The sequence below is a fragment of the Dama dama genome, chromosome 19, assembly GCF_033118175.1.
Source record: "Dama dama isolate Ldn47 chromosome 19, ASM3311817v1, whole genome shotgun sequence".
NCBI lineage: Eukaryota > Metazoa > Chordata > Mammalia > Artiodactyla > Cervidae > Dama > Dama dama.
The window spans coordinates 51197624-51341802 of NC_083699.1; the positions used below are offsets into that span (position 1 = coordinate 51197624).

The following is a 144179-nucleotide window of genomic DNA, read 5'->3' on the forward strand; positions in this document are numbered from 1 at the left end:
TTTTTCCATTGCTGCCCTGAAAATAAATTCATCATCTTTTTAGATTCCATATACAATATTTATCTTTCTCTTTCTGACATTTCACTCTGTATAAGAGGCTCTAGGTTCATCCATCTCATTAGAACTGACTCAAATGCGTTCTTTTTTATGGCTGAGTAGTATTCCATTGTATATATGTACCACAGCTTCTTTATCCATTCATCTGTCGATGGACATCTAGGTTGCTTTCATGTTCTAACTACTGTAAATAGTGTTGCAATTAACATTGGGGTACATGTTTCTTTTTCAATTTTGGTTTCCTCAGGGTATATGCCTAGGAGTGGGATTGCTGGGTCATATGGTGGTTTTATTCCTAGTTTTTAAAGGAATCTCCATATTGTCTTCCATAGTAGCTGTATCAGCTTACATTCCCACCAGCAAAGCAAGAGGGTTCCGTTTTCTCCACACCTTCTCCAGCATTTATTGTTTGTAGATTTTTTGTTGATGGCCATTCTGACTGGTGTGAGGTGATATCTCATTGTAGTTTTGATTTGCATTTATCTAATAATGAGTGATGTTGAGCATCTTTTCATGTGTTTGTATGTCTTCTTCATGATGTCCTTTGTGCAGAAGAAGAAACTAAGGCACTGAGAGGTCCAGGTGACTTGCCCAAGGCTGTACAACTTGTTATCAGTAGCCTGGAGCAAGGACTGTGACCCAGGTCTGTCTGCTCCAGCGCTTACTTAAGCTTTGCTCAGCAATGCCTCACTGGCCCTCTGATAGTACATAACACTAATTACTGATATACTTTATTAGGCAATGCTTATTATGAATACTGGCTAACACCAAAAAATAGGAAGAAAGTAAAAATCACCTGTCATCCTATTATCAAGAGGTAATGGCTACTGATTTATTGCCATATTTCCTTCAACCATTTTTTTAAACACCTTTAAGTCAAAATAGAGGTGTCATTCTTTTTTTTAAACTGCTTTGTTGAAATATAATGCACATACCACATAATTCACCCATTTTAAAGCCTATGGATTCAGTGGTTTTAGTACCTGCACAGAGTTGTACAATCATTCAGTTCAGTTCAGTCGCTCAGTCGTGTCCGACTCTTTGCGACCCCGTGAATCGCAGCACACCAGGCCTCCCTGTCCATCACCAACTCCCAGAGTTTACTCAAACTCATGCCCATCGAGTCAGTGATGCCATCCAGCCATCTCATCCTCTGTCGCCCCGTTCTCCTCCTGCCCCCAATCCCTCGCAGCATCAGGGTCTTTTCCAATGAGTCAACTCTTCGCATGAGGTGGCCAAAGTACTGGAGTTTCAGCTTTACCATCAGTCCTTCCAATGAACACCCAGGACTAATCTCCTTTAGGATGGACTGGTTGGATCTTCTTGCAGTCCAAGGGACTCTCAAGAGTCTTCTCCAACACCACAGTTCAAAAGCACAATCATTACTGCTATCTAATTTTAGATTATTTTTGTCTCTCCAAAAAATGCTCCACAGGACTTCCCTGGTAGTCCAGTGGTTAAGAATCTACCTGCCAATGCTGGGGAAACAGGTACAATCCCTGGTCTGGGAGGATTCCCCATACCAGGGCATCTGAGCCTGTGGGTTGCAAATGAGCCCTAATGCCACAACCACAAAAAGTCCACACATAGCAACAGAGACCCAGCACAGCCAAAAATAATAAAATAAATTATAAATAAATAAAGCCAACCTTAAAAAAATGCTCCACATCAATTCCCCCACCCTCCTACCTCCTAGCTATGGGCAACCACTAATCTACTTTCTGTCCCTACAGATTTTCCTATTCTGGACATTTCATATAAATAGACTCATACAATATATGGTCCTTTGTGACTGGCTTCTTTCACTTGTCATGATGTTTCCAAGGTTCATCCATGCTGTAGAATGTATCAGAACCTCATTTCTTTGAGTCATATTTCATGATGTGCATATACTGCATTTTGTTCTCTAGACATCTGTTGATGGACATTTAGGTTGTTTGTACTTTTTGCTGTTAAATATAATGCTGCTTTGAACATCCACATATAGGTATTCTATATGGACACACATTTTCATTTCTCCCAGGAATGGAATTTTTGGCTTATAAGGTAAGTAAGTAAGTAAATGTTAGTTGCTCAGTCGTGCCCGACTCTGCAACCCCACGGACTGCAGACCACCAGGCTCCCCTGTCCATGAGATTTTCCAGGCAAGGATACTGGAGTGGGTTGCCACTTCCTTCTCCAGGGGATCTTCCCAACCCAGGGATCGAACCCTGGTCTCCTGCACTGCAGGTAGATTCTTTACTGACTGAGCTACAAGGGTAGAGGCCAGCTTATAAGGTAACTCTATGCTTAATTTTTGAGGAAATTCTAAACTATCTTTCAAAATCAAGTGTACCATTTTACACTCTCACCACAACAAATAAGAGTTCTAATTGCATCACATCCTTAGTAGGGCTAATTGTTGTCTGTCTTTTGATTATAGCCAACCGAATGTAGCTCACTGTGGTTTTGATTTGCATTTCTGAATAACCAGTAAGGTTGAGCATCTTTTCATATCTTATTTGCAGAAATCTATTTAAATCCTTTGTCTGTTTTTAAAATTGGGTTATTTCTTCTTATTGTTGAGTTATGAGTTCCTTGTATATTCTGGATACAAATCTTTTATCACATATCTGATTTGCAAATATTTTCTTTCATTTTGTGCTTGCTTTTTCACTTTTTCAGTGGTATTTTTTAAAAAACAAAAGTTTTTAATTTCAGTGAAGTCCAATTTATCTTTTTTTTCTTTGGTTGCTTGTGCTCTTGTGCTTTTGATGTCATGTATAAGAAGTTCTTGCCTTATTTTTAATAAAAATATTTTTAAACAAACCAGAATCATGGTAGAGGAAACATTTTGTGTCCAGCTTTTTTTCATATTACACTTTCTCATGTGCATTTTCACCTAAAATTTCCCCCCAAATTTTACTTTAAGGTTATGCTATTAAGTTTTATCAAGGCTTCAGAGGTGTTATGGGATTGGAGAAGATGCTAGAAAACATTGCAAAAAACACTTCAAACTAGCAAATCAAATCTCCAATACAAAAAGTTTAATAACATTTATTTTTAAAGTAATATAATCATGTTACAAAAATGTAGAAAGAAGAGAAAATAAAAATAGCCATATTCTTCTCACCCAAACAACCCCATCATTATCATTTTAATGTATTTTATTCTGGTACTTTTTAAAAAGCATATCTCTGAAGAATTACAATCATACAGTATACATACATTTGCATTCTATTGTTAAAATTTAACACACCATAAGATTTCTTCCATGTTTCTCCCTAGTTTTCATAACTGTCATTTTTACCAGCTGCAAAATATATCAAATAAATGTACTATATAATCCACGTAACTATTATTTTATTAGATATTTGGCACTTTTTTCCGGGACATCTACTTCCTTTTTTCCCCTATTATGAGTGATGCCTAGATTTATGTTTTCTTGTTTATAGCTGCACCCATGCTTGGGATTATTTTCTTAGGATACATTCCTAGAACTGGAATTGCTAAATTGAAAGTTATAATTTTTTGTGTCTCTTAATATTGGCCAGATTACTTTCCAAGAGGTGTGAATCACTTTGATGTTGGTGATGATTGATGATGATGCTTTGGGTACTATCAGTTTTAAAATACTTTGTTAATTTAAGTTTTTTAAAAAGCTCCTTGTTAAGTTGCATTTCATTTTATTACTCTTTAAGTTAAACATCCCTCATAGATGGGACCTTCTAGTTTCATTTCCTTTGGAGTTAATTATTAATGTAAGGAACACAGTTAAGCCTATCATAAATTAAATGTGTAGCTATTTATATCAATAGATATATGAATATGAATATATATTTCAGGGGGCCCACTACTTTCAAGTTTTATTTCAATGGTAAATTTACATTTATAACTTTGTCATAGAGCTCTAACTCCAGTAAATTTCTTCTGTACCTGATGAATCAGGGTCTATATATTAGTGAGATCTCCCCCCCGCCACCATAAGCAGAAGAGCATGTAGGGTGAATAGATAAATTAGTAAAAAAATATATATTCATTTAGATATGGCATTTTTATGTCTTGATACTGCTCATGTTAAAATTTTATAACCAAGTTCTCATCATTTTGTAGACATCTTTTAGTATGTAATTATTTTAAAGATAGCCTATTATTTTAATTATCTTCAATTAAAAGAACTTTTACATATCAATATGTATTCTAGTAAGAAGGAGCTTTGAATTCTTTCCATTTTATAATACAGTCTCTATTTTGCTCTTTAAAGTAATTTTATATGTAGCCAATAAGTCCCAAGGAGTTCCTTTAGATAAGCTATGAATTTTAAAACTAACCCACATTTTTATTTTATTGTGCTACAAAAATTAATGTTAAAGGATTTTCACTGAGTTGTTTTTGTGCCTTCACTAAGTACTTTCCTTTTATCTGATTATTCACATGCTGCTTTCAATGAATACCAACTACTTCTATTTGGCATTCTATTTCTTAGTGAGAAGGTGGATTCACCACATCTTAGTTATCATTATTATTCCATTAAACAGGTAGTCCTTGGAGACCACAAGGATTTGTCCAGTTACCTGCAGTTACGGTCAATCATCGCACCCAGAATTAATGCACAATTAAGTCAAGTCATAAATATCCTAATTCAGATGTCTATCTTGAAAAACTGAAGTTAAGAAGGCATTTGGGGCAATTTCAGAATACATTTTTTTCTTCATTGCTTTTTAAAAGAGCCCATCAAAAGTTTACAAAATGTTATCCACTTACCACTTAACTTTGGGTTTTTTTAGAAATTTAGGACACCCTGAGGGGAGGCATTTATTTGAATCAAAATGAGGGCATTTCTCAGTTCCACTTCTCCTCCACCATTATTATATTCATCCCCTGCTGTGGTGGGTTCCTTCCTTCTCTCCCTGATACTCTTTTATCTTAATCTCATCCAGTTTCCTGTTCTTACTTTATTCCCTCCTTTTGGGTGCCCTTCCTTTTGTCTTGCCCTGACCTTTCTCTGAACACCACCAAATATCTAGCTGCATCTCTAAGTTATCTTATTTTTCATATTAATATTTGTTATATTAATTTTCATTGATTATCAAAGTAATTCACTCCCATGATAGAAACTGGAAAAACACAAAAAGTAAGAAGAATCAAAAACCACCGGTTATTCCAACAGTTAAATACTATTAATTCATTGCTACATTCCCTTTGTCTTCTTCTCATTAAAAAAAAAAAAAAAAAAAAAAAGGACATTAGGGGCATCTCTGGTGGCTTTTTCCAGTAGTCATGTATGGATGTGAGAACTGGGCCATAAAGAAAGCTGAGCAACGAAGAATTGATGCTTTAACTGTGGTGTTGGAGAAGACTCTTGAGAGTCCCTTAATCAGTCCTGAATATTCATTGGAAGGACTGGTGCTGAAGCTGAAATTCCAATACTTTGGCCACCTGATGCGAAGAACTGACTCACTGAGAAAAACCCTGATGCTGGGAAAGACTGAAAGCAGGAGGAGAAGGGACCGACAGAAGATGAGATGGTTAGATGGCATCACCGATTCAATGGACATAAGTTTGAGCAAGCTCTGGGAGTTGGTGATGGACAAGGAAGCCTAGCGTACTGCAGTCCATGGGGTTGCCAAGAGTCGGACAGGACTGAGCGACTGAACTGAACTGGTAGCTCAGTAGTAAAGAATTCGCCCACCAATGCAGGAGTTCGATCCCTGGTCCAGGAAGATCCCACAAACTGCAGGGCAACTCAGCCTTGTTGGCCACAACTATTGAGCCTGCGCTCTAGAGCCCAAGAAGCGCAACTACGGAGCCCACGCGCAGCAGCACCCGAAGCTCAGTGCCCTGGAGCCTGTGATCTGCAGCAGGCGAGCCACTGCAATAGGAAGACTGGGCGATGCAATGAGAAGCCCCCGCAGCAACGAAGACCCAGCACAGTCAAAAATAGTTTTTAAAACAAGAACATTAAATCAGGATCTCATTAGATACATTTTCTATCTCGCTTTTCTTCATATTTCACCCACAAGCATTTCACCTCTAATTTATCTAAAATGTATAACAGCATTGTGGAGAAATTGAAATATATAGAAAAGAAAGATGAAGAAAATGAAAATCGGGAGGGGGGATCGGGATGGGGAATACGTGTAACTCTATGGTTGATTCATATCAATGTATGACAAAACCCACTGAAATGTTGTGAAGTAATTAGCCTCCAACTAATAAAAAAAAAAAAAGAAAGAAAATGAAAATTACTCGGTGATGATCTCTTTTAACATTTTGATCTATTTATTTCTTTATTCTTATGCATATTATTACAAAAGCTGGATCATACTTTATATATATTTTATAAAATACTGAATTTTGTGTGAAATTTTTCAACATTTCCTCAACAAACAGTCATTGAGCACTTAGCATGTCCTGGTTGTTGGACAATATAGAGAAGGGGACAGAAAATGTTTTTACCTTCACAGAGCTTACATTCCAGTGAGGAAAGAAAAAAGACAACAAGCAGACAAATAAGAATAGATATGACATCCTGAGGGATAGGTGCTATGGAAAAGAAAGAAGAATGAGGGGATGGAGACCAATATAAGGGTGCTGAGAGAAGGAGGGCCACCCAAGGAAGATGATATTTTAGAAGACACCTAAAGAAACAAAAATAAATAAAAAATACAGCATAGTTATTTTCACTTTGCCGACCAAGGCCCATATGGTCGAAGCTATGGTTTTTCCTGTGGTCTTGTACAGATGTGAGAGTGGGACCATAAAGAAGGCTGAGAGCCAAAGAACTGATGCTTTTGAATTGTGGTGCTACAGTAGACTCTTGAGAGTCCTTTGGACAACAAGGAGATCAAATCAGTCAATCCTAAAGGAAATCATCCCTGAATATTCGTTGGAAGGACTGATGCTGAAGCTGAAGCTCCAATACTTTGGCCACCTGATGCAAAGAGCCAACTCCTTGTTAAAGACTCTGATGCTGGGAAAGACTGAAGGCAAAAGAAGAAGAGGGTGGCAGAGGATGAGATGGTTAAATATCACCAACTCAATCAACATGAATGTGAGCAAACTCTGGGAGATAGTGAAGGACAGGGAAGCCTGGCGTGCTGCAGTCCACAGGGTCACAAAGAGTCGGACATGACTTAGCGACTGAACAACTGTAAATTATTATTATTCTAGATTTTTGTGTTATTTGTGGTGTACTTAAGCTTTTTAAATATTTAACTTGAGATTTTTCCTTTATATTCTAAATAAATATCTGCCTTTATCCCAATTGTTGTATTCTTTTTCTTAAAGAGGACCCCTAAATTGTGTGGACACCCATGCTCATAAATCACAGATCTGTGGTTGGCAGTGCTCTCTATGAGGGAGGCTGGCAGACATAACTCTTTAAGGGAGAATGGGATTGGGCATCAGTCCTTAGACTGTCATGCTGGTGGGTGGTCACTGACTTAGCAGACTATAAGCCCACCTGGCACTAGAAAAGCCCAGAAGTAGATTCACATTACATAATTCTGGGCAGGTTCAAGATTTGGATTGGGAATTCCCTGGCAGTGTAGTGATTAGGATTCAGGGCTTTCCCTGCTGTAGTCCAGGTTTGATCCCTGGTCAGAGAACTAAGATCTCGCAAACTGCAGGGGCGTGGACAAAAAAAAATTGGGGGCCACAAGTATATCTGAAAGTGATGCTGAAAACAAAAGGATGGGTTGAATATACACATATAGCAAAAAGTTACAGCCACCTCCTGCATCACCCCAGCTGACGAAGCTTGGTTTACTCAGTTCATTCTCTGAGCTGTTGCTATCAGCAATTCACCTTCCTCAGACACCTCTGTTTTTTTCAACACATCAAAGTCTTCTGAAAACCCAGTGTCTGCTTGCATTCAGATAAGACCCTCTATGCCTTCACGTGTTAGTTTATGTCTTGACAGAAGAATTTTGAAACCCAGACCAATTTGCTTCCACGCCACAGAAAGCAGAAGGTTTGAAAGCATCAGATGATGACAGGAATTAAAGTCTGAGTCTGCTGAGGTTTTAACATCCTGTTAGAGGAGACATTTACTTGGCAGACTCCCAGTCTAGATGCCACGCTGAACACTCAAGTGATGAGGCAGGCTTTGAAACGTGTGTTGCTTATTCTATGGTCTGGAAAAATAGAGTGGTGGTATTATTACTGTCACTTACTTTGCTGCCTTTGAATATTAGAGCCACCGTTATATTAGCTACACGGATCCTGTATTGCAGTGATAATGTAGATGGATTTACATACATAGCTCCCTAGAGAATGCTTTATAGAAACAATTTTCAGGAGAGTTAAAAGTAGCAATAGATGACAAGCAACTTGATTACTTAATCAAAATGAAAAATGACCAACATTTTGGAGAATAATGTTGTTTGAAAAATATCTTTCCCTTGATTTTTCCATTTTCCCAGCCTTGTTTCCATACATATAAAAAATAAACAACACACTGCTGAAGTCTGTGATACTCAGCTCATTTCTGAACTCCAGCTGCACTTTAAAACAATCTGGAGCTCTTCTGCAACATATCAATGACAGGACTCCATCCCCTGAGACTCCGCTTCAGTTGCTTTGGGGTGGGGCCCTGGCTCTGATAGCTTTCCAAGCTCCCCCAAGTGGTGAATCAAGTGTTCAGGACTGAGAATCATAGAACTTGGGATAAGATGGCATGAATGGTGATCTATCCTTTTCCCAAGAAGTGAAGTAGCAGAAAATCTGGTGATTGTAGAGAACTTAGCCCCGGGGGTTACCAATTTCCAATCACAACATACTGATGTCATCTCTTTCTTCCTTTTCCTCATCATGACCTACTTAGTGTTTGAGGTAGGAGGGTATCTGGGGTCCATGGGGCACAACACTCAGCTCAGGATGTGAAGGTGACTGTCATAGAAAAGATGCCCTCCTTCTAAGCTAAATACTCAGAGTAAGAAGATAGGGACCTGAAACTATCACAACAAAGTTAATAAGCTATCAGTTCAGTTCAGTTCAGTCTCTCAGTCGTGTCTGACTCTTTGTGACCCCATGAATCGCAGCACACCAGGCCCCCCTGTCCATCACCAACTCCAGGAATCCACCCAAACCCATGTCCATCGAGTCAGTGATGCCATCCAACCATCTCATTCTCTGTCGTCCCCTTTTCCTCCTGCTCCCAACCCTTCCCAGCATTAGGGTCTTTTCCAATGAGTCAACTCTTCCCATGAGGTGGCCAAAGTATTGGAGTTTCAGCTTCAACATCAGTCCTTCCAATGAACACCCAGGACTGATCTCCTTTAGGATGGACTGGTTGGATCTTCTTGTAGTCCAAGGGACTCTCAAGAGTCTTCTCCAACACCACAGTTCAAAAGCATCAATTCTTCGGTGCTCAGCTTTCTTCACCGGCTATAAACCAATACAAAATGGTTTTGGTGGTAAAAATTAAATTTAAATTAAAAAAGAAGAAGAAGGTACGGACCAAGACTTTACTGTTGAAAGTGATTCAGTGATAAGAAAAGGAAGGTCTACATAAAAGAATCCGGGCTGGGGGGGGTGGGGAGGGGGGGAGGGGGCGCATTTCACTGGGAGAGGACTCAAGTCACAAAGCACAGGGAGCAAGGAGGATGCACGGAAGTGATCCTGAGAAGAGTTCCTGGAAGTCTCGCTACTGAGGCTTGCAGCAAAAAGCTACAACGACAGAAAGGGCGGCTTCAGTTAAATCCAGAGTAAGAGGTTCAAGGAGGGAGATCTGATCTGGGCTCATTACTTGGAGACAACTTCATAATGTTGATGGATGAGAAAAGAAAGTGAAACTCCACAACTTTTTATTCCTGTTTATTCCATTAAAGGAGGTAATCACTGTACTGAAAAGGCTAGGATGACTTTGGGTTAGAAAGAACTGAGGTCAAAGATAGAAAGTTTAACTGAAAAAAACAGTCTAAGCAGCTAGGAAAATTCTATTCAAAAAGAAAGCAATTAAAATGGAATTTAAAAATAAAATAAAATAGGAATAAATGGATTAGTGGAACCTGACAGAAAAGTAAGGCATCTGAACACATTTTGAAATTTACCATATGATAAAAGTGGCATTTCAGTGGAGAAAAGTTAAATTAATCAAAATGATGTTGGGGCAAGTGGCTAGTCATTCTGAAAAACAAAAAGCTGGATTCCTACTTCATTCTTTATATTAAAATAAATTTGAATTTGAGATGTATTTTTAGATACCAGAAAAGCAAAAGTAAAAATTACGATTTTGGAGAAGAAAAGAATTTTCTGAATCTATACAACCATATAGGGACTTCCCTGGTGGCTCAGCAGTAAAGAATCTGCCTGCCAATGCAGGAGACACAGGTTTGATTTCTGATCCAGGAAGAGCCCCTGGAGAAGGGCACGACAGCCCACTCCAGTATTCTTCCCTGGAGAACCCCATGGACAAAGGAGCCTGGTGGGCTATAGTCCATGGGGTTGCAAAGAGTTAGACACAACTCAGTGAATGAATACACACACACACATATATCTATATACACATACACATATACATATACATATACACACATAAGAAGCATGCTATAGGTCTGTTTATGAACCCCCCCAAAAAAATCCCCTAAGAAAATGCTTGGCAAGATACATATTACAGTTAACAGTTGTTATTTTGGGGGCATGAAACCAGAGGTCAATAAAGTGAAACAGTTTCTCCTCTCTCTATTCTGTTTCTAAGTATGTGTAATATATATATATATATACACACACACAAACAAAAACATATATAAATATCAGTTCAGTTGCTCAGTAGTGTCCGACTCTTTGCGACCCCATGAACTGCAGCACGCCAGGCCTCCCTGTCCATCACAAACTCCCAGAGTCCACCCAAACCCATGTCCATTGAGTCAGTGATGCCATCCAACCATCTCATCCTCTATCATCCCCTTCTCCTCCTGCCCTCAATCTTTCCCAGCATCAGAGTCTTCTCAAATGAGTCAGTTCTTCTCATCAGGTGGCCAAAGTATTGGAGTTTCAGCTTCAACATCAGTTCTTCCAATGAACACCCAGGACTGATCTCCTTTAGGATGGACTGGTTGGATCTCCTTGCAGTCCAACCCAAGAGTTGGTTGGACTCTTGAGAGTCTTCTCAAGAGTCTTCTCCAACACCACAGTTCAAAAGCATCAATTCTTCGGTGCTCAGCTTTCTTCACAGTCCAACTCTCACATCCATACATGACCACTGGAAAAACCATAGCCTTGACCAGACGGACCTTTGTTGACAAAGCAATGTCTCTGCTTTTTAATATGCTGTCTAGGTTGGTCATAGCTTTTCTTCCAAGGAGTAAGCATCTTTTAATTTCATGGCTGCAATCACCATCTGCAGTGATTTTGGAGCCCAATAAAATTAACTCAGCTACTGTTTCCACTGTCTCCTCATCTATTTGCCATGAAGTGATGGGACCAGATGCCATGATCTTAGTTTTCTGAATGTTGAGCTTTAGGCCAACTTTTTCACTCTCTTCTTTCACTTTCATCAAGAGGCTCTTTAGTTCTTCTTCACTTTCTGCCATAAAGGTGGTGTCATCTGCATATCTGAGGTTATTGATATTTCTCCTGGCAATCTTGATTCCAGCACAAGCAAGATTGTGCTTCCTCCAGCCCAGCGTGTCTCATGATGTACTCTGCATATAAGTTAAATAAGCAGGGTGACAATATACAGCCTTGACATACTCCTTTTCCTATTTGGAACCAGTCTGTTGTTGCATGTCCAGTTCTAACTGTTGCTTCCTGATCTTCATATAGGTTTTTCAAGAGGCAGGTCAGGTGGTCTGGTATTCCCATCTCCTTCAGAATTTTCCACAGTTTATTGTGACCCACACTGTCAAAGGCTTTGGCATAGTCAATAAAGCAGAAATAGATGTTTTTCTGGAACTCTCTTGTATTTTCAATGATCCAGAGGATGTTGGCAATTTGATCTCTCGTTCCTCTGCCTTTTCTAAAACCAGCTTGAACATCTAGAGGGAGACATATAGATGTAGACACAGATACACTAAGTTCACAATTAAATACATATTTTATCTATAATATATTTAATATGTATTTAGGTATTAGTTGATTTAGTTTTACAGAGAAGTATAGAATTCTTAAAATTGTAAAAAAACCAACATTGGTCAAGAGTTTGAGGGAAAGCAGTTACTTTCTCTAAATAATTTCTGATTTTTTTGGCCCAGACACATTTGCCCCTAGGGTCCTGAAAGAATGGGGGACATTGCTAAATGATGATCCAGGAAAGGGAAGACTTACTGAGCAGATATTATGCTGGGGAGCTTATATGATACTGACTAATGGGACTTGGAAAGGAAGCAATAATTGTTAGAAGCAAGGATCACCACTAAAAATTTTGTTGGTCATGGCAGAAGGTAAGGAACCCTGTGTTCCATCTGAGCTGTGCTACTTACCACCTCTGTCAACCTTTATGCATTACCTAAACTTCCTGAGCCTCAGCCTCCTCATTGCAATATCATGGAGTTGTGTGAATGTTGCATGAAATGGTCCTAAAAACGCTTCCCATATGTAAGAGACTGTGCACAGGTAAAGGATTATTAGATTGTTTCATCAGAGGAATGTGGTAGACATAATATACCCAGACCTCAACAACACATCTGATAGTATCTTCCTCTGTATCTTTTAGGAAATGTTGGAAAATATGAGCTGGTTGCTGGGACAAGTGAGGAACTCGCTGGATGACTGTATCTAAAGAAGCTGAACTATTGGATTGATGGAAAATTTCTATTGGCCTGATGCAGGAGTCTAGGATACACTCACTATCTTTTATAGTGTTTTTTTAAATTAATTATTTATTTTACTTTACAATATTGTATTGGTTTTGCCATACATTGACTTGAATCCGCCATGGGTGTACATGTGTTCCCCATCTTGAACCCTCCTCCCAACTCCCTCCTCATCCCATCCCTCTGAGTCATCCCAGTGCACCAGCCCCGAGCACCCCTGTATCATGCATTTACCTGGACTGGCCATTTGTTTCACATATGACAATTTACTTGTTTCAATGCCATTCTCCCATATCATCCCACCCTCGCCCTCTCCCACAGAGTCCAAAAGACTGTTCAATACATCTGTGTCTCTTTTGCTGTCTCGCATATAGGGTTATCATTACCATCTTTCTGAATTCCATATATATGTATTAGTATACTGTATTGGTGTTTTTCTTTCTCGCTTACTTCACTCTGTATAATAGGCTCCAGTTTCATCCACCTCATTAGAACTGATTCAAATGTATTCTTTTTAATGGCTGAGTAATATTCCATTGTGTATATGTACCATAGCTTTCTTATCCATTCATCTGCTGATGGACATCTAGGTTGCTTCCATGTCCTGGCTATTATAAACAGTGCTGCGATGAACATTGGGGTACACGTGTCTCTTTCACTTCTGGTTTCCTCAGTGTGTATGCCCAGCAGTGGTATTGCTGGGTCATATGGCAGTTCTATTTCCAGTTTTTAAAGGAATCTCCACACTGTTCTCCATAGTGGCTGTACTAGTTTGCATTCCCACCAAGAGTGTAAGAGGGTTCCCTTTTCTCCACACCCTCTCCAGCATTTATTGCTTGTATATAGTGTTTTAATTCTCATCAAAGTTGGAAGTGACATGAAGTTAAAGACAGAAAACTTGTCAGAGACTGAAACAGAATATAAAATGTCCTCACAGACTAAAACAAAGAATTTTCAAGATAAAATGTAACTAGAACGACTGTGCTTAACAATTACACTTGACCTTTAAACAACTTGGTAAAGGCACCAACCCTTTGGGTAGTCGAAAATAGCATTATAAGATTGTAACTTACAGTTGGCCTTCCACACCCTCCAATCCTCCATATCTGTGGTTCTGCACCCATGGGTTCAGGAACCATGTGGATCAACCATGTAGCACTGTAGTATTTATTATTGAAAAAAATCCAAGTATAAGTGGGCCTGTGAAGTTCAAATTAGTGTTATCAAAGGGTCAACTGTATATAAAAAATAAAATGTGCAAAGATCTTTAAAAAATATATAAATCCCAGAGCTAGCAAGGGTTGGGAAAACAGATTACCTCGAAAACTCTTGGTAAGAGTATAAAGAGGTATGCTACTAAGAGAAAATTAATGTTTATCACTGGCCTTTAAAAAAACAGACCTTTAAAACAAGTATATTCTTAGACCCAAAAAGTCACTTTTGAAAATGTGTAAAATATATAAAATAACAAAATGAGAGATGTCCATCCCAGCATTATTTATGATAGAGAATAGCTGTGTATAACATACACTGATATATTTAATGGTATGACTATATAAATAAAAGATAGTATTTACATAGGATAAAGTATTATAAAGCAGTGATTCTCCACTAGGGGTAATTTTGCCCCGAGGGGACATTTGGCAAAGCCTGGAGATATTTTTGGTTGTCACAACCTGTGGGGAGGGGGAGATGTTCCTGGCATTTAGTGGGTAGATAACAAAGATATTGCTAAAAATTCTACAATGCATAGAAAATTTCCCCACAATAAAGAATTATATGTTCCAAAATATCAATAATGCCCAAAAATAGTGTTGAGAAACTCTGCTATATGGTCTTTAAAAATAATGAGGAGAAAGAATATCTAATGATATAGGAAAATGTTTAAACATCTTCTGAATATTTTCAGTTATAAAATACTAAGAGATTTCATTTGTGTGTGATTTTAAAAAATGGAAGATGTAATCAAAGTGATCAGTAGTAATTGATGAGCAGGGCCATGAATGATTTAAATTTTCTTTTGCATGCTTTTCTTCATTTTCCAAAGCTTTTTATAATACATGTAGTATCTTGAAAATAAAGAAAAATATTCAATGAAAATTAACTATCAAGGTCTTTTCTGCGAGCACTGTGAAAAAGTTTTGAATGTTTTTGCTGACAGTGAGTCTGCAATCTTAGATTAGATTAATCAAGATACATCCTATAAGATGTGGAATAAGGGATTCATGGTCCTCTCACCGTTGTGCTGGCCAGGTCTCACCTGGACTTTTATGTTCAGGACCAGGTATCACATTTTGTCAGGAATGTAGAAGATGTATATTTACACTGCCTATTTACAGAGGGAAATTGTGTATTTTCCTATTGATTGATTTAGTAGAACTGGTGATCTCAGTCTGATCCAATAAACTGAAACTTCTCCTTAGGTAGCTCTAGGATGACTCATTAGATAAACATTCAGTCTTTCAGAGGCCCGCTTCTTCACGAGGTGTGGACAAAGTGAAAACTGACAACCAGGGGAGGGACCTAGAGCCACATCAGGTCCTGTGGGTCCTGGCGCCCCCTGCTGGTCCAGGCTGCCCCTGGCACGGTGGCTGCTGAGGGGCACTGGGTCCTGCTCTGAGGTATTCTGTTGCTCTCTGCTCCTGAGGCTTTGGCTCATGCACCTTCCTTTCTTTTCCAGTCCTGCCCGGGCACCACCTCATTCCTGCTGGTGCCGTGGACCCCTGAGCTTAGTCTGTAATCTCACGAGGTGACGCTCTCTGGCAAGAACATCAGCCAGACTCTTAGCCCACTTCTATACCCCTCTGTCGGGGACACAAGAGAAATTGGTTTCAGCCATAAAGGAAATGGGGCTACCTAGAGAGAGTTAAACACAGGCCCTATTTCTTAATCTGGGTCACTAAATTACGAGACATGTTTGATGTAATTTCAAACTTTTAAAATTGTAAGTTACATTATGCCCTTTACCTAGATTCACCAGTTATTTAGCTTTTGTCTCTTTAGCCTTATCTGTGTTTGTCTGCACATATATATATATTTTGAGTAATTTGAAATATTAAAAATCCCAGAAAAATTCACATATAGATAAGATTATTCTAATGTTTATATGAAAAGGTAAAACAATTTTGAAAAAGAAAGATAGTGAGAGAAATCGGCTATTGATTTCAAGGCTTACTATATAGACACCAGTAAATAAGACTGTATGGTGCTGATAGACATAGATCAATGAAACAGAGAACCCAGAAACAGAACTCTGTTAAATATAGCCAACGTATTTTTTACAAAAATGTAAAAGCAATGCAGTGGAGGAAAGGTAGTCTTCAACAAATGGTGCTGGAACAATTGGACATTTGTACGTCAAAAAATGAATCCTGACTTGAGTCTTACATATTTTTTGAAAAATATTTATTTAATCTATTTATTTGGCTGCACCAGGTCTTAGTGGTGGCACGAAGGATCTTTGATCTTCATTGCAACATGTGGGTTCTTAGTTGTGGTATGTGACATCTAGTTCCCCAATCAGGAATTGAACCTGAACCCCCTGCATTGGGAGTATGGAGTTTTAGCCACTGGACCACCAGGGAAGTCCTGAATCTTATATCTCATATAAAAATTAACTCAAAATAGATCACATATTTAAATGTAAAACCTTAGGGGAAAACATAGAAGAAAATCTTGGGGAACTAGAGCTTGATGATGAGTTCTTAAATATGACATCAAAAATATGATCCCTGAAAGAAAAAAAAATTGATATATTGGTCTTCATCAAAATTTAAAACTTTAAATTTAAGACCCTATTAAGAAGATGGGGAAAAAAATAAGATATAAACTAGGGGAAAATATTTACAAGGACTAGTATTTAGAATAAAAAAAAAAAAAACCCTCTCAAAACTCATCAGTTAAAACAATCCAATTAGAAAATGGGCGAAAGACACAGATAGAGATTTCACTGAATACGATACAGAGATGACAAATAGACACACGAAGAATATCCAGCATCACATCTTTAGGGAAATAAAGGTACAGTAAGACCATGATGAGATACTACTGCATACTAGTTAGAACCGCTAAAACTAACAGCAACTCAACAACAATAATAATACCACATGTTGGTGAGGATGTGGAGAAATTGGATCTCTCAAAATTACTGGTGACAAAGTAAATGATACAGTCACTTTGGAAAAGTATGGCAGTTTCCTTAAAAGCAAACACACACATGGCCCTGCAATCATACTCCTGAGTAATTACCCCAGAGAAATAAAAATTTACATCAATACATAAAGTAGCTCTATTGTAATGGTCCAAAATTGCAAACAGCTAAAATGTTCCTTAATAGGTAAAAGGTTATACAAACTGTGGTACATCCATATCATGGTATCCTGCTCAGCAATAAACAGGAAGGAAATATTGGTACATGCAACAACTTGGATAGTGCTCAAGAGCATTACACAGAATGAGAAAAGCTATCTCAAGAGATTATATGTTGTATGATCCCATTGTTATAACATTCCCAAGTGGCAAAAGTACAGACAGGGAAAACAAGTTAGCGTGTGCCAGGTTTTAGTGGTGAGAGGGAAAGGGAGAAAATGTGTGAACATAAAGCGATGTAGGAGAGACCTTTGGTGGAACAGTTCTATGTTTTGATTGCAGTCCTGGTGATGCAAATCTACACATATGATAAACGGCACAGACATAAGGAATTTCAAGGAACCTTAATAGCCAAAACAATCTTGACAAAGAAGAACAAACCTGGAGGACTTACACTTCCTGACCTCAAAACTTACTACAAATCTATAGCAATCAAAACAGTGTGGTTGTAGCATAAAGACAGGCATACAGACCAATGGGATAGAATAGAAAGCTCAGAACTTACATTCTCACATATACGGTCAAATGACTTTTGACTAGGGTTCCAAGACTGTTCAATGAGGAAAAAATAGTTTTTTTCATAAATGGTGTTGGGGAAACTGGATATTCATATGCAAAACAATGAACCTGGACTCTTACCTTACACTTGAGTCAAACTGGATCAGTCACAAAGGTAAGACATAAAACTCTTAGAAGAAAACATAGGAGAAAAGCTTTAAACTTAGCAATGATTTGCTAGAATCACCCCCAAAAGCACAGACAACAAAAGAAAAAATAAATCGGACTTCGCCAAAATAAAAAACTTGTGTGCATCCAAAGACACTATTAAGGAAGCGAAAAGAAAGACAATCCACTGAATGGAAGGGAATACTTGCATATCACATATCTGATACAGGATTAATATCCATAATGCATAAAGAACTCCTACATGGAAACAACAACAACAACAACAAAACCCCACAAACAATCCATTTCAAAAGTGGGCAAAGGACTTAATAGACACTTCTCCAAAGAAGATACACAAATGGCGGAAAAGCACATGAAATATGCTCAGCATCACTAATCATTAAAGAAATACAAATCAAAACCACAATGAGATACCACTTTACTTCCATTGTTGTCATTGTTCAGTTGCTAAGTCGTGTCTTACTCTTTGTGACCCCATGAACTGCAGCACGCCAGGCTTCCCTGTCCTTCACTATCTCCTGGAGTTTGCTCAGACTTACATCCACTGAGTCAGTGATGCTATTCAACCATGTCATCTTCTGTTGCCCCCTTCTCCTCTTGACCTCAGTTTTTGATGGCTATTATCAACACACACACACACACACACACACACACACACATACACACACAAAATAACTTTCAGCAAGGATGTGGAGAAATCAGAACCTATGTGCATTGCTGGTAGAAATTTAAAATGGTGCAGCCACTATTGAAAATAGTACTGTGATTCCTCAAAACACTAGACATAGAAGTACCATGACCCAGCAATTCCACTTTCAAAACAACTAGGACTCAAACAGATGATTTGCACAATTTTGTTCACAAGAGCATTATTGGAAATGGCCAAAAGGCACAGATAGCACAAATGTCCATTGACAGGTGAGAGGATAGACGAAATTTGGTGTATTCATATGACGGAATATTAGCCTGCCTTAAAAGGAAGGAAATTCTGACATATGCTATAACATGATGAACCTTGAAAACATCATGCTTGGTGAAATAAACCAGACACAAAAGGACAAACATATGCTCTAGCTTATATGAGGTACCTAGAAGAGGGAAATTTATAGAGACAGAAAGTAGAATGGTGGTTACTAGGGGCAAGGAGTAGGGGGATATGGGAAGTTCTTATTTAATGGAGTTTCAGTTTGGTGTGATGAAAACGTTCTGGAGTCGGATATTAATGATGGTGGCACAACATTGTGAATACACTTAGCGCCACTGAACTGTATACACTTGAATATGGTAAATTTTATGTTATATCTATTCATAACAAAAAAGGCATCACACACACACACACACACACACTTCTCAGTTGCAGTAACCACATTTCCAATACTAAATAGCCATATGTGGCTAATGGCCACTATGTTGGACATCCTAGGCCTAAAACAAAGGATTTGGGGACAGGCATATGCTTGGTAGGAACATAACAGTAATTTGGTTTTCACATTTAGCTCAAGGATATTAGTTCCATTTTTCCAGCCTTAAAATAATAAAATAGTTGTTGTTCAGTTGCTAAGTCATGTCTAACTCTTTGTGACTCCATGAACTACAGCACACCAGGCTTCCCTGTCCTTCACCATCTCCCGGAGTTTGCTCAAGCTCATGTCCATTGAATCGGTGATGCCATCTAAACATCATCCTTTGTCGTTCCCTTCTCCTGCCTTCAGGCTTTCCCAGCATCAGGGTCTTTTCCAATGGGTCAGCTCTTTGCATCAGGTGGCCAAAGGATTGGAGCGACAGCTTCTGCATCAGTCCTTCCAATGGATATTCAAGGTTATTTCCTTTAGGATTGACTGCTTTGAGTAAACAGCAAAAGCATACCTACAGGGAGCTCAGTTGTGACCAGCAATGCCCAGTCACTGTACCTGGGAGCCTCCTGGGAACAGGACTGGCCCCTCCTCCATTTTGTGTGATTTGGGCAAGCCACGTGAGCCCCAGGCTTTACCTCCTGGTGCTTTCTAGATGAGATTACACATCTTTTCACATTGGATGAGCAAATCACTTCCTGAACCCAGAGCACCAACCTGCCTGTGCCTGGCGTAGGAGAGTTTCTGGAAGCCAAACATCTCTAGGAAGGGAGGGCACCACATGGGGAAGATGGGAAGGGTTGGTGGCCAGATCTGGGAGCCCGGGTTAGTGATGATGGGCAATCACCTATGGGAGAGAAGCAGAGGGGGCCACAAGGTAAGGCAGACCAGGAGGGAATGGAACTGGAAGCAATGACCCAAAGGAGAGAAACTGAGGTGAACGTTATGCCAAAGCCATCAGAATGAATACTGGGAATCCATTTTTTCCTAACTTATACCCTTGCTTTTTGCAGAAAAATCAGCCAGCAAAGGTAAGATCTAGGGGAACTGAGGGGATAATGGCAGGTCCTCGAGTGAGAGTTAGGGAGGGGTGAGAACCCCATGGACACAGGGGCCTGGCAGGCTATCATCCATGGGGTCGCAAAGAGTTGGACACAACTGAAGCTATTGAGCACCACCAAAGTGTACTGAATACCAGTGAATCCCTGATGAACCAAGCATGGGAATGAACCAACCACTGGGAATGCGACTAACCAGGGGCCATGCTCTAACCAATCTGCACAGAGCTCAAGAACTGGGGCATGGGGGGAGAGTGGAGGAATGGAGCTCTGTCTGCAGAGGCAGCTTCCCAGAGCTGGGCTGAACTTGCTCCAGTCATGCCCAAAGTCATAGCAAACACTAGACACTCTGACAAGGGCTCTATAACTAACAAATCCTGCAAATAAAGAGGGAGAAGAATGCCATTTCCTAATGCTTTCAAGTTCTCACACAGAAGCCAGCCCAGACAGTGGAATAAGATGGAAAGAAAGCCCTGTGCTTTGAATGTGAGCACCAGTGGCCCTCAGCCAGGGAGTGGCTTTTCTCAGGCATTAAAGATGCAGTTAAAAACATTTTTGAAGACACAAATATGTTTCTCCCACAAATATTCCAAACAACTGTTACGCATGCCCATATGCACACACACTCTCACAAGCCCCTTTGCAGGAGAGGGTATATGAAATTCAGCATCAGGATTAAATGGCTCTTTGTCTGATAGTGTATGGCACCAGGGGAGATCAGTAAAGATAAACACGTGCTTCTTTCATACCCATTCACCTGGAGGGAGACCAAGGACCACTTTAAAAAGTGGGTGCTTAAAGACAATAAAAGGCTGACCAGGCAGTGAGTGGACTGTGAAGTTGGGACACTGCCCCAGAACAAGGGTGTTCAAAGCCTTCGAGCTCACTTAACAGCACTGTGTGCTGCCACAGTGAACTCTGTGGCTCCCACCCCTTACTTGGGAACCCATCAGCAGGAAGGCAGGGGCTGCAAGGGTGGGTCTGGTCCAGGAAACAGGGCTGTGCCCACAGGCCAACTCCCCGTAAGGCCACCAAAGTGTGCTGCCCAGTGCTGCAGCTCTGGAGACGCCACCTCGAACTACCCCAAGGATTGCAAGGTGAAGACCGCTGCAGAACACTGAAGTCCAGAGAGCAGAGCAAGGCTGCTCTACTTCCTGTGGAGAAGAACCATGGCTCTGGTAGAAGTGCTGAGCTCAGGGCTGGTGCTACTCATGCAGGGATACAGAGGGCAGGCCCAGTGGGAAAGATAGTCAGGAAAGAGATATGAGAGTGTCAGAGTGAGGCCTGGATGGTGCCCGTCCCTGAGAAGCATGCTTGCAAAGCTTGGAGGTTACTGTCATGGGGCGAGGGGAGCTGGTTCACAGACCAGCATCCTCACACTGAGTATACGCCCCCGCATCCCACACACCATCCCTTCCAGCCAGGGTGAGGAGCAAGCAGCCGCACAAAGGTCACCCCCTACCCCCGACTCCCTAGTCCACTCTAGATGCCCTTTCAGCCTGGGCTTGACCATTGCACCATCCCCTGGAGTGGAGACTTAAGTCTTCTTTAATGGGAAAGCTGGGAGGGGATGGAGACAGGAAGACAGAAATAGCCAGAGAAAGAGAAATATGCAAATACATTCCAGGAAAACACACCCAAACTAAAACCACAATGATCCAGAAAAAGCTAATGCTTGGTTCCTGTAAGCTTCAGAATCCCATTTTCCTGACCATCCTAATGCATTCCACCGCCCCCCCACCTCCCCCCGTACCCCAATCAGTCATTGTCCAACAGGCTATCTCGTGATCCGATTCCCCTGTTCGGCTCTCCAGTGGCTGACTGGGGCCAGTATCCCTGCCTCCCTCCTCACCCGCCTGCCCCAGGGTCTCTCCTGGACAGACATGACCGAGGAGTGGGGCTCTCCACCCCCCAGGAGAGGACACAGAGGAGGGAGGATACAGCATCCACCTTTGGGCTCCGTGGAAATAACCCACACCACCAAACAATCGGTTTAATTTTATTTCAAAATTGTACAAAACGGCCACACGCGGCTATAAAAAACTTCGTCTTCAGAACACGTGGAAATTCAGAAAGAACAACAAAACAGGTATCGTTCACAGTGTAATGGAAAAGCTTTCTCTGAGGCAGAAATTACAACTCTTCCTTCTTCTTTCCTAGTCTCTCATGGTCTCCCTCCCGGAGCGTTCTGATAAAATTGGTAAATCCCAGCTCCTGTAGGGAAGAAGAGAAGAGTAGGACCTGTAACTCCATGAGGATGTGCACCCTCCCTTTATGCCCCTTTCCTGACCCTCCGCGTGCTCACACTTCTGGGCACAGAGAGGTGGCTGAGGGGGTGGCCGGGCCCATGTGGGAAGCTTGACTATGGAGAAGCCCTGAAAAGTGGGTGAGGAAATCCTCCCGCACCCTGGAACCCTGAATTCTCCTCTGCCCCCACCCTGCTCTTGGGCCAGGACTTGTATGAAAACCTCTTGGGATTCCCGTCCAGCCGGGCCGGAGCCTCGCCTTCTTGGCTCTGAGCGTCGCAGCTGACTGGCTACCTGGGAAGCCCCCTCAGTGGCTGTTTCCCTGCCCCTCAGCAGACAGAGCTCGGGGCAGTGCCTCCCCACGACTCACCGTCGGATTGGTGTCATACTTCTCCACAAACTTCCCGTAGTTGTAGTAGTGGAAAGTGGGGTAGCCCTTGACTGCCTCCTGCTGACACAAGTCCTTGTTCTTCTCTTTGACGCAGTCAATAGCGACACAGGCAATCTGCAGGGTGCAAGAAGGGGAGGCTCAGCATGGGGGTCTCCAGCCTGAGAGCTGAGGCCTGGATCCTCTGTGTGCAGGCTGCACCCGAGGCCCAGAGCCTGTGATTTCTGAGCTCCTCCCCAACAGCAGGGACACGCTGAACCAAAGCACCCCCAGCCCCATGCTCGCTTTTAATTCCCCAGGCAGACAGGTGAGGAATGCCCTCAGACTACCCTTTAAAATCAAGAGTACAATGTAAAGGAAATTATGACTTGAAAGCATCTGTAAACACTACAAGTTTGTGATACTTTCTGTGAGGCACTGTGGGATTTATTCATTCATCTACTAATATTTCCTGAACACTTTTTTGGGGAGGCAAGGTCAAGAATAAGAGCTTCGAAGTCAAGTTTTCCATGTGTAAGTCTTGGCTTGGCTGCATATTAACACTTATGGGAAGTCACTTAGCATCTTCATGCCTCAACATCCTCATCTGTAAAATGGAGATAATACCAATACTCGGGCTATCAGGACATCCTGAAGACGGAGTGAGATAAGTCAGGGGAGGTGAAGGGCACATGGTCAGAGGTCAGTACACGTTAGCTGCTATCAGAGGCACTCCTACTGGCCCAGGACACTGGCTCTGTCCCCAACAGGAGCTCAGAATCTGGTCAGGGAGCTGGGTAAAGAGGCAAATCCAAGGTACGACAGGAGGTGTGTGGAGGTGCTCCAGGGTGCCAGGATGGCCTGCAAAGCGGTTCAGAAGCACTCTGCAAAGTTTGACCCCTGGGTGGAGGACTGATGGAGGGGGAGAAGCAGACTCCATCCTGGGGAACACATTCCAGAACCCAGGACAGAGTTCAACATGACTAAAGCAAACAGGTTTTAGCCAGAAAGAGATTCCTAAATCGGCCGCTGCCCTCTTCTTGCCCATCTAACAAATTCCACGTGCTGGGCAGTTTTTCCTTATTTATTGCTCTTTCCCAACAAGAGGGTGTAAAGCAGACATGGGGAACTTTTCTCCTGCTGAGGGTCACAGAGCAGGGAGGGAGAGGAGAGGGTTGATTAACGGCAAGAGCAATCCACAAGCGTTACCCAAGAGTGGCGGCATTGACGAAGCCAAGCCTGCTCTGGACGCTACGAGGACAGTGGTGACCTTGACAAAGTCAGCCATCGAGCGACTGACATTCTTACTACAGGAAGGCAGTACAGACACATAACAAGCAAGATCACTGTGGAGTCCAAAGGATGCCCTGAAGGAACTAAGAGGGTGCTTGGGTAGACCACGGCCAGAGGGGCTGCTTTCACCAGGATGGCTAAGGAGGCCTTTCCAAGGAGCTAACATTTGATCTGAGCCATCAGTGATATAAGGCAGCCAGCGGCATGAAGGCCCGAGGGAAGAGCACCCAGCTAGGACCAGCCCAGGCCAGGACCCGGGAGAGGAACTGGCGTGGCACCTTGAGGGCCAGAACCCACTCAGGAGCCCACACAGAACTACGACTGCGCTGGAGGTTTAAAGCTGCTGGACAGCCGTGACTCACAGGGTTCTCTGGCTGCTGGTTATTCACACTTGGATGGAGGCCCCCTTTCCAGGCAGGAGAGCCCCGCAGGGCACCAACAGTCATGCTTATTTACCTGTGCCCAGGTGAGCAGGGCTGACAGGCAGTGAAGAGTGAGCCTTGCATTCTGGTTACTAGTCACTTGTCCCCCACTTACCCACCTTCAAGCCCCCTTCTAACCCCTCGGCTACATAGCACTCTATACGATGAGACCTCTTAGAGCAGAGTCTGCAAACTCTGCACACAATCGGTATTTGACTCTCAGTCCTCTTCTGTTTGGCCCAAAGAAAATTAAAAAAAAAAAGAGAGAATCTGACTTAGTTGCCAACCTAGATAAAGAGCCCAAAGATTTTAATAGAAAGTTTGGCTTTTCAACTTTTCCTTAAAAGCCAAATCTGAGGGTACTTGCCCTGCATTCCCACAGGCAATATGTGGCTAGGAAAGTGGGGTAGCTGTCTCCTTCAGGCAAGGTCAGCTTGCTGTCTGTCTGTGTCCACACGTACCAGCAGGCTTCTGAGAATTCCAGCTCATCCTCTAAATCCCTTCCTGATTTATTTAGGAACATGAGGCGGAGGCTCCTCTGGCTGTCTTCAGGGCTCCATTTCTCAGGGCAGGTGCTGAGCGGCCGGGCCCGTGGGGACCGTGCACCGGGGCAGCCCTCGTCTAGGGGCTGTTGCTCCCCTGCTAGGCTGTGAAAATGTTTAATGAGCTTTGCTCCAGGCTGCTGCTCTCCCTGCATCCGCTTTAAATTATAAATTTAATTTGTATACATTCCCTGGAGCTGTGGGAAATGTAGTGTATGGTTTTATAAATCAACTAAATAAAAAATGGGTACTTATTCCGAATCCCCTAATATAGCTGCCAGTTACATATACGAAGTGCTTCTTCCAGCTGCAAAGGCTCCTCAGCTCTCAGTCTCTATAGCAGAAGGGGAGACAGGCATGGGCCATTCAGGAAGTGGCTTAGACTCTCTGGAAAGAAGGCAGCAAATAAACCTCTCCACATCTACCCCAGTGTCACCTAAGTGCTGCCCCCCTCACACCCACTCGAGATTTGCACCAACTTACCCGAAGCACTGAACGTACACTAACTTCTAGATTTGCTCCACGGCAGGTGGCTCAGTGTCCTGCAACATCCTGTCTGTCCAGCACTTGCCAATGGCACCTGCAACTCTCGGCTGAAGGGAGCTAAAAGTGAGGCCAGTGATGGAGAGGCTTGAGGACACCTCGGCCTCCGAGGGGGACGACTCTGTCCCTGCTGAGGTCTCCAGGGACTGAGCCTAGTTAGCCATGCAGTGATTTGCTCATTAACACACCTGCTCTGGCTTCCCTTCCTCCATCCCCTCAACTGCTCCCCAAGACCACCTCCCCGGAAATCCCCTGCAGGGGAGTCCAGGCCCCGAGTCCACTTCTGGGAGACCTCTGACCATGCCTATACATTCGGTTCTGATGCTGCCCCTTTCCATCTGGTAGCTTTGGGTGAGTCATTTAACCTCTCTGAAACTCAGTCTCCTCATCTGTAAAATGAGAGAGTAATAATACTGAGGTGACTAGACTACTGTGAGGACGTCACAAAATGCTTTAGAAGTAATATCAGCAGAAGAGGAGGAGGACTTAGGAACTATCAAACATGTTACCCAGTTTCTTTATCCAGTCAACACCTACAGAGATTTCAGGCGTCAAGACTGTGAGGGATTCAAGGGAAAACGAGGTCCCTGCTCTCAGGGAGAGATCTCCCTTCTGTGAACTCGAGGGACGATACGCAACACGCACCACACAGCCAGAGCTACCCTAGCTTCGCCAGCCAATCACAGAGGGGCCCCCGCTGCTCCAGGGCCTGCTCCTGGGATGACCTTGCACCTGGCCGGGAGCTTTGCTGTACTGCTGACCGCCCCCCCCACCCCCGGGCTGGGACACTTTGCTGAGCAGTGAGAGAGGCCCCACTTTGCCAGGCCAGGGGTCAGCCTTCCACTTGAGATCCTGGTCCTCACGGCCACCTCCAGAACGCCTCCTGTTCCAACACTAACAGTGTGCAGCCCTTTCTGCCCGCAGCACGTCAACTGCTAAAGTCCCCAGTAACCTCCTGGGAGGGGGAGGCTCCCCAGCTAAAATATGAGCTGCTTCATGCGGCTTTTATTGATTCAGTAAAATAAATCTCTGCAGGAGCTAATATTGACTTTGGCTATGAAAATGGAAGTGAACAACCAACTGCACATTGATTGGGGAAGGAACAGGGACAAGCTTCTGGGAGGGAGAAAAAAATGCAATTTTGGCTCACAGGTGGCAGCATGGGGTGTCAGGAAGAATCGGGAGTCAGGAGACCCACTTCTGGCTGTCAGTGACACATTGGGTGTCCCTGGGCAAGAGACACAGCTCCTCCTTTCTTGGCCTTCATCCCTCAGGACGGGGAGAGGGCTAGTCAGGCCAGTGGTCCCTAAACACCAGCCTATGGTCAGCACAAATTCCTGGAGCCATCCCCCGAGGCTCTGATCTGATAGTTCTAGGATGACACCCAGCCATCATGGCACCTGCACCCCTGGCTGAAAACAGGATGCTTCCTGCTGCTACTGACAGCCGTCTCCAGAATGCTGGCCTGCGAGCTGCCTGGGACAGAGAAGTTAAGTGTGTTCCTGAAAATGAGTGAGGGTGATGCCTGGCTTGGAAGGAGAGACAAGGAATAACAGGGGAATAATTCTAGAAAAAGGTCAGCAACATTACTGGCCCAAGTTAAGATAATTAAGCAAAGGCATATCGGTATCTCAGAGAAGGAGGGGGTCACCATGGAAACAAGACCCCTGTGCATCAGCAGGGGGGATGGAGAAGAGAAGGAATAGCCCTCAGCTGCCAATGGGGGGCACAGCCAGCCTGGTCTCATGAGGACTGGTGTGATCCCCTCACAGGCCCTAGAGACCTGAGCAGCCAGGGGGCGGGAAGCCCCCACACCAGTCACCCTCCTGTGTGCCCAGGGCACCAAGTGTTCTTGGTAAAAATGATGGGAGCTGTGTGGAGAGACTGCCAGTCCAGCTCTGGTCCTGGGGAGTAAAGGCCTCCCCACACCAACGCACGCCCAGCCCTGCAGGAACAAGCAGCCCGGGCTATGCTGGAGCAGCCAGACTGGGAGCAGCCACCCTGCTCAGGTCGAGGGTGGCAGAAGTGAGTGGAGCGGTGAGGGAGACAGACGACAGGAAGCACCTCCCTGCCGTGCCCCTCTCAATGCAAGCCAAGTGGCAGGGAGAGGACATAAGTGTTTTTGGTCCTTATACTCCCTCTTGATGGCGAAGGGTGTCTCAAGGGCACAGGCAGGGCTCGCAGGTGACCACGGGACTTCCTGATTCAGGGAAGGTGTCTGGAGCCTGAGTCCTCCCACATGTGCCTGGCTTCCTCTGACTCACTGTTCCTATACAGCTCTCACCACCCCACCACTGCCACCGTGGGGCCAGTGCAAGGCGATCTCAGCATCTGTATCCCACCTGCCCCGGCTGCGCCTGACAATTCCACGTGGAAAAATAAGGCAGAGATGTATCGGACTTTGGGTTTGGGTGTGTGTGAGCATGTTTGGGGGGCATTTCAGGGGACAGGTTCCTATGATGGAGTCCCAGGCTGGGAAGAGTCTTTGAGACCATCTAAACCAGTGCTGCGACTTTAGATGAAGGAAATCTAAGACCTGGAGTCTTACAGCTCATGCAGTTTAGCAGCAGCCCAGATGCACCAGCCTGAGTTCTGGGGTCTTCTCGCTGCCGTGCACCCCCTCAGCCTCGGAGTCTGCCTGGTCTGCTGGAGCTGCCTGGGGCCCCCTCCCTGTGCTCTAAGCCGATCTGCAGCTCTAGCTTGTTAATTTTCTGCTTCATCAGTCAGCAACTGCAGGAGCCTTTCACTTAGGCGGGATGAGGCTCTGTTCCCATGGCCTTGCTCTCCTCCACCTTGGCCGCCTCCAGTTGACTTTTGTGGGATATTTTTATTTGCACTTTTAATTACACAAGTAGTGCATGACTACAAATCCTACCGTAAAAAGATGTGAGCATTAAAAAAGAATGAACAAATGACCCCTTTACCACTCCCTCCTTCAAGGAAGGGTTGTAACGGTTCAGTGTATCCCTTTCAGTTGATTTTGCAGCATAAATGCAGCCAGCTCTATCCTGCCTTCTAAAAAAGGATATCCTGGTTGCCAGAAATCCCTATGTCTCAGCAGAAGCTGCTTGGGGAGGGCAACCTGAACAGAAGGGAGGAAGGTGTGGGCACTGGTGGTAGTGGGAAGCTGAAGGCAGGACAAGAGATGAAGAGGAAGGGTGTCCTTACCTTTCGGTCATCTTTGAAGGCATCAGCAGTGGCAGTAAAGTGTGGAATGACCTTCTTACAGTGCGGGCACCCTGTGTGAGAGGGAAGGAGACAGCATTGCACATGGAGCAAGGACAGGGGCCAGGAGCCCTGCCTGGAACCTCCAGAGAGGCCTTTCCAGGAGTTTCTCTCCTCCCAACAGACTTCAGGATCCATCTGACTCCCACCCACTGCACACCCACCGTCAGGGTTCAGGTATCAACCCCACCACTCAAACTCTCCACTGTGCATCTGCTGTCAGCACGAGGGCTCTGCAGGAGGCCTGTGCCAGTGTGAGGTTCACTCTTGCCTGGGACCTCCCACTCCATACCCTCCCACCCCACACCCACCCTCAAGGCTGGGGGTGGGGGACACAGACACTGTGGTCTTGGTCTGCAAGCTCCTTGCATGGAGGGCTGCCCTCAGGGTTCAGAAGAGCCTGATCCAGGGTGCAGCGGGAGCTTTTTGGGCTTAGAAGAAAAGGACATGTGCTCTGGCTTCTCGGAGCCTGTTCTGAAGCTCCTTCTTGCGCCCCAGTGACAATGGCGGAGCCTGCCACTTCACGACTGAAAAGGTACACGTGGGAAAGTGGAGGGTGGGAGCAAGCACTCTGCCTGACTCGGGCAGCTCATGCATTGCTGTCGATTCCCACACTGCCCCCAGCCCCCACCCCCAGACCGAGGACCCCTGGTTGTCATGCTGTCCTTCCACTCCTGCCTTAGAGTCCACCTGAACTCTGGATCCAGGAATGGGAGCGTCGAGGTCAGGCTAAGAGGAGGACAAGCCGCCGGAGTCACTGCCGCTTCTCAGGGCCTGGGTTCCCGAACCAGGGACGAGGACCAGAGCTCCAGAGGCCCTGGATGGGACAGCGGCATGTGGGCTGCCCCGAGCCCCTCCAGTTCCAGTGACAGGTCCCCAGTATGGGGCCCACCTGTGTGTGGCCACTTTCTGCTGTCTTGGCAAGTCCAGGACACCATACTCCAGGAAGGAAGCCCAAGAAACTGCAGGCTGCTCTGGCCCAAATCCACTTACCCGGCCTTCCCCTCAGCTTTGGTCCATCAAAACCCAAAACCCACCTCTCCCTACTGCTCTCCAGACACTGAACCCAATTGCCAAGAGAACAGAACTGCTTTGAGAGAAGGAGTTCCCTGACTGTGGTAGTTAATTCTGGTCAAAACACAGGTGGGAGAGGCCAGATGCCCCCTGGGGAGCCCTGGCTCCAGCTAACTTCTTGACCAACAGTCGGACCAGGCCTTCGGGCCCTCCCACGGCCTTGGGGAAGCCCAGACAGAGAAAGGAGAAAGCCTGGCTCATCTGCTCTCTCTCTTTTTAAAATAAAGGTAATGATGACTGGCATTTCAAAGGGTTTTATGAAACCAAATTAAGGCAGAGCTACAATTTTAATCTGAATTTAGCACCTGAGCTGGTTCCTGAGAACCATATGGTGGGACCACCCATATGGCCTGGCTAGTGGCGTGGCCAGCTGGCCCCAGAGCAGAATGGATGGTGGTGATGGGAGGATTTTCCCAACGTCCATCACAGGAGTAGAGAAGAGAGCTGGGCTAGTTACAGTTACACCAGAACTGAGACAAAGTACGGAGCACAGCCTAACTCATGGCAGATGCCAATGGCAATTATAGGAACACGGTACTAATTTGACCCAATAGAGGGAAGAATGGCTCAAATTCATGCAAATATCAATACTACAAAGGAATGATGGTATAGAGCTTTCAAAACATTTAAAGAGCTCGATATACTGGTCGAGAGTTCGTCAAAGTGTGCCCTGCAGTACCTAGAGGTCTCCTGTAAGTGGCATGCAAATGCTCGCTAAGACATCAGGTTGGCTGGAAATAAGCTACTCCCTTCCCCCAAATCTGGTATCACTACTAATTTCTCCTTTTTAACTTCTCTGCTTACTGAAAGCATAAAGGTCACTGTCAGTTTAGTGCAAATTCCTGCTATCATCAATTTGAAGCATCCAGGTCTCAGATTAATGGTCTTCTGCTACATCTCATTTTCTCATTATCCAAAAGAAAGAGCATGGCAGATGAATAACTAGAGGGGAGGTTGTTTTAGAAAGGGCATGAAGATGTTTCCCAGACATGTCAGGTGGGCCAGAAGAGGCATGATTTTTTAATGTGGGCTCTTTAAAAAGGCGCCACCTCTGTGTCGCAGGAAACTAAAGTAGCCTTCCAGAGTGGAGAGCGAGGAACAAAGACCAAGGACAGGACAGAAAATTCCAATTCCAATTCAGCCAAGCTGGCCTAAGAGGGGCAGTCACCATGACCAGACCATTCAGAGCAAACAGAGGGGCTCTGGAACAGGAGAGAACAATGAAACAGCAGGAGAAAGAGCTGTGTAGAAACTAGAGAGGGAGGATGTGGGGGGAGGTAGGACATGGGGGGACAGGACAAACAGTGTTTGCTTTTTACTTTACACCTACCTTTATCAGGTATGTGACCTTTCTGCAGTATTTAGATTCTTTATATACAAATTAAGTATATGTTACAGTCCATGGGGTAGCAAAGAGTCAGACATGACTGAGTGACTAACCCTTTTACTTCACTTCAATATATACTACCTATAGGATAAATAAGAATATATTATTTTATTGCTATTTTATTGTCGAGAACAAGAAATGCAAAAAGGCAAAATGGTTGTCTGAGAAGGCCTTACAGATAGCTGAGAAAAGAAGAGAAGCTAAAGGCAAAGGAGAAAAGGAAAGATATACCCATCTGAAAGCAAAGTTCCAAAGAATAGCAAGGAGAGATAAGAAAGCCTTCCTCAGTGATCAGTGCAAAGAAACAGAGGAAAACAATAGAATGGGGAAGACTAGAGATCTCTTCAATAAAATTAGAGATACCATTTCATGCAAAGATGGGCACAATAAAGGACAGAAATGGTATAGACCTAACAGAAGCAGAAGATATTAAGGAGGTGGTAAGAACACACGGAAGAAATATACAAAAAAGATCTTCATCACCCAGAGAACCACGATGGTGTGATCACTCACCTAGAGCCAGACATCCTGGAAAGTGGGCCTTAGGAAGCATCATTACAAACAAAACTAGTGGAGGTGATGAAATTCCAGCTGAGCTATTTCAAATCCTAAAAGATGATGCTGTTAAAGTGCTGTACTCAATATGCCAGCAAATCTGGAAAACTCAGCAGTGGCCCCAGGACTGAAAAAGGTCAGCTTTCATTCCAATCCCAAAGAAAGGCAAAGACAAAGAATGTTCAAACTACTGCACAATTGCACTCATCTCACACACTAGCAAAGTAAAGCTCAAAATTCTCCAAGCCAGGCTTCAACAGTATGTGAACTGTGAACTTCCAGATGATCAAGCTGGATTTTGAAAAGGCAGAGGAACCAGAGATCAAATTGTAAACATTTGCTGGATCATCAAAAAAGCAAGAGAGTTCCAGAAAAACATCTGCTTTATTGATTATCCCAAAATCTTTGACTGTGTAGATCACAACAAACTATGGAAAATTCTTCAAGAGATGGGAATACCAGACCACCTGACCTGCCTCCTGAGAAATCTGTATACAGGTCAAGAGCAACAGTTAGAACTGGCCATGGAACCACAGACTGGTTCCAAATCAGGAAAAGAAGTACATCAAGGCTGTATATTGTCACCTGCTTATTTAACTTATATGCATCATGAGAAATGCCAGGCTGGAAGAAGCACAAGCTGGAATCAAGACTGCCAGGAGAATTATCAGTAACCTCAGATATGCAGATGACACTACCCTTATGGCAGAAAGCAAAGAAGAACTAAAGAGCCTCTTGATGAAAGTGAAAGAGGAGAGTAAAAAGCTGGCTTAAAACTCAACATTCAAAAAATGAAGATCATGGCATCTGGTCCCATCACTTCATGGCAAATAGATGGGGAAACAATGGAAACAGTGGCAGACTTTATTTTGGGGGGCTCCAAAATCACTGTAGATGGTGACTGCAGCCATGAAATTAAAAGACGCTTGCTCCTTGGAAGAAAAGCTATGACCAACCTAGACAGCATATTAAAAAGAAGGGACAGTACTTTGCCAACAAAGGTCCATCTAGTCCAAGTTATGGTTTTTCCAGGTGTCATGTATGGATGTGAGAGTTGGACTAAAAAGAAAGCTGAGCACCAAAAAATTGATTCTTTTTAACTGTGCTGTTGGAGAAGACTCTTGGGAGTCCCTTGGACTGCAGAGAGATCCAACCAGTCCATCCTAAAGGAAATCAGTTCTGAATATTCATTGGAAGGACTGATGCTGAGGCTGAAACTCCAATACTCTGGCCATCTGATGTGAAGAACTGACTCCTTGGAAAAGACCCTGATGCTGGGAAAGATTGAAGGCAGGAGAAGAAGGGGACAACAGAGGATAAGATGGTTGGATGGCATCACCAACTCGGTGGACATGAGTTTCAGCAAGCTCCCGGAGCTGGTGATGGACAGGGAAGCCTGGCATGCTATACAGTCCATTTGGTTGCAAAGAGTTGGACACAACTGAGTGACTGAACTGAAGTGAACTGATTTTATTGCTGAAAACATGTTAAAGATTTTTTTCCATTAGGTAGTCCCCTCCCCCCTGCCCCTGTCCAGTGATGAACACACGTCTCAGAGCTTGGAGCAGAGCTCAGGGCAAGACTTGGCAGCAAGGGAAATGGGAAGACTCCAGACACCAAGCCCTCTGCCAGCAGCTGAGTCGCTCAGCAGCAGGCCCTGCAAGGACCACATTTAGTTATTTCTCTTTGGGATGGACTGTGAGACTTTTGAGGTGGGCAGGGACCAGGCCTCTTTCCCGGGTATCCTGGGTCCCAAAGATGAAGCACAAAGCTGTTACTTTAAGGAGGTCATTAGCACCCTAGCAGGATAGGTGTCCCCACTGAAGTCTGGGGGCAAGGGGAGAGAATTTGGGGAAAGTATTCAGTCTGGACTCTCTCAAGTCCACCCCATGACTGGTCAAAGGCTTTCTCCAGCCAGGTTCTCACCAGGTGCTGGGAAGTAACTACCCTCTGAATCAGGATTGTGACTAAGAGAGGGTATCAGCCCAGGCCTCAGGAAGGGCTCCATCATCATTAACTTGCTGCCAAGCCTCAGGCAGTCAGGCATTTCCCGGTCTCAGTGCTACACCCCCAACTCTGCCTGGAAGGAAGACAGCTTCTCAAGATCCACACAGTCTTCTGGACTTTCTCTCAGGACAGAGGACGACAGGAGGAAGCTCTGTAAGGAACTGAAAGAGTGCAAGGCCCACTTGCAGAGGAAAAGGCACAACCAGAGGAAGCGTCAGCCACAAGAGGGTGGGGTCGGAGGCTAGGCCAGGAGGCCTCTGCCCAGGACAGTGAGAGCTGAGCAGACTTTCCTGGAGAAGAAGGGACGGGAGGCTAGGACTAGACTGAGCCACCTGCTTCTCTATGGAGTGCGCTCCACAGAGCTTTGTCATCCCCATTCCATTACACTAAGCTGTAACCTGGGGGAGAAAGGGCAGAGCAAGAAATTCAAGAGCCTTTACTTTACAAATCAGTGAACAACTTTAAAATGGGAACACACAAAACTTGAGATCACAGACACCTACATCAGCAGACACATCATTCCCTCAACTTAAGCTTTGATTAAAATGGGGATCCCGGTGGGGAGCTCTGAGAGAATGTGACTGAACTTCCACCACAGCTTCAACCCCATGGCTTCGGAGCCATGACCTTTAGAAGGTCAGGGAGAGGAGGCTGGGTTGGCAGCGCTCAGAAAGACAGGAACACAGAGGCCTAATGAGGCGGGCTGAATTCCCAGCTGCGAAGTGCCAGGGTTCAAAGGTGAAGTCAATGGCTGGAGGGTTGGAGGAAGCCAGGGGTGGGAGAGTCCAGGGACGTGAGGTGGCTGAGTAATCGTTAATACAAGGCAGGCCCCAGGCACAGGCAGAAGCAGAGGGCTTTAGGGCTGTTGTGAGAACAGAGCCCAACCCAGCCGGCCCTGAATTCTGAAGGACCTCAGCCAGGAATGAAACTAGAGCCCTGCTCACAGAGAAAATGGCCCAGAGTTGGCTTGTGGCTGCCCAGGTCCCTAGGGGATCCTCTCACCCCATCCTTCACCCCTCAGTGAGCGCCCCAGCAACTTACATGGGGCGTAGAACATGACTAAGGCATGCTTCTTCCGCTTCAGGGTCTCCCGGAAGTTGTCCCCAGCCAGATGCAACACGCTGGTCTGCTGCTCTTCCCAGGCGGGGTCTGGGGGTGGGGGAGACTCGGGGCTAAAGGAATCAGAGTGGAGGGGAGACAGTCATTGAGAGAAGTGCTTCCACCACTCCCCAACCCCCAAACACTCAGGGGAGCATATAAGAGAAAATCACTTTGCATCCTTTCCAAAACTGTATTTAAATCCTCAATTTAAACAGGAAGAAATGTAAACTATCTGCAAAGATTCCCTCCAAGGAGCCTCTTAAGAAGTCATTCTATGAAGGTGTGAAGGACCTGAGCCTGTTTGGGGGATAAGGAGCCTCTCCAGTCGTCTCCTCGCCCTGGGGAAAACCCCAGCACCTGGGCTCCCTCTTTCCCTCCCTCCTGCCTCTTCTGGTACCCTAAGCACTCCATGATCTTCTGCTCCTGAGCCTTTGTTCTGGTGGAGAGAGCATGGGCCAAAGAGTGAGGTGGGTCTGCATTCAAATCCAGGTTACCAATCACCTGCATGACCTTAGGTTAAGTTACCAAACCCTTCTGAGCTTCCATTTTCCTTTCTGTTAAATGAGTACAATGATACCTACTCCCTGGGATCCTTAAGAAGAACAGAGACAAAGTATGTAAAGCACCTAGTCAGTCAAGCAACTACCAGTTGCTGAGGGCCTGTAAGCGCACATAAAGGACAGGCATTAGATAAAGGTTCACAATTTTTCAGTCTACTTCTGTCCACTGGTTCCCTCCACTCCGCCTCACAGAAGTATAGATCTCCAGGGCCTTTTAAAACCCTTGCTGCCCTTCACCCCCTTCCTACAATCGCGCTTCTCTCTCCCTTCTCTGATAAGTGGCTCTGGGGAGTGGTCCGGAACCCATGCGGCCACATCCACTCCCTGCCTGCACTTCCTGCTTCTCCTGGTGCCACACGGCTCCTGCCCGCCAGACCTCAGGCCTCGTACCCAGCGAGGTCAGCACAGTACAGTGCCAGCTGCCTCAAGTTCAGGTTCATCTTTCAGAAGCCCTCCTTCCAGGCACCTGCAGAGCCCCACCCCCCCACCAACCTTCCCCAAAGCCCCTTCTCTTCTTCTGGTTCCATCTCCATGCTCCTGCAATTCTCAAAAGGTTTCATCCATCTGCGTGGCTTCCATAACCCCCTAGACTGAGGATGACTCGAGCCCTGACCTCTCATCCAAGCCCATTTCCAGGTGTTCTCTGGGTATCTCCACCTGGAGGTCCAACTGTCACCCCAATCCCAACAAGATTTAGAACTCTTCCCCTTCCTCCACACCTCCCGAAACAGTTTTCTTCCCCACCTTCTTCGTTTGGTTAATGGCACCCCAGCTCTTGTGACTGGCCCCTCCCAGACTTCCTGTCTTGCCCCGTTCTTTGCCTTCCAGATCCCCTCATACATCCTGGGTTCCTCAGCTGACACCACCCACCAACCCTCTGCTCTGCTCTGTCCCAGGATCCTGCCTCCCTGGGCTGGTCTGCTGGTGGGCACATCTTAGTCACCCGATTGGGTTATTCATGCACAAGCCTGGAGGCACCATCAGCCTCACCCGACACCATCTGCTCATCCTTCTGCTGGTGGCCTCAGCCCCTCATCACCTCAAAGCATCTGCTGTTAAATTATGCTCTGGCTGGTGGATTCCTTTTGAGCTCCCAAAGAACCACAATTTGTTCTGAGGAAAGGCACTTCACCACTCCGAACCAAGGAAATAGGGATAGGCCTCGGTAGGATCTGAGTATAAAACAGGGCAACAGTTATACAAGCATGCTGCCAAGGCTGGGAGGTTCCAGCACTTAGGTGGTGGCACCATCAGTCACAGCACTACATGAGAACTGGCATCAGTAACAAACCAGCTTCCTCTGAGTATTTCCACACACCATGCACAATAATCCAATTTAATTCTCTGAACAAGTCTATGGGAAAAGTATTATCTCCACTTTACAGATGGGAAACTGGGGCTTAGCAGGGTCAAGTAAATGGGCCAGGGTCATGACCTGAGTGCAAGGTTCTCAGACTCCAAAGCCCATGCTCTTACCCTAGTGCTTTTCAGGTGGTGACTAGGACAGGAAGGACAGAGACCGTCCATGCTCGTTATCTGTGTCCAGTCCTCTGGACCAAGGATTGGCAATAATCAATCCTCTGGTTGCCCCAGCTCTCTAACCACAGTGCAAGCACCAGGGACCTCGTCTGAGACCCCGTCCTGCTCAGTCCTTCCAGGGAACCAGCCCTGGCAGCAGAGCGAGGCCAGAGAGGTAGGTGTGAAGAACAATCTGCCTCCTGCAGCAGAGGACCGGCAGAGAGAGCGTCTCGTTCCTCTTGGAGATGAACCACTGCTCCCTCTGCTCCTAAGACAAGGCCTGGCTACTCTGGGCATCCACCCCTAGTGATCAGCAGGAGACTGGAGGGGCTGAGACCAGGACCTGACCAGTCCACTCACCTCTTGCCAGGAGCCTCTCCTGAACCGAGTGGTAACTTTGCTCCCATTCCATAAGCTGGCGTTTCTCAAAACCCCATCACTGATTGTTTCATTCACATTTTCCGAATCAAAGGTTCAGAATCTGCACTTCAATAAGCACCTCAACACCAGGTAATGTTTACATACACCCAAGTTTGAGGACCAGTGTTCTGACAAAGTAACTGCCCCTGGATGCTGCTATTTTGCACAGTTCTCGCGTCACTGTGTGACTCTCAAGTCTTGGTTCTCACATGGGCATGATTATGCCACATACCAGGGGCCTCTGCAAAGGCTGGAGAGTGTCTTCTTGGACTTTACCTTTCCCTCAGTGCAGAAATGGGGAAGTATTCTCAAATATTCAAGTTATGTATGGGTGTGTGTCTCGGGGGAGGGGTAAGGACAGGAGAAAGCACTTGTGTGGTGGCCCAGTTAGTCCTCTCACAGGAGGGGAAGAGGCAAATAACTGCAGGTTCCAATGAAAGGAATAAAGGGTATATGATGAAACCGGGGGCTAGCACACTGGGGAAGGGTGTCCTAATAAAGAAACACATGGCTTCCGGCAGCTGATGCCACCAGGCCTAGAAAGATTACTGTGACCTGCTGGATGAGGACACGGGGTCAGCACACCCAAGGTGCCCTAAGGATTGGGAAGCCCTATCTGTCTTGGCTCCCGGGCCCCGAGTCAAGGTCAGAGGCTCCTAAATTTACTTCATCTCCTCAAGGCCCTGTCCAGTGGCCGACAGCCAGGGACCAGCATGTGCTATCGAGACCATGGGACTCACTTTCGCATCCACTCAATGAAGCTCTTCTTTGTTCTGAGCGCAGGCACTGCAAACTTCTCTCCATTCTTAAAATATTTGAGTGTAGGAAACTCGGAGATGTGGAATCGTTCTGCCAGGGCCTTGTTGACGGTGGCATCGACAGCTGCAAGGACACCAGAGCTCTGGGACAGGGGAGAGGCCAACCATGCATGACAGCCTCAGACACGGTGCCGGCAGAAGAGGAGCCCGGACGCCAGCCGCCGCCCACCCTGGGCCTGTCAGAGCTTCCTGGGGTGGGAACGCCATACACCCCAGGAGCAACTGGACCCTGGCACCAGTCTCATCGTGGCCTGAGATGAGGCCTTGTTATCGCCCCCATCAACCAGGTGGAGCAGACTGCGGCTGTTCTCAACAGGCAAGGTCCCACAGAAAAAGAACTGTGGGGCTTCATCCCAGAGCCCATGACCTTGGCAGAGGTCACCTGGATGGGTACCTCCAGGTACATTCCTCTGAACCAGACCCCATAGTTTCTGAGCACTGCTCCACCCCTGGTAGGAGCCCCATCTGCTTGACTAAGACACATCTACTCGGGGACAGAGAAATCCTGCAGGGCTCCATGGAGCTGAGGAGCTGCTACAGAGTTGCAGGGGAAAGTTGTCCTAATGGTTCGTATTACTGAATGATACAAATTTAGTAGAAAGCAACGGAGGAGATTAAGGAAAGAAAGCTTACGTCTCCTTCTCCGTGGAGGACTTCTGCTGCATTCTCAAACTCTGGCTTCATTTTCTTACAGTGTCCACACCCTGTGGGAAGAAATCAAGAGAAACCATCCCTATGGCATGGAGGCTCCAAGGATGTCCCCCGCCTCCAGAAAACAGATGGGTCCTAGTACTAGATACCAGGGGTACCCAGGAGAAAAGAATAACAGTACCAGCTCGGAGAAAAGAAAGCTTTTGCCTGATCCACTGGGGGTGGGAGGGGCACAAGGGGCAAAAATGAATCAACTACATCAATAATGCTGGTGATATGTATATAGGTCCCGTGTGCCAGGCACTGCTCTAGGTGACTGTATCTGCATGACAGCCCTATAAGGTCTGAACTATGTTATCTCCATTTTACAGATAAGAAAACTGAGGCACTGAGAGGGTGGATGACTGCCCAAGGTTACATACACAGCCACAGGTCACAGAGCTGGGCTGAAAACTCAAGCAATCTAGCTGGAGGCCACGGCCACCAGCAGCATGTGCTTCCTAGCACCATGCAGACTGAAGTGAACTGGGCCTTGAACTGAGAATAAGAATTCACAAAAGCAAGAGTATGGGGAAAAAATCAAGTTCTGACTGCCCCCACAAGGGAGGTGGTATGATATGATAAGCACTTGTCCTTTCCAAACAAATGGCATTTTCTTGGGATAGACTGCTTTGCTTTGCCCTCTTCTCCGTACAACCACTTGAACACAATAATGTTACAAATAATAACATTTGATACACTAAAAAGGAAGCATCACCTACTTTCTGTAGGTGATAAGAGGACAGTTTTAAACTGCTTTCATTTTAGCAGAAAAAGTATTTTCTAGCATCTTAGCAAAAGGGGCTATGAGGCCAGTAGGACCAGACTGGTTCAGGCTGGAGACCACTCTCAAGGGAAACCTGGCTGGGGTGGGTACACACAGACAAGGTTAAGAGGATGCAGGGATGTGACCTGGCCTTCTTGTAGTGTGTGCTACTGCTTGGGAGCTTAGAGCACCATGATTCTACTGCTGATTATTGGGAAAAAGAAAGACAAGAAAGGAAGATACATGGAGACCAAGCAACATGCCATTACTAAAAAATCAACAGGCCAATAAAGAATCAAAAAGGCTATCGGAAAATACCGAGACATGGAAACACAAGTTTCCAAAATCTATGGGATGCAGAAAAGCAGTTCTAAGACGTAAGTTTATAACAATAAAGGGGAACTTCAAGAAACAAGAAAAATCTCAAATAAAGAACCTAATCTATCATCTAAAGGAATTAGAAAAAGAAGAACAAGCAAACTCAAAGGTCAGTTGAATGAAGGAAATAACAAAGATCAGAGAGGAAATAAATAAGACAAAGACCAAGAAAACAATATAAAAGATCAATGAAACCAAGAGATGGCTTTTTTAAAAAAATAAACAAAATTAATAAACCTTAGCCAGGCTCACTAAGGAAAAACAAGGACTCAAATAAATGAAAGAGGAGAAATAACAACCAATTATCAGAGATATGAAAAAAATCTACTATGGTTATACACCAAATCGGACAACCTAGAAAAAAATGAACAAATTTCTAGGAACATAATCTTTGGAGACTGAATCAGGAAGAAATAGGCAATCTGAACACATTGATCACTACTAGTGAAGTTGAATTCATAATTAAAAAAAAAACTTTCAGCAAACAAAAGTCCAGAACCAGATAGCTCCACAGGGTAATTCTACCAAACATATAAAGAACAGCTAATATCTATTCTTCTCAAACTAGCTCCTCAAAATGGAAGAGAATGGAACACTCCCAAATTCATTCTACAAAGCCACCATTACCCTGATACTAATACCAGGTAAAAGCACTACAACAAACTACAAACTAATTTTATGATGAATATAGATGTAATATACTCTCTACAAAATATTAGCAAACCAAATTCAACAATATATATAAACAATCATATAGTATGATCAAGTGGGATTTATTACAGGGATAAAAGGATGGTTTAATATCTGCAAATGAATCAAAGTGATACAACATATTAACAAAAAGATCATGTCAATAGATGCGGAAAAAGCATTTGACAAAATTCAATGTACATTCTTGATAAAAATGCTCATCGAAGCTGGCACAGAGGGAACACAGCTCAACAAAATAAACATCATTCATGACTAACTCACAGCTAACATCACACTCAGTGGTGAAATGCTGAAAGCCTTTCCTCTAAAATCAGGAACAAGACAAAGATGTCTATTCTCACCACTTTTATTCAACACGGTCCTAGCCATAGCAATCAGACAAGTAAAAGAAATAACAGGCATTCAAACTGGAAAGGAAATAAAATCATCACTATTTACATATGACATGAAACTATATATAGAAAGCCCTAATGTCTCTACCAAAAAACAATTAGAACTAATAAGTGAGTTCAGTAAAGTTGTAGGATATAAACTTAATACACAGAAATATGTTGTTGTCTTTATACTAATAACAAACTATCAGAAAGAGAAAGCAAGAAAACAGTTTAAAAACTGTATTGAAAAGAATATAAAATATTTAGGAATGAACTTAAGGAGATGAAAGACCTATAATCTAAAACTATAAAACAATGATGAAAAATTGAAGATGATACACAGAGATGGAAAGATGACCTGTGTTTGTGGATTAGAAGAATTAATTAATTATTAAAATATCCATACTACCCAAAGCAATCTACAGTTTTAATACAATCCCTATCAAAATGACTATGACATTTTTCACAGAGTCAGAATAAATAATCCTAAAATTTATATGGAACCACAAGAGACCCTGAATTGCCAAAGTAATCTTGAGAAAAAAAGAACAAATCAGCTGGAGATATCACATTCCCTGACTTCGGACAACACTACAAAACTGCAGTAATCAAAACACTATGATAGTGAAACAAAAACTGAGATCAATGGAACAGAATAGAAACCCCAGAAATAAACCCACTTAGGATCAATTTGAGATGGGAATACCACACCACCTGACCTGCCTCTCGAGAAACTTATATGCAGTTCAGGAAGCAACGGTTAGAACTGGACATGGAACAACAGACTGGTTCCAAATAGAAAAAGGAGTATGTCAAGGCTGTATATTGTCACCCTGCTTATTTAACTTATATGCAGAGTACATCATGAGAAACGCTGGGCTGGAAGAAGTACAAGCTGGAGTCAAGATTGTCGGGAGAAATATCAATAACCTCAGATATGCAGATGACACCACTCTTACGGCAGAAAGTGAAGAGGAACTAAAAAGCCTCTTGATGAAAGTGAAAGAGGAGAGTGAAAAAGTTGGCTTAAAGCTCAACATTGAGAAAACTAAGATCATGGCGTCTGGTCCCATCACTCCATGGCAAATAGATGGGGAAACAGTGGAAACAGTGACAGACTTTATTTTTCTGGGCTCCAAAATCACTGCAGATGGTGGTTGCAGCCATGAAATTAAAAGATGCTTACTCCTTGGAAGGAAAGTTATGACCAACCTAGATAGCATATTAAAAAGCAGAGACATTACTTTGCCAACAAAGGTCTGTCTATGGTCAAGGCTATGGTTTTTCCAGTGGTCGTGTATGGATGTGAGAGTTGGACTGTGAAGAAAGCTGAGCACCGAAAAATTGATGCTTTTGAACTGTGGTGTTGGAGAAGACTCTTGAGAGTCCCTTGGACTGCAATGAGATCCAATCAGTCCATCCTAAAGGAGATCAGTCCTGGGTGTTCATTGGAAGGACTGATGCTAAAGCTCAAACGCCAATACTTTGGCCACCTCATGCGAAGAGGTGACTCATTGGAAAAGACCCTGCTGATGCTGGGAGGGATTGGGGGCAGGAGGAGAAGGGGACGACAGAGGATGAGATGGCTGGATGGCATCACCGACTCAATGGACATGAGTTTGAGTGAACTCCGGGAGTTTGTGATGGACAGGGAGGCCTGGCATGCTGCGATTCATGGGGTCGCAAAGAGTTGGACACAACTGAGCGACTGAACTGAACTGAGGATCAATTAATCTCATTTATGATAAAGGAGGCAAATTTATACAAAGAAAAAATGATAGTCTCTTCAATAAGAGGTGCAGGGAAAACTGAACAGCTAAATGTTAAAGAATAAAGTTAAAACATTTTATCACACCATACATGAAAAAAAACTCAAAACAGAGTTGAGACCTAAATATAAAACTTCTAGAACGCAAGTGGAACACTGACAAATTGTAGCAAAATTTGTTTGGATTTGTCTCAAGGCAAAAGAAACAAAAGCAAAAATAATCAAATGGGACCTAACTAAACATAAAAGCTTTGTGTAGCAAAGTAACCCACTGACAACATGAAAAGACAACCTACTGAATGGAAGAAAATATTTATAAATGATATGACTGATAAGGGGTTAATATACAAAACATAAACAGCTCATATAACTCAAAATCAAAAACAAACAATCTGAGTTAAAACTGGGCAAAAGACTTGAACAGACATTTCCCCAAAGACATTGCTAATCATTAGAGAAATGCAAATCAAAAACCACAAAGAGATATCACCTCACAGCTTTCAGAATGGCTCTCATTAAAAAAGTCCACAAACAACGAATGTTGGCAAAGAAGTAGAGAAAAGGGAACCTTGGTACACCATTGGTGAGAATATAAACTGGTGCATTCACTATGGAAAACAGTATGGAGGTTCCTCAAAAAACTAAAAATAGAACTGTCAAATGGCCCAAAAAATCCACTCCTGGGTATATATTTTGAAAGAAAAAAAAACCCCACTAATTTGAGAGGATACATGCATCCCAATTCCCATAGCAGCATTATTTACAACTGCCAGGACATGGAGGCAACTGTCCATGAACAGATAAATGGATAAAGAAGATGTGGTACATGTATACAATGGTATATTATCCCACCATAAAAATAATAAAATTCTGCCATTTGTAACAATGTGTATAGACATAGAGGGTACTATGCTTAGTGAAGTCAGACAGAGAAAGACAAATACTCTATGTTAATTACTTATATGTGGAATCTAAACAATAAAAGAAGCAAATGTTTATACAACAGAAACAGACTCACAGAGAGCACAAACTAGAGGTTACCAGTAGGGAGGGAAAGGGAAAAGGGGCAAGATAAGAGTGTGGGACGAAAAGATACAAACTACCATGTATAAAATAAGCAACAAGGATAGAGCACATGGAAGTACAGCTACTGTTTTGCAAAAGCTTTAAATGGAGTATGATCTATAAAAATACTGAATCACTATGTTGCATACCTGAAACTAATATACTGTAAATCAACTACACTTTAATTGAAAAAAAAAAAGAATTGGGACAAAAAAAGAAAGGAAGGATGACTGACACCAGTATCATCAGAGGAGCCCTCTCGGACACACCCCTCCTCCCCAGAGGAACGTCTCACACACACCCCTCCTCCCCAGAGGAGTCCTCTCACACACACCCCTCCTCCCCAGAGGAGCCCTCTCACACACACCCCTCCTCCCCAGAGGAGCCCTCTCACACACAGCCCTCCTCCCAGAGGAGCCCTCTCACACACACCCCTCTTCCCCAGAGGAACCTCACACACACACCTCCTACCCAGAGGAGCCCTCTCACACACACCCCTCCTCCCCAGAGGAGCCCTCTCACACACACCCCTCCTCCCCAGAAGCCACTGGGCCATGCAAACAGCTTTCCTGCCTCCATCTGAGCACTTTGGCTAAGACAAAAGTTCCTCTCTCCTGCAAGGTCATTCCTGCAGAGCTCAGCTCCACATGGCATTGAGACACACGTTCAATTTCTGTCTGTTCCAACTTCCTCAGTCTATGCTCACTTTGTTCCTCCCGGGGACAGGGGCCCCACAGTGTCTACCCTAACTGCAACCCCCCAAATACAAATACACACACACACATAACAGAAAATGCAGGCCAGTGTTGTCAAGCCCTCCTCTGGAGAGAGTGCTCTGGGGAAGCCATGAGATGACTTGATGGACGAAATTCACTGATGTAATCCAGCCCGGGGAGTGGCCACAATTCTCAGCCACGCTAACATGTTGGTCCTTCTCAAACAGGCCTGAGGAAGAGGGACACCTGTGGGTTCATGGTCTGACTAGAGCCCGTTGGGACCCCAAGTGAACCATATAGGTATCAAATTCATCACAATATTAAAATACAAGAACATTATTTTCCAGAGCTGAACATTTGACACGATCAGAACCCATTTGCACTTTTATAAACAACTGAGCTACAAAAGTATCTTTCGTTTTGTTTTGGTAAACTGTTTAGAATTGAAAATGTGACTTCCCCACAGAAACGATCTTCTACATAGATTCTATGTAGAGCCTCAAGAAAGACCACAAGAGGATGTTCCTAAAGCATGCAGAGCACAGAATCATTTGTTTACAGCACGCAGCCCCCAGTCCAGCTTGGGACTCCCCCACCAGCCTCTCCCTGCAGGCAGCCGCCACCCACAACAGCCAAACAGAGAGCATCCTCCTCTGACCTGGGCGGACTCTGGGCTTTTTTGTGTCACTGACATTCTTGACAATTTAATGAAAGCTTCTCTCTCACCTCTCCCATATTGATGCATATATAGTCTATATTTATGAATAACTTGAGGGCTCTGAATGTCCTGACTGGTTCACAGACCCCTGGTCTTATAAGCGGCCAAGACAGGGAAGGGCTGACTCCAAGGCAGTGGTGGGGGCAGAAGAACAAGGAGCAGTCCACACAGGTGTCAGACGGAGGTTCCCTTCCACGCGGATCCCCGTGTCTGGAGTAAATCAGATATTCTAAGGAGGATTCTACTGACTCAACATGAAATATATTGACTTAAAAAAATTTTTTTTGATCTGGCTAAAATAAAGGAATAAATCGCTCTTTAGGGTTTACAGTCAGGAGGGTCTACAACTCTTAGAGAAATCCGCAGGCCTGCCTTCAGGCTGAGAACTCCCTGCACCCTGCCCCACGGTGACCACCCCCGCCCCCCCACTACCCGCAGCTCCCAGGCTAACTTCCCCTGGGGTGGAGGGGGTTCACCTTGCATGAAGAGAAAAAGCTTAGAGGCTCTTCCCCTGCTGTGGTGTCTGACACCCAAGAGTTCTCTCTGCCTTGTAGTAAGTAGTGAATGGCCTGAGCAGAGCCACTCAACCCAGCAAAGCAGAAGGAAAGAGGCGTGGGCAAGCCTCAGGAGACCCAGGCTTCCAGCTCCAAGTGGCCTCCACGGCAGGCAGGAGGGGCAGGAAGGGGATGCTCCCCTGACCACCCTCTCCTGCACCAGGATAAGAATGTGATGTCAGGCAAGTGCCACCAGGGCCCATGTTCAAGGTGGGCAGTGGGACTGTGTGACAGTGAGGGCAGAGAAGACAAAAAAGACAAAGTCACTCACAGAAAACCATTCTTTCTTTCCAAAATGTACCAGTCAGTGAGGCAGGACCCCTGAAGATGAGCGAGTTCACCTTCATACTTTCGACAGACTCAGTCCTTTGATGCTACTGCTCCCTGGGGAAGCAAACGGACTCCTCATCGCCTACCAGCCTCTATCAGCGGCGGGCTGGAGATGGACTCCTGAGATGGAAAACTAGCTCACAGGGAAGAGGAGCTGTGATCGACCCGTGAGGCCTGCCCTAGACACGGGAGGGGTGGCCAGAGGACACACGGAGGTGACAGATTGTGTGGTGTGCACACACGGCTCTCCCGAACCTCCAGCTCCGTCTGTAGGACTCTACCAAGTAATAAAAGGGCTCACTCTCTGCACTGGCCTTCCACACACTGTCTCGGCAGCCTCACGAGATGAGACACAGGACAGAGATCATCAGAAACGACACTCTGGGAGATGAAATGAGAAACTGCAGCGGGGGTGGGGGGTGGGGGTGTTCCCGGGGCCTCGGATAAACAAGACAGGATTAGAAGGTAGGATTAGAAGGCTTCTGGCTGGAGCACACTGCGACCACACAAGCCAGTCTTTTCCCCAAAGTTCTGTCCACAGCCCCCAGTTCAGTCCATCACAGCCTCAGCCCTGATGGACCAGGCATCTCCAGACAGAGCATCCCCCTCAGCTCTGGCCCAGACTTTGAGTCTCCAGTTCACTTCAGCTCCACCAGACCACCTATTTCTCTTCTACTCATAAAAGATGTCTTATTCATATACTCCTATGGTAGTTCATTTTGTAATGCCCTCTGACTGTTAGACTGCTGTCTCCTGATATTTAGGGGGTGACCAGGGCACCTTTTCAAATCATAAATTTTATCAAATTCCCTTGGTCAAAACTTTCCAATGGCTTCCATCACAAGTAGATTGAAATCCAAACTCCCTCCCACAGCCACAAGCTCCACATAATCGGACCTTCCTGCCTTCAACCTCAACTCAGGGAGTATCCCTCTGTCCTCTACACTGCAACCTGTGACCTCTTTCTGCTTTCCTATCTCAGCAAGCTCATTTCTACCCTCACAGCTCTTAACAAGCTATTGCCTGGAACACGATCTTCCCCCAGGTCTTCGTATGGCTGACCACTTCACATCACGCAGGCTTTAGCTCAAATTTCACTTCTACAGAGAAATTCCCTGACCACCTAACCCCAGGGAGCCTCAACCCATCACATTCACTTCCAACAGCGTGTTTATTTTCTTGACTGTTCTCCAAATAGCTGGAGTAATCTGCTTACTTGAACCCTCTAATCCCCCAACTGGGGTGAATCTCTGTACAGACTGATCTCACTTAGTCTCACTCCCCACCACATCCCTGGTACTGAGGATGGCATCCCACACACACTTTGTGAATGAATGGATGTGTTGTTCAGGTTTAGAGCAGTGCATACAAGGTTGAACTGAATCATTCATGCCTAGTGGAGGAGAGGATGGTCAGGAGAGCATCCGCTTTCTTTTGGGGCAAAAGCCACACCAGTTACTAGGTTGACTAAACCTCTATTTAGTAAAACCAGCAGCATATCATTTACAATGTGCACAGCCTCTCCCCACCCTCCCACCCCCATTTATACACTTCCCGTGCTCCTTACTAGGTCTGAAAAACATCTTGGAAATCTCCAATATCTCCTGATGTTGTACTGAAGTTTCCGATACATTTCCAAGAGTTCTCCTGATAGTGTTACTTGTTTTCACTACTAGCTGTTATTCCCTCTGCTCCCTGAACAAGATACAAAGGCTAAGCAATAAACTTCTGTAAACAGTTTGGGTTGAGGAAACCAGCCAGGCCCCTGGGAGGAGAGCTGTCTAGCTGAGCAAAGGTCTCCCTCGCTGGCAGCCGCCTGCCTTGGGGAGCTGAGGGTGTGAGCGATGACTGCCTGGACCCCAGCCTCCACGATGGCCATGTGGGCTGCGGGAGGGCTGGACAGCACAGTGAGAACTCCGGCCCGCTGCATTTTACTGTCCTGATTGTGATTTGATGGGCCATTAAGTTTTACTGCCAAACTTCCTTGTTGGGTTTTTATCAGCTGTGTAAGTGCACTTACACCGATTTTCATGACCTGGCAAAGAGGATGCCCAGCAGTTCCTCGACCACACTCTTTTCTGGCTGTGGGAATGCTGGCCTCCCGTCAACCTCAGGCCTTCACATTCCTCTGGATTCCATTAACTTCAGTTACACCTAGGATTTTATTACAGACCAGCAATGGAGACTTTCCTGGCTCTTGTAACCAGAATCTTCCAGGGGACCAGATTATTTTGGAAAGCTCCCTAGTACCTGGCACTCGAGAGGAACCTGGATTTTCCTACCCACATTCCTGCTGCCTTGTCTGGACCTTGGCTTGGACAAGCCAGGGAGGTGGGGCTCCTAAAGATGCTAGCAGAAACACTAATGCTTTAACATTTAACATTCTGACAGGCGCCCCCTAGAGACCTCAGGGCTCTTTCGAGGCTTCTAGCTGTACCTGCGCCAAAGCTGACTGTACACACTCAGACATTCTGGGGCAGATACATCCTGATGAATGGCTCATCTTTCTCGTTTGAAGAGAAAGCATGGGATTTTTTCCCCCTTCCTTTACATTAGTATAAAATGTAGATAACAAGCTGTAAAATTTTTTCTTCCAGGCTTCTATCCTAAGGAAATAATCTGACACGTGGACAAATATTTATACATGAAAATTGCCCTCTGCAGCATGATTTATAAGGGGAAATACAGTAAACAACTCAAACCTCCAACATTATGGGGCTGGTTAGGTAATTTATGGTGCCATTATATAATGGAATATTATGTGGCCACAAAAGCATGAACAAATAAGCATTTTTAATAACATTATCTTATATGTTCTTATGTTAAGAAAAATGTAAATGAAAAAGCATGGAAAAAAGAACTTAAAATGAAACCCCTTCCTCCCACCTGGCACAACAAATGAAAAATTCAGGGGAATTAAAAAGCAAAATGAGAAAAACAAAAATATTATCACAAAATAGATGCATGCTAAGTTGCTTCAGTCTTGTCTGACTCTTTGCGACACTACAGACTGTAGCCCGCCAGGCTCCTCTGTCCATGGGATTCTCCAGGGAATACTGGAGTGGGTTGCCATGCCCTCCTCCAGGGGATCTTCCCAACCCAGGGATGGAACCTGCATCTTTTGTCTCCTGCACTGGCAACTGGATTCTTTACCATTAGCACCACCCAGAAGTCCTGGGACACTATTTTTACATCCTGGGGATAGATATCCCAGAGGTCAAGAGGGAAAAGGCAGGTTCTCAGAGAGCTTGGTCCTTGCAGGCTGTGGCCCCTAGGACCTGGGTTTTTCCCTGGCCCTACCTTTTTGGCTATGTGACCTCTGGCAAGCTTCTCAACCTCTTGGTGCCTCCCTTTCCTAAGCTGTAAAATGGGGATAATCATGATATCCACTTCACAGGACTTGTTGTGAAGATTAAATGAGTTCATATATGAAAAGTGCTTAGGACAATGCTTCATCCACACCAAGTGCTCAATAAACATTCTAGCTTGTATATGACTATAAAAATGTAATGCTGTTGTACAATGAAAAGGCATAGACCAAAAGTAAGCAACAGACCAACAGGGAATATCTGGAACACAGAAAATAGATAAAAATTAATAACCCTAAGTATGGAGCTCTAGGTCAAGAAGAAAAAGACAACCCATAGAACAATGGGCAAAGGGAATGAACAGTTGGTTCACAGAAGAAATACAAAAGACTGGTTACCACATGGAGGGATGCTCACTTCCCTGGGAGCTGTGGACAAGCTGCCCCACTGCCCCATCTAATAGGAACATAAACGGCTGATAGCACTCAGGGCTGGCGAGGATGCAGGCTCTGCCACACACTGCTCACCGGGTGTGGTGACCCCTTCCTGGAGGGAAGTGGGTGGCATCTATCAAGGCTCAAGCATACTCACCACAGGGACCAACACCCTCCCTTCCGGGAGTCTAACACATCTCAACATTTAGACATGTTCCCTAATACATATGTTTATAAAGATTTACTGCATTGCCTGGACAAATACTGGAGATAGATGTCTATGATGGGATGGCTTAAAATCCATAGCATATGTAAATTATAAAATACTATTTCTTAGTTTAAAAGATTGCGGGAGATTTATATGCTAACATCTTACATTTACACAAAAATATATTCAAGACCTATATACTGGTAAGTGAAAAAAATGCAAATCACAGGAAAATGGGTAAGAAACAATCCCTGTTGTTCACAGAGAAGCACAGGAGGAAAAAGGACAACCAACGGTCAGCACTGATCAACCCTGAGAAGGGGGCCCGGTGGGGAGGGGACTGTCACTGCTTACACTATATTCTATGTATCCCTTGAACTCTGTGCCCCCAATAACAAGAATGTTAACATTGTTCTTAAATTATTTGTGCCATTAAAAAATAAGAGTGATCGCACAAAGGAGTTTTACAGCAAGATGGTTACACAAATCTACATATATTAGGAAAAAAAGTCAATTTAACTTTATGTTAATTTTTTTTAAAGTTGAAAACAAGGGAAAAATAAAAAAGAAAAAGCAACTAGAAAAAATGATGACAAAAAGAAGAAAGAGGCTGCTTCTGAAAAATGGGATTATACATAGCTTTTTAAAATTGTTTATATTTCTCTGTACTGTCCCAGGGATCACATATTACTTGGAGTAGACATAAATGAAGTAAGAAGCAGAAATTCTGGGAGTCTGACAGGGGTCTGATACTGAATCCAGACAGGCAGCCCAGCTCCTAAAGGCAGGCCGGGCCCAGAATCTCTGGCACACACCTGCTACCGGGAGTTATGGCAAAGAAAACCCCTCATCCTGGGCGGCCTGCTGCCAAGAAATGGGGCAGAGCTGTGGGTGAGCCGCCATAGCCCTGGGGAAGGGGCGGCAAGAATGCTCTGATTCCCCAGCAGCTTCTCTTTAGGCCCCAGGACCCCTATGGGAGAGACAGGCTGCTCCTCAGGGCCCCCCTCCTTGGAGCCCCACTTCGTTCCTTCTATCTCCCCATGTGAGTGACAGTCACTCTGGGGGGTGGGGGTCATTACAGCAGCATGTCCTCCCCTGGCCTAACGCAGGGCTGCAGGCACACGGAGAGGGAGGAGCTGGTAGACGTTACAGCAGCAAAACAAACGGTGAAGAGAGATGAGTGACAACGTGCAGTGACTTTTCTCATTCAGAATGCTGCAGAAAGAAACAAAAGGCACCACAGAGCGCTGGCTGCTGGGGTCCTGCTACCTCGCCCTCTTCAGATACTATTTACTGCTCTGCGGATCAGGGGACCGGGCCTGGGGCTGTGACCTCCCCACAACCACTCAGAGCCCCATGTCAAGGGCCATATGGACAGCAGAGGGGACTGGGCTCTGTCCGTGCCCCTCACGGTGCACAACCCCTCTAGGAGCCCACTGCTTGCAACACACTGTTCCTTGCAGGTGGCCCAGGACCTGGACAGTGGGCTCTGGGGGGGGCACACCTGCTTGTGAATCTCAGCACCCCCTGTTCCCTTGGTGTGACTGGGGCCAGGCTGAGTTTATTTGTTCAATGACAACTCGGGCATTGGGACTACAAGCTGCAGAAGAATCTGTGTGGGATTTCTCCAGGACTCCAGCTGGGAGGGAGACGGGGGAAAAGGCTGAGATGGGAATTGCCATGGGATGCAGGAAAGCTGGAAAAGAGGGTAAAGAAGCAGGGGGTCCACGGAGGTGTTTGGTAATACCAGGTGCCTCTCCTGCCAAGAACCCAGGAGAGCAGTTCTACAGGCACTTGATGAAGGTTCCAGGAAAGTGGGACTCTGACAGAAATTAACACTGAGCACTTCCTCTGTATAGAAATAACACAGCAAAGAGGGACCATGGCTCTTCCTGGGAATCTGTACCAAGAACAAGGTTAATCTTCAACCTTCCTATATTATCCCTTTATAAAACATATACACACTCCCTTTTTAATTAGCAGAAAATCATAAAGATAAATTCAACTTTATAATCTGACTTCCACTATTTCAGTCTGTAGGGATCTTTTAAAATCTTCATGCAGTTGCTCAGTATTTTAACTAGCTTTCCTTTCTCTAATTCTAACCCTTGTAGATTTGAAAGTTTGCCTTTTTTTTTTTAATAGTTTCAACAAAACTGCTGATTAAAAAACAAGTATCACCCTCTAGACAGAACCAGGCCAGACTCATAGTCACAGAGCACCAAGGGAGGTGTTCCCCTCGGGGTGGCCCCACCCTGCCCATTTCTCCCAATTGCACTTGGGAAAATAGCACCTCACCTTTGATAAAAGAAAGACACACTAATCCATCAACCTGGCAATCCTATACCAAGAAACAAACCAAGCTTATATGACAATCCTGAGTAGAATCCATGGTCTTCTATGTTGATAGATCCCAACTAGTGTTCCTAGGTCTCCAAAATGGTCTATTTCTTAACCACTCCCTATACGGCCCGGGAGTGGCACCTGTAACACTATGATTTCCAGAACTCACATTTTATTTAATATTTGCTTGGGAACCCTGAGCCAGCAGTGCAATCTCTGGCCTCCTGACATTTGTCCTTTTCTCTAGGTCCCTCAAACATCACAAAAGTGGTCTCCTGATCAGGGTGGGTTCTTGGGAGCACTCCAGTATAAGATACACAGCTAGGGGACTTCCCTAGTAGTCCAGTGGTTAAGGTGCTATGCTTCCAATGCAGGGGGCACGGGTTCAATCCCTAGTCAGGGAACTAAGATCCCACATGCTGCATGGTGCAGCCAAAAAAACCTACCAAACAAACAAACAAACAAAATACACAGCTAGGCAGCTAAGGGACCCTGCTGTCTGTTAACCTTCTGGGCTCAGATTCCTCTCGGAACCATGTGCATTCCATCCCTTCTAAAGCCCAGGCACCTAGATAGAGAAGGAGGACTGTACAGAGATTATTTAATGTGGAGCCACACCCATCAGACGGGAATTTAAACGGGCAGTTCCTCAGGGAGCTTCACCTCGGGCTTTTGCCCTGGCCCTGTCACTCTGATAGTCCAGCAGAAACACACACACACACACACACACACACACACACGTGTGCACAGGGGGCAGGCAAACACCTTGTTAGAGAATGTAGGATCCATGATCTGCAGACACCTAACAAGCGAAACTCCAATTCTTTGGCCACCTGATGCGAAGAGCTGACTCATTCGTAAAGACCTGATGCTGGGAAAGATTGGAGGTGGAAGAAGAAGGGGACGACAGAGGATGAGATGGTTGGATGGCATCACTGACTCAATGGACATGGGTTTGAATAAACTCCGGGAATTAGTGATGGACAGGGAGACCTGGGGTGCTACAGTCCATGGGGTTGCAAAGAGTTGGACACAAATGAGCGACTGAACTGAACTGAACAAGAGAAATCTCAGCTCTATTCATTTGTTAAGTCTGAAGCTGGAACAGCCTCAACAGGGCTGGTATTCATAATACTCATTCACAATGACTAATGGGGAAACAAAAGGCTGCCATCTGGTTTCTGGTTCTCGTTTTCTAATTTAGCTCTCAACAACCTCATTTGTTCATTTTCTCATTCATTAAGCCCTTACTCTATGCCCATAGATGACTTAGATGGGGAAGTGATGATCACTCTGGTTCAGGGAGCCAGGTGGGTGCACTGCAAGGGGAGAGGGCAGGGAAGAACACGACAGCCAGGCTCCGGGGCCCAGACCCTGCCAGCATTTGCTACTACAATGAATTCCTTACAACCTAAGAGTACAAGAAAGAATACAGACAAAAATCTTCCCAGTTTGCAACCAGGGTTCTATTAAAAAAAAGGGGGCTTAATTAACAATTGGGTTTCCCTAGTGGCTCAGCAGTAAAGCATCTGCCTGCCAATGTAGGAAATGTGGGTTCAATCCCTGGGTTGGGAAGATCCCCTGGAGGAGGAAATGGCAACCCACTCCAGTATTCTTGCCTGAAAAATTCCATGGATAGAGGGAAACTGGTGGGCTGCAATCCAGGGGGTTGCAAAGAGTCGGACATGATTTACAGACTAAACAACAACTAATAAACAATTATTAAACAATTCCAATCTATCAGGTACATGTTGCTAGGATTCATCAAAGGGGACACATACTCTTAATGCTGTGGTCCATAAAGTACTGTTCAAACCACTCTGTAATCTTCCAGGAGCCAGAGGGCTCTCTCTGGCACAGACCAGGGGCACCGACACGCGGGGTGAAGCTCCCAGGAAGTGAAAACAGTGAGCCTGGGGCAGGAACTTGGGCAGGGTGAGTGCAGCTCTGGGTGCAGCCTGACTTCCCATAAGACTTGCTTTCATTAGCAAATCTAAGACTGGCCAGGAGAGTGCATCTCCACAGGGAGAAGGCTGCGGTGCTACCTGGCGGATATTCATTCATCAGGGTTCCTCCGCCACAGGGACTGAGCCCTGGCAGGGCTGCGGTGACATGCTCCTAGGGCCCTCTCTGTCACTGCCCTTAATCAGAGGCCCTTTGAAATTCGGGTGTTTTTTTTTAAGGCTCTTTTGGGGGTCATTTTTCAGGAGAAAGGCCAATAATTTTCCTTTGGATTCTCTTTGGAATTTGGCACTTATAAGACGGACTTGGGGAAATCCCCAGGAGTGGTCTACTTATGAACAATTGCTAATTAACCAAACCCCTGTGATACTGCAGGGAAGCAGAGTGTGGGAAGGCCAGGGCTCGGCGGCATAGGACTCAAAGAGCAGTGCCATTTCTCCACACCACTGTCTACTGGTCTGTAAAGCGGAGTTAATCGTATTTGCTTTGCAGCACTGTGGGTGAGACAGAAGGAGATGGCCCTGTGGGCAGCCACTTTGTCACCACAGAGCAAATCACAATCAACAGCAGAAAGATCTCTATGACTAAGACAATTAATAAAGTAATCTTTCACTAAAGATGCCTCTGTGGACTGGCAATTATGACACTGATTTGTGAAGAAGTTATTTTTGCTTCTTCTCCTCTTCCACAATCCCTTGCCCACCATCACTGGGCCAAAGAGCTGGCAAGAAGCTATAAGAGAAGAGCACCCCACACATGTACCCTGTCCCAGGGTGCTGGGGACCCAGCTTCATCACCCATTAGGATGGGCCCGCTTTTCCCAGAAGCTGCGCCCAGGAACTCCGTGGCCAGGGGGTGTCATCCCTTGCTCACCTTTCCAGAAGCAGCCTTCTCCCTCTTAGAAAGGAATTACAATCCATTTCCATCCTTCATGGGAATGGGGAGGACACTGGCCTAGAAAAATCCTGAGCTACAGGGCTTTCGGTCAATATTGCAAACACATTTTACAGGATTCATGTTTTTCTTCCCTTGATCCACGATGGATACCAGGTGAAGCAGAAAGAAGGGGTTCTAGGTGCTGTGGGGTCTGAGGTTCCAGCCCTGGCTTCCGTGTGCCCTTTCAACTACTGGACAAGATACAGGCTCTCTCAGGGCCTCAGTGTCCCCACCCGCAAGCTGAGGGATGATTGCTGTTCTAGGTAAACAGCTAAAGGCTCAGAGAGGTATCCACTCTGAGCCAAGGGAGGGAGGCTGTGGCGGGGAGGAGCAAGGTTCCACTCACATGGGGCGTGGAACATGACGAGCACAGAGGAGTGTTCCTTCACAAACTGGTCAAAGTCTTCATCGCTCAGGTGATAAACGGAGCCGCCCTCATCTGCCCAGGGAGTCTCGGGGACCTGGGGCTGTGGCGGCTGCGGACTGGAAGACCAAAAACAGGCAGAGCTCAGAGCACACGCAGGGGCCGGTGCAGCCCTCACCCCCACTGGCTCGCACAGCCTGCTTCAGGGGCTCCCCGCAACCTCTCGGGGGGAGCAGGGGTCAGGGGGACTCCTCGGCCCTGCCCACCTCCATCATCCCCTCAAGAGCCCAGAGGTGCTCAGCTGATATCCTCTGGCAAACAGTGGCTTCCAGCTGTGGCTCTCTAGGCAGATCAGGAAATCTCACTTCCTCCCTGGGATCAGGGTGGGGTGGGGGGATTTGTCAGCATCTAAAAGTTTAGCCAACCGGCAAGAATAAGCTATGGCAGCAAAGAGTGACCTCTGACAAAGCTAACTGATGTGCTGAGTGGTGCCCACAGGGTGAGTGGTGAGAAGAGGAGGGAATAAGAGGGGAGGGGTGGTGGGTGAGGAGTAGAGAGAGAGGCCAGGTATCTTGAGAAAGACCAAATATCAGGGAAGGACTGGGGGTGGAGAGGGGACTGAGAGGTGTTCACTAACCAGTGTGGGAGGAGGGTCATGATGAGAAAGAGTGGGGCCCAAGGGAACAAGGCTGGGGGCTCCCTAACTATGCGAACATACACTACAGTAGGAACCCTTCCTCAAGACCAGGAACAAGGTTCTCTAGTTCTCTAGAGGTGGAATGCTCAAGCAGAAAGGGTCAGGCTCAGAGGTCAGGTCAAATCCCTGTGGCCACCATGAGCTGTAAGACCTCAGGCTGGTGGCCCACCTCCCTGGAGCCTGCCCCACCTGGGACAATTGTGTGCTGACATTTACATCACCAGCTGTTACAGTGGGGGAGGCTCACAGCTGCCCTCTCTTGCTTCAAAGCCAAGGGTAAGTCGGCCAGTGACACAAACTCCCTGATGCTTTATGAACACCTTTGCCAGAGCCACCTCAATCGTTACTTTGAAAAAATACCCTTTAGGATGACAAATGTGAAAAGACAACCATTGCTTCCTGCCTTTGAGAGCCTACAGTAAAAAAGAAAAAGTGCAAAGTTCCAGCAGCCAGGACTGACAAGTCATGAGAGCAATGTGTCCCAAACAATGGGAGCTGCTGTCCTCCCCTGTGGCTGGGGTGGTGGGGCCTGCCACCCCTACCCCAAAGCAGAGCCTGGGTCTGACAGCACCTTCAGAAACCCTCTCTGGTGCTCTCGACTAGGCCCCACTGGTGGTCTCAGCAATGGAAAGTAGCAGCGAGAGGGTCAAACCACTCTGAGCCCATGTACATCCAATTTTAGACGGGGCTGATGGCAAAATCAAGCTTTAGAATGAGTCAGCACCAGTCATTCAGCATTCCCAACACCAAGAAACCTAGGCTCCCATACACAGACTCAAAATACCAATTCCTGAAAGCATCACCAATTCCACTTCAGGGAATTTATCTTTTCAATATACCTGGACATGGTCAGAATTATACACATTCCAAGGTATTCGTTAGAGATGATTTGTTATAGAAAAGACTGGAAGAACCCAGTACCCACTGGTATATGAACTGCTTAGGTAAACTGCAATCAATCAGGACCCCAGAGGGCTGAGCATGGTGCAGGGGGACAAGGAAGCTCCCTACACTCTGATGTAGACAGCAGGGTCAGACACAACAGGCCATAATATGCTAACTTTTGCATAAAATAGAGAGCGAGAGAAAATACTTATTCATATTTGCATGCGTCTGCATAAGGAAACCAATTAAAGTTGCTACCTCTAGGGGGTGGGAGGGAGAATAGGATAGAGGAAACAGGTAAAAGGAAGACTTCAATGCATAATTTTTAAGTATCTTTTAAAAAATTATTTCAATTATGTGAATGGAATCTATTCTAAAATTAAAATAATTTTTAAAAATCCAGCAAGAGTACACACATAGAATGGAGATGCCATGCCTTAGTGGCAGTATGAGTAAATGAAGGTGACTGAAAATTTTCTAGTTAAACATAGAGGAGGACACACTCCAAAGCCACTAAAATAACATCACAAGAGCTAAAAAAGAAAAAGGTAATGAACTCACAGAAGCAAAAGCAAAGAGAAAAAATAGAGGTCAGTGTAAATTTAGAAGCTAGAAAACTGACTTAGCAAAAAATTTCTGCCTTTCTTAGAGGGCAGAAACCAGAGGTGCTGCATGCTTAGAGGGCGTGGGGACCCAAGAACTACCCCAATAAGCAAAGGCTCCAGAGGAGCAGAGGTTCCCCTTGAAGCGGGGCTGGGGCCCAGGGCTGGAAATGGGAGACCGTGGGATCTCCAGCAGCCAGGCGGCTGCCCCTCGTCCACCCAGTGGACAGTAGGAAGTTTGCTTTCTGGAGGGGCCTGCAGACCTAGGCACAGCGGTAGGAGGGCACAATGACTGAACTGTGCCCTTTACTGTGTCTCCACTTAAAGACGGGGGCTCCCTCTGGATCATCTCTCTACTTTCTGCACCTCCCACAAGGCAGTTACCCAATAAACACTCTTTGAATCAATGCAGAAATGAGAGAAGAATGGTTGAAGGAACTGGAGGTGTCTAACCAGGAGAAGAAGAGACAAGGGAAACAGAAGAGTTTTCTTCAAACATTTCACACTGTAGCAGGAAGAGAAAGCAAGGTTGACTTTCTACAGCCCCATAAAAGAGAACCAACACCAGGTGGAAGCTCCAGAGAAAGAAACTTCAGCTCAACAGAAGGAAGAACCTCCTATCTACAGCAGATAAGAGAGAAAGAGCCAGACTAGGAGTCAGAATACCTGGTTCTGAGTCGTTTCCTCCACCTTTCAGCTCTAGGGGCTGAGGCAACCAGTCCGACTTAAAATATCTGTCAACGTACATGCAGGCCCTTCTTCATCTGCCCTACAGGTACATCTAGACAGACAATGCCCTTGAGATACTTTGTAAATGTATATAGTGCTACCCAGGTGTTCCTAGACACCACTCATAACCTAAATCATAAGAATCACTCAAACATGAGTGGACCCTCAAAGTGAGTTGATGTAACCACAAAGGGTTAAATTTACACAGCATCTGCTTCAGTGACTTTAACCCTTTTTTGTTATTATAAACATACATAATGGCCTGCCTCCTGTGAAGGACTATAAGGAAGTGAAACTAACACATTTCCCTCCCTGCCTGAGGCTTGCCACTCTAGGGGACATTTGCAAGGATTGAATAGTCTTTTTACTTTATTTCCTCACCTCCCCTCCATCTCTGATCCATGGAAGAACCTGGCAACCAGACCCTGACAAGATGGTTATTTTGAAGTGCTAGTCTGCCATCTTCTTGGTCAGCTGGCTCCCAGATTCAAGCTTTTTCCTCAACTCAAAATCTCATCTCTTGGAATCATTGGCCTGTCGTGAGGTAAGCAGAGCGAGCTTGGACTCCGTAACACGGAGGCCCTGTTCTTTAAAGTGTTCAAACACAATCAGTAACTCCACCCGTCCTAGAGGTAAAGCAACACTGAAAGGGAACAGCTGGGGGCAGGTTCACTGACATTCACACTCTCTTACCATCCTGTGACCCTAATTCCCCGGCTCTCCAGGACTGCGAAATGCACACAAAGCAGGTCCTTGCCTGAGGAAGGTGCACATTCCAGAGATGAGAAGAGGTAACTTAAAGCATGACAAGTCAAGAACACTTTGTGTTTGTTTCCAATCCACTTCTGCTTAGTATAAAAATACCCAGGCAGAACTGGGTAGCCAGGTCAACACTGATTGCCACTTGTGAACACTCTACCTGCCAAGCCCAATTCAGCAGCATGAAGTCTGCAGAGAGCGGAATGAGAAATGCAGCTGCTGGGAGCACAAGAGGGCACAACCATCAGGATCACTGCACCACCCCAGAGCCCCGGGGCACTCTCACACGGGGATGCCCTGCCCTGCCCACTCGCCAGAGTCACGTGTCACAGGGCAGGTTTTGGCCCTTCTCTCCTGGGCTTCTGAGAGTCATCTGGAGAACTAGCAAGGCTGGACCACCCTCCTCATCCTCTACATTTGGCTGCAGCCAATGGAGAGGCCCAGGGAAGAAGTGCAGGGCAGCAGGAAAGGTAGGATCACCGCGACCCACGAACCAGGACGTGGGGGAAACCTGGTAAAGACTTAAAACACCAGGTACCAGGGAAAAACACACACAGAGCTGACTATCTGTTGTGGGGGATCTGTAAGGAAATGTCAAACGCCACAACATACTATTCTTGGGTAATGGGGTAAGAGGGCCACTTTTCCCTTTAACTAAATATTTGAGTTTTCCAGTAATAACATACCTCACTGAATAACCTTAAAATCAGAAAAGATTTTGAAAAAAAAAAATTAGCTACCTGGAAGGACAATGGCACTGCTAGATCTTGTTGGGGCATGAGATGAGGCAGTCCACGAGGGGTCCTTCAGGAAGGGCCTCTCTGCCCCCACCGTGCTGCGAGAGTGGGCTGTGGTCCTGCCTTGGAAGGAGCTGCTGCCCAGGGGTACCCAGAGGCTGCCTTCCCTTCCCCAGAGTTACCCCATCAACCTCAGCGTGGAGACTGCACACCCAGGGTGAACCAAAAGCTGCTAACAAGGTCTCCTTCCCATGGGGGGCGAGGAGAGGAGAGGTGGGAAGTGGGGAGGCGCCAGCCCAGGACAAGGTGGAAGAACCAGGCTGGGGCTGTGTGTGGGGTGGGGACAGATCAGTGGGTTCCCAAGGGGAGAAAATCACCTGTCTCAGAGCCTCCACTGACATGCTCCCCTGGTCTAGGAGAGCAAGCAGTTCTGAACACTTTCTAAAAAAATAAATAATAAACCTTATCCTTCCAAGAAGATATGAGTGCATTTTGAAACCAGAAGAGAAGGGGGAGGGAAGCAGACAGATTTTATGCTCTGGTGACAAATGAGATTGCCATTTGTTGAAACCTTTTCCCAAAGCAGAGCGAGACATGTCTGGCTAGAGGAGAGGACATGCTTATTATCAAATGAAAAGGAAAACAGGGGTGTGAAGGCCCAGGTTAAGACAATGAGTATAGAATAATGGAGACCTGCCTTCCTGGACAGGGGCTGGAATTGAGGTAAGAGATGGAGACAGAGATGTGAAAATGCTTCCAAGAAATAAATGACAACATGCAAACATGGTTTGGCTGTGGTGTTTTATCTCTTGGGCCCCTGGGAACCCAAGGAACAGAAGATTGAGAGTTTCAGCCTTTAGAATCAAACAGTTTGTTTCCTGTGGATTCTGGGTTTTGTTTTGTTTCTGTACAAAATTTATCCTCCTTTCCCATTCTGAAAATACACATTTTCAACCTCCATGTCTTTGGATAACTAATTCTTTAACCCTGTACCCGTGAAGTAATAATGTCAATAAATATGCACCATGTTGGCACCTTGGTAAAAAGGGGAGGGGTTCCAGCCAGAACTCAGGGCCAAGCCTGGCCCTGCTGCCTGTCAGCTGCAAAAGCTTGGACGAGCCACTCCATCACTCTGCTTAGTTACCTCATTTATGAAATCATGAAATAAGGATAATAATATCTGTTCTGAGGATTCTATAAGAATCCACATAAAGTGCTTAGAACAAAGTCAGGCACAAAGTGGAGTCCCCAAAATGCTACTATTATTCCAAGGACTGCATAAATAGCTACAAGTGGGCGATGACTGGCAGAGCCCAGAGCAGGTCAGTGCTTGGGGCAGGGCAGGGTGGTCAGAAGAACTCCGGCCATGAAGAAGGGGTGGGGGAGACAGACTCCCCATCCAACATGCTGGTCAGGGTCCAAGTATCACACAAAAGTCACACAACTAGCAATGGCAGGGGTGGTTTGGGTTGTAAAGATCTAATCACATTACAAACAGGATCCTTGGGTGCTATGAAGCAGCTCTGCAGGGATGCACGGTGAACCGCAAAGCAGTGTGCAAATCTAAAGCATTAGGACACTTCTTAGCTTCACAGCACCTCATACAAAGTGTTATGTTTGAAATAAGCATTCGACTGACAACTCTATTTTCAGAGAGACCTGCAGCAGAACCTCTCTCAAACCTGCCATCCTGGGTGAGAAACGCTTCTATTCATCAGGTAGACAGTAAGGGAGCGGGGGAAACCTATCTGAAATGCAGTCATCACAGCAAGTCACACGAAATTCTCCCAACTTTCACATCCTGCACTCACAGATCCCTCATCTAGACGCCTCCCACAATCAGCTGTGTGGGCAGCAAGAAATGGTCCTTTCCTTCCTCATTCTCTTACCAACCGCCAGGCAGAGCCCTGTGACCAGGGAAATACTGGGGCCTGGCAGATGCCCCTCCCTCTGGGTACCCCCACCAAGGCAAACGCCAACTTACTTCTTCAGCCACTCCACAATGTCCTCAGCTGTGGACCCGTAGCTATCATACTGGAACAGAAACCGTCCTTTCCTGTGAAATGTGGGGAGAAACCATGGGCTCAGACAGGGGGCAGATACCATCGTGGGGGGGAGCAGCGTCCACAGGGAGGCAGAGGACTTACTCGAAATAGCAGATGGTGGGGTAGCCACGCACACTGTACTCCTCCTTGATGTTTTCAAATTCCGAGGGGTAGACATTCATCCCGGCCAGCACCTGGGAGCAAACGGAGAACAGACCCGTCCACGCTCTGCCCGCAGATGCCCTTTACTTCATCCACACACTGCCCATTCAGCTGTCCCATCAGAAACAGAAGATGGGGACTGAGCCTCAGAGAATGATGCGTCCAGTGCAGGGGGGAGCAAGGCACGTCAAGCCATCTAGGAACAATGACCGAGCTCTCCGGAAAAGACAGGCATCTGGGCTAAGGGTTGCCCCCCAGACAGGCATTCCAACCTGCCTGCCCTGTAGGGAGGATCATCCCAGAGCAAACACAGTTCTGAGGACTGAAGAAGAAACCTGGCCTCATTACCAAGGTCAATCAGGTCCGAGAGTAGGACCACTGCCTCCCAAGTTCATACTATGCCTTTTCTCTGCCCATGTCAACTAAGGGTGTACTCTTCTCCATTCAGTCACTCCACGGGGTCCTCAAACACCTTCCTGGACACCTCAGTCTGTCCACCCTGGCTTCATGCACCACATTCTCAGATTACACAGCTCATGTGGCCAAAGAGGGTGTGTAGTTCCCAGGACGACCCACCTGCCTGACTCTGCTCCCTCCAGACCCTGTTAGGTGACCTGTGGGGACCATCACCTATGGCCTGACCTGACCGTCATCTCTGAAGTCTGAACATACTCTGGCTCCTGGGGTCCACATATGCCAACACCCCTGAATGGAAAAGGAACTTCAGTAGCTATGTTACTGACAACAAGGCTGTATGCTAAGAGCAACCCAGAATGAGTCCCCAAGAACTTCCTTCCCAAAGCAGCAACTTTTTCCTGTAGGGCAGGATCAGGTGCCCAGAAAGAGGACTTTGGCTCTGTCATCACAAGAGAACACAGCACGATCAGATGCAGGAAGACTCCCAGAGGGAAGAAGTTCAAAAAAGCCAGGAGTGGTTAGAGAAGCAGAGAGGAGAAAGCAGGAAGTGGAATTTTGCTGAACAATACATAAGGAGGCATATGAAGAGAAAACGGGGAATAGCAGTCTCAGTGGACAGTGAACTTGACTCAGAAAACTGCTTCCACTTGGCAGTCGCATGACCTTGGGCAAGTCACCCTCCCTGAGGTTTCTTGTTTGGAAGATGTGGTCCAGGAGAAGATCACAGGGTTCTTAAGAAAACTGAAGGAGATGACCCAAGTCAGAGGGCTTCCCTGGTGGCTCAGATAGTAAAGAATCGCCTGCAACACCGGAGACCTGGGTTCAATCCCTGGATCAGGAAGACCCCTGGAGAAGGAAGTGGCTACCCACTCCACTATTTTTGCCTGGAGAATCCCACAAACAGAGGAGCCTGGCAGATCACATGGGGTAATGAAGAGTTGAATACAACTGAGCAACTTAGCACAAAACTGCTGCTCAAATTCATTATTTCCTACCAAATTCTGGGTGATGGGAACCACCCGGGCCTCTGGCAGCTCCATCCCACCAGGTATCTAAACATACTGACCATTTTAAATGCCCAGAACAGTTTCTGCCGTAAAGCAGACACACCATAAAAGCTTGCTAATCTGATTTTTTTCTTCCCATTCCATTTTAGGGTGCTACAAGGAATACAGGGAAAATAAACCTGAGACAGAATTTACTAGAAGCTCTGGAACCCTCTAAAAGCCCTTCTACTCATTTCCCCAGACTGATTCAGCAGCCAGTTCCAGTAATAACTGTCTACTTTAAAGTTCTTTTTTTATGTCTAATTGATCTCCTCATTGTCAGTACACATTCACCACAAGATTAATCTTCCACATCCTCCTCTTTCATTACATCACTTCCCTGCATAAAACCCTTCCATTCCACTGAATGGAGGCCAACGTCTAACTCCAGACTCAAAGATCATATGGTCCCTATCTCATTTTTTAATTCTTCTTTTCTACAAAACCCTTAATGTACATTTGCTAGAGTCTAGATTTTTTATTCTCCCAGGAATGACACAGTCTGAGATCTCTGCACAGGGAGGCAGCTGGACTCTTTGCCGTCTCAGGCACCTTGAAGATAGAAATATACCACAGTGCCTAGGAACCTGGGCCCAGGGGGCAGGATGCTGGGTCTAAATCCTAAATCCCCTCTCAGTAGATGTTCTCCTTGAACAAGTCACAGTTGCCTCTGCACCTCAGTTTCCTCATCTGCAGCTCCGTCTTCTGGCTTCTGTGAAGACTAAATGAGATGGTGTGAGCAAAGTATCTACAACACTCAGAATCTGTTAGCTGTCATCACTAATATGAATACCACTAAGAAGCTCTACAGATCTGCTCACATTCCCAGAGCCCACACTGTGCTTTCTAGGCCCCGACTCCTGAGTCTTCTAGCCATGTGCTCAGGTTGCCCACACCCCCTCTCTTGGCCACCACAGAAGACACATCCAACTCTTAAGGCAAAACAAATCCCACCCAGAAGGTGGCCTTTGTCAACCACCTTTGTTTGTGATGAAGCCTTAATTCTCTGGGTTTTTGCAGCAGTTTTGACTACTTTGGGGGCATTTATTAGTTAACGAGGTAATTATTTTTTGAACAACTGACAAGCACTTTTTGGAGTTTGTGATTCCAAATAAGACAAAACTGACCTCAGCCTACGGAGAAGTGAGGGCTGCCTAACACTGAACCGTGTGTGCTGGGGGTTGGTCAGCTGGCACAACATGGCCTTCCTCCTGTCCAGCCCACATCCCACGGTTGTGGGGACAATCACAGAAGAATCAATAGAAACTCCACAAAGCAGGTGCATGTGAGCGAGTAGTCAAGGAGGGTAAGATTTCCACAGACACTTCAGAAAGAGAAAACAGAGGTAAGACAAACCAAGATGTGGCTCAAGAACTGGGGACCATGTTGGTTTAATTGCAGAACACAAGAGAGGGCAGTGAGAGAAGGTCGGGTGGGTTCACTTAGGTAGCTGTGGACCAGCCTTTAGTGTCTGAGAAACCAGGATTTTATTCAGGAAGTGCCAGAGAGCTATTGGGGGTTGTAAGGGGTAAGTGGTGGGATCAGGGAGATAAGTGAGCGAGCAGTCACAGCAGCCACACTGGGTGGGTTGAGCGGGGTCTAACCCAGGCTGGTGGGCAAGTCTCTTCTCGGATGGAGGATGTATCGAGGGGGAGATGGATGGTGACAGCCTGGCAGAGGAGCCTGCGGTGCTCAGGACGAGGCATGGAGGAAAGTTGGCCGTCTGCCAGATGTAAGGACACTGAATTTTAGTAAATATTTTAGACACCCCGCATCTGGGTGCAGGAGAGAAATCCAGACCAAGATGTCAAGCAAGCAGTCTGACACATGGTACCGGAGCTTAGAGACTCAGTCTCCACGGAGCTACCTCTTATTGAGTTATCGACACAGATAAAAACCACTGAGGGATAGTCCATAGGAGACAAGGAAAGCACAGTGTCAGACCCTCATTCCAGTGTGCTAATAAGGAAGAAAAGAGAGTGGAAAGCAGAACCCTGGGTGCACTCCATGCAGGGAGTGGAAGGAACAGCAAGCACAGAGCCGTGGGGTAGGGGGTGCCCATCGCCTATCTGGGAAGTGTTTGCAGGTTACAGAGCTGTCCCCATGCACCAGCCCATTCACTCTTCCAACAGCCTACTGAGGCAGGCAGGGCTGGTGTCATCATCCCCATTTTAAGAATGGGGAAATGAAGCCTCCAAGGCTACTTGCCCAAGATCTCCCAGCCAGTTATTAACAGCCATCAGCAAAGTCTGCTCTGCACAAACCTGTTGCCAAGACCAACCCATTTCACCATTTACACCCAGATGGCCCATCATGGCCAAGGTTAACAAAAGACTTGGCGTGTACGTTGATAACTGGCAAGGCTGGGAAGAGGAGGTGGGCAGGCATGGGCTCGTTCTGGCAGCTGTGCTGGCTGCTAAAGGTGTCAATTGGTGGGACTAGATGGGACAAATGCAATGACTCAGTGACAGCAAAAAAGAAGAGGAGGATCTGAGTTTGGAAAATGGCAAAGGCTATGCATCCCTGACCCAGCCTGGCTTCCATCTTAATGACATCATCAGATTGGATGCCTCCCAAGAAATCTGTCGAGGAGGAAGGTTTCTAACCCCTGCCACAGACAGGGCTAGCCAAAGCGGGCTCAAAGATGACAGAGACAAAGAGAAGATAGGAGGTGCTAACCGGTGGATTTCAGCAGTGTGGAGGGGGTAAGCTTTTGATTCCAGGGAACAAGCAGTCCATCTCTGCCCCAGGTTCGAGGACAAAAAGGAATCCACCCCTCTGGCTGCCCTGTTCTTGGGAGGCTATGGCTGCAACCATGAGCCCTGGCCTCGAAGGACCTCCTGAAGTAGGTGATGTTCATAGGGGCGAGGACTCTTTCCCTAAGGGAGCTAGGAAAGGTGAAAACTTTTCAAAAGATACTTTCCTAAGAAACCAAGGGGAAAGAAGAACAAAACAAGCCCCGAGTAAGAAAATATAGAAGCAAAGAAACGGATGAGTTCACATAACACAGAGGCCTCTAACACCTGGCCGAAGCTGGGCTCGGTCGGCCAGACCCTCTGACCTGGGCCCGAACAGGAGCAGCAAGCACTGCTTTTTTGTTTTTTCTTTCTTTCTTTCCTTTTTTGGAAGCAGGTACCCTTAACAAGTAGTCTTCAGGGCAAACATTGTAGAACCTAGTGTGAACCTAGTGTGAATCCAGGGCCAGAAAAGAAGGCCCTTGTTTCACAAACATCCTTCCTACTTCGCCTCTGTCCCTAGGAACTGATGCTCTGACTTCCTTTAAAAAGGAGAACATCACTTTTAATGTAAATATACAGCTTAAAACAAAATATACTCAGGAGTGGTAAGCCACATGCCCATTCTTTCATTCACTAGGACGTGTTGGGCCCCTACTCTGAGCTTGGCCCGTACTCTGTATTGAAGAAATGCTCAAGAAACTCATCTCTCAGTTAGAAAACCTCCTCATAATTAGTATCAACTGTGGATAAAGTGATTCAGAACATAAGCAAAGATGAGCAGACAGGACCACGCAAGGCAGGGACAGGCTCTGGGGGACCACGGGAGGGGCCTGAAAAAATGTTTTTGGCAGGTAGATGTAGCATTAGCTAGAATCTTCCAGAAGGTGCTAGAGATTGGCAACAAGACCTTACCTGCTTTGATGGGACTGGCCAGCTAATCTGTGATCTGACTGGGGCTTGACCAGAGTTTGGAGGGTGAGCTGAGAGGTTGTCTAAGTGTATGTGGGTGAGAAAGTGAAAGTAGCTTAGTTGTGTCTGACTCTTTGTGACCCCATGGACTGTAGCCCACCAGGCTCCTCCGTCCATGAGAGTCTCCAGGCAAGAATACTGGAGTGGGTTGCCATGCCCTTCACCAGGGGATCTTCCTGACCAGGGATTGAACCCAGGTCTCTGGCATTGCAGGCAGATTCTTTATCATTTGAGCCACAAGGGAAGCCTATGTGGATGAGAACTTGTGGGTAATTAAGTCTTTCCTTCAGGCAAAATCATCTTAAAATATGGTATCTATTGAGGCCCCAAAATGTGCAGTGAAACTTCCCCAGAGTTATGTCTGTGTGCCGCAGGGCCAAACATCTCCAAGCAGCTTGCTAAAAATTCATTAGTGAGGAACAAGCAGGACCCTGGTGTCGCCCCAGAAATGAGGTCAGAAGAGAAAGCACGTGGCTCTTTGCAACCCAATCCTGGGGCTGGCTAGCAGAGGCTGCCATTTAAAACTTTTTTAATTGACTCTGAACTAATCACCAATTTGATCCATAAAGATCAGGATGAATTTTAAGATCTCAGAACTGTAGCAGGACTCTGGCCTGCCCCACTGAGATGGCAGCTCCCAACGACCTTTCAGGAAAGGCATATGGACTTTTCCATGCTCCCAGAGGAGCCAGCAGTTATTTTTCTGTTGCCACCAAAAAGAAAAAAAAAACAAGCAAAACACCCAAAGCTAACCAAACAAAAACCTCAAAACCTCTGTGGCTTGGGGTAAGTGGGAAAATGGACAGACCTATGGCACAGAAGAGGTAAGCCTGGCAAGGCAGCAGGAGAAACACATAGAAAAACAGGCCTGTCAGTGACTGAGGCTCAGCCCTGGGCGAGGTCTGACCGCCCTGGCCTGTCCTCCTTCCTCACTGACCATCCTGCTCGCTCCTACTTCTCTGAAGGCCCATTTCCTTTGTGGCTCGCCTTCCCCTTCCTGTCTCCCAAAGGTGGGTGATCCTGAGATGACCCTGTCTCCTGTCCATTCCCCCTGCACACTCTCCTTCAGAGAACTGGTATGTTTGGGTCTCCAGCTCCCCACCACCTTGCTCCACTGCGGTCCTGACATCTCTCCTGCCCCACAGACGATGTCCCTCCTGGTCCCTCCGGAACCACAGAGCCCTACACGCCTGGGCAGGAAGCTGCCTCATGGGCCCGCAAGTGCTCTGGGCCCACTATTGGGGTCACTGTGCCCTCTTTCTTTGCCACTAGGCTGCCCAGCATCCGGAGCTTCAGCCTGCCTTGGAGCCCAGCTCCTAGCATTGTAGACCCTGATGGTTTACAGTCAGCCCCTGGCCTCTGCACACCATAGGGCTTCCTGCTACTGTCCTGGCTATTTCATCACTGGCCTTGACAGGCCCCATATTCTCCTGGTCCCCAGCAATCTGGGGAGTCCTCAACATTCACTGAGGACAGGCCTCTGAACCACATGCCAGGGGCAGCAATAGTAAGTCCTTCTCACAATTTTAAAACGTGTCCTCTCCCCTCCCCCTGCTGTCTCCCCAAGTGAGAGAGAGAAATCGAGAGCCGGCAGCCAGCCCCACCTGGCCCCTGGCTCCTCACTTACGAACTGGCCCCGCAGCTGGGTCGCAGCCTTCTGGAAGTGTGGCATTATCCTCTTGCACACGCTGCACCCTGGTCACCAGCAGGAGAGAAATGAAATGGTTACAATGGGCCCCATGCTCAGCCCTCTCTCCCTTCAGGCCCGCCTCTACCAGCAAGCATTTATCCCACTTCCAAAAGCCACGACCGCCCAGGCTCTGGGAACACACAGGCTCAGAGGCAAAGGCCCCAGTCCCCAAGAGCTGACCAACTCCACGGCATGAAACAGGACCCAGCCCAGCATTCCCTCAACAGGTGTGGGACTGTCAAAGCTGACGCAGCTGGGGGAGAGCAAAGCACTGAGTAACTGAGAGAGGTGAAGAGCTCAGCAGGAATCCAGAGAGCCAGGAGAGCACCCGCTTCATGCACAGCTGAAAGCCTCCCCTCGCTGCCCAGCCGGGGGCTACAGATGAACCTGGAGCAAATGCTATGAGGGAAAATGTGCAACCACACATACAGTGGCTTTGGGGATTTCTTGCCTCTTTTCCTTCATTAACAAAGACAATCACGCCATGACAGAAGGCAGTTGAGCACTGGCCAGGATCTGACACTCCATTCTCATCTTCCGTTGACCTGCCCAATGACCCTGACAGGTCACCTCCTCTCTCTACTGCTCCTCCCAGCAAATGAGGGGGCTTGGACCAGACGGCCTCAGGCCCCTTCCAGCACTGACACTGGCGTTCATTCTCTGTGATGTCTCTGGCTCTACCCTCTCTGGTCCACTACGGTCACACTCTCTCCTGGGTGGTGAAGCCCCCAACAACCAGTACTACCTCAGAGAGCCTCTGATTTAAACCCGCCCCTTCCCTTCGACGAAAACAAGCCGCACACAGGCACTGACCCCACAGAACATGAGTCCCGGTTTCCTCAGACAGGAGGAATTCTAACACACAAGGTGTTACTCTTCCTGACAGCTGCTCTGCTGCAAAACAGGCTCTGAGATGCTTCTGAAGGCCACAGACACCAAAGCTGCCAGGAAGCCCATGTCAGTCTGGACGTCAGCTCGACAGCACAGTGGGGACAGGGCCATGCAGTAGCAGGCTGACAAGCTCGGATCTACATTTAGCTAAGGCCTCAACATGGGCAGAGCAACGCGGCTCAGAGAGGAGCACTCTCCCACCGGGCCAGATACAAACACTGGAGACCGTGAACAGCTCAGAACTCCCCGGGGACCACTCAAATCTCCCCAGCACTGCATCTACCAGACAAGACGCAATGCAGGGTACCCTGACGTGAAACTCTCAAAATGCCCACAGCCCCTCTGAGACGTTCCTGCCCAGCAGACAGACAGAAACACATACACGCCAACACATTAATAAGCCTGGGCTCAAGTTTATGCCATTAGTTCAGGCTCAGACTCAGGGGGACATGGTAGCTGCAACGAGGTCAGCCTGCAGCGCGGACCCTTAGTGTCTGCCTGCAGAGGACAAGCGGCCCCTCTCCCCAGCAGCTGCCACCACAGCGTGGTCCCCATCAGCACTGGGAAGGGAGGCATGTGACACCTGTCAGGGGGCTGTGTCCCCACTGTGGGGATTCAGGGGGGAGAACAGAAACCAAGGAGGCAGTGCCAGCTCCCTGGGATGTCCAAGCTCCACCAGGCAGATGCACGTGGTAGGGATGGGCGGTCACGCAGCAGAGGAGGGAGCTCGGCTCCGGGGAGGGTGAGACCCAGGTCTGCATCTCCCCTGGACTGCTGCTGGGTGACCCAGGGCTAGCGTGAAAGCAGTCTGAGCTCAGCGTCCCCATCTGTAAGGAAGAGGCAGCACCTGCCCTCAGGCTGAGGGCAGAGCCAGCACCTGGTGGGGGGCGGGGGGGGGCAGGACCAGGAGGGGAGGCTCTGCCAACACAGGGCCCGAGAGCCCACCTCTCAGTTCATGGTGGGGAGGCACTTCCACCTTGAACAGGGATGTCACTCGACTCCCCAAGAGAGAGGATGATGGGGGCACACTTGAGCCCTTCACCCTCTCTTTAGCCAGTGACTTGATGAGATGGAGGAGTCAGACACCCACTAGGGCACATTCTGCAGTCCGGAACTTACTGCCTGTCCTCAGAGCTGTGGCCTCTCCCCCCCAGCTCGGCCTGTCTATGACCTCAAATCACATTATCCCCCGTGACCCCTAAACGAATGGTAAGTTGGCCAGCTGTCCCCAGGGTGGAAATCAACAGTGTCAGGTGAAGAGGTTATGGAGCCAGATCTAACAGGAAGTGGGACTCCAGGGCCACTTTCCACTGGCAGGCACAGTCCTAGGGTGAGGTTGGGGGCTGGGTAGGGGTCGCCTATCAATCAACAAAGACTAGAGGGAGAAGCTGTTGTCATAGGGGTCAACCATAGGCCCAAATCAGGCAGAGCCACAGAACCTTACAGAAAGGCATTCAGCCCGGGGAGGTGTGCTCACCAGGGCTGAGACAGGAGGGGCCTTTTGGTGGGAGAACTCCTCTGGAGGGGGATTGGAAGAAGGCTTTTAAGAGTAAACAGGAGATAGGGTAGGGAGGGAGGTGGGAGGGGGTTCAGGATGGAGGGGACACAAGTATACCTATGGCCGATTCATACTGATGTATGGCAAAAACCACCACAGTATTGTAAAGTAATTATCCTCCAATTAAAATAATTTTCAAATATTTATATATATACACACACACTATATATATATATATACACACATATATATATCTCACTTCCTATTGTAGTTAAAAAAAAATTAAATAGAACCCTGTGCCACCCAATTAAGCCACAGACACGTCTAGATACACCCACCTCCCATCACACACACCTCTCTTGCTCAGGCCTTTAGGTCTTTGCTTTTCAATCCATGGGTAGGGACAAGTCAGACTTCAGAGGTGGCCCAGATGGGGGAGTATCTGTGGCTTGGAGGACAACTGCTCCATTCCATAGCTGCAGCTTGAAGGCAGCCATAGACAACATGCTGTGAAGAGCCACATGAAGAGATCTGGCTGCACTCCAACAAAAATTAATCTACAGAAAAGGCAGCCAGCCCACAGGCCATGATTTGCTGACCCTTTATTAGAGGGTTATGAAGTAGTAGGAAAAACCAATAAAAAACAATAAAAAAGAAAATATCAGGTCTTCCACATTTGGTAGAGTGGATAGCAAGCAGTAAGGAAGGGTAAGTCTGGTTTAGTGAAACTTTGCAGCTTACACATATAGTTTATATACTTACAGCGTACAGGGCTACAGTGTAAAATATGCTTAATACTACAAATACAGTCAAAAAGTTTGAAAGCCATAGCTCGGATCCAGTCCTTTTCTGCCCTTTCAGAAATGGAAACTGAGGCATAGAGTGGTGAGGACTTGACCAAGGTCACCTACTGCAGTGATGACACAGTTGGAATTAGAACCCAAGTCTTCTGGTCACCATCTCAGTGATCCTTCTGCTGTTCTCACAACCTCTAGCCTCATATAGAGACTGAAACCCAATAGTGGGCCCTTCCTCCCTGGTCCTGATCCCTCAGCCCTCGCAGCTGGATGTGCGGCTGCCCAGAGGCCGGCCAGGCTCAGGATGGTCGGCAGCGGTAACCACAGAGTGCACGCCGGGGCCGAGGCACGGCTCCACCGTGCACAGCTGCCAGCCAAGGGCTTCAGGCCACAGGAGGCAGAGGGCAGGGAAGGCGGAGGGACCTGGAGCAGATGCCGGGGGAAGGGGACAGAAGGATACCAATGCCAGTGAGAGAAAAACTGGTGTGGATGGAGGGGCAGAGTCAGACTAAAGGCACAGACAAAGAAAAGACGTGCAGGCAGAGAGACGGGGTGAGCACTGCGACCAGGCAGGCCTAGGCGTTCCAAAGGGAAGCCCGGGGCTAGTTTTCCATCCCCCTCACATCCACAGGGGCCCCGCCCAGAGTCTGACCTGAGTGCAGACAAGAAAGGTACTCACATGGAGCATAAAACATCATCAGGATCGGCTTCTCTTCCTTCTTCAGGAGCCGACGGAAGTCCTGAGGCACACAGAACATGGCAGGTTAGAGACAGCACAGAACAGGGGTGACAACCCTGGGGACCCTTGGTGGTGGAGTGCAGCGAGCACTTCTGAAATCCCACGGTCTGCCTTGGGGGATGGAGTGCAGTACAGAGTCCTAGCAAGTCGGGGCTGAAAGGCCCTCAGAGACCATCTATTCTAGCTACCTCACATGTTACAGACGGGGAAACTGAGGGCCCAAGGGGACAAATGGCTTTCCCAAGGCCACCTGGCAGGACGAGGTAGTCGGGACCAGGTTACCAGCCTTACTTTCAGCTCCCACCGAACAATGAAGAGACTGCAAGGAGCTGACTGGGCCCCACGAAGCTGTCTCTTGTTCTGTGATCTATGGCTCTGCTATGGTGGGTGCTTGTTTTCATGGAGGCCCAACTTGGCCAGGAGGAGATCTGCTCATCACACAACCCAGGCTCACCCACCCTCATGAACCTTCCCCAGCCCAGTCCTGTCATGCCACCAACCATCCAGGGCCCAGAAGACCACAGTGCACACAGGAGCATAAGGATGAGACGCACCCATCCCCAGGAGGCTACAAGCTAAGTGGATCATTTGTATTTGTAAAACCCTTAGAACAGCGCCTGGCTCGTTATCAGGCAATATATAATCATTTGTTAAATGAACATAATAAATGTAAAAAGACAAATGGTCACAACAATGCTAATGGAGAGACTTCGGTGCAAAGTAGGGCAGGAGACTTTTCTTCCAACCAGAGTCAATGATGTTCAGGAAAAAGCAAATCTATCAAGGACTGCGGAGTAGCACCATGACAGAGCACATTTTGATTAAAATAAGCTCCTCTAACCAGTTTCCATGGAAGAAAATTAGAGGTTTTTCTCTCTCAAATAATAAAGAAAATAAGAGGAAATTTCAAAATGCAGGCTTCCTGGCAGCAACAAGGCATTAGGTAAATAGATGATGGTACATCCTGCACAATAGAATACTATTGCATCATTAAAAACAAGGGAGAGAAATACTTAATGTCACAATAAGATGCACATGTCACATTAAGTAAGGGGGGAAAGCAAGTGACAAAACAGCATATAAAATGTAATGACACTTGTGTGAGTAACAATGTTTATGTGTGCATTAAACTGAAAGCCTGAAGGCTACAAAAAATACTGGCAGTGAGTACCTCTCAATGGGCAGGGATGGGGTGGGTTTTTTTTTTTCTTTTACGCTTAAGCTGTATTTTCTAAATTTTCAACAATGAACGTATATTATTTATAATTTTTCAGTAAGAGAAAAAAGATTAAAATATTTTGTGAGAATTTAAAACATTACATAATCAATTCTGAAAATGTTCACTCTTATTTACGTATCTAGAGGGTAGGGGCACCCATTTGAAGAGAATCAGTAACCAAGATCTTTGACCCTGACTAGGAGTGGAGGATGCTTTGAAAATGATCTTCTGGAATCCCCAGGGCTAAGATTGTTAAAACGATCTGAGAAGAAAAGGTTTTCCTGAGCCTGCAGCAATTTGGTTTCATACCCTGAACAGTAACAAATATCACATTACATTCAAAGATGCTTCAGTTCAGTCGCTCAGTCGTGTCCGACTCTTTGCGACCCCATGAATCGCAGCACGCCAGGCCTCCCTGTCCATCACCAACTCCCAGAGTTTACTCAAACTCATGCCCATCGAGTCGATGATGCCATCCAGCCATCTCATCCTCTGTCATCCCCTTTTCCTCCCGCCCCCAATCCCTCCCAGCATCAGGGTCTTTTCCAGTGAGTCAACTCTTCGCATGAGGTGGCCAAAATACTGGAGTTTCAGCTTCAACATCAGTCCTTCCAATGAACATCCAGGACTGATCTCCTTTAGGATGGAGTGGTTGGATCTCCTTGCAGTCCAAAGGACTCTCAAGAGTCTTCTCCAACACCACAGTTCAAAAGCATCAATTTTTCGGTGCTCAGCTTTCTTCACAGTCCAACTCTCACATCCATACATGACCACTGGAAAAACCATAGCCTTGACCGTCAAAGATGCTTAATTACCTTCAAATAAGTGTGGAACTCTTAAGTTTACAAACAGAAATCGGCAATTCAAACTTGAATTTGGAACTTCGGTTATTTTATGTGTGAATTTTATTAGCACAAAAGCAGTTAATATTTCTACATGAGAGAAAATAGTACACAGTATAACAAAAGGACTGCCTACAGGCGTGGAAAAGATATCTCTGCTTAATATTTCTAGTTATAGAAGAGCAATTTTAGGAGTTTCAGGACATGAACATTTTTGGGGGAAGGAGGCAGCAGGCAATTGCTTATCTGAGAGGCTTTAAAAACACGTATTATCATAAAATCCACCCGGGAGAAACCATCGGTTTAGGCTGTCTGTCTTTTCATGGCTATGGGCACAGGTGCCACCACCTCCGGACACTGGCCCCTCCTCCCCTCCTCCTCCCTCTTCCAGCTGATGACACCAGCACTTTCTATCCCAAAAATGTTGATGCCCAGCGCCTTAATGCGAAACACCCTTCATCTGAAAGGTCCACTTGGTTATCTTATGATGATCACACATGATCCCTCCTCCAAAAAGTATAAATGGCATCATTTTCTTCTGAGCTAATAACTTCTGAGCTAATAACAAGCATCAAGAGTCAATGATTTTAAATGAAAAGGGAAGGGAGTCAGAGGAAGATAAAAGGTACGTTTTATCTTCTCAAGATAAAACGAATGTTCTCCCTCCATCTACAACAAAGCACTGCTTGCTACACAGGCCATTTGAAATGTGACAAAGAAGTTCTTGCCCATCCCAATGGGAAGGCACAGTCAACCAAGTAAGGTACACATGAGCACATGATAAAAACATAGGTACCCGCGGACAAAGAGGCACCTTTAAGTCATGTGTGCACAGGATAAAAGCATAGGTACGATGGACAAAGAGGCACCTCTAGGTCATGTGTGCACACGATAAAAACACAGGCACCCATGGACAAAGAGGCACCTTTAGGTCATGTGTGCACATGATAAAAACACGGGCACCCATGGACAAAGAGGCACCTTTAGGTCATGTGTGCACAGGATAAAAGCATAGGTACGATGGACAAAGAGGCACCTTTAGGTCATGTGTGCACAGGATAAAAACACAGGAACCCATGGACAAAGAGGCACCTTTAGGTCATGTGTGCACATGATAAAAACATAGGCACCCATGACAAAGAGGCACCTTTAGGTCATGTGTGCACAGGATAAAAGCATAGGCACCCATGGACAAAGAGGCACCTTTAGGTCATGTGTGCACACGATGAAAACACAGGCACCCATGACAAAGAGGCACCTTTAGGTCATGTTGGGCAGGCTTCGAAAGGAAGAGGTTCAGGGTTGCATGCAAACTATACTTCAGAACCACCCTTCTACCCCCTACCCCAGCCAAACCCAGAAACTGAACTTGTTCAAAATTAACACAGTGACTCAGAATTGTGAAGACCTGACTCAAGTCTCTGAAAATCCAACCCAAACCTCTCAGAAATTTTTAAACAACAACAAGAAAAAAAGCAAACACAAAATCCACCTTAGAAATAATACCAAAAAACACAAAGGCAACAACCACATTACATAATGAGAAGGAAACATTTAAATGTCCCTATAAGGAAAATGTACACATGTTAAAATACATTATATAAGACAGTGGAGAACAGAAGAAGTCCCAGGCAGCTAATCTCCTGTTGTTTCCATCTCGGAGCTCGGAAGGGAAACCAAATGTTAGGGCCTGGCCCAGGGCTCCCTTGGAGGTTCCATAATATTCCTATTTCTCAGTTTCTCAGTCATCTCTCCTGGGGGACCCTGGTTGGGGGGAAGCTTCCAAAGCCCATCAGAATTGATACAGAAAAATTACCTTTTCATTGTCAATGTGGACAACATCTTTGGCTCCAGGATCTTCCTCCCACAGTGGGGGCCCTTTGGGATCCTTCAGAAAGGCCACTATAGACTGAGGAAAAGGAGAGAGAAGGGAAAACTCCTTTTAGCCAGGAAAAGAGGCGGTAAGGGGATCAGGAACCTGCCCCATCCCCTACCTGGAGACTAAAGTGCCTGAAACTGGATGCACACAGCCTATGGGCAAATGACTGGGGTGTGCCATGCCATCACCCACTGACAGCACTGCTAAGAGCCCTACAAATGCACCCCACATGACACCTAATTCTGGCCCACTGACACCTACAATGCTTCTTCAGGGACAAGAGAGAGGAACTTCGAGACAACTAGCTGACTTATTCAAAACAGAGGCACACGCTTCTGATAAATCTCATCTCTTCCAAAAAGTCTCCTCGATCAGTTTGAATAAAGGTCTCCAGTCCTGTGCTAGGTAAGATACTTACACATTCACACAGCCATTAAAACTGTCCATGGCATAAACCAGTTAATCACGCCTGCTTGTAAACTGCTTGGTATTTCATGATCTAAACTGGTTTGGGAGTGCATTAAATCCTGATCATCCTCTCTGGGACACAGGTGGGAAGCCCCCCAGGGCAGGGTGCTCATAACTGTGGCCTCCTGGTTGCTGAACTTCTCTCCTTAGAGACACTTTTCTAGATGGACAGTCCTGCCTTCAGGATAAAGGGCTTAACTAGCCTTTGTCTTGTGGACAACTGACTCAGCTCTCTGCTCCCCTCAGGCAGGACACACAAGGAGCAGGAATGTGGGGGGGTGGGGGAGACACGTCAGTCCGCTCCCCTCCCCACCAGCCACACAACAGAAGCCGCATTCCCTTCGCTTTCAATCAGTCATCTCAGAAATGCTGCTCAAAGCCTGAGAGAGCCAGGACCGGGTACCAGAAACCAGCCGAGCCTCTATCCCTCCAACCCTGGAGAGGTGGCCTCCTTGTCATCAGACGAGCCCTCAGTGTTCTGCAACTGGATGCAAGATTCCATTACATCTGCCCGCTTTGAGCATGCTGCTGTGAGCAGATGATGAGCTGGGTGTGCCACGTGTGTGCTGGGGAGGGAGGGAGGTCTGTGGTGAGGATGGAAAAACCCTGAGTGAGGCTGTGCATCCAGCCCCCCACCAGTCACACACGGAGGACCTGGGAGGCTTGCTATTTCTTAGAAATTCCTTTTTGGAAAGAGCTCTATGGGAGAGTGGGAGACAGCCAGGACTTCGCAGAATTTCATTCAGATAGTGGTCCCTGTCTGTCCAAACAGAGCTATGAAACGCCTGCTGGCAAGAGAAGATGGCTGTTCCTACCAGGCAGAGGCGGATCAGCCTTCTCTCAGCACCTTGTCAAAGCTTCACTGTGACGACAGCAGCCAAAGTGAGGCCAGCAGGGCTACCCCGAAAGCCACACTCACCCACAGCCACAGGGCACGCCCAAGAGCCATGTGATTAAGATGCTTATGAGAGCCCGCCCACCTGCTATTCCAGAAAGCTTGGTGCAGATGCTATCAACTTAGGGTGCACAGTGGACCTCAACAGTCTGTGCAGCCCAAGACTCATGGGAAAACACTCCCTCCAATGTATGTATGCACACAGTGTCTAGCGATAAGGTCCACAGCTTCCAGGAGATTCTCAGTACGACAGGAACTCAAAGTAGGTAGGAACTACTGCCCTGGGGCGGGTGGGGGGTGGAAGGCCTGGTCTATGCCAGGACCAGCTGAGTTAAAGGGCTAGCACCCCCACCCCTGCCTCAGTGTCAAGGCTCCTTCTGAACCGTACAAACGGACAGCAACAACAGCCAGACTATGCACCCACCCTGCTGGGGGACTCCTTCATCTTTGCAGAGACAGAAGCTCAGGAGAAACCCTGAAGGGAAAACTGACCTGAGACCAAGGAGGGCTTCATTCACGGCTGCTCCCCCTGAGAAGCAGGAGCCGTCGGGCAGTCATGGGAACTCCACCATCGCACCCCCCTACACTAGAGATCCCCAGGGACTCCTCCCCAGTCCTTGATGGTCCCATGGTCTTCGGGGACCCTGGGACCAAGGATGCCCTCTCCCCACCTAAGACCCTGACCCTGTACCATGCTTGGCCGCTTCTCCAGCTCCTTGATGCAAAGATCACAGGCAGGATGGGAGCGAGCAGATCCCATACACCTGGTCTTTGTGAGAAGGTGGACAGAAGCCAGGACTCAGCCTCCCCAACCCAGGCAGGTCCAGACCACCTACCTGGGTGTCTCTCCTGCCACTGCAGTTCTGAGAAGCTGCTATTCCCTGCTCCACAAGCCCAGGACAGACTCCTCAGAGGGCCAGCTAAATATACACTGAACACAACCTCCAGACACAAAACAAAAAGCCCTGCCGCCTCTATCAGCAACACCCCCACACCACCCAGCTCCCACATCTGAGGAGCACATGTTACCACTTCAGCTGACATCTTAACACAGAATAAGAGGGGTTAAGCAACTCTAGTTGGTAGAATTTTCTCTAAGTGTCTAAGTGGGTGTTAAGATGATGAGTAATCAGGCTGAGTCTGTATTAGGTAAAAGCTGTGGCAACTTAAAACAAGAGTTAGTGGATAAACAAGAAATGACCAGGGAGGTAGGGAGAGAGAGGCAGAGGGAGAAGGGCACGGATAGCCACACAAATAGATGGACAGACAGAAAAGAATCAAAGGAAACAGATGGAAAGAGAGAGAGACAAAGAGAGAGGAGCCCAGGGTCTAATGCAGTCTAAGCAGGAGAGGGTGGATTCAACATATGCTGCGACAGAAGGAATACATGGCCCTAGCCAGGGCAGGGGCTACAGCCTGGACCAGAGGCGGAAGACTGATCTGAGGAAAGGAACATGAAGGAGGAGAATCCAAGGGCAGTGGAAGGACTTGGGGCCAGGAGAGCTGCCAGGTGATACAGGACAGCACCTGCAGGTCAGAGGATCTCCATCCTTATTTTCACTGATGCTTTTCTATCTCTTTTTGAATTGGATTTGTAGCCGAGAACATCTCAGTGATGTGGGCATCTCATCCGGACCAAGCTGCTGCCCTGCCCAGGTCCTGCACACTGTGCTAACCTGGGTACCACTGGCCCCCTCAGGCCTGTGGGCAGCCCCCCGGGACATGACTGTAGAGGTGAAGGAGGGCTCTGGACTACAGTGAAGGGAGACTCTGGCCTCTGCAGAGGAGGGCATGATGTCGGACGTCTCACTGGACAGAGTGATGTCAGATGTCTCTCTCACCGACAGAGTCACAAACCGTCTACAAAGTGGCAGGTCATCCCCACTGGTTTCACAGCTACAAACTTCTCCAGGCATTCTGCTGACCTATGCTCTAGAGATAAGACTCCCTCAGATCATTCGGAAGGGCATTTGTGCACTCTGCCCTTCCTCCTCTGCTGAGAACAAGGCAGGGAAATTTACCTTAAATGTCACAGCTCGATTATATTCAGTATGAAACGCACCATCCCTGTGAAAACAGGAGAAAAAGGTGTTAACTTTAGGATTGGTTATGAAGACATGGGCTTCCCAGGTGGTGCTAGTGGTAAAGAAGCCACCTGCCAATGCAGGGGACATAAGAGACTTGGGTTCGATGCCTGGGTAGGGAAGATCCCCTGGAGGAGGGCATGGCAACCCACTCCAGTATTCTTGCCTGGAGAATCCCATGGACAGAGGAGCTTGATGGGCTACGGTCCCTAGCATCACAAAAAGTCAGATACGACTGAAACAACTTGGCACATGCTCACATGAAGACACTTAACCTTTTGGTTTCCTGCAAAATCTTAGTAAGATTCAGCTGTTGAACACAGCTCAAGTTTTTTTTTTTAAGGAAATAATTGTAAACACAAAAAAAATCATCTGAAATAAAATTAATCTCACTAAAAACTGCGGTTTGCAGAGAATACCAATGAAAGCTTTCAGCATTTATTTGGAAATTGGAAAGTCTATGTGTACTTACTGATAATGGAATAATTCAACCTTTTTGTCCTTTGCACTCAGGTCAACTTTCATCTTCTTGCACAATTTTCTACTTTCTGCATCACTGAAAGACACAAATGTTGGGGAAAAGACAATTGTTACCTAAAGTCCCCATGAAGGTTTGGACAGAGGAAAATCTGCTGGTGACCTAAGAGTAAAGGAGATAACTTAGGATTCTCAATAGCAAGTGAGGCCCTCACTACAAATGAGTTCTCAGAGAACTGGAGGAAGGAGAGAAACCAGCAGGATCTGGACTGATCTGGAAAGACAGAGGCAAGCAGATGGGGAGGACATATCACTGCCTATAAGGGGCCATGTGGTGGATCCAGACAAGGTAAGTTCTCTAAAAGCTTAGTGGGCAGGTGGCACATTGTAAGAAAAACAAGCTCAGGGTAGTGGTTCCCAATCCTGGCTGCTCATTAGAATCACCTGGGGGAAGTTTTCAAATGTACTGATTCCCTGACCACCCCCCAGGCCATGACTCAGAAGCTCCACCTGTGGCCCCAGCGAAGTTTTTGTTTTTAAACCTCTGATGTGAGGCATGTGCCACCACCAAACCAGGGTAGGAGAGAAACGTTCTATGATGTTGAAGGAGTTACAAAATCTGATCAGGCATTGATAAAAGCCAGAGAAAGGCGAAAGGTTCAGTGAGGTGCTAGCGGTCTGCAGTATCACACTCCTGCAGCTCTTCTAATGAGAAGTGTCGGCCGGGAGCCATTCACTATCCCCCAAGTGCTTATGCATGACTCCTCTAATCTTGCTTCCTGTTCTGTTAGACCTCTGATCTCAAAATGTGGTCCCTGGACCAGCAGCATCAGCACAGCCCAGGAGCCTGTCAGAAGTGCAAATTCTCAGCTCCCTCCCAGACCTACTCTATCAAAACTCCCAGTGGGTCCTCATGCAACCGTGTTTTAAGGAGGCTCCCTGGTGATCTGATGCCTGCTGCCACCCTGCCTGGCTCTCCCTTGTCTCTCCAACCCCTCTGCCACCCCCATGAGGCTTGGTTTCCCCTGTGCCCTGCACCAGCCCCCTCAGAGACCTCACCTGCTTTCGCAGCCTCCCTATGACCTCACCACACTCAGCCAAGTCTTCCCAACTTCCAACCAGAGGCAACCAGCTACCCCACTCCTTCAGCCCTGCTCCTCATGCCAGGACCCTCTCCCCACATCTCAGTGGACTCAGTGAGGGTCTCTTAGCACCCCTACCCCGCACCAATCCCAGCTGACTATACCACATGAAAAACTGTTCTGCCGGGTATGACCACCACCTGAGGGAAGTCCTGTCAGCTCCCACCAGTTCACCTTTGACAGCCATCAGCTTCACACAGCTGTGCACCAGCCCTGGAGCAGATGGACTAATTACACCATTCAGCTCAATTCTAAAAGCCACACTCACAATGGACAGGCTACACTATGGAACCTCATTTCAAGTGTAAATATGCAATTTGCAATTCAAGAAGCATGTTTCACCGGCCAGGTGCCTGGGTTGGAGAGGGTGTGTCAGGCACTCTCAGGGACCCCCCGCCCAAAACCACACCATCCCTCCCTATGCAATTCTACTTGTAGCAGCGAACACTGTAGCCCCTGCAGCTTCCAGCCACAACCCTGCCCCAGCACACAGAGATCTCAAGAAATACACAATGAGCTCAGGAAGGAAGGCTAATGATGCAGCCAAGGCTGCTTCCCCAAGGAGGTGAGGACCTTTTAAGATAGGGAGTCCAGAGAGGACAGATAAGCTGGGGTGCAGAGGGGGCCCAGAAGGGCCAAGAGCGTGCATCAGGGGGCCCTGAACGGTGCAGCCATGCAGCCACGCACCCACTGACGGTGCTGATTACCGTCTAGCCTGCCCCGTCCTGCAGGTGCTCTGTGGTGAAGCCACATGGACAGGCAGCAGGGTCTGTTTGACAACTGTGTCCGAGGTGCCCTTTCCCTGCCCCAAGGAAGACAGGAGGGCTCAACTGGGATGTTTACAACCATTCCCTTGGCACTTCCCCTGTCCGGCTTTGCTCTGCTTCATGCCAACGATTTCTGGGACCACCTACTGTCCACTCAAACATGACAACAAATAGCGGCTGCGGTAGAAACCAGGTCCAGGTGCCCGCAGCCCCCTCCCCCTATGCTGACCTCCAGCAGGGGCACCCAGACTGCAAGGCAGCCTCACACCAGTGCTCTCCTCTGTGGAGTCTGGCTGGCAGCCTCTTCCTGTGATTTTATGAAGCAGAGAGAGGAGAGATGGGGCCTAGTCTTTGTAACCCCAGCCCCAGCCGGCTGTGCAGAAAAAACCTACTCCGTGGGAGAAAACCTTGCTGTCCCGGGGAACCCAGGCCAGGCTTAGGAGCAACGTCCCAAAGCAGCTGGCTGGGCTGGGTGGAGCTGGGGTGGGGGGCAGCATGGAGGTTCCTCACAGGCATGTCCGGCCCCGCCCGCAGCCAGCCTATGACCCCATGACCGTCCAGCAACCATAGCTCCATCTCGGCACAGGATCCCTCAGGCCGACTCTGCAACCCTCTCCTCTCCTCTGCTCCCCCACCCCCCCGCACACACACGCACGTGCACACGCACACACATGCACTCAGGGTGGCAGGTGGGGAGCCGGCTTCCCAACCTCTCTGAGCACCTCTGTTCTCAGATCCCAGGGCCTCAGCCCCCCTCATCTGGCACTGCCGCCCGCCCTTCCCCACCAGCTCTCTGCCCTTCCCCCAATACGTCCACTGACTGTCACCCCCATCAGAAAGGTTTGCTCCACCAAGCCGATGGCTTTGTTTTGTTCATGGCTGGTTCCCCAGGGTTACAAAGGCTGCCGGCACATAGCAGGCACTCTATAAATAGCCTGAGTGAGTGATGCTGGCTGTCGTGCTGGGATGAGGCACTCATGGCTGGTTCTCTGGGCTCTGCCTACTGAGCTCCAGGAATCCTGCCAGGTGACAATTCCTGACAGTGCGCTCTCAGATCGGCTCCCCTACGATTCTGCCTCTCAGAGTGTGTATGTGTGCGTGTGTGCATGCGCATATGCACTAACTGTGCAGTACAATAAAAGTCGTAAGAGTTCAAGAAGGGGAGAAATTACCCAAGCTCAGGGACTTAAAAGGATCTGGATTGATAGATTTCGCAGTTAATTGTGCTCCTGCCCTTCCCTAGCCAATGACTAATGCTCTAGCCAGGAAGGAGACAAAGGCAGACAGCAGGGAATAAGCTGCTTTGCTGGGATGAGAGGGAGGGGACAACCACAGAAACTGTCTGGCCATGCAGAGGTCTTCACCTGTCATTCCCCAGACTGTCCTGCAGGAACCAGCCTTCTCTGCTGGTGCCTCACCATCCTCTGCCTGGTTACTGGTTATTCACCCCCTGACCTGCACCCCCTGACCTGCCACATCCCCTCCTCCCCCGCCTCCCTGGACTCTGCTCTACAGAGAATGTGGAGGAAGGTCACTGGGGCCTTTTCACACTTCCCTCCCCATCCCCAGCCCAGACAGACACACATCCCAGTGTTTTTGTTTGACTTTGTTGTGGGTCGCTGGCCAGCAGTGCAGAGAGTGGCTGCGGGTACACAGTGCTGCACATGCAATGAGGATCATTCAAGAGACCCACCAGAGATAAAAGGTGAGAGGGTGAGAGCAGGAAGAGAGAGAAGTAAGGTGCTGGAGGCTCGGAAAGCGGTTACTCGACTTACAGACGTCGCAGCCTAGGTAGGAAACCCTCCCACAGTGGCCGCCGGCTGCAGTGACTGGCCGTCTAGGATTGCCTCTGCCCCGAGCCAGCCTGTGACCTCCGGCAGGACTCTGGCTCCCCAGCTACAAAATGCAGAGTTGTCACACAAGCTGGGCAGAGCTTTCCATCCCCCTACGGGGTCAAGTATTACTAAAACACCAAGGCAGGCTGCCTGCATCCTGACGGACAAACCAGGAGCCAGAAACCAGGACAGATGGTGGAGAATCAAAAAAGATCTGAACCTCCATCATCTCTCTCCTAACTCACGACCCGATCCTCGCTTGGCCAGGCAACAATCTTACATCCACTCAAACCCTGGGCAGCCTCCTGCAGCAGGCAGAAAGCAGACTATAAGGACCAGCCTATCTTGGACACTGTGTGCCCTTGGCCCCCTCAGCCTTCCTGGGGTCTGTTTCCCTACCAAAGAAGGGGCCCTATCTGCTGGGTCTAACATGGCAGGATTCTGAGCAGATGGACCTGTGACCCTGAGGGTGGGGAGGAGAGGAAAGGTGGGACATGTTCCCCCCTTCAGAGACATGAAGAAAATGAGAGATGAGTGAGTGAGCAAGAAACAGCTTCAGAATGACCTGTGGAGGACAACACGGAAGGAAGGGGTTGGAGAACAAAGCCGGGAGACAGAGAACAGCCCTGGAAGAGCTGGGCCTCCAGCTGGCCAGGACCTGGGGGGCTGCTCATTGGCCCTGCTGACAACAGGACTCCCACAGCAGGATCCTCCCAAGTCTGCCTGTCCTCCTGGGTACGACCTCAAGAAGGCACCTGACTGAGCATGAATCACCCAGCAGAGCTCATAAAAGAGGATACAAGAAAGAGTGTGTCATCCCATCCTCCACCTGCTTCCCCAGCCCAGCAGTTCTGGAGGGGACACGACACCCTCATGAGAGCATGGCAGCATGCCACGAGGTGTCTGAAGCTACAACAAAAGCACGACAACCTCTTCTGGAAGCCCACTTTATATCCCATGGTAATTCAACATGCTTACATGTAAAGGAGCAAATAATTTCTGGAAGAAAACATGGGCTTCAAAATATGTTATGCCTGCCCTGGCAGGCCCCCCATCTCGGATCTAGGAAGCCAGTGCTGCTCCTGGGGAAAGACAGCAGATGGGAGAATGAGAGTGGGGAAGAAGGAAAATGCCGTAACGTAATGACCTTAACCCTAGGGAGAAGAAAGCGGCAAGCACCCCATGAGGCTGCCTCGGCCCAGTGAGAATCAGCCCCTGGAATCAGCACGCCGGGCACAGGTCCCGCCTGCTGGCTCCAGCTTCGCCGCCCAGACAGCAGCACTCAGAGCCAAGGCCGAGCCCGATGCCAGGCTGCAGAGCACACGGGGAATACCAACTCCCTCACACACAACCCACTTAAGAGCTGAACAAGTGCCACCAGCCAAGCCGAGTGTGGCTGCCGAGATCTGAGCCAGGAGGTGGAGTGAGGGGAAGGGAGAGCTGACAGGCCCCTGGACGGAGGCCAGGAAGCCTAGAGACACCTCAGAGCAACAAGTTACGGGCCTGAGAAAACCGGCAGAGAAGGGTGTGTGTGGCTGTCGGTGTGCAGGCAGGGGTAGGGAGGAAAGAGCCAGAAAAGCAAGGAAAAGAGAAGAAATATCCACATAGAGAAGAGAGAAGGAAAAAGACCAAAAGAATAGGCAGGGACCAGAGAAAGGAAGAGGCAAGAGAAACCATCAAAGGAGAGGGAAGAAAGAAGGAGAGAGGCTGAGAGGGAAGGACAGGAGGGATGTCAGAAGCAGACACCGAGGGTGGGGAGAGACACGAAGACCAGAAGACACACCCTCCCACACACTTACATGAATACACGGGCCTTCATGTGCATACATACCGGCACATATGTGTACACACATAAGAGCCTGGTAGCTTCCAGAATGTTCTCAACCAGGCTATTTAGGGATGAGAGCAACTTGGAAGATTCAACTCCATGTTTCACACAAGAGTAGACTGAAGCCCAGAGACGGGCAGTGACTTGCCAAAGGTCACACAGCTATTTGCTGTCAGAGCCTAGACTCAAAGCCAGGTCTCCCAACCTGCAGCCCTACAAATTTCATAGCACCCCATAGTTCGTAAGGGTCCAAACAGAACAGCCTGTGCACTGCGGCTGACTCATCTCTCTTCAGGGGCATCCTCACAATGACCAAGACGTCCTTACCCAAGGAAAAACTCTTGAAGACAAGAGTCACTGGGCTAGTAAGCAGCTGAGCTGACCCTTCAGCCAAAGGCTGTGTCATCACTGCACACACTCTACAGACTCCCCACCCTGGAGCACTGTCTACTCTCCCCCGGATGGCCCCTGGCCCCTCACCTGCCTTCTAAGGGAGGAAAGCAGAGGGGCTGTCATCCCACCCCAAGTCCCAGCATCCCCGTTCTGCCTCCATCCCTTCGCTGGCAGGGCGGGACGCAGAGCTGGGGAAGCACACACAGCAGGGCCCATGCAAGGGCAGCCGTGCTCCGGCTGTTCACCTGTGGTCCCCTGCTCACACCCCTGCAGAGCAGTGGAGAGCACCCACCAGAGCATTTCTGCCCTTCCACCTGCCCACCGCAGGGGCATCTCATTCAGACTCACGAACACAGCTGAGTGCTGTCATCACAGGGCCTAGAGAGAACACCCTGGGTTCCCGTAGTGATTTATGGGGCACGTTCAGAAATCTCTGAGCAGGAGCGGCTGAGCAGAAGGGGTTGTCCAGCTCACATCCATGGGGATCTCCCTGTGTAATGGTGATCCATGCCCTGCCACCCAGGGCGGCCTGCAAGGACCAGAGCTCCCAGTTCTATCCCTGTGGTTGTTCTGGGGAAGATTTAGTTGTATCCTACCTGATATTCTGGCTTCCAACATCATCCATTATAGCTCCATAATCCACCTACTTATCTAAACTTTTAAAAGCTATTTAATATTTCAGCTTATGCCTCCTCTTAGAGGCATAAGTTGAGTAGCAATTATGTGAAGAGTCAACCCTTTGTCTTCAGGTTACCTCTTTAAAGTCCTAAGTTGCCCCCTAGATCTTCATCTTAGAGCATCAAGTCAAAGGATTCTCTCTCCCAGCAGCACTTTTTATTGATTCCAGACATTATGTCTCCAAATGAGTCCCCAGTTCTCTTCTTCTTAGTCTGTCTTTACACACTAAGCCCAGCACCATACATCCTGCCTATCCAGGGAGCAAAGCAGGACTGTCACCTCCAGACCCATCGGCCAGACAACCGAGGGGCCACACCACAGGGAGCTGCCTGCAGGAAAGGCCAGGGCACTTGAAAGACCTGGTCCTCTGAAGGCTTGCCCCAAGTCTGAACTCAACCTCCTCTGGGAAGTTTTCTTCAACCTTTCTAGGCAGAAGGAATGAAGTGACTGTAATCATCTGGCTAGATGTCTGCTGCCTCCCTGCATACTGCAATCCTCAAGGACACTATTAGCCAGGTCTGTGCCTCAAAGTACAGAGTAAGTGCTCAAGTGAATGGACCCAGGTGGATGGGGCAGCTAAACCAAGCTCTTCTGCCCACTTCTGCCACCTACAAGCCTGGGAAGAACTCCCTGTGATGAGGCTCCATTGGCTTGGTACGGATATTCCAGAGCACCCTATCCCCTCTAACGGGCTCTATCACTTTGCCAGTCACACAGAGCAGTCCTGGTAAAATACAGGAGACAGAGACACACATGGGAGACTAGAACACTTCCAGACCCACTCTGAACTGGAAGTAACCAACAACTGAAATCTCATCAACTGTTTAGTGAGCTGTCTGTTCCATTAAACTGGTGTTTGAATCAATCGGGAGGTGTAGGCCAGACAGGTGTGTGTGTGCGTGCACACACACACACACATACACGTACGCACACACATGCACACGCGTGCACGCATACACACGCGCACACAGTGCAGCAAACACTGCTTGACGAAGACCAGACAGGCGCGCACACACACACATACACACGCACGTGCGCACACGCGCATGTGCGCACTTGCGCACACGCACGCATGCACTTGCACACACGTGCACACGCGCGCGGACACACACAGTGCAGCAAACACTGCTTGACAAAGACCAGACAGGCACACACACACACACACACACACACACATACACACACACTGTGCAGCAAACACTGCTTGACGAAGACTTCTGGCCTCATTCAGTGCTCTGTCAAAATATGCCTCTCCATCAATTCTCTCCAATGACAGGCAGGACCCGCTTGAGGCTACCAACTTATAAAACAGTTGTGTCCCAGAAGTTTACTTGCAAAACAGCCACTGAGAACTTAGGTTGAAGAGGGAGAAGACTGCACTAGAGTGGAGCCCCTAACAGCTCACGTGGGTCTGGAGGTGACAGTCCTGCTTCACCACAGAGTAGTAAAGGGTTTGTCACTCAGGCAAGGACAGAGTTACAAAGGTTACAAAGACCCTTATGGGCTGTGGAGGAAAAGAAGTGCCACTTTCCCAGGAGAGCCCCACCTCGTCCCCATACTAACAAAACTGTAGTGCTACCTATGCTCCTCTCCCCTGCTCTTCCCAAACTCACGTTCCCAATAAACCCCAAGTCCAAGTGAGGACCCAGCGGCCCTGGGAACACCTCCTATCCTCAATCAGAAGGACATGTAAATGCTGGTGTCCACCCAGTGCAGTGCAGTGCCTTGCAGGCAGACAGTGCTCAACAAACATGCAAAGAACAAACCTATTCTTCCTGACCTTTTCCGTATGTTTCACTGTCTATGTGTCTTTGCTCTGTTTTTGCCAATCTATGCCCAATTGGGAACTAATTATGTGACAAGAGGTGTGTGTATATAAATCCCAGCAGCAAAAGTGCTGAATGTAGAGAGATGTGGCAATTATTCCTAATGAAGAGAAGGAAGGGAAGCCGAGAACACCATGGACTTAAAACTCCCAAACTCAGAAGGATCTGAGGAGTTTAAAGTGCCCCCTTTTGCTGCACTCAGAAGGGGCCTCCTGTGGGCTGGCATGAGATTCTGACACCATGACACTGACACAGAGTCTCTGGGAGGGGGCAGGGGCAGCAGGAGGAGAAGCAGCTCCCAGCCTTGTCATCGGGACATGTTGGGGTGGGGACACAGGCCAGAAGAAAGAGCTGGAAGGACTCAGCCACCTGTCCAGGACTGACCCGTGTGACAGAGCCACCTCGGAAGCCAGAGCAACAGACAGGTCTGCCAGCTGACTCCCCTGTTGTGCACTGTGGGCCCTGGAGACCCCCATGAAGGGCCTGGGCTGCGGGTAAAGCACATGGTCCTCAATGCAGACTCCCCCCATAAGCAAGCCCACCAAGTGGCCCTGAAAATAATCTTGCCTCTTCGGGCATCAAGGCTCCTTCTGCATCCTCTGAGAAGACAAAAATCAAGTGCATGACAACAGAGTAACAAGTAAAAGTACTATGTAAAAGGGAAGAAGAGGGGTGGGTAAAGACAGGAGGGGGAGCCACACCTACCCTTCTCCAGCCCATAGTGGTCCTGCAGCATCACTGGGGGGTTGCGGGGGGAGGGGGGTGTTCTTTAGCAGTTATCTCTCCATCATACCTCCTCTCCCAGAATATCAATCAGGAACAATTCCCACCCCACCCACCAGAGCCCACCCCTCGCCCTCCAGCCACCACAGCCCACGGCCCCAGGATCATACCCACAGTCCACCCAGCAGATGGTGCCTTGTCCTTTCACTGCCTGGGCTACAGTAGACAATAACTTGAGGTGACTTTCAGCTGCAGCTTCTGTAAAATAAATAAATAAATAAACATCTGTGCCCAAGCAACACTGCCCCCACCCCTGCCATCTTGCCCCGGGCAAGGAAGGACAGAGGCCAGTCCTAGAGGCGAGGTTCTGAGCACCAGCAACAATGCATCCCTGTGGGCAATGGTTCTAACTGAGGACCATCCAGCTCTTCTCAGAAAGCCCTGCTCCCACCACCCTCAGACACAGAACCCGTCACCCCTCCTTCAAGCCACGCCTCACATCTCACTCTGCCAAGTCTCTCTGGTAGATCCTCAACTCCCTGTAGAATCTCTGACTCATGACCTTTTTGGGGCACGTTTTGAAAATTCTATAACTGAACAATTACAATTCTATAACTAAGCAGGCGACGAGTCTGCTGGTTCCACGCTTGCCTGTCCTGGTGCCCAACCTGGGGACTGACAAGGGCTGGGACCAGACCCCCCCTTCACCTGTGTGTCACACACCCACCGAGGGGCTCCATACAGCGGAGCGATTAAATGAGGTTTACCTGCGACTCTGGTCTGACGGACTGACGCTAAATGGACCCAAGTCACTCTCACAGCCTTCTTCCCCAGCCTGGCAGTACCCTGGGGAGGGGGGGCCAGCTGCAGGACCATGGACTATGCCTCAGGGCCAGGCGGCGTGAACATGAGAAAGGAAGAGGTGTTGGGGCAGAGCCCCTGGAAAGTACGGTAGGAGGGCAGGCTCTTAGACATGGAGCCCCTGTGGCCAGGATCGCCACGCCACCAGCCCTCGGCGCTCCACAGCATGGCGGCTGTGGCCGGGCTGTCGCGTTCCCGCATTGTCCCTGTCAGCTAGCTCCCTGGATAGGGCCCCCATGCAGACACTGTGGGGACAGCAGGCTGCCGCCCTCACCCGCCAGAAACTGCATGATATGTTCTAAAGCCAAGCAGAAATGATATCTGAATTATTTGCCTCCTCAGATCTCCTTTTCTAGCAGGGATAATGGAAGCTGTTTGTGAACACAAAGCCTGCTGAGCCTTTTATGCAGTGAACAGAAAACATCCTTCAAGAGCCCTGCACAGAGCCACCCGCAGAGGCCCTCCCTGGAACCCCCAGGCCAAGGGGGGGGCGGCCGAGGTGGGAAGGGTCATCCTCACCCTTCAGATTGGGATCGGGAGGCAGGGGAGGGAAACTTGAGTAGAGCACATGAAGCCCCCTCTCTGAGCCTGCCTTTCAGCCATGGGAAGGGAGGCACTGGTTGGGATGAGGAGGGGAGAGAAGCCGGTTACCACATTGCTCCTAAAGCCATGGGAGGTCCCCAGTGTCAGGACAGGCCTGGGCAGGAGGCAGGAAGGTAAAGTCAACACCGGGGTCCAAGGCCAGAGATCCAAACCAGGGAGGAGCCAGGTGCACAGGGTTGCTGAGAGCCCCACTGCCAAGAGGCAGGGACAGAGGTTGGGCCAGGGCAGAAGAGAAAACAAGAGCGCTCCCAGCCCCTCAAGCCCTGGGCTAGACACCTCACCTTCCCACTCTACTCTCCGCATCCTTTCCTGGTGGCTGAGCCTCCCGTCACTGCAGACTTTGCACATTCTTCCTGCCTCCAGCAGAGGAGGCCAGGCAAAGGGGACAGAGGGACCCGCCCTAGCGTCCACCGCCTGGTGGACCTCAGGCCAGGCAGCTCCAATTTCCTCGTTCATAAACTGGACATCACCTGACAACCTGCACTGCCTCCCTCACGGAAAGGCAGCAAATCAGAGTGTGTCTCAGAAGTTCCTTGCAGAGCCCTTCTAAGTAGGTGAGCTTATGTGAAGCGGTGTGCCCGGGGAAGACAGTGAAAAAAGTGAACACCCACGTGTTCCTGGGTGGGGCTGATGACCCCCCAGCTCCAGGGGCACCCAAGGAAGTTGAGACACACTTGTTCAGCGCCCTGGAGCCCAGGCCTCAGGAGCGACTCTTACTGTCTCCTGCCTCAGTTTCCCCCTAGTCCCAACAGAAAAACAACCCCTGGGAGTGTGTGCCAGGCCCTCAGAAGGGCAAGGACCAGCACGTGCCGGGTATGTGGAGGACGCAGGCCTCAGGTGGGACATGTGTCCAGAAGATCCATCAGCACCACCACCTCCCTGCCCCCGCCCCGGGCTGGGTGTTGAGGATGAGCTGTTGGGAGAGCTGTGCTGGAACTGGCCATGCCTACTGGCTACTGCTTCTCTGGGGCACAGGAAACTTGGCATCCTTGAAGGCAGCAAGAACACTTAACTCTGCTGGAACAGCGTTGTCAGATGTTCAAAGTCGCAGCCAAGAGCTGAGCAAACCTCTCGGTCTGTGATGCCCTCTCCAGCCTCAAGGTCAGAAGAAGCAAACCGCTATTCCCACCCCACACTGAGCGCGGAGCCCACTCCAAACTCAGTCTCTTGCTCTGACCCGAGAGCGAGACAGACTGGGGCCAGGCAAGGCCAGGACTGCCAGCCTGGGTGTATGCCCCCAAGCCTGGGCCAATTCAGCTGAAGACAGGCTGGCCCAATCAGTCAATTAATCCACAGCTCCGGCAAAGCGTGGCCCTGGCGGGGCTGGCCTACTGTCCAGCAGCCAGAGAGTACATCCCTGGTGGTCACTGTCCTCTGGCCTCCTTCACTCACATGTCCTCTCCCTCCTGAGGCACTGAGGGACTCCAGAGGGCTTTTCCCAAGGAACCCTGGTAAAAACTAAAACAACCTCTTAGGGATCCAAAGCAGCAGCACTAATGCCCCTTTGTCAGGACCCTCAGTGGGCAGTTTTTAGGCCTGGGGTCTCTGCCTCCCACCTCTGCCCTGGCTCCTTCCTTTCCATCCCACTGCATCCCTGACCACGGCCCCAAGGCCAGGAGAGGTACTCACCAGATTTGGAGTAAAGCACCAGTACGTTATTCCGGGTCCTGAGAAGTTTTTTCAAGTCCTTGGGGTCAGAGATTCTGTCGATGAGTGAGGAGAACTTTGCGGAAGACAGCCACGTCGGCAGGACCACCTGGGGATCAAGGAGCCAAGGACCATGAGTCCCGAGTCCCGGTGGGCCCAAGGACAAGAAGCACCCCCAGATGTGCTGCCCCTAGGCACGACTGACTGGGGAGGGATAAGGTACACCACTCCACTCAACCTGACACCTGCCTTTTGCCTCACCCCTCTCCAAATCCCAGGCAGCGCTAGTGGTAAAGAAGCCACCTGACAATGCAGGAGACCTGGGTTCCATCCCTGGGTCGGGAAGATCCCCTGGAGGAGGGCATGGCAACCCACTCCAGTATTCTTGCCTGGAGAATCCTATGGGCAGAGGAGCCTGGAGCACCACAGTCCATAGGGTCACAAAGAGTGGGACACAACTGAAACAACTTAGCACTCACGCACATACTCTCCAAATAGTCCCCCTCCCACAGGAACTCTTCCAGCCCACTCCCAGTCACCAGCTCATCCTTCCTCTTCATGCGCTTTTTTTATGAGGCCATATGGACTGCATGGGTACACAAGCATGCTGCATGGATGTTCCTGCCACCCTTTCAATCAAGACTTCTCTGGGAGGTCAAGGTCTGTACCCTACCCTGCCCTCAAATGTCACACTGTGGAGCAATGTGAAAACTCCATCCCGCCTAGAAGCACCAGAGCCCCAAATCCACAGAGAAGTATGATCACCTCTTAACGTGATCCCATTCAGGATGGGAATGAATGGGTGGGTGAGGGGTTTCTCACTTCCCCCACTGAGCCAATGGTCTCAGGAGACCAGCCAACAAGAAACAAGCCAATTCTCCCACAGAAAACCCTGAACACCTTGGGCCCTGGAAGTACCAGGCACTGCTGCAGGCATGAGAGGTGGGCTGAAAGCAGGAGCAGGAAGGGGAGGCTGTTAAATGTCTGAACAAAGCTGTGACCCAGCAGAGCCCCTCATCCAGCCCACATAGCTGGCCAACAGCCCCCTGCATAGCCAGGAAAGAATACCACGGTTAACACCTGGAGAGACAGAATAAGAAATGCTCTGCCAGGAGACACCAGGTACAGGTGGGAAGAAGTACAGACAAACTGAACCTTGAAATCACCCATCTCCTCTCAACCCCTACCCCTTAGCACCTTCCCTTCCCTTTTCCAGAATGTTGCTAACCTAATCCCCCCACGAGGGTTATGAAGGAATGTGGTATGAAGAGGCAACTACAGATTATCCAATGTGTGTGATCTTATAGATCAGTTAGTTTGACCAAAGTTGCATAGCTAATAAGAAGCGGGACCAGCATCTGAACCTCCGTCTCTCTACATGACCCCAGGTCCTCTCAGGCCACTCCCTCTTTGTAGCCAGAAATCTTGCATTGAGTCTGAGCTTCACTCAATAGCTAAGATGCTCAGGCAACATCACTCAACCTTCCATAGACTTAGTGCTTCGCATCTGATGTGGAGATAATGATACCTCCCCTCGTGGGACAGCTGTGAGGATGAAAGGGGGTAACTTATCGAATATGCCTTATAAATCATACAGCACTCTAACAGTATCAGTTACTGTAATATATAATATAAATTTCCATCTCAGCAGAGTAGAAGACAGAAATGTGGCCATATTATAGTGTTTCTAAATATAATCTGCCATTGGATGCAACTTAACCTTCTCCACAGAGTAAAACCATCAGAAGGAGTTGTCCAGGAATGATTTTTCCTTTATTCTGCCCTGGCAGGATGTGCACAAAGCCTGAGGACCCCCTGCCTTCATACAGCAACCTTGAGAGTGCACCAAAAAGTCCAGTCCACCTTATTATTACATGTTATTCCAGAAAGGTCCACAACAAAATGCACATGGTTAAAGGAAAAAAAGAAAAGAATTTGTTAGAAAAACATGTTGATGCTGCTGTTTTTAATCCTCAAATAACCTGGGTAGTCAATAGAAACAACTGCCCTTGCCCAGTGCCCTCAGGACTCTGACCCGCAGATCAGCCCTCCTGAGAGGCACCTGAATTTCTGGACTGGGGGTTCAGGAAAGGGGAAGAGATGGTGCAGCTGGGCCAAGCGACAGCAAAGTGTCTACAGCAGAAACCACAAGAGCACCAAGTCTCAAGGCTTATCCACAGCTTCCTTCCTAGAAAGCCCAGTGAATCCCTCAGGTCATCTAACAGTTATATTCTAACCAGCTACTCTCAGAGTACACAAACCACCAAAGCCTCTGCCCCAGAGTTCACCCTCACACAGCAGAGAGGTTCAGGTCTACCAGAAATACACTGAGGCTGGGGCTTAAACGCAGCACTGTCTGCGGCCAGCCTGGTTAAGAACTCTTTATGGAGGGTCCATCTCCTCCTCATCTTGCCCCATCCCTACTCCACTCCCTAAACTAGGAGCACCTGCCCCTTGAAAGCCCTTAGGAAGTGTTTGTCCAACACAATAAACATGACACACACACGACTGCCATACTCTTGACCTTTGCAGAGGTCCTCTGCTGGGAGCACGTTACGAGGCGAGTCTGTGATAGCTCCTGGGAGACCCAGAGGGACCACAGAAGCCAGACAAGACCCAGGGCAGTCAGGGAGGGTCTGGGCTGAAGGGTGGTAGGAGAGAGCCGGTGGGGCCAGTCCAGGGTGGGTGGGGTGGGACCTTGAAAGCCTGGCTCAAAAGGCCCATCTGGCTGTGATCTCAGACTGGACAGTCGCCAGAAGGCTGGAGGTGAAGGGACTCCCCGGGTGGCCGCCCAAGTAAAGAGAAATGGTTCAATCCAAGAGGCTCGAGAGAAAAACAACAGAACTCAATGACTATTCATCTGTAAGCAAGGGAGGAAGAGAAGCTAAAACGACCCAAAGATTCTGTGCTCAGAAATGGAACAAGAACCAAAATTGCAAGAATGGAAAAGTAGAGGAGGCTTTTAACTCTGTTGAGGAAGGTGATAATAAGCTTAGGCAGATATGTGGACAAGACAACCCATCGAGGTATCCTCCAGACTGGAGAGTGAGACTCAATGAAGTCTCAGAGGTCAGGGTCCAGAGGCAGAAATAAGGAGGAGGAGGAGGAGGACCAGGAGAAAGGTCAGGAAGAAGGCAGGAAGTGCCACATCAACGCAGACCAGGGAGGAGACACACAGGCGAAGGCCAGGCCAAGTGCAGGGGGAGGCAGGCTGCAGAGAGACGCACCCCATGCAGGAGGGGCACAGGCAGCTGTAGGGTGGGGAGGAGGGCGGGCTGTCTCCACTGAAGGTGGGGAGCCGCGTGGACATTTGTGGGCACAGGAGAGGCAGGATCTGCCAGGAGAGGATCTGAAATATAGGGAACAGAGGAAAACAGTCGGGATAGATAGATCCAGGGGAAATCAGGGGACTTGGTGTGCAAAGAGCTAAGATGCTCGCTTTAATATCTCTGAGAGGAGGATAAGAGGCCCCTTATATGGCCTCAGACAGACCCTCACCTTAGCAAGCGACCACAGGGACAGGCGGGAGCACGGCCCTTTCCTCCCTCCTCTAAACCCAGGGGGACTCTCCTCCAGCCACTTAGCATTCTCCTTTCTCCTCCGCTTCAGTCTACCTTAACCTTTCCAGCATGCATACTCCTTCCCTCCCTAAATATGCAGCTCCAGTGAGCCTTGGATAGCCTTGCCAAGAGCCTTCCTGCAGACTTCATAAGTCACAACCCACAAACCTTGATAACAATAACTACGGCAACATAATAATGTTAATGATGCACAACTCTGTTTTGTCAAGCCCTCAGAGGGGGGGACAGGGCAACGTGTGAGAAGGAAGCCAGCCACCTTCGGAGCCAGCCATGGAGCTGTTCCTGGGTTTGGCAGGCAGGCAGGCTCTTTACATCCTAAGTCTTTCACTTTGGAGGAAGAAGAGAAAAAAATCCCCTTCTGTTGCCTATGCAAACTCCTTCTGACTTTCCCCCAATAATTGCTTTCTTTCTGCTCGCCAGCCCCAGCCTTCACAGTATTTCCATCAGGGCTGAACTACCCCAATGACTGGGCTGAGACCCATAAATCTTCCCCTGGGTGCAGGGCAGAACACACCTGGGAAGGACATTCTCTTCTTCTACTGCTGGGAAATATGGGCCCCAAAACCAGGTCCCGCTTGCATCAGAGAGCCAGTGTCCCCCATCAGAGTACTGGTCCCTAAACCCCCCAACCCCTGTCACAGCACAACACCCCTCTGAGAACACCAGGGCCCAGCATCAGAGAAGCAGCCCCCTCCACTAGAGCCCCTCCCCTCATCAGAGTACAAGGCACCCTACAGAGCCCAGCAGCCACTCAGGGTGCCCGACACAGAGGCCCTCCCCCCCACCCTCTACTGCAGCTGGAGGCAATGGGGTCGAGGACGCTGGCTTCTCCCCTCACCTTCCAAACAGGCGTCTGCCTGTTTTAGGGCCTGCTGGACACAGGGGCCTCCAGCCGAGAAGCTCGCGCTCTTCCCTCTGCGGTCTCACCACCCCACAGACACATGGGAAGAGCACTGCGTCTAGAGTCAGACAAACCTGGGCTCAAATCCAGGCACCGTCATTTACAGCAGGATGACATGAGGGGTTATGAGTGTCATCTCCTACCTATAACGAGGAGAAGATAATACTGACACCTGCCTTGCAGTGTTGGCTGAGGATCAGACAAGGGGTTTAAACCACACGGAGAACCTAACGTTATGCTTGGCACACAGTACAGAAGCATCGTAATTATCTGTATTAGTGCTATTAGTGCGACAAATCACAGACAGAGCAAGGACAACAGGAGACCCAGCACCACCTTTTCCTCTCCAGGGCCCTGCCTGCAATCAGACAGGACAGCACGTCCAAGCAGGAAGAAATGTGCACGTACACAAATCTAGCGTCCGCACCTAGAATAACCACCCGTCTGCACAGCGGACCAGACCCACAGGCCACACAGCACATGGAGGATGGTGCTTCCCGGTTTTGTGCCCATCTGCCCCTCTGGGACAAGTGGGCACTAGCCTCGTCCTACAGATGAAGAAACTGAAGCTCAGAGAGGTTAACTGACTTACAAAGGTCACACAGTAGATCAGGTCACAGAGTTCAGGCCTCCTAGGTCCTGGCCAGAGGTAGTGGCTTACCTCTACCCCACAAGCTCCCTAGACTCACAGCACCCCAAGTGGACCCTTCCCAGAAGCACCTCCTTCCCGCAGTTGGGGGAAATCAAATCAGCCAGGATAAGCCAAAATCTTTCAGAATGGGCAAGGAGGGTCCCAGCAGGGATTTACACCAACTCTCTACTTCCTGCAAGCCCAGAACACCTGCTGTCCGCCACCCTTCTCAAGACCCTGGGGCTGTCAGCCCAGATCTGCAGTTCATCAGAGGTGTGTGCAGGGTCTGGGTTCCCTTCTGCCTCCTCTCATTCTAACACGCCGCATTCACAACTTCCTTTCTCTTCACTTAACCTCACCCACGATCACCACCAGGCTAGACAGAGAGTCATGCAATTCTGGAAAATAACAGGAGATCAGTCCTTGCCACATTACACTCTCAGCTTTAAAAAGCTCCGGATCTCTGGGGTACGTGCCAGCACCCTCACATTCTCCATAGCCCAGGATGCTGTCTGTTGTTATAGATTCACTATTCAATGCAGATCATGAAGCCAGAGGTATTCAATTATGTAAAAGTGACTTGCTAAAGGAAGAAGAGTTGAGGACAGAAGTTTAACATTTAGGAAAAAAGGTGGAGGTGGGACTTGACCTTCTTTTTGCTCTGTCACCTGAAAAAAAGATAGCCTTCTTATGTTTGGAGCTGTGAAAAAACTGGTTTAATTTAGTGTAGCCCACATCTTACTCAAAATAGTTTTGAAATGTCAGAATCTAAGTCTAGACTCTTAGGAAGCTGGTGGTAAAGGGATCCAGGAATAAGGTTAAAAACAGATGACCTGAACCCCAGGTTAGAGAACTCCAGCTGGCTGAGTATTTGAGAGCTAGAGGTTTGGTAGAAAGAGTCAGAGACCCAAGTTTTGTGCTGGTTTTGATATTTACTGACTGTGTGACTTTGGACAAGCCATGCCTCCTTCTCTCTGTCTTTCTCTGTAAAATGAACGGGTTGAAAGTGATTTCCAAAGTCCTTTGCAATTATGATATTCTGCAAACCTCGTCTAGTGACCACTACCAGAGAAGTACAGTGAGGTAATTACACCTCATGAAGAAACTGCTGAGTTGCCTTGGGCTTGTGGCCACCCACATTAAAAGTCAAACCTTTCAGTCTTCCCTGCATCAAGTGTGGCCCTGTGGCTAAATTCCAGTCCCTGGACTGTAAACCGAAGTGTTATGCAGCAACTTTTAGGAAGTGTCCTTAATAGAGTCTACAAATTTTCTTAGTCCCTTCCTCCTTTCTGCTCCCTAGAATCTAGAAAGATGGCTGGAACTTAAGCAGCCACCTTGAGACAATGAGGTGGAAGGACTTGCTAAAGATGTAGAGTTATCAAAATAGAAAGCACCTGGGACTCTGATACCACAGAGGAATGTACTGGCCCTGGAACACCCCTTTCCAGACTTCTCTGTGAGTGGAATAAAGAATTTCTTTGAGGCACTATCATTCTGGGTTTTCTGGCACACATGCAAATAGATTTTGAGTGCCTACTGAAACAAAAGCTTTAACTAGAAAGAAATATTAACAACTACTCCAGTTGGGATATTTCAAAGCATCTAAAGCATCAAATCATGCATTACACTTTAGATCAACTGCTACAAGGAAGGAGACAGACTACCAAGGGTTTGATTTACTGTGTTCCTCCTAATTACTCGAGTTTCACTGTGCCTATTTCCATCCCAAGTATCTTGGTCACCTGGTGATGGCTACCCACAAATGAAAGAAAAACTAATAACTCTTCAGGTTCCCCACAACCTCAGCCCTTTACTATTAATAGTAAGGAGACCAACAGGCCAGGATATCCCTCAGAGTTAAGCTGGGTTGGTTGGTTTCCAGATAGAAGACTCCTTTAAACATTCCTCCATGTCGTCTCCAGCCTCCAGAGCCAAGTACTCAAAATCTCCTGAGGCTGCTCAGCACATTGGAGTCTGGAAGGTTGCAGAAACTAAATATGTTAATGCACAGAAGTCCATGTCCTACCATTTCATCTTGGATGGCTCCAGTCATTAGAAAGTTCAAATCCCTCCCCCTCCCAAGCCATTCTGCCAGCCTACCACACTCTGAAGACAGCAAACACATTCCCTCTTAGGATTCTGTAGGTGAAATTCCCCAATTCCTCATGTGCCCCTAAGCCCCTCAATGTCCTGAATGGTCTGCCCCAGACACACCCATGCTCCCAGCTCCCAGAGCTATCCCAAGGCCAGGAGTGGGGTGGCAGAGCCTGAAGGGAGTAACGTGCCATATTACACTATAATTTACTTTGGGAAATAAATATCTATGCTTTCATAATTCAAAATACAGGAAATTAATCTCAACACAAACCTTGATTTTTTGGATCACGGTTTTAAAAAAAAGTTGAGAAACACCATTAGTGAATCTCTTAAAATATGACACCCGACTGTCATATAGTGCTGGCAAAGACTTAAGCCAGTACAATTCTTTTGAAAAGCTATTTGGCACAATTAATCAAGTACCTTAAAAGCATTTCTGCTCCTCCACGTGGTAATTCCACTTTTGGGAATGTGTCCCAAGGAAATTCACAGAGATTCTGACACATATATGACTCATTCATTCCTACTCAAGAGTCAGAAATTGTAAACAACTTAAATATCCAACATCGGGGGAAACTTTTCTTAGAGTAAACCACTTGACAGGATGAAACAGGCATTTAAGTGATGTTTTCAAAGATTGTACAGTGAAAAGATATTTGTTTTAATGTTAAGTTTTTTAAAACAGAATTTAAAATGTAGATGGTATGATTACAACTATACAGCCAATTATGCTAAGAAAATGACCGGAAGAAAAAGAAATTCACCAAAGTAAGCCTTTGTCCTTGAATAGATTTTATTCTTCTCCTTTGTGTATTTTTCTAACCATAATAGGCATGCCCGATACAAATACTTTTTAAAAATTACCATCATTTGGCTACCATCATGGAAACAATTAACAATCTCCAAGTATTTCTCCACTACAAGAAAATGTAACTTTATAGTTGAGAAATCTGGCAGAAACCTCAACTAAGGGACCAATGTTAACACCACCAAGAATGGGTCAAATGAACATATGTTTCCTGATAGAAGGCACCAAAGGAAGGGAAATATCATCCAAAACAAAACTGAGGGACATTCCTCAAAAATGCCAAAGTCCCAAAAGACAAAGACTGAGAAAGTGGCCCAGATTAAAGGAGATTAAAGAGACATGACAATTAATTCAAATTCAACATGGGATTCTGGATAAAGTCCTGAGCCAAGTGCTACATTCCTGATTTTGACTATTGTACTCTGGTTATATAAGAGAATGTCCTTGCCTCTTAGGAAACAATAAAGTATTTATGGGACAAAGGAGAATTGTGTCTGTAAACTTTATATATGCAGAGGGAGAGTATGATAAATGTGATAAAATGTTATTATCTGTGGAATCGGGTGAAAGGAAGATGGAAATCCTTTATACTCTTCTTGCAGCTCTTCTCTAAGTCTATCTCAAAATTAGAGTTAGGGAAAAAACACCTAAAATAAGACAGAAAAAAAAAAGAGATTCCCAGATGTCCAGAATACAACCAAATACTGCCCCCCGTCTTTCACAGGCCTCCTGATACCCTCGACCATCCATCCAGTGTTCACTGGCACTTTCCCAAGCGAGAGGGGTGCTTATCTTCCCCTCTTCACTTTGAGCGGACTGACTGCTGCAGGCTCCTCTGCTCACCTGACAGTGTGGAGTTTTTTAATAAGAACTATTATACAGAATCCGCAGAGAACTCTGCATGCAACGCATGCCGAGAATGGCTCTGACGAGAGAGAAAAAAAGGGCGAGAGAGAGAAATGTTCATTTTTAAATATAGGTAATTTATGCTCCTTAAATGGACAAATTGTAAGCATCTGTCACCAATCACCATGGCTAAATATCCTCTTCACAAGGAGCTAAGGCCTGACCTCAAACCAAGTTTGAAGATTTCACCACTGATATTTCCCAGTGTTCAAAAGTCCACCACCCAGCAGCCTTTGAAATAAAAATGAACACTGCCTGGATGGCACGTGCGTGTGCGTGTGTGTTTGTGTGGCAGAAAGACAGAGCCTGGCCCTTGGAATGTGGACCCCTGACTAGCTGCAGCTGAGGAGCTAAATGTGCTAAAGAAAGAGAGGGAAACTGGAAAGCACTCAGCTGGGATGGAACCCAACCCGAGAGAGGACTCTTTAATCCTGAGAGGACTCTTTAGTCCCAACACCGAGGGCCTGGGGATGAGGCCATGATCATCGCAAGAGCTGTGAGTTTAGAGTGCTCCTGTGTGCCCAGGAGCCAGCAAAACTGCTCACATGACTTTCCAGTTCATTCTCTTGGCAAGTGAATTAAGTAGGTACTTTCATTATACCTAGTCTATAAATAAGGAAGTCAAGACAAAGAGTTAGAAACTTGCTCAACATTACCCGGCAAGTAGGTAAGAGAGCTCTGACTCGGACCCAAGGTGAAGTGGAAAGACCAAGAGCCACGCACGTCTCACCACTTGCTCCCATGAATGAAAAGCCAGGGTATGTCTTATATTTTGCTTCCTTTAAAAACCACACCTTTGATGTGGGCTCCACAGTTTTCCCACTCATTTTCCGTGGCACAAACGTGGCTGTCAACAAGGGACAATTCGGGGGCAGGACGACTGATCCAAGAGCTTATAAAAACAGGTTTTTTTATCCTGAAATTGCAACTGCAGTGCATTTAACCAGGACTTAAGTCCCTAAAGCTTTTAATGTTGTGGAAAACCTCTTTAAGAGCCAAGAGGGCTCTGGGCTGCTGCCAGCCTGGTGTGCCAGGCCTGCTAACGAGGAAGAGCTGGGGGAGGAAGCAGAGAAGCAGGCAGCAGGGCCCGAGGAAGAGCAGGTGAATTCCCACTCCGGAAACCCAACCCTGTCTCAAAGCTCCATTAATTGAAAAGAAAATAACAATTCAAGGGCTCATGACCCATGAGATACATCTGTGCTTTGACATACAGTATCTCATTCAATCCCCTAAAGCTGAGATTTGAAATCAGTATTTTCTATCCCTCAGGCCTTAACCCAAGAACAGAGTTATAAAATCGCTTCAATGGGTTACCACCAGCATTTCTTTAAATAACAGTAAGAAGGAAACATCAGTGTGTACATTGGTAGCAGGACTGTGTATTCAGTGAAAAATCTGCATCTGTTATGTTCATATATAGATATATGTACTTGGTTATAAATGTAAAATGCAAAACTGTTCTTGCAGGAATTTCAGTAAAAATGTTTGAAAACCTGCTGTAAACAATCTGTGTGGGAGGTGTACCATCCCTACTTTAGAGATGTGAAAACTGAGGTTCAAAGAAGTGAAGGCACTCAACTTAGGTGATGCCTAAAACAGCAGAACCGGGACTCAGAGGTCTTGTAGGCACAGATCACAAGCTCTTGTCTTTGCCTGTCAATGTCACACTTCCCACTGGTGAACCTCAAGCTCTCTCCCCTCCCCAGAGCTGCACCCAAACAAGACCCAAGAGGCCAGAAAGTCGGCTTCCCCTTCCAATCTAGCTACTGAGCACAACCAACTGGAAAGAGCTTCAAGGACAGCAGGAGCCATCCCTTCTCTGCTACCTGTTGTGCACAATTCCCACAGAAAAAAGCAAAAACGGCACATGCTCCAGCCAAGTGAGTCTCACAATGTCACTGGTGTATGTGGCTTTTATCATGGGCAGAAGTTGTGTCATGCCACTCGGCCCAAAGAGGCAACCTTGGCTGGCAAGATATTGTCCACCACGTAAAATTAATGTTAGCTTGTAAATGTCTCTGGTTTGTAGCTGCACAACAGCAGTAAGTAAAAGCTTTCTGGAAAGACAGCTTCCTGGGCCTCACCCTTGAAGAAAATCATCTCGTAGATCTGAAGAGCCCAAGAATCCATTTTTACACATACCTCTTTAAGGTGGTCAGAGTCACAGCTGGGTTGGAAGACCACTAACCCATCTTTCAAAAACCTCCTCTCTGGACCCCATACCATTCCCCACTCCTTCACAGCCAGAATTTTCCACCTCCCTCCTCCCCTTCTGAGCAGTCCTTAGCATCCTCAGATCTGCCCCCCACCACCAAAGAGGCTCCTGGTGGAGGTTCGGCAATGACCTCCATGCAGACGACCCTCCAGGTACCTCCACTTCTCCTTTCGCTCAGCCCTGGCAGAACACACTTGGTCTCCCTTCCACCTCTCCCACATCCCTTACTGTCTTCTTTGTAAATCCACTGCCACCATCCTGTAAATGCAGCACTTCCTCCGGGCTCACTCAGTCCATCTTCTCTACCTGCCCTACACCGTCCCCTGGGGCACCCCACCTGAGCCCACCCCTACATTAACAGCCCCACCCAGACCTCCCTTCTGAGTGCCACAACCTCACATTCTGCTCACTCCATGGCTCTTCAACAGGGAGCCAGTATAATTTTCAAATTTAAAAACCCAATTTTCATGCAAAGATTGAGCATATTTCAAAGTGTTATTAATTAAATAAGGGGCCCACTAAAATGACAAAGCTAGGTCAAAAGAGGATGTAAGAAAGAAAAAAAACAGGTTAATAAAAATATTTTGTTAAAGAAGTTACAGGGAATTCCCTGGTGGTCCAGTGGTTAGGACTCCACACTTCCACTATTGGGGGCACTAAGATCCTGTAAGTTGTGCGGCGCAGCCAAATTTTTTTAAAAAAGATGTTATAAGAAACTTACAAGTGGTCGATGAGAAAAGGTATGATATGATTGCTAAATGAGATAACAAGCCAGTTAATATCCTGAAGAATTTCTCTTCCCTAGCTAATAGCAATCATCTGCATCCTTTCTAAGTTTACAGAGTGTGGGTCCTAAGGAATAAAAAACATAGTGACAATCCCTAAAGCACCGGATGCCCCTGAGGTGGGCTTCCTAGACAATGTTCCAGTGTGACATTAGAAAGTCATAAAATCATATTTAATTTCTAAGTTTTGGGATAATTTTTCTTACACTGGGGTCTGTGAATTTGGATGGGATCTTTATCTTCACTAATTTCACTGAAATAAATAAACTGCATCTTTATTTTCACTAATTTCACTGAAATTTAGTCTTCCCTTTATTATGAATGTAGGTAACCAATTACAGTAGCACTGACAATGTCCGTGACTTTGTCACCAATAGAAATCATATCTTCTCAGCACAAGAGGGTTATTGCAGATATCTATGCTCATCACTACTTACAATTTACAGAAATTATCAAATCTGTCACTAGATCTTCCTACATGATGCATTAAAAAAAATACATACTACTTTGTCACAATTTGTTAAAATATTTTGATAACTATTTCAATATCACTGGTTTCTTCTATAATCCTATGCATTGTTTTATACATTTAAAAACATTTTTTTGAGAAAGGGTCCATAAGTCTTCAGAGAGGCCTTTTCTGACACCCTGCAATAGGGTAGGGATCCTTGTTACACATGCTCTAACCACTCTATCTCCCACCTTCCAGCACTTCCTACTTGAATTAAATAATAAATTAGTGGCCTCTCACCAGGCAATGGGAGGAAGGGATGGTATCCATCCTTTTTATCAGTTTGTCCCCAATGCCTTGGCACAGTATGTCTGGCTCATAACAGAGTCTCATGAGGTATCTGTTAAAAACAAAAAAAGAAAGATCTGTGGAATGAATGAACATGATATATGTAACATGCACATGGTGGTCCATGTTCCTTTGAAATAAGGAGCATGTACAACACCCTGCCCAGGACCCAGCCAGGTCAGACTCCTTGGTGAGAGCAAACCTGCTTGTTCCTCAGGAGCCTGCCCTACTTGGCCCTAGAGCAGAGCTTTCCAGCCAAGCCCACGACTTGGCTCAGAAGCTATATCACCCTTATGTTTAAGCCCCCGCGTAAGCCCTCGACCTCGATCTCCATTAATACCTTCCAAGACAAGGATTAAAGGATCTGCTCACGAATTAAAGACATCTGCTCATGCCAAGGGGCTAGAGGAATGGTGGGATTCTTTGCAGTGATGGATGCTCTTACTCCTGCCCCGGCCAGCAGTGAGGAGCAGGAAACCCTGAAGCCGGGCACAGGCTCATCACCAGGCCATGTGCGCACAGAGCACACATCCAAGCTGGGGGCTCAGTATGACCTCAGGGAATAAAAAGATGGAAAAGCTATTCCAACTCCACATCTCCACCCCTCACCACATAACTGCAAAGCTAATTATTTAGAAGTGATTGTAAACTGGTGAACGGAATGAGGCCCTGATGGATGTAGGTGGTCAGAGGGGACAGTTACCTAGAGCCCAGCAGGGAGGATGATGAGAAGGGTGAGGAGGATGGTCAGGGAGAGCCTGGCTGCAACCCGCCTCCCGTATTCAGGCCATTAGAGAGCTAAAGAGCAAGGATCATGGATACCCCAGGTAAATGGCTGGTGCTGCTATTTCAGAAAATAGCACCTGCGAAGGAGGCTGCTCAGTCAGGTGATCCATTCATCTGTCTATGCCCTCCCCTTCCAGTCCATGCCCATCACTGGTCTCTCTCTCCCCACTCTGTCAACTTACCCATCTCTCTCTCTTGAAGTAATAGGACTCAACCAGCTTATCTTACCCAGCTCGTGTGGGACGCAGAATTACACAGACCTGAAATACACTGAAATACTTTGCAAGCCCTCTACAATGTACCAGGTGTTTTATAATTCTCATCGACAGGTCGAATGGGAAGCCAGAGACTCAGGTTAGTGCTGCAGGTTGGGTGAGGCACAGTGCTCCTTCCCTCTCCCACCACGATGCCAGGTGTGGGGGAAATGAAAGGAGGGCAAGAAAACCATCGACGTCTGGTAATGCAGGAGAACTTAGGCTCTCTTCATCCTGGGGGTCACTCTCTGGTCCACTGTCAGCCTCTAAAACCTACTACAACCACCAAGGGAAACACAAGAGCCTCACAGAACAAAACCACAAAGCTGGGGCAAACCCTCCAGGGAGGCAGTGTGGTTGGTATCTCCAGTCTCAAGAGAGGATCCACTTTCAGAAAAAAGGGGAAAAGCAGAGTGCTTAAATTCTTAGCCCCTCTGGGCACACACACCCACACCCCCACCCATCCAGAGGCTCTGAAGGGCCCACTGCAGAGGAGCAAGGAGCCATCAGGACCTCGGCTCCAGGGACCCATGATGGCAAGAATCCAAGAATCCCATGGTACAGCCCCCTACCCACAGCTCACAGCCTCCACTCACAGCCCCTCTGGCCCTTCACTGGCTACCAGGCACCCCTTCTCCAACCACCTGAGGTGCCTGCCCGTTCCTATTTATTGGGCGTGCCCATGTGACATGCACTGTGCTGGGTGCTCCCTGTATTATTTCTGATCCTTTCAACTCTGCACAATGGGTATTATTACCACTGCTGACAAACAAGAAAATAGGCAGGGCCCAAGGTCACACAGCTCCAGAGTGTGGCAAAAAGCCCATGTTCTTTCCATAACATCACCCTGAACTTCATCTTGTAGATAACACAGAAGAAAGTAAGAGGAAGAAAGTGTTGTTTTGGGAAAATTAATCTAGTCTCTCCCACTCCAACCCAACCCTCCACTGTGGCCTCACTGTTCTTGTTATTAAAAAGGGCAACTTTCATTATGTCTCTCCATTGCCTACAGATTTGAGTTCTGAAAGCTCTGCCAGGCATCTAAGGTTTTTTTACTGGATTCACTTTTCTAGTCTTATTTCCCCAGCCCCAGACTCAAATCCTTCCATCCAGCCAGCCTGGTCCATTGCTCCTCATTGCCTACATTTCTGTCTTGGACTTCCTGCCTGCAACACTGATTCCTTCCAGCAAACACGGACCAGGGGTGACTGCATGTCAAGTCTGGGCGAGGTGCCAGCACACAGAGGATCCCCACTGCCACAGAGGTCAGGGTCTGCCCTCCTTGTGAGGCATAAGCCGGGGCCCTTCCCTGGTCACTGGGTGCCCCAGAGGCTGACCCTGGACAGAATCCACAGGACCCTGTTTGCCGCTCCTAAGGCACCTGACCATTCCCCCAACTCACGTGCCAGTTCTTTTTTAACACTTCCTCTGTAAAGTGCTTATTTCTGTGGGAAAAGTGCACTCCAGGTTCCAAGCAGCATTATAACTGGCAATTAGGCCCCCAGGCCAGCCCACAAGAGCCTATTAAATATATAATGGTGTAGAACCTAAATACATATACATTAAAAGCTCAGCAGGAGAGACCAGGCAAACATCTCCTGTTCCCTGCACCTCCGCCCCCTGTCCCACCAGATTCTCAGCTTCACGCCACCCTCAGGGGCAGAGGCCTGGGCAGTGGCGTGGGTGGAAGGAAGCAGGTGGGAGTTGGATGACATAGATGGAGTGGGAAGAATGCCCATCTGTAATTCAGGAACCTGGCTCTCACACCCGCCTTATCTTTACAAACTAGGTGGCCTCACGTGGTGAGTCCCTTCTCTCTCAAAGCCTCATTTTTCCCTTATAAAATCAGAGAATTTTGAGTTAGGTCAATAGTGCTCAGAGAATTTTGAGTTAGGTCAATAGTTCTTAGACTTCTGAAGCTCACAGAGTAGCAGGATATATTTTAAATTATAATTTAAATAATTTTTAAAAATATATTTTAAATATGTTTAAAATATATTATACATATAACATACAAATTTGAATTTAGATTTTTATCAATCGAAGGCTTTTTTTAAAAAATCACAATAGAGTATCACTGCTTTCATCTTTTTTCCCAAAAGGACACTCTAAGCCACTCCCGGAGCACCCTCTCAATATGGACACCATGGCAGAGAAATTAAGTTTTTAAACTGGAAATACTTGGAATCATGAAAAAAAAGAAAAAATTTACCATTGTTATTTTTCCCATTTGTCTATGAACCTGTGAAAATGTCATCACAGCCCAGCTCCGGGCCTCAGCCTGACACTGAGACCCTTGAGCAGGGTGAGGTCGTGTCCTCCCAAGTTCTGGATGGAGACTATAGGACAGTCAGCACGGATGGCCTGAGGAAGGGCTGACTGCAGGGACAGCATGAAGGGCCAGGCAGCCTCGGGGGTGGGGGACAGGACAGCCTGGCCGCCCCCCCAGCTGCAGGCCCCAGGCAGAGATACCCAGCCTGGAAGGGCTGGGACCAGCTTGTCCAAGTGTTGACTGCAGCTCTTTCCACGTCATAGTGTTGGAACACTGGGAGTCTCCAAAGAAACATTTTTTTTTAAAGTTCCTTTACTAACTTCTGATTAAAAGCTGATGTGCATTCATATAGAAAACTTGGGAAATATAAAAAAAGCATAAACAAAGAAGTAAACAAAAGTCACCCACAACTCCACCTTCCAGAGCAATCACTGTTGACATTTGGATGTTCGGCTAATCCCTCACTTCTGTAGCTATCTTCAGCCACCCTGGGATTCCGTTTTGTATCCCGCTTTTCCCCTAATTATCATACACAAGTACTTTTCATGTCCGTAGATAGTCCTCATAAGCATTATAAAATATTTTGAAAATAAATCCAGCATTCTAACAAATACATATATCCTTTATAAACATCACTTTCCATGGTATGGATAGGGCTACAAGTAATTTAAACATGTTGCTATTGTTAAGCACGTAAGCCACTTCCATATTTTTGCTACTGTAAAAAATATGATGTGTGTACACCCCTGTCCATGAATCTCTGTAGACCCCTTCACACTTCTTTGCGTCTCCTGGGTCATAGCCCAGTGCCCTGCACATATCAGCTCTCAGTAAATACTGAGTGAATAAAGAAACCCAATCAACTCCCAGGAGCTGGGGAACCCTTATCACATGGACACAGTTTATATTTACAGAGGCCCATCCTGGTGTCCAGGCTTCCTCAGTGGCTCAGTGGTAAAGAATCTGCCTACAATGCGGGAGCCGCAGGAGACATGGGTTCGATCCCTGGGTTGGGAAGATCCCCTGGGGGAAGGCACAGCAACCCACTCCAGTAATCTTGCCTGGAGAATCCCATGGACAGAGGAGCCTGGCAGGCTACAGTCCATAGGGTCGCAAAGACTTGGACACGACTGAGCAACTTGGCATAGCAAGGCACCCTGGTGTCCACTCACCGCTTGTCACTCGCTCTACACCTCAGTCTCACACCTGCTAAGCCAATCTTGGGCTTGGGGAAAGGAGAAAATGCCAGTGCCTTGCTGATGACTCCCAGGTTCTAGCGCTCTCAGCAAACCTACCCCCTCTCCACACCTCCCAGTGGAGGGCATCAGCAGATCTCAACTGCCTAGATGACTCCCACACTCGCTCCTGACAGCTCAGCTCACCCCTCAGGAAAGTCATGGCTGACCTTCCCTCTAAATTAATGTACAGCTCTCCTTCAGTAGTGCTCCCAGAACTTCGAATATGGGTACTCACTCTTCTGTCTTTATTTGCCCACAGCACTGACTTCCCCGCCCAACTCAGGGCAACACCAGAGGGCAGGAACAATGTGTGTTTTGCCCTCCATCTCAAATCCAACCCAGAGCCAGCCAATAAATGAATGTTTGCTGAATGAAACTTCTTTCTGGTCAGAGTCCCAAGTCTTTCATTTTCACAGGAGGGAAAAGGAAGGGGAAGTAGAAAGTAGACCTTCTAAAACAGACTGAGTTCAAACACCTTTCCGGGGTGGCCTTGGAGATGGCCCCCTCTGCACAGTCCAGCAGCCCTGCCTGGCCCAGAGACAGCCCAGGCCAACTGGCTGAGGGAACAGAATGCATTGTATCAAACAAACCTAAACAAACCTGGGGAAGTGATACTGCCCCACTCCAGCCCGTTTCTAAGAGGGAGAAACAGATCTAGAGGGGCAGGGAGCTTCCTTTTCTACTCACTTTCAGACAACCAGAAACCACTGGGCCACTCCTCACTGGTGATCCCAGAAGGGCAGAGTATTGAGAGATGGAAATGTTTAAAACAACTCAATCCACACTACATTTTTCCTCCTCACCCGTTGTCCAGCATCCTTGCCACACACCACCACCCCCACCCCCACCCCCCAAAAAAAACCCTGGAAAATCCAGCTTGGAAAGAGTGCCAGCAGCAGGAGTCTCTTTTCAGGAACTTCAGGAAAAGAAGGAGCCAAAACTGTCCTAGAATAAGGGAGACCAGAAACTACAGGAACACCAAGGCCAAACCCGGGTCCCTGGATGCTGTGGACACACCCATTCCGACCTCTCTCAGCAATGCCCTGGGGAACACTCTTCCACTCCCAAACCCTAGAGTAGCAAACTGCTCCGGAGAGCCCACACTCCCATAACCCTGGCCCGTCCCTCCTCCCCTCTAGTAGGGTTTCGAAATTTACAGAGCTTCCTCCTCCAATTTGTCATCCGATCATCCTGGCAACCTTGCGGGGGGTGAGGGGTGGGGTGGTATCTAAAGCGTCCCCATTTCACGGATGAGGAGACTAAGTCACCTACATTAAACGATAGGCCGCATCACAAGCCAGAAAGTGGCTGAGGTTCCAGCCAGCCTCAGTTGGGTAATGGAGCAGAACTCCCCGCCCCGGCGACCCCACCCGGCCCAGCCAAGTCTGGCCGGCGGGGGCTGCGGGAGGGCAGGCCACATGGTGGCCGGCAATTTCCCGGCTGCCCAGGGCCAAAACCAAGAACTAGGTGGTCCTAAAACAAGGTTTCCGGCAGTGCAGGTGCCAAGCATCCCCTTCCTACCCCAAACTCACACAGGTGCAGGGCCCCGAGTCTGGGGCGCTGCGCCTCCGCAAGCCGCCGGCTTTCCGCCCTAGCCCGTGGCCGCCCCCTGACCTGCACCCCGGTAAAGTCGTGTCCACCGCGCAAGCCCCCGGCCAACAATCGCCCAGCGCCCCCGGGCTCCCCTACCCCGGGCTCCCTCCGACCTTTGAGCGCCGTAGCACTCCTCAGGGAGGGCACGGCGACCGCCCCGCCGCCTCCGGCACAGCCACCGGGTCCCCGCCCGTCCAGCACGCATGCCCCCACCCAGGCGCCCGGAGGCATCATCTCCCCGCAAGTCCCGGGAGCGCCGGGAGCAAGGAGCTTGGACCTGCACGCCGGGCGCACGTGCCGTCCCTGCCCGAACCCCAGCGCCACAGCCTCACCCAGACCGCCAGCAGCAGGAGCAGCCACGCCGGCACGACCCGCGCCATCCCTGCTGCCGCTGCCCCCAGCCGGCTCCGGTCCCCACTCGGGCTCCCGCGACCGCAGCTTCGCCGGGTGCCACCGCCGCCGCCACTTCCCAACTGCTCCCCGCCTCCGAGTTCCCGGTGCCACGTCTGCCAAAGCATGCGCACCACGCTGGGAGAGCCGGCCCGGGAGAAGTGCGTGCTGGGAGTTGTAGTTTGCAGCGCGGCTGAACTTGGCCCCCTGGCCAGGTAGAATCAAGAGCCTAGTGCAATATGGTCAAGGTCAGAGTAAGGGAAGGCAGTTAACTTGGGGGCTTACTCTGTGCCTAGAACTTTAGAAAAAAACATGTCCTTCGGCTCACAGAGAAAAGATTTATTTTCCCCACATTGAGGATGACGAGGTGGCCCAGAGAACTTAAGGAATTTGACCCAGATCACACAGCCTGCAAATGGCACAGTCCAGTGCAGCTTGTGGAGGGCCGAAAAGCCCTCCTCCCTGCCTCCCGCCTACTGTTCCTTTTTTTCATTCAAGAAACTTATATTGACCTGTTGGAAAACAATTTGACATTTCCTCAGAAAGTTGAAGACGGATTACCATATAACCAAATAACCACATTCCTGGACATATACCCCAAAGACTTGAAAACAGGCATCCAAACAACTACTGTTACACAAATGTTCACAGCAGCGTTATTCACAATAACCAAGAGGTGGAAACAACCCAGGTGTCCACTGAGAGATAAATGGATAAACAAAATGGGATATATTCATACAGTGGGATATTGTTCCATCATTAAAAGTAGTGAGCTACTGATACATGCTACAATGTGGATGAAGCTCGAAACTGTTATGCTAAGAAATACACTAGACACAAAAGTACGCATACTGTATGATTACATTTTTATGAACCATCCAGAAATAGGCAAATTCAGAGGCCCAGAAAGTAGATTAGTGGTTTCCTGGGGCTGAGAGGAGGAGGGACTGGTGAATGACTGCTCACTGGGGGCAGGATCTCCTTTGGGGGTGATGAAGATGTTTTTAGGCAAGACATAAGTGATGGTTGCACAACCCTGTGAATGTACCAAATGCCACTGAATTGTACACTTTTAAATGGTTATTTTTATGTTTTGTGAATTTTATCTCAATAAAAAAACCGTTATTGAACCCATTCATGTGCTAAAACATTCATGCATGGAATCAGTTATTCATTCAAGAATGTTTATTAAACACCTACTATATTCTGAGGCTTGAGATGGACAAGGCTGTACAATCTAGGATGGATAGGTTATAGCTGAAAGAGCTTTTCATACTGTCTGGAGGTCCCAAGCTCAATGCCTAAAAGTCATCCTTGATCCATCCTCACTTCTCAACAGGCCCATTCAACCCATCACCACGTCATGTCAGTTCTACTGCCAAAATATTGGATTGGCCAAAAAGTCTGTTCAGGTTTTTCTATAAGATGTTACAGAAAAAATTCAAACAAACCTCTTGGCCAACCCAATATGTCTCTTCTGCCACCTCCCAAGTCCAAGTCACTGACATGTCTCACCCCATGCAAGGGTAAGACTGTGCCTTCTGTTTGCCTGCTCCTTCCTCCCTATACCCCCTACAATACAGTTGTTAAGGTCAGTTGGATTTTGTTTGCCATTTCCTTGAAGCCCTCCAATGGTTTCCCATTGCCCATCAAATGAAATCCAAACACTTCCGCATGAGCTGTGAGCCATGAATGGTCTGGGCCTGACCTCTAGACTTCATCTACTGTCTCTCCTCTATGTTGTCTACTTGGCTCCAGTTAAACAAACCATCATTTCCTGCACATTCCCGGCCATCAGAGCTGTTCCTACTCCAAGGCTAGTACTTTTCCTATTCTCCCTACCTTAACACTTTCCCTGGCCCTTGGTCCAACTGACACCTTCTCATCCCTTCAGGGCTCGCCTCTGTAAGAGAAAGGCCCTTGGAGCAACCCATTTAAAGGAGATTTTACCCTCTCCAGCCCAACCCCCTTATTCTCTAACTCAGCTTCCATTGTTTCTTCGCTAGCACTTTACCACATTCTGCAATTACTTCTTTAGCTGGTATGTTCATTTTCTGTTGCTACAAGTGGAATATAAGTTTCACATCTCTCTTGTTAACCACTTAACTTCAGAGCCTAGCATAGGACCTGAGCCTCGGGTGGTTTTTGGAATTCTTTTTGATGAGTAACTGAATGATTGAGTGAAATAACGTGTTGGAGAATTTCAGAAATTCCCGAAGCAGGTTGAGACAGGGCTTCCTCTGCATGCTGTGTATCTTCAAGTTCATGATCTACATATGGAAAGTGGGCCTTTCAGTTCCTCTCTTGGGTCTCTGTTTCTCATCTTTAAAATGAAGCACCTGGTGAAGATGCAGAGCAACTCTACCCCCAAATGATGATGGGAGTGTAAATTGGTTTGACCACTTTGGACAATGGTGCATGTACAAAACACATACCAAAATATTCATAGCAGCTTTATTCATAGTAGCTTGTTCGGGACTGAATTTTATTCTTTCTCCAACACTGCCCACCCACCCCTCTCCCCGCCAAGTTCATATATTGAAGTCCTACTCCCAGTACCTTAGAATGTGACTGTATTTGGAGATAAGGCCTTAAGAAATAGTTAAGTTGAATGAAGTCATTGGGGTGAGCCCTAATCCAATATGACTGGTGTCCTTATAAAAAGACAAAGGAAAGGAAAGACTGTGTGAAGACACAAAGTAGCCAGCTACAAGCCAAGGAGAGAGGTCCTCAGGTGAAACAAACCCTGCTGATACTTTGACCTTGGACTTCTAGCCTCCAGAACTCCAGAATTGTGAGAAACTAAATTTCTGTTATCTAGACCACTCTGTGGTACTTTGTAATAGTAACCCTAACACACTAATATAGGGGCAAACTGAAAACTATCCGAATGTCCTTGAAAAGAAAAGTAGATAAGTAAATGATACTCTATTCGGCAACAGCAGCAACAACAGAAGAACAAAGTACAGATATCCACAGCAACATAGATGAATCTCCAAACCCTGATGTTGAGCAAAAGTAGCCAGGCATGAAAAAGCACATACTGTATGATCCCATTTATCTGAAATTCAAGAACAAGCAAGCATAATCTCTGGTGATAGAAGAAAACTAAGGGTTCCCACAGTGCGGGGAGGGAGGGGAGAAGGAGAGATCAACTGGGAAAAAGTATGAGCAAACCTCTGGGTGCTAGGAATGTTCTATATTTTGATTAAATGACTGTTATGTGGCAGTCTACACAGGTAAAGGCTAATTTATTTATTGAGCTATATGCTAAGATTTGTATACTTTGTGCTGTGCCTAGTTGCTTAGTCGTGTCTGACTCTTTTCAACCCTGTGGACTGCAGCCCACCAGACTCCTCTGTCCATGGGGATTCCCCAGGCAAGAACACCAGAGTGTGTTGCCATGCCCCCTTCCAGGGGGTCTTCCCAACCTAGGGATCGAACCCAGGTCTCCCACATAACAGGCAGATTCTTTACCATCTAAGACACCAGGGAAGCCCAAGAATATTGGAGTGGGTAGCCCAGCCCTTCTCCAGAGAAACTTCCTGACCCAGGAATCTAACTTGTGTCTCCTGCATTACAGGCAGATTCTTTACTAGCTGAGTTACCAGGGAAGCCCTTGTACACTTTACTATATGTAAATCATATCTTGATTTTTTTTTTAAAGTTCAAAAAACAAAGGGTAGAATGAATCAGCTAATCTTCCGAATCCCTTGTACCTCCTGAGTCTAAGACTAGCTAAAAGCTCCTGGGTCCAGAAGAGGGCTGAATTCTGCAGAGATGTGACTGCCAAAAGGGAAACAGTCCAGGAGAGGAAGGAAGGAAGGAAGCCATGCGCCTATGAGCCAGAGAACCAGAGGGCAGGGGACTGAGAGGGAAAAATAAAAATTGCCAAGAAAACAAGCCATTTCATCCTGCAATTGAAACAAGCTAAAATGAGATTTATGTCCCTTCTGGGAATGTTTAACAATTCTAAGGTTCACTCTCCTTGAAATATTAGGAGAATAGCACAGGGCAAGTGCTGTCCCTCCTCCATTACAGCCCTCAATGGAAACCATCCATTCTCCAGCAGCAGCCCCACGGGGCCAGCCAGAGAAACTTCTCGTCCTGAGGTTTATTGTGAATTGTGCCGCCACCTGATATTTGTGTAGCCAGTTCCTCTCCATCATCTGGGCTGAAATGAAGACTAGCACAAAGACCATTTTCTGGCATTTAAGCATGGATGAGAATTGGCCAGAACAAAATAGAAGGAATGCTGAGTCAAATAAGCCAGACACAAAAGAGTATATTCTTTTGTATAATTTCACTTATATGAGCTACAAGAAAGGCAAAAGTTCTGTTTTGTTATAAGTCAGAATTGTGGTTACCTTTGAGGGAAGGATGTGGGTAGTCACTGGAAGGGGTCTCTTGTGGTTCTGGGGTTCTGTTACTCCATCTGAGTACAGGGTACCTGGGTATGTTCACTTTGTAAAACTTCATCACACACTTTCATAGGTTATGCTATCCTTAAGTTATATTTGAATAAGAAGTTCACAGGTTAAAAAAAAAAAAGGAGAAATGAGATGGAGGGAAAAATAAGTCTGCACTGCATAGGGATGGTGGAAGGAGGGGAAAAGTCTAAAGATGAGATAGCTAGATCATTAGTAATCCCTACACCTGGGTGAGAAGCTAGTCCTAGCAGAACACCCCATGCTGCTCACAAGCCTTTGCCTCTGCTCATCGAGGGATGTCACTCCACCTGCATCCGCCCGCCCCCCCCCCCCATTTTGGCTGATACCCACCCAGCTTGGGTAACCCCTCCCCCAAGAGCTTCTTCTGACACTCATCATTCTCCCACCAACACGCCCAGCAGTCTGGGCCTAAGTGTCCCTTCTCTGTGCTCCCACAATTTCCCATGTGGAGTGAGGTCCTTAAGAACATGGACTGTGATGAATTTATACAGACAGAAAGTAGAACAGTATCTTCCAGGAGATGAGAGGAGAGGGGGCCTAAGACTTAGTGTTGAATAGTTACTGAATTTCAGAGCTGTGTTCAATCACTAAGTTAAGTCCGACTCTTTGCAACCTCATGGATTTGTAGCTCATCAGGCTCCTCTGTCCATGAAATTTCCCAGGCAAAAATATTGGAGTGGGTTGCTTTTTCCTTCTCCAGGGTATCTTCCTGACCCAGGGATCAAACCCACATCTCCAGCATGGGCAGGCAGATTTCTTTACCACTGAGCCACCAGGGAAGCTCAGAATTTCAGTGGACTGATGAAAAGGTTTTGGAGATGGATAGTGGTTGCCCTACAATATGAATGCACTTAATAGCATTGAATTGTAGACTTTAAAATGGTTTAAAGTGGAGGATAGTCTTTGCAACAAATGGTGTTGAGAAAACTGGATATCTACACACAAAAGATTGAAGTTGGACCCTTACTTTGAATCATATACAAGAATTAACTCAAATGGGTCACCTGAATAAAAGAGCCAAAACTATAAAATTTAGAAGAAAATATAGGTGGAAAGCTTCATGACTTTGGATTTAGCAATGATTTCTTGGATATGAAACCAAAAGCACAAACAACAAAAGTAAAAATAGGTAAATTGGACTACATCAAATTTAAAAACTTCCAAAAAAAAAAAAACCAAACAAAATTAAAAACTTCCATGCACCAAAGGTCACAATTAACAGAGTGAAAAGGCAACCCACAGAATGGGAGAAAATATTTGCAAATCATATATCCAGTAAAAGGCACTAAAGTAAACCAAAACAGAGGCCTCAGTTTAATATAACCAGAGACCTAATGCTCCTAGTCACATGTAAATGTCCTGATTTTCCCAAAAAACTGACTCTGACCTTAAACAAAGCTTAAACTTTCTTCACATCAGTGTGATCTTATGGCTTCCTAGCCAATTAGCTACAAATAAGCAAGCTTATGCAATGAAAAGAAACATGGATTTCTAAGAACCAGTCACAACTAAAAACAATGTATTCCTCATTCATGCTTCATAAACTGAGCTGCAACTGGTGAAAACAAGCTTCTGAGGTCTCTCTGTTCTTTACCAGTTTATTTCTCCCTCAATGAAATATTCATATCAAGTAAAGCTGTCTGGATTTTTTTTGACAGGGGTAAATATCCAGAATGTATAAAGAACTCCTTCACCTCAACAGTAACAACAAAAACCAACCTGATTTAAGAATGGGCAAAGAGCTTCAATAGTTCTCCAAAGAAGATATACAAATGGCCAAAAAGCATATGAAAAGATGCTCAATATTACCAATCAACAGGGAAATGCAAACTAAAACCACAATGAGCTACCACCTCACACCCATTAGAATGGCTGATACATACAAGCAAACCCTCAAATAACAAGTGTCATCAAGGATGTGGAGAAGACCAAAACAGAACCTCAGAGATCTGGGTTAGAGTATGTCCTTCTGAACAGGGGTATTGAAGGAACAGCTTAGGGTTCTGCCCCTTGTTTCTGTGGCAGGCCTGAAAAGAGTGTAACTCTTAGTAACTCATTATTGGATATTGATTGAACATAGGCTCATTGCAGGGCCTCCCTCTGACATTTCCTTAAAAAAAGTATCATGTTAAAAGACCAGTCCTCAAGATAGTAAGAGTACTTCCTGCTTGTCCTTTCTGGCATTGATCCTCAGTTCTTCCCACTGTCTCACCCCCCACCCCCGACCCACCCCTTCCACCTGCCTGTCCTGACTCCAGCTAGCAGGATGTTTACACCTGAGGTTCCCCCAGGCTGACCCCTGGGCCTTCACTTAGAACAGCGGTCTTCCCTTTGTGTGACTGGGTTCCCTGTAAGCCCCTAGCACTCTACCCAGCCATGTCCCCCTGGCCTGAACCCCATTGTGAGACCACAGCAGCCTGATGTTGAGCTTTGTACTTCTTTGTATTGGTCAGGTCTCCTAGAACATGTCCCTGATGTCTCTGTATGTTTTGCACCTTCTTTTTTTCCCCCTCAAGACTTAGTTCTCTAACTGGCTTCAACTACAGGGCCCCAGGCTTGAGCTCATTAAAAAAAAATTGACTTGCTAAAACTAAATCCAGAGTTGACCTTAGATGATCCGTTTTCTCCCTTAACAACAGTGTTCACATTACTAAAGACCAAGCTTATATCTGAAGCCAAGTGTCAAAAGCCAGGATGGCCTCACATCCTCTACCAGGTGGGTTCACTCTTCTGTTGATAGTCACACTTACGACCCAACACCATGCCCACATGTGAACAATAAGATTTCCAAGCTGGCGAACACTCTGATGTGCTGGGGAGATGATGCACGTGGAGAAGAGCATGGGAGCTCTGTGCCCTCACAAATACTTTGCCCATTAGGCTGTAACAAAGTGGAATCCTTTATAATAAGCTAGTAAACATAAGTACAGTGTTTCCTGCATCCTGTGAGTCATTCTAGTGAATTATCAAGCCTGAGGGTGATTGGAGGAACCCCCAAATACGTAGTCAGCCAGACAGAAGTGTATGGACTCCACAAGGACTCCATTTCTAGCTGGCATCCGAAGTGGGGGCAATCTTATGGGACTGAGCCCTTAAACTATGGGGTTCATGTTAAATCCGAGAGTTGGTATCAGAATTGAATTATTGGATATCCATTAGAGAATCAGACAGGAGTCCTTCTGTGAAGGGCATTGTCTTCTGGGGTGTGTGTGTTTGGAAGATCTGCAATTATGTAGGTCTTGGTGGGAGTCAAGATCCTGTCTCATAGTAGAAGAGCCCCAAAGGCTGTGTTGCAGGCAGGATATAGGCACGTGATCCAAATCAGTCAGCTGCTTAGGCCAGAGTGACTATGTCTTTGGAGCAAATGCTACATAAACGCAGGGCATGTTTACAAGAGGAGAACCCATGCTTGGGCAGCAGGTCACACACCCTTAACCGATTGTTCCTTGGTGTGACCTTGGCTGAGTATCTGGCTTCCAGCCTGTTTTTCAAGTCTAATCCTCTAACTCTCCTATAATGGTTATTGTTTAAAAATACATCCACAAAGTTTTGATACTTCTCTCTCCAAGAGCTGGGGCTCACTTCCCCCTGCCCCTGAGGATGGGCTAGACTTAGAGACTCTCTTCTTATGAACAGAATATGGTGGAAGTGACAGTGTATGACTTGCAAGACTGGGTCATGAATGGTACTGCAGCTTCCTCCTTATGCTTCCTCCTTACACTCTTGCTTGGATCCCTCACTCTGGGGGAGGCCAGCTCCAATGCCATAAGCACATTCAGACAGTCTCATGGAAAAAACTCATATATCAGTACAGGGGATAAGAGCCTCCTATCAATAACTAATGAAGTACTGAGTTTTCCTGCCAACATCCAAACAAGCGAGCCATCTTGAAAGCAGCTCCCCAGCCCCAGTCAAACTTCAGATGCTGGAAGCCCCACCTGATGTCTTGATGAACAAGCCTGAACCTTCCAGCTGAACTGCTCCCAAATGCCTGACCCACAGAAACTAGGAGATAATAAATGTGCATGGTTTTTAGCCTCTAACTTTTGGATAATTTGTTATGGAGCATCAATAGCTATTACACTTCTGGATTCTGTGAGCCACCAAAAAGCCTTCCAATGGTTTCTTTTTCTACACAAATTATCCAGTTTCTGTTGTTTACAATCAAGAGCCTCGATTGGTACTACTTATTTACATCTTCCTTGACCCCTGACCCACAGCCCCAGGCTCTCACCCTCCCCTTTTATCAAGCAGGGTAGTTCAGACTCAGGTTTCTCATGTCACCAGCCTACCCAGGTTACTTCGGGGAGCTTTCACTTCCTTACTCAAGCAGGCTGTCCAAGCATCTTCCTAGCTGCAAAATCAGTCTCACCACCCCCTGAGAAGGCAAATGCAGCTGCAGACCACAGGGGCACTAAATTGCTTCTAGCCTGTCCTCTCCTACAAGCCTTGCCACCTGCCTTTTCCCCCTCATTATCCACTCCTGGCTCCCTTACCGGTTTCCTGTGATCTTGTCCTTCTTTCTGGAAACCATTGGTTTCCGCAGCTTTACCCATGCTGTGTGTCTGCCCTATACCTCTTGAGTGCTCTCTCCCTATTTTTCATTCTCTCACTTCCCGTCAGGCGCCCACTGCCTTTTCTTCCTCTGTGCTCTCCTTCAGCCACCTTGCAGTCTCTGCTCTACAGCCAGCTCCTCTCCTGAACACCAGGACGTGCTTCTTTCTGTTTAGTTACTCTAATTAGCTCTGTCACTGGCACTTTGGCTCAGCGCTGATGTGTGAGAGCCACTCAGCTTCTCTCCTGCCTGCCCTCCTTCCATTTGTGGTATCCTCCTCCCTTCTTGAAACCAGTCTCAAATCCCTAGTCCTCCTTGACAGGTCCGTCTCCTTTACCGCCCCATGTTCTCAGTTGCTAACTTCAACCACATCCCTTGCCTCCGCATTCCCCACATCTCTCTCCAGTCACTCGGGCTCTACACACCTCTCAGACTGGCCTCTGTGGGAACATCCCTCTTTATTATCCCCGCTGCTTCCCATCCAAGTTCCCCCAAGTAATCTTTCCTACATACAACCTCCAGGGCAATATTCCTAAGGAACAGTCCTTATCCTACCATCACTTCACTTAGAAATTTTCTATTATAGTCAACAGTATCAAGTCCCAACTGCATGTGAATTATTTATGATTCTTTGCATAAAACCTAGTGAAACCAACATGTGCCAGTTTAAACTGAAAATGAGATTTGGTGACATAGCTACGGGTGGGATCTCACAGAACTCGTGGGCAGGAATGCAGCCAAGCCTCAGACCTAGAAAACTCTTAGGACTCCACGGTGTTTTCCGACAATGCCCTCTCTGCCTTTTTTAGCATCTGCCCCTCCATCTCCGCTGCAGACTCCAGCTTTCTCTGGTACTCAGTCACTTGCAGAAGATGCCTGCCTCACAGGAACCAAGGTTTCTTCTTACTGACACCACTCAAGAGACCACTCCCCAGGGGAAGGGAGTCTTTCAGTCCCAGTTTCCAGTTTGCAGGTATGCTAGTGAGAAATCTGCTTGCAAATGATGGACATCCAACATAACTAACCTCGGCAAAAATGTCATTTATAGGCTTTGATAAACAAGCTTTGGGAAGGGCAGGCTTGTGCGAGGCCTCCAGGATAGGAGGTTACAGAGAGTGGATGTTATTTCTCTCTCCATTTCCCAACTGTGCCTATGAGTGTCCTTTTCTTAAGGTAGACCTACTCTACCTAGTATCAGTATGTTAAAGGACACTAGTGACCCCTGTTTAATCTTGCCACCTGAGAAGATTGGCTCTTTTCCACAAATTCAAATTTAAGAAAAATTCTTAGAGTGGACTTGAATTGATCCAGCCTGGGGCATGACTCCATTCATGGGTTGGGTGAGAGGAGCACTAGGTAAAGTTAGAGGAGAAAGCATAGACTTTGGAGTAAGACTGCCTGGGTTTAAATTCTGGCTCTGTTACTTATTAGCTGTGTGATTCTTGGTAATTAACCTCCCTGTGCCTCAGTTTCTTTGTCTGTAAAATAGGGATAACAATAGGATGCATCTCATAGATTGCTACTAAGATTCAATTCAGAGTGCTTAGAATAATGCCTACCACATGGTAAGACCACATGTCAGCAAAAGACAATAATGATGGTGATGATGATGACAACAACCACAGCAAGGGAGGATGAGAGGAGATACACTCTTCTTGAACCATATACTTGAGACAGGAGGAGAAGTTCAACCAAAGGAGTGTGTATTAGTTTTCTAGGGCTGCTGTAACAAAGTCCTGCAGACTGGGTAGCTTAGAATGGTAATTAATTGTGTCAGCTCTGGAGTGTAGAATCTGAAGTCAAGATGTGGGCAGGGTGGTTCCTTCGTGGGCTGGGATGGAGAATCTGTTCCAGGCTTCCCTCCTCGCTTTTGGTAATCTTAAACATTCCTTGATTTGTGGATGTAGGTTCTCTTGTGTCTTCATATCTTTTCTTTGCATGTATCTATCTCTGTTTCTTGATTTCCTCTTCTTATAAGGACACCAGTGTTTTTAGATTAGGGCCCATACCAATGATCTCATCTTAATCATCTGCATACTCTATTTTCAAATAAGGTCACATTCATGGGTCTTGGGGATTAGGACTTCAACATTATTTGTAGGTGGAGGAGTAGGGACACACATGATGGTGGTTTAGTCACTTAAGTCATGTCTGACTCTTGCAACCCCCATGGACTGTAGCCTCCCAGGCTCCTCTGTCCATGGGATTCTCCAGGCAAGAATAGTGGGGTGCATTGCCATGCCCCCTCCAGGAGATCTTCCCAACCCAGGGATCGAACCTAGGCCTCCTGCATTGCAGGCAGTTTCTTTACCTACTGAGCCACCAGGGAAGCCCAACAATACTGGAATGTGAAGTCTATCCCTTCTGCAGGGGATCTTCCTGACCCAAGAATCGAACCAGGAACTCCTGCGTTGCAGGCAGATTCTTTACCAGCTGAGCTACCAGGGAAGCCCATATAATTCAAGTCATAACAGAGGTGGGACAATGCTGGAGCAGACCAACATAAAGGTCCCCTCTACTTCCAACTCCCAGGACCAAACATTCTGATCAGCCCAGCTTGGGCCAGCAACTTATCCCAAGTGCTATCAATAGTGTCTGGAGGGGACAGCAGGGACAAGGAGCCACACTGCACAAAGTGATTGTGGGCATGCCTCAGAGAAAGGGCTGGGAGATTGGCTCACCATCTCAGATGTTGTCCACTCCAGTGTGCAGACTGCCAGTCACTGGGAGATTCCTAGCGATGAGAAAGAAGATGTTTATACTAGGGCAAGGGAGAAGGTCCCCTACAAAAGCACTAATGACAGGTACCACAGAATAAGTGCTCCAGTGGAAGCGCAAACAAGGCATCATGAGAGTGTGAGAGAGGATTGAGAAGTCCCCCATTGGAAACAGAATGGAGGTGGGGGGAGCAAAAAGAGCCTCTCTGGAGGAGTAACAGTTGAGCTTCTCTTAGGAGAGGAAAATTAGGATGAGTGAAGAAAATGTAAAGGTGAGAGAGGAAGAAGAAATCAGAGAATAGTGGGGAAGGAACCTATTGTGTCTGGGTAGTCAAGTGAAAAATGAGAAGTGATATCAAACAGTTACTGAGTAGTAACTGGGCCCACAACTGTTTTATGCATTCCAAGGACATAATCTCTGCTGTCTTCACTATAATCTCAGTACATCACCATCACTCCTGTTTTCTGGTTTATTTGTTTGTTTTTAAGACTTTCTCTAGTTTAGTGAGTGTGGGCCAGTCTTCGCTGCAATGCTTGGGCTTCTCATTGTGGTGGTTTCTCTTGTTGCAGAGCACAGGCTCTAGGCAAGCAGGCTTCAGTAGTTGCGGCACACTGGCTTAGTTGCTCTGTGGCATGTGGAATCTTCCCTGACCAGGGATTGAACCTGTGCCCCCTGCACTGGAAGGCCAACTCTCAACCACTGGACCATCAGGGAAGCCCACTATCACTTCTGTTTTACAGATAGGGTTCAGTCACTTGTCCAGGTCACATAGCCAGGAGATGGTAGAGCTCAGGGTCTTATGTCACATCTCCTATGAAAGATTAGGTTGGAAAGTCGGTTAGGCACAGAACATGGCTAGTTTTGCCAAGGAGTCTGGAGTTTATTCTGGAGGGAATGAGAAGCTAATGAAGAACAGTAGACAGAGGATGACTTGCCCCAGCCTTTTTTCAGGATGACAGCTCGGTGGCAGTGTGGAGGATGCTGAGGAGCTGAGAAACCAACATATGCCATCTCCCGTCCCACGGGGGAGGAGAAGAATTAACTAGTCGTTCTTTTGTATAATGCAGTACCAGGAGTTCCAGGGACTCTTTGCTGGCTCATTCGTTTTAATTTAAGTTTTACTGAAGCATAACCTACATACCAAAAAGCGTACAAATCATAAGTGTGGCTGGATTGATTTTTCATCAGATGAACACATCTCACAGATTCATTCTTCATATAATGATCCTGCATCCTTCCCTATCAAAGCTACCCCTGAAACCATCACTCTAACTACCCCATTCTGCAGCAGGAAATCTCCTACTGCCTAACTAAGATTCAATACATTCTGCTGGAGAATTGTGCTGCCCTTGGAAAGTGCTGTAGGCCGTGGCAGAGCTGGAGGACTCTGAGTCATCCTGCCCAGGGGGACTGGCTCCCCTCACTGTCAGTGTGGCTTCAGACAAGCTCCCTTATCTCCGTTGGGCTCAGAGTCTCTGTCTGTACAATGGAGTCAATAATAGTTAGCTTCTTTTGTAATTTATAGAATTTCTATAAATTCTTCTATAATTTATGGAAATTTATTAAATTGATATGATATAATGACATTATATAAGGTCCATCTAATTTATATGATGTATAAAATTAATAAATTGATTAATAAAATGGAATAAATATTGACCATCACCATCTTTGTTGGTGTCTGTTCTGTCTTACTTTGATATATATTCATAGAGGAGTTTTTATACAACCAGCTGGCAAGTTACTACAGAGGACACAGAGGGGAGGAAATGCATCTCCCTCCGCCCCAAGCACTCCAGATGGAGTAGGGAGAGGTGACCAGGTACAGTGCAGAAGCCAGGTACACAAGTGACCTTATAAGATTCTCTCTTAGGTGTGCTGGTTATGGAACTCTGATGGAACTTATAAGCTATCCTCTCCCTCCCTCCCTCTCTCTCTCTCCCCCTTGCTCTGAAGGCCTCCACCCTTGGCCTAAAGGAATCAAGGCCCAGACTCAGCTGGTGCTTGGATGGGGTTGGACTGGTAGCCGGCTTGTGGCTCCCTAAAGTGCTACCTGTAAGCTCCATGGTGCATGTTGCATTTTCAGTTCTCAATGATTGTATTTCCTTCTTTTCCCACAAACACTTCCAGCAAGTTCACCCTTAGACTGCCTGTCTCCTCTGCTCATACCCAGAGAGGCAGAAGAACTGTAATAGTGAGACCTCCAGGAGAGGGCCCTGCTCACCTCTTTGGCCTCATCTCTGTCATTGGTCTCCTGGCATGTGAGCTCCCCAGCTCTTCTTGATCTCCCGTCTCCTCAGGGAGCTGGGTTCTAGGGCACTGAGGTCCCTACTCTGGGCTCCACTACTTATAGGGTGGGAGCAGGGGAAGCCATGACCAGTGGAAATTAGTGGTCTCTGGGACTTCAGAATCCTGCTCCTCTGGAATTTAACTCTGAAGTATGGAAGTGGAAAAAGGTTGCTGGGGTCAGAGCCTGGCATTCCAGAGTTCTGGACATCAGTCCACTTCTTGACATGTCCTGATGCTTTGACTATCTGTTTACTTTGTTGAGCTTCAGTTTCCTTGTCTATAAAACAGGAATAACACTGACTCAACTCATCCCAAAATGGATAGTGGTAGCACTTTTAAAAGTGTCATGGGCTGTGAGGAATGTACGAGATAATTATTCTTACTATTATTGTTTCTCTTTCTTGCAACTTTGCCATTCGAAAACCTTATAATATTTTTAAAAATAAAATTGAAAGCAATACATTCTTGAGGCACACAATATAAGCAGTAGAGAAGGGCCTAAAGTAAATAGTTCAAATTGCCTTCATTCTTCCTACCCCAAGGCCCTAATCTCATCCTCCTAAGACTACTACTCCTATTCATTTCTTATGTATCTTAGACACCGTGGGCACATGCAAGGGAATATGCAGGCAATGGGTTCTTTTTATCTCCAAATCAGAACATATTGTACATCTTTTCTGTACCTGGCTTTTTTCCTTTAGTATTTTGAAGATCTTGGCATTTAGCATGAATATACTCTTGAATGGCTGCATGATATTCCACACTATACTATGATGTGTTTACCAATCCCTTAAAGTTAGACATTCAGGATTCCCATCCATTTAAGGTACTTCAAGCTGGCTGATGAAGACTCTACATTTGTCCCTAACATTGTGCTTTTCTGAGTTTCCTTCTCACTGGAATTCCTGGGCCTCCAATGTCAGGACTTGTGGGAGCTGAATGCAGCCAAGCACATCCGGCTGCAGGATGGGAGGAGTAGTGAGAGACTTATCGGCACCCGTGGGTTGAGGTCCCCCTGGGGGCACAGGAAGCAGAGAAGGAAGTAGGTCTGGAGACATCACTCAGGATCATTGTCTCTGTTGACCTCTTCAGCCTCCGTGCCTGTCTCTGGGTCCAAGGAAGGAAGTTCTCTCTCCTATTAGAATCACCTAATTCAGTCTCCAAGCTGAATCACACCCCAGGTCAATTCAAGTAGAATCTCTGAGGACTGGCCCAGGACATCCAGTTTTATAACTGTTTTAGGTGATTCCACTGTGCAGCCACAAAAACTATAGCCCAGAAGTCTGGAGATAAACATGGCACAACAAACATGAGGGACTTTACTTTCTTCCTCTTGTTTCAACCCTGTGAGATTAGGATTATCCCACACCATCAACCTAGAATGCATTTACCCAGCATGTGTGTATGATGTATACAGGAAGTGGTTCCTGTATACAGGAAGTGGTTTCCTAAATTTTTATTTGATCACTGTTTTGATTCATTCAAAATTGCTTATGTAAATCGGTTAAGACGCTTTTAGCAGGCAATTTGGCAATACATATCAGAAACCATAAAAGTGTTTAAAATCATTGGCATATTTATTCTACTTTTGGAATCCGTCCTAGAGAAATAACATAAATATAAATATAGGGGGAAGCTATATGCATAAGATGTTCATTGCAGCATTATTTATATTAATGGAAAACTGGAGAAACCTAAATGTCCAGTGTATAGGTATGGGTAAGTTAATTGTGGTACAACTATCTGCTAGACTGTTAAATAACCATTAAAATTATGGCTAAGATGACAAAGCAGTAACTTGGAAAATGCTTGTACTGTAATGTTAAATGAAACACAGGATACAATCGTGTGGATACACTTTGGTCACATGCAGAGAAAACTAAACATAAAAGAAAAAACTAGAAAAGAACAAAATGCTGGCATAGACTGTGTTATGATGATGGGAATAATTTTCTCTACTTTCCAAGTTTTTACAATATGATTACATTGCTACTTAGATGGAAACAAATAGCAAGATAATTCTGCTTTGTGTATTTATTCATGTCTGTCTGAAATTCCACCTACCATACTGAGGCCAATATCCAGTGATTCACCCAACACAAAGGTGTGATAATTGTGGAAAAGAAATCAGAGGATCTGGTTTTTAGCTCTTGCCCCAGTTTCATAGTTTGATTTTGAGCACATCATTCCTCCTTTCTGAACCTCAGTTTCCTCATCTGTGAAACAGCAGACTCAACTAGAAGGATGCTCAGAAACTTCCGGTTCTGAAATGTGATGGTCATGATATTGATGACAATTAAGACAATGCTAATGAACCCCAAGTGCGTTCAATAGCGTTAAGTGGCAGATTAAGAGGCAGAAAAGTATCTCCTTAAAACGTCTGCAGGCAGGCTGCCTTTGTTCCTTGTTTCCACATGCAGAATTGCTCCCCCTCCCTGCCTCACATTAAAATCCTGAAAGCATAACTGAATAAATGAAAGGCAAATCACACACTGCTTTTCAATATTTGGTGATTTTTCTCCACATCGTTCACATGTAGTCCTGATGACTTGTAAATGTAAGCGCCTCTGGAATACGCAGGAGAGTGAGGGGAGCCAAACAGGAAGCCCTGCTCCACCCCCACCCCTGACTTTTCATCTTGACAAAGTGATTTTCCTCAACAGGCAGAGGACAGGGAGCCATAAATCATGACAACACAGCTCCCTGGGGTCTCGAAGCCCTCTGCTTGGAAGAGACACCTCTCCTATGATGTGGATGCACCAGCCTGGGGCTACAGAATAACAGGGGGAAAGGTCTGGGGTTGTTAAAAGCAGAATCTTTCTAATGGGAAGGGAAATTGAAACCCCAGGATTTAAAGAGAGCAATAAAGGTGATGATGGGAAACGTGAGGCCCATGGATACACATCAAGGCTTGACTCATGTGGCAGGAGGGAATCCACTCTTGGGATTAGTACATTTTCCACATGACTGACGTTTAACTGTCCAAGAGCCAGGATTGACTTTTAACTCCATTAAGATGCTTCTCCATCTTCTTAATTGGCTGTGCAGAACATGCTTTAGCCTTTTTCTAACAACACAAGGAAATGGAACCAGGAATTATATATTTTGGGGGTGATTATTTGTGAATGCCTGTATTCCCCACTAGACTGTGTAGGACGTGCCTAGCCCAGAGCAGGCACTCAAGACATATTTGTTGAATGAGTGAGAACCTCTTGCTGTGTAATATGCTATATTATGAAGAACTCTATTGGTCATAAGTATCAGAAAATGACTCTTGCTAAGCTCAGCAAAAAAATGGAGGTGATCAGAGGAATTTATGTGGTCTCTAATTGGAGTCTGAGTACTAGGCAATCACTGGGACTAAGCTGGAGCCCTGGGGGGTCGGGGGTGCCCAGGGAAATTTCCTTCTTCTCTCTGCTTATCTTTGGGCTCCTGCTTTCTTGTTCTCTCTCACTGATGACCATCCTTTTCTGCTGTGCAGAACAGGGCTTTCATCTTCTAGTTTATAGGTCCTAAGTTTCAGAAAGAAGATAGCCCTGCTCTTTGGTTGATTCAATTCCTAAACTTCTGGGGCTAGGACTCCAGTTGGTCCAGTTTGGTTGGTGTGTGTCTCAGACCCATAGGATGACTACCCTGGAAACTTTCTAGGTGGAGCTGGAGGGATCCCCATTAAGGAGCAGGATCCACAAAACAATAAGCACATTTGCATTATCTCTGTTAATCTTTCCAATAAACTTTAAGGTGGATGAGCCTGTTATCTGTACTTTTTAAGTGAAAAAATTAAGGTTGAAAAAAGATATGGAATTTGCCCAAGGCCACACAGCTAGGAAGAGGTGGAGACTGGAGGAAGGGGGCATCGGAGCTGAGTGCCTTCAAAGCCTGGGCGTCCCTCCATTCCACGCGGTCTCTGGTCAGCCTCCCAAACCACAGCAAGGAGGTAATTGTGGCAGACAGGATGGCCCATAGAGATGAATGATCACTGACCCCAGGAAATGCCCTGCAGAGTGCTCTCTTGGAAAGGCCACAAAAGTCAGCTTGCTTTTTGGCTATTTGTTTCTCTCTCATAAACCTAGGTGCAGGTTGTATCCAGCCTGCTCTTGGGGCCAACATACTGCAAGTTGTTTTTCTGCAAAATTAATTAGCAAATCAAAGGTCAGAGCTGCCTTCTCCCCAGCGATTGCTCAGGCCTCTAAAATAGCTTTTTCTTCTTCATTGTGGCCATTGTGCCTTTTAACCCTTCTGCAGCATGGTAACTGTATCAGTTATTTCTGCATCTCTACCATCATCAGTTAGACTGGGACACACAATGCCTTCCTCACATGTAGGACCTTTGTGATTGGATGTGAAGGAAGATTATCTTTCACCATTGCCAAGAGATAGTGCAGAAGTGTTTAGACGCCAATTTATTCAAAACGTCACTATTATCATCCTCCTCTTCATCAGGTGATACTTTTCTCCAAATACACCACTGATCTCAATTTCCTCAAGTTCTTTTTAATGTTTGACTTTCAACAAACTCTTAGGCACAAGCAATATGAAAGCCATATCTTTAATATTGTCACAAGGCTGAAGAAATCCTCTACAGTGTCTCCATGTTAGAACAGCTTGCTCATGACATTTGTTTTTTAATAATACTTCATACTCATAACATCCCCCTGGGCAATAGGTCAGGCCAGGGAAGTAACACGGGCGGGGCGAGGGTGACAGGAAGGGTAGAAAGTCAGTAAAAATATTATCAGACAATAACCTCAGGGAGCATTTTATAATTATCTAGTAATAAGATCCAGTGTTCTTGCCTGGAGAATCCCAGGGCCGGGGGAGCCTGGTGGGCTGCCGTCTTTGGGGTTGCGCAGAGTCGGACACGACTGAAGCGACTTAGCAGCAGCAGCAGTAGTAATAAGATAGCTTTACTTACCTAGGGAGTTCTGTAGTTCTCAAGTAAGCTATAAGTACTGTTAAAAAAAAAAAGAAAAGAAACAGGTCCAAAATGGAGGCCCTTGGGCTAAGCCCTTGTCACCAAATCAGTGAAGGTCACTTAGTCATGTCCAACTCTTTTCCACCCCACGGACTATACAGTCCATGAAATTCTCCAGGCCAGAATACTGGAGTGGGTAGCCTTTCCTTCTCCAGGGGGATCTTCCTGACCCAGGGATCAAACCCAGGTCTCCTGCATTGCAGGCAGATTCTTTACCATCTGAGCCACAAAGAAAGTGAAAGTGAAAGTGAAGTCGCTCAGTCGTGTGCGACTCTTTGCCACCCCGTGGACTATATAGCCTCCAGGCTCCACGGTCCATGGGAGCTACACTAGCAACCTGCTAAAGAAAATAACTGATAAAGAGAAAAACAAAATCTCTTCTTTACCCTCTTTAGGGACGCCTCGGTAGTCCAAAGGGTTAATTAATACTACCAGAAATATTTACTGTTTATCCTGGGTGAAAACTGAAAAAATATCTAAAAGATTCTTAAGTAGCTCTGTAGTCAGAAGCTGGTAAGATTCTACTCTGAAGTCAGAGTCTGGTAAGATTTTTTTTAAAGTCTTCTTCCACTAAGGTAAAATGAAACTATGTACCTATAAGAAAAAAATACCTTTTAAAGCCCTTGTAAAAAGATTTATGAATGGATCTTCTTATGATGTCATTTAAGTTACAATTCCTGGAGGAATTAAAAGCAACAGTTGTTACCTTACAAATATTTACAAAATAAAAATGCAGCTCTAGAAGCAATTCAAAGTTCACCTGTTCTTTGTCATCAGTCCCGACCTCCCCTGTTTATCTTTAAAGGCTTGTAACTTGCACTCTTTCCTGTACCTCTGAGATGTAAATATTAAAGCACACGTTTCAGGAGGTAACTCTTATTTTTAAAAAGGGGGCTGTCATTTGAAACTTAGCTTTAGCCATCTGAGCTGGTAGCCTTAACTTATTCCACTGCCAGGAAAACTTAGATCCAACTTATTTTGTAACTAATAAAATAAGAACTATAAGGTTTCTGCTTGTATCTGACTATATGTTCATATGTGTCTATATGTATGTGTTGTAGATGTATGGTATTTTCTACCTTTAAATGGTATTGCCAAAATTAATTTGTAAAAGAGCTCTATTTAAGGGCTTAAAAGAATTAAGAACTTATGTAAGTTAAATTTTCAGAAATATAACAGAAACTATTTCAGGTTTATGTGATCTGAGAAATATTAAAGTTTAAGTTTGTTGTGTTGTTCAGTCACTAAGTCATGACTCTTTGCAACTCCATGGACTTCAGCACACCAGACACCTCTTAGTTTAATTTAAAAAAAAAAAAACAAAAACAGGCAACCTTTAGAGTTATTGACATTAAATATAATACTTTTATTCTACTTGGGCTTATCAAAGATCAAGTGAGTTCATATTACCTCCTACAAAATTTGTCAGCTAGAAAAATGACTTGGGATGATGACTGACATTGTCTAATGTCTAATGAACTTTTTGGTGGGTAGTTGAAACATAATTGTTCAAAACAACTAAATTAAATAGGTGTAAGTAGTATAAAAAGTTTTAGGTGATTTTTAAAGAGTTTCCCTAATCATTTGGGTAACCTGAGACCTTAAAATTTTGGTAAATTAAACAGTATATGGCAATTAAATATCTAGATAATTTCCAGATAAGATGAAATACTCAAACATTTATTACTGAACTCAAGTTTATTCATTTTTTGCTTCCTTTTACAGAGAAACTAAGACATATTTGGATATATTAGTAAACATGTTTTGTACTACACTGAAAACTTTACTGTGAGAAAACATGCATTTTAGAAATCATAAAAAGTATTTACAAGTTTTCCAATCCACAGAATCCTAGTGTAAGATTTCTCAATTGTTCAAAGTTATAGAAGGTTTGTGAAGAAAGAAATCTTTGGAAAGAAATTTTTTAGTCTGGTCAATCTGGGTAAGATTAAAATGAGTTTAATTAAATAATCTTAAAATCAAAAGTAAGCTGGTACAAAGTTAAAATTTGATTTTCTCTCTTGTAAAAAAACAAACTTTTCTTAAACTATTGGGGTGCTCTTAAAAAATGATTGTAAAAGTTTTTTCTTTATCTTCTAAGTAGTCTACCTAGAAAACAAGATTTTGTGTCTTGTCAAAATAATTTCCTGTGTCTTTATCATCAGGTCTTTGAAAAGAAAGCTGAGTCTTCTAAATTAAAAGAGTTAAGTTGTTCTTTTTAAAACAACAACAACAACTATTTGTCTGCATTTGCCTTTGGAGTCTTTGTCTCTATGATTAAATGAATAACTACTGTCTCACAGTGACCTGTGATCTTATTTGACCAAGCATTTTAAAGCTTTCAATATTTTTGACTAACTTCCCCAAGTCAAATTCTAAGTGAAATCTTTTTTGACCTCAACTAACTTAGGGATATCCTGGAGGGCCCCATAGTGTGCATGAGTGCTAAGTCTGACTCTTTATGATTCTCTGGACTGTAGCCTGCTAGGCCTCTCTGTTCATGGGATTCTCGAGGCACCAATACTGGGGTGGGCTGCCATGCCCTCCTCCAGGGAATCTTCCCAACCCAGGGACTGAACCCTAGTCTCTTATATCTCCTGCAATGGAAGGCAGAGTCTTCACCACTAGGGCCACCTGGGAAGACCCCGGAGAGCCCCAAAACATCTCAAAAGATTGTTTCTCTCCTTATAAGAAAGGAGATGCTAAACTTATTTGACAATTTGAATTGAGCTTTTTTAATCTGTTAAATTACGTTGGAAGCATTGTCAAATAAGATGTACTACTAAGCCTTCTTTATGTTGTATGTGTGTATATATATGTTATGAATGTTTCCAACATTATGTAAAATTCCAAAAGTCTGATATGACCTGGTATGATGTTATCATCATAATTCCAGTTACCATCTTAAAATGTGTGTTATAGAAACAGCCAAATTTCATCAATTCCATTATAATAAGCTTTCATTAGATCTTTAGCAATGAGCATTTTAAAAAGTCTTTTGTCATTTGCAGATATTTATTGTTTTTCTCTGATGTCTTTTCAAAAGCATTCCTTCAAAAGTACTTCATGGAAATTCAAGGAAAGGACTTTTGACAAGTACAGGTTTCTGATAAATTTAAAATCATAAAACAGAAGCTGGGTAGAAATTTCCAGAACTAATGGGAAAAATGGATTCAAGCAGAACAATAATTAATACCATGGGATTGAATAAACTGAGGATGATCATAATTTTTAATGATCATAATTTTTGCTTGAAACATTGCTGATTTTTTTAAGTTTTATTTTTCCAGATTTAAGGAAACCTTTTTCTCTTTAAGCTTAGCAGCAGTTTGATAAGCTATATCTTTATGAACAATGATAAAACATTTACTATTCTTCCCTAAGTGATCTCTTCAAAATTCGGAAACTTTGAAGTATTTTTTTTCATGGCAACAGTTATTTGCATAAATTCAATTAAAATTTTTTGCCTGAAATAATCCTTTTTTTATTTATGACTTCCTTGTCCCACCTCCTCTCTTACATTAAAAAGTTTTCCTTTTCTGTAGCTCTTTGGAACTTTTTTTCTATTTGCTAGATGGGATGCTGCCTGCTTCATGAATCATTGAATAAAACAAGTTAGAAAAGATTTACATGGTTGAATTCTGTTTTTTAATGGTACCAGTTAAGAAAAATATCTTTGCGAGCAATCTTTGCCATATATTTGAAAGATCCAGTCTGACATTTAAAAAAAGATATGGCAAATTCCCCAAATAAAAGGCTTTTGAAAAACAGAAAACAACTCAAAATGATTGAAACAAAAGAGGTTTAACAAGAAGGCTAGAGGTAAGGTAGTTTCAGAGTTGGTCCGTTACTTGGCTTAACATTATCGATGATCCAAATTCCATCTTTCCTTTCTGCAATCCTGAAGTATACTAGTTATCTTTCCTGGTGGTCACAAGATAGCTGCACTCTCTCCAGGCATCACGACGTTACACACTGCCCTTCAGAGGCAGAAATGGGCAATCTCTTTCTTGTGCCTCTGTGTAAGACTAAGAAATTTCTCTTGGAATATTCTACTCAGCAAATGGATACAAACATCTCACTGGACAGAAATTCAGTCACGTGTCCTTTTCAGAGTCAGACACTAGCAAATAAATAGAATCATTCTGAATGATGAAGCTGTCTCTGGGGCTGGGGCTGGGTGACCTATCCCTATAATACGTGACTGCCTGATACCTAAACTGAAGGGGAGGTAAAGGGATGGCTATTGGCCAGGGCACCAACAATGCCTACTAGGGGGGTCAACACACGTTTCTTGGCTTTAATCTTTTAACCCCAGGACATTTGATTCACTGACAACTACTGGGAGAGAGATCATTAAGACTTACACAATAAATTGGTTTCAGAAACACTATAAAACTGCTCAAGGGAGACAGAATTCAGAAGAGTTCCTTGCAAAAGCCACAAAATTGGTCTACAGCTTCATGGCAAAGTGATTACTTTTCATTAATTTGGTATAGCCTTCTAATTCTGTGTCTCATTTTGAAATGCTAAAGCAGCCTCTCAGAAAACACATGACTCTATCAACCACACTGGCTAAATCCATTAGCTGTTTCAGTTAGCAATGGGCCAAAGACAGGATGACTATGTGATACCCAAAATTATCAATGAAAAGTTTATCAATATCCACTTATATGCCTGGCTATCTACCTACCTACCTACCCACCTGCCTGCCACCTTTTATAACTGTCCACATTCCACCACAGCTGAGACATGCTCTGTGACACTTTGATTAGAGGAACTTGGGAACCCTTCATAGGATGACTCTTGTCACATCATCAGCTCTGTTCTGGCACATGTGGTTTCCCTCCAATTTGACACTTAGGATTTTTTTCCATTGCAAGCAACAGAAACTGGCAATGGCTAATTTATGTGGAAAGGAATTTATTTGACAGACATGGGGAAGCTCATAGAATCAAGGGGAGTTCCAGAGATCAGGATAGAGGAACTAATCACAGTTGCTGGGATAAATTAACTTCAGCATGCCAATTCTGTCCTCAAGGTCCAAGAATCTGGAAAGTCCAATTGGCTTAACTTGGATCCATTTCATTCTCAGCCAGAGGAAGTGGGCACCTTGATTAACATGTCTGTTAAAAATGCAGCATGGGAAAGGAGTCAGTCCCCACAGAGAAATCAGGGTGCTGCTCCTGGAGGGGGCTGGAAACTGGGTAGGCAAATGCAGTCAACCACAGCACTAGCTAAGCATTACTGGAAAACAAGGCACAATCAGTAAACAGTATTCATCAGATGTAATGACGAAACAATTTTTTTTTCTGCTTCCCATGTCTCATTAAACTTGCTTAGTGAAGGAAATCTACTCCCTGTGTTGGAATATACAAATTTTACTCACTTTTAAATAATAAAACAGCCTCTGATCACTTTAAGATGCAAACACAGCCTTAAATCCAGTAATAGAATGTTAATTCTATTAGCACTTAAACATTAATTCAAATATAAGACTTCCCCCCATCCGTCCAATCAGGATCAGTTCAAGCAAGCTGCCTGCCTTTGGCAATGAGAGTGGTCAGCCTATTTTCTCACTACCTGCTGCTTCTCATCCCTTTGTGGTTGCAGCAGGAGAAGAATGAATGGGAAAGAGGAAAATAAAGTTTTTCCTTAAATGGACTGTCCTAAGATCGCTTTACCGTCTTAGTTCAGTTCAGTTGCTCAGTCGAGTCCGACTCTTTGCGACCCCAAGGACTGCAGCACGCCAGGCTTCCCTGTCCATCATGAACTCTCAGAGCTTACTCAAACTCATGGCCATTGAGTCGGTGATGCCATCCAACCATCTCATCCTCTGTCGTCCCCTTCTCCTCCCTCCTTCAATCCTTCCCAGCATCAGGGTCTCTTCGAATGAGTCAGTTCTTCACATCAGGTGGCCAAAGTATTGGAGTTTCAGCTTCAGCATCAGTCCTTCCAATGAATATTCAGGACTGATTTCCTTTAGAATGGACTGGTTGGATCTCCTTGCTGTCCAAGGGACTCTCAAGAGTCTTCTCCAATACCACAGTTCAAAAGCATCAATTCTTCAGCGCTCAGCTTTCTTTTATAGTCCAACTCTCACATCCATACATGACTACTGGATAAAACCATAGCTTTGACTAGACAGAACTTTGTTGACAAAATAATGTCTTTGCTTTTTAATATGCTGTCTAGATTGGTCATAACTTTTTTCCAAGCAACAAGTGTCTTTTAATTTCATGGCTGCAGTCACCATCTGCAGTGATTTTGGAGCACAAAAAAATAAAGTCTGTCACTGTTTCCATTGTTTCCCTATCTATTTGCCATGAAGTGATAGGACCAGATGCCATGATCTTAGTTTTCTGAATGTTGAGTTTTTTTTTGTTGTTGTTGTTTTTGTTTTTATTTTATTTTTTTCATTTATTTTTATTAGTTGGAGGCTAATTACTTTACAATATTGTAGTGGTTTTTGTCATACATTGACATGAATCAGCCATGGATTTACATGTATTCCCCATCCCGATCCCCCGTCCCAATGTTGAGTTTTAAGCCAACTTTTTCACTCTCTTCTTTCACTTTAATCAAGAGACTCTTTAGTTCTTCTTCGCTTTCTTAGAAGTAATGGAGTAGCCATTATAATCAACAAAAGAGTCCAAAATGTAGTACTTGGCTGCAATCTCAAAAATGACAGAATGATCTCTGTTCGTTTCCAAGGCAAACCATTCAATGTCACAGTAATCCAAGTCTATGCCACAACCAGTAACATTGAAGAAACTGAAGTTGAATGGTTCTGTGAAGACCTACAAGACCTTCTAGAACTAACACCCAAAAAAGATGTCCTTTTCATTATAGGGGACTGGAATGCAAAAGTAGGAAGTCAAGAAATACCTGGAGTAACAGGCAAATGTGGCCTTGGAGTACAGAATGAAGCAGGGCAAAAGCTAATAGAGTTTTCTCAAGAGAATGCACTGGTCATAGCCAACACCCTCTTCCAACAACACAAGAGAAGACTCTACACATGGACATCACCAGATGGTCAATACTGAAACCAATTGATTATATTCTTTGCAGCCAAAGATGGAGAAGCTCTATACAGTTGGCAAAAACAAGACCAGGAGCTGACTGTGGCTCAGATCATGAACTCCTTATTGTCAAATTCAGACTTAAATTGAAGAAAGTAGGGAAAACCACTGGACCATTCAAGTATGATCTAAACCAAATCCCTTATGATTATACAGTGGAAGTGACAGATTCAAGGGATTAGATCTGATAGAAAGAGTGCCTGAAGAACTATGGACAGAGGTTTGTGACACCGTACAGGAGGCAGGGTGTACAGGAGGCAGGGATCAAGACCATCCGCAAGAAAAAGAAATGCAAAAAGGCAAAATGGTTGTCTGAGGAGGCCCTACAAATAGCTGTGAAAAGAAGAGAAGCGAAAGGGACAGGAGAAAAGGAAAGAGATACCCATTCGAATGCAGAGTTCCAAAGAATAGCAAGGAGAGATAAGAAAGCCTTCCTCAGTGATCAGTGCAAAGAAATAGAGGAAAACAATAGAATGGGAAAGACTAGAGATCTTCTCAAGAAAATTAGAGATACCAAGGGAATATTTCATGCAAAGATGGGCTCAATAAAGGACAGAAACGGTATGGGCCTAACAGAAGCAGAAGATACTAAGAAGAGGTGGCAAGAATACACAGAAGAATGATACAAAAAAGATTTTTTATGACCCAGACAACCATGATGGTGTGGTCACTCACCTAGGACCCAACATCCTGGAATGCAAAGTCAAGTGGGCCTTAGGAAGCATCTCTACAAACATACCTGGTGGAGGTGATGGAATTCAAGTTGAGCTCTTTCAAATCCTAAAAGATGATGCTGTGAAAGTGCTGCACTCAATATGCAAGAAATTTGGAAAACTCAGCAGTGGCCACTGGACTGGAAAAGGTCAGTTTTCATTCCAATACCAAAGAAAGGCAATGCTAAAGAATGTTCAGTCTATCGCACAATTGCATTCGTCTCACACACTAGCAAAGTAATGCTCAAAATTCTCCAAATCAGGCTTCAACAGTTTGTGAACTATGAACTTCCAGATGTTCAAGCTGGACTTAGAAAAGGCAGAGAAACCAGAGATCAAATTGCCAACATCTGTTCGGCCATCAAAAAAGCAAGAAAGTTCCAGAAAAACATCTACTTATATTCTATTGACTATGCCAAAGCCTTTGACTGTGTGGAACACAATAAACTGTGGAAAATTCTTCAAGAGACGGGAATACCAGACCACCTGACCTGCCTCCTGAGAAATCTGTATGCAGGTCAAGAAGCAACAGTTAGAAATGGACATGGAACAACAAACTGGTTCCAAATTGAGAAAGGAGTATGTCAAGGCTGTATATTGTCACCTTGCCTATTTAACTTATATGCAGAGTACATCATGAGAAATGCTGGGCTGGATGAAGCAGAAGCTGGAATCAAGATTGCTGGGGGAAATATCAATAACCTCAGATATGCAGATGACACCACACTTATGGCAGAAAGCATTCTCATAGCACAGCAAATATTTAAAATGAACTCTCTTGTGGGTACTTTCATATACTCTTTAAGACGTCCCTGCTGGGTCTCTTTGCAGCTCTCCTCCTTTGCTCTCAACCTCCCAAGCAGCCAACGCAACCCCTTGCCCTCTAGGTTCAAGGGAGCTGGTACCAGTCTGCCGTGCTCCCTTCCTCCAACTGTGGGGCCCCGTATTTCATCTTCTGAGTGGTCCTGTTGAATGCCCTTCACCAGACTTGAGTTGAGGAATGGCCACCGGCATCCTACTCTTCATGGTGTATGTGTGTGTGTGTGATTTTCAGCACAGTTCTCTCCAAGGAAATTATCTTAATCCTTTCCTGTCCAGTCATCATCCCCCCAATTTCTTTTATATCTTCATCGAATGTGAAGAATTCATGATTACAAATAATTTTTAAAAAATAATCTTTGCCAACAGGTGATAATGATATCTTGTTTTTATTTCCATTTCTTTATTAGTGAAAGTCACTCAGTCGTGTCTGACTCATTGCCACCCCATGGACCCCATACGGTCCATGGAATTTTCCAGGCCAGAATACTGGAGTGGGTAGCAGTTCCCTTCTCCAGGGGATCTTCTGAACCCAGGGAATGAACCCAGGTTTCCCACATTGCAGGCAGATTCTTTATCGTCTGGGCCACCAGGGAAGCCCAAATTATTAGTAAGCATACCCATTTTTCATATTCTGTATGATGTGTCTAATAACAGAAGTAATTAATGTGGAGCTCCTCCCATGAACCGGCTGCATCACTTATGCTAACTCATTTAATACTTGCATAGACCCTATGCAGTAGGTGATATCATTATCCCCATTTGGTAGGCAAGATACAGAATGATGGATTAATTTGCCCAAGGTCACAGAGCCAGTGGATCTGGCCCTGGAGTGTTTTTGCCTGACTTTCCCCCACATTTCCTGCTCTGTTTGTCCTGCCCTGCATCCTGACCTTTTTCTTCTTATTTCTCTCCTCATCCCTCTTCTCACAGTCTTCATTTTTCCAAGGAGCATTTTGACCTTTCCAGCTGTCATCAACCTGTACAGTTCAGTTCAACACATGTAGAATGAACAATTAGCACAAATCAAACACTGTCTTAGAGAATGAGAGATGAAAGCTCCCCAGCATGACTAGAAGTAGTCATCTAACACGGGAATCACATGTTGTACGTGTGCAGCTCATCATGGTTTCCAAGCACACTCATGACTCTCTCCACAGTTCTTGGTCTTAAAGAGGTTAAATGACTTGTCCAAGTTCATACAATTCAGAAGTGATGGAAGAGAGAGGAAAATATCAGGGTGTCTAGCATACAAATCAACCAGTTTCAGTGAGAGCTCTTTAGATCTTTTCTACTTTTTACAGTTGTCATTGTCATTCCATGTCCAGGGACTATTTGTCATTAGAAATAGCTTTCATCTCCATGTGGGGGTTGTTCCTGAAGCTTAAAGCTCCTGGAAGGATGCTCTATAGTTAATTGAGGTATTACTATAGCAACAGTGACAAAAAAAAATCAAAATAGCAGGTACAAATTTCATAAGCACAGACTAGGTTGTGCAAACATGTAACGATGTTTTCTTACAACTCATTTTTGACCCCAAGCTCCTATTCTGCTTGATGCAATGGATGTATTCTAGTCACTTTTGAGTAGGTTCAATAAGATTCAGTGCTTCTTAGCCATCTCTTTAGAATACTTAGTCAATTCAAGATGATCTTCCCATTCTGCTTGGGGATGGTGTTGAGTTCATGGAGGAACATGGGACCCTGCAGATGATCCCCACACCCGGCAATGGGGTTATGAGGCAGAAGCCGGTGTCTGCTGCTTCTATGGGCCTCATAGATAGGCTGGCTGGGGTAATATTTAGTTCTCCTTTGAATGGAGACTGCATGGGCCTGGTGCAGGGGTTCCCTGAGTTGTGGTCACTTCCCCATCAGATTCACTTTGGGGACAGTCCAGACCACATCCCTCTGATGCATGTCCCCTCAGCCTATGGATACACCCCTTCCAGTGCAGAGGCTCAGTCTGGCACTCTGTCTCAGCTAATGCGTCCCATTCCTAGGATCTACATGTGCTCTCTTGTGTCATTTCCAAGGTTTAGAAAATATAGGAGGCTTTCTCTCCCTTTGCCTTGAGGCCAGAATGAGATGGAGAAGGAGGAAAGAGAGGAGGAGAAAAGAACACGGTAGTTAACAGTTCAAATATCATTCTATCGCATCTGTACAAATTTCCTCCTTCAAAGCACTATGATTTTTCATTTCCAAGTTCAAATCTACCAACATATCTCTTCTAACCAGGTTTCTACTTAGAATGATAAATGATAAAAGAAACACCAAGCACATCTCCCCTCACCCAGAAACTCTCACAAATATACCTCTTTGTTTTCCCTCACCTGTGACACATTAATCCACTAACAACCATTTCTGCCCTCCTCTCACCCCCAACCCACCCCACCCCACCCCACCACTTGTCACTGGACCCTGCCCCTGGGACCTGGCGCTCTGCTCCCACAGACAATCGCAGCCTCCACCCACCTTCACTTTTCACTCTGTTTTTTAACGACGTGTGCTCGGCCAGCTGATTGATATTTTTTTCTTTTCTCTTTTTTTTCTTATATGTTTGTTTTCTAACTTTTTTTTTACCTGCCTCCAATCCACTTTGAAAACAGATGAGGTCTAAAGTAAAACTATAATAAATAAAATCCTTGCAGCCCTTTTAAGGTTCAGTGAGCAGAACTGCCCACATTATGCCAGATGTGGATACACCATAATTTTCCTGACTCCAAATTGCTTTCATTTTGAATCAATTTCTTCGTGTGAAGCCTTTGATGTTTTTCCTCCTTCTGAGTCAGTGATCCTAGTTAGGCAAAAGAAAGAAAAGGCAAAATGGAGTTGAGTAATCTATGATATCCCAGCCTCTATGCTGGACACGTTTATCTACATTATCTCATTGCCCGCATCCTAGATCTATAGGGTCCTAACTGGAGCCAGAGCCATGTTTACCCTATGGTCCAGGAAAGCCCATCTGGAAGTTACAGGGAGGATGAGATGGACAAGGATGCAAGGACTGGTTTGAGGCTTGTGGGGAAAAAAATAATTTTCTAAGTTTGAAGACAGAATCCACTGGAAGAGAGAAATTTGCCCACTGATCATTCAACAAATACTTACCAAGCATCTGCAATGTACCCAATACTGTGCTAGATGCCAAGGATACAATGATGACCAGTCTAAGGGCAATGAACTAGTTTTAGAGAAAAGGGCCAATTCTTTTTAAAAAATATGTATTTATTTTGATGTTCAGGGCTTCGTTACTGAATGCGGACTTTCTCTACTTGTGGCAAGCAAGGGCTACTCTCTAGCTGTGATGCATGGACTTCTCATTGCAGTGGCTTCTCTTGTTGTGGAGCGCAGGCTCTAGGCACTTGGGCTTCGGTAGTTGTGGCTCGCAGACTTTAGAGCAGGGGCTCAGTAATTGTGGCACAGGGGCTTGGTTGCCTCAAGACAGGTGGGATCTTCTCTGACCAGGGATTGAACTGGTGTTCCTTGCATTGCAAGGTGAATCCTTAATCACTGAACCACCAGGGAAGCCCAAGAGGGCGAATTCAGAGGGCAACATCAATCATCCCACTTAGACTGTCCTCTGACCCAGACCTCCATTCCAAGGCACGACAGCTGCAGTACAGGGGAAACAAACACCAAAAGTTGCTTTGGTTTCACGTTCAAGAAACAATAGAAAAGAACAGTGGGAGGAAAACCGAGGCCCACGGTTTCTGCACCCTGGGAGACAATGCCTTCTCCACAAACATCAGAACATGTGACTTGCAGACATTGTTGGATGCCAGAAGGACACTCAAA

At 46.5% G+C, this 144179-nt stretch overlaps 1 protein-coding gene across 1 annotated transcript; it reads right to left on the reverse strand.

Moving 5' to 3' along the window:
• Positions 1-22246: 22246 nt before the first annotated feature.
• Positions 22247-112901, reverse strand: PDIA5 (protein disulfide isomerase family A member 5). Its single transcript, XM_061167006.1, has 17 exons — positions 112729-112901; positions 93513-93639; positions 90590-90677; positions 81223-81306; positions 80688-80733; positions 77241-77333; positions 73304-73364; positions 69376-69443; positions 62519-62610; positions 62356-62427; positions 55945-56081; positions 38971-39041; positions 38260-38420; positions 34962-35092; positions 28841-28911; positions 22876-23010; positions 22247-22473 (listed from the first exon to the last, which is right to left on the reverse strand). The coding sequence occupies exons 1-17, from the start codon at positions 112774-112776 to the stop codon at positions 22393-22395; spliced, it is 1566 nt and encodes a 521-aa protein (XP_061022989.1). The 5' UTR covers positions 112777-112901; the 3' UTR covers positions 22247-22392.
• Between the last annotated feature and the right edge of the window lie 31278 nt (positions 112902-144179).

Bases quoted from the DNA above. Each gene is read 5' to 3' on its own strand.
- PDIA5 (XM_061167006.1), bottom strand. From the start codon at position 112,776: ATGGCGCGGGTCGTGCCGGCGTGGCTGCTCCTGCTGCTGGCGGTCTGG. The intron at 90,678-93,512 runs GTGAGTACCTCT...TTTATTTTACAG, and splicing joins GGTGCTTTACTCCAAATCTG to AAGCTGCAGCTGAAAGTCAC. The intron at 39,042-55,944 runs GTGAGTGGAACC...TTCTTCCCACAG, and splicing joins CGTCATGTTCCACGCCCCAT to GGTGTGGACACTGTAAGAAA.